Source organism: Cololabis saira, chromosome 20 (genome assembly GCF_033807715.1).
Source record: "Cololabis saira isolate AMF1-May2022 chromosome 20, fColSai1.1, whole genome shotgun sequence".
Taxonomy (NCBI): Eukaryota; Metazoa; Chordata; class Actinopteri; order Beloniformes; family Belonidae; genus Cololabis; species Cololabis saira.
The window spans coordinates 4,593,215-4,737,393 of NC_084606.1; the positions used below are offsets into that span (position 1 = coordinate 4,593,215).

General features: G+C 42.2%; 1 protein-coding gene across 2 annotated transcripts; it reads left to right on the forward strand.

Moving 5' to 3' along the window:
* Positions 1–16,543: 16,543 nt before the first annotated feature.
* LOC133420132 (SH3 domain-containing protein 19-like) lies at positions 16,544–81,429 on the forward strand. 2 transcript variants are annotated; one of them, XM_061709719.1, is made up of 16 exons: positions 16,544–17,021; positions 35,914–35,950; positions 43,438–43,478; positions 46,529–46,598; positions 49,442–49,577; positions 50,663–50,846; positions 52,673–53,746; positions 54,881–54,949; positions 58,087–58,423; positions 61,225–61,504; positions 61,576–61,710; positions 65,469–65,527; positions 65,606–65,880; positions 69,450–69,668; positions 76,719–76,801; positions 79,182–81,429. In XM_061709719.1, exons 1-16 carry the CDS (start codon positions 16,898–16,900, stop codon positions 79,287–79,289), a joined length of 3,231 nt encoding a protein of 1,076 aa, XP_061565703.1. In that variant the 5' UTR covers positions 16,544–16,897; the 3' UTR covers positions 79,290–81,429. The 2 variants fall into 2 exon arrangements, with proteins under 2 accessions (XP_061565703.1, XP_061565702.1); XM_061709718.1 differs by having other exon boundaries at positions 61,225–61,507; positions 79,182–81,428.
* Positions 81,430–144,179: the final 62,750 nt, after the last annotated feature.

Below are 144,179 nucleotides of genomic sequence, written 5' to 3' on the forward strand. Positions count from 1 at the left end.
ATGGCAACAAGTAAGGTGTTTGGCAGGGGTCTCGGTGTTGTGACCTTTAGTGCAGAGTTTTTTTTTTTTTTTTTTGCACTTTTACTCTGACTCTTGCTGCCAAAGTACCCTTTCCCTTGTTTGTCCTTCTTCGCAGCCCAGATGCACTTGGATGCAATCCTCAACCTCAGCCGGATGTACGTGGTGAGAATTTTTTTCTTCAGCTCATGGCATGAGGGAAGGTTGCTGTCAATTTCCATGGCCTTTTCTTCCAGCATTGCCATGGCATTGGTGGACTCCATGAGGGAATCACCTGTCCTCACACGGAACAGTTGCTCCACACTCTGAATGAGAGTAAAAACCTCATCAGATGGCCGGTATAGTGCACCCCTTTTGTATTCTTTCAATCTTAAAAGAAGATCTCTCTCATTTGCATCTTCTTTTTCTATTAGTGCACCCTGGCATTTCTCACAAAGTGAGCAGCTGATGACCCTCTTTACAATGTATCCTGCAAGATGATATAGGACACAAGACTCCGTTTTGGTGAAGTCAGGTGCTACTGATGGTTGGTCCTCCAGCTGCTCCACTCGCAGAACCGCAGGAGGACTGTAGCTGCTGCTCTTCGTGCTCAGGAAGTCTGCCAAATGGTCAGATCCATCAACCAGGTAACTGCCAGTGTCCACTGTCGAGAGGAACTGTCCCACAGTGACAGATCGCAGTGCATAGTGGAACTCCGCTGGTGTTGGCACGGGATTCCTCTGGCGTATGCAGGAGAAGGTGTTCTCCAAGCAATCCTGGGTAAAGCGGCTTGTGAGAACAAATTTGTGCCCTTCGCTTAACAGGTCTTGCTGGATCTCCAGGATCGCTGTGGTGGACATCACCAGTCCTGTCTGGACTGGTTTCCAGCTGCCCTGGTGACCGATCTTCAGGCTCCGAAAAAGGTGAATGCTATCCTGGAGGAAGCAGATGGCCTTCTCATACTCCTCCATTTTGAAATGGCTGAGTGCTGTCACGACATTACGAGATGACATGAGGTCAAACCAGTGGTCCACCTTCTCCAAAAACCATGATGTCACAAGGTAGGATCTTGGTCGTTGCTCCTCCTCCACTAGGTACCTCAGGGCAGCACTCGTTGCCTTGCTGAAAACATGCATGGCAGAACTAACCTTCATTTTTTCAAAATGGGTAGGCTCCAGGATGCCTCGGCACAGATTTGGTGCCAACTTAAGTGCCATGCGCTCCTGGAAGGAAACAAGATCCTTCAAAGGATCAACGGACACCATGCTGGACCCCAGCTGCTCCTTGTCCACCACGTCTTGTGGAATGGTGATGGTGTGCCCACGGACAAGGGCACTCTTCAAATTCTTCACAAGATGTGGAACATCAGCCATGAAATAGAGCCGCTTGTGTTGCTCAACAGGATGGGGTATGTGTGGTTTGAAGCAGGTTACCCCAAAGGACTTCCACATCGCTTTGTTGGGACTCCCCGTGTCAGAGTTGGTCACATGAAGCCCTACAGACGCTGCAGCTTCTATGATGGCAATGATGATGGGCTGGTAAACTGTGCCGTCAGTAGAATTGCTACTGTAATGGTAAGCAACAATTTGCTTCCAGCGTGTAGTTATTCCAGCCAGCATAAACACGCAGGCATGAGTTGCCTGCCCTGTGTGACCAGGCAGTGTCACATTGCCGAACAGTCTCCCTGTTCCCATGTGCAGCTCCACGCCTGGGCTGATGGCCATCTCATCCAGTGTGAGTACACATCGTCTCTCCATACTATTCATGCCACTGACCTTAAGCTTCAGCATGTTGAATACCTCCCCCAACACTCCAGGCTCCATTTTAACATGCTGCATTCTCCGTTGTAATGTCCTGATGTCAGGCAGTGGAATTTGCAGTTTTTGTAACGTTTTGTAACCTGTTGTGCCAGCAGTAAACCGAATTTGGATTGCTTTTTTCAGGGTCTCATTGCTCCAGTGTATCCCACCTTTCTTCTGTCTTTCTAATTGTTGAATTTGGTCTCTGTTAAAAATTGATTTGAACTTTTTTTGAATGAAATTGTACTTCTTTATCAATCCTGAATTTATTCTATTTTGTTGTTGAAGGGCCCTCTCTGCTCTCTTTCTTAGGAGTGTCTCCATCCTAAGTCTCTTTCTTAGGTCCTCCACACTCGCTCTGTCATGACTGGCCCCTAGCACACTGGTCCCTGGATCACCTGGCCCTGTCACAGTGGCTTCTTCAGTGGCAGCCTCTGCCTGACTGGCCTCTGGAAGTCCGCTGACCTCTCCTTCATCCTCAATCTGCACACTGCATCCTGGTACTTCCCTATCATCTTTGTCATCTGCCTCAATTTCTCCCTCATTCTCTGTAATAATAATAATAATAATCATCATTATCAGGTGTTTTGCAGCTAATATGCATTTATCCTTCATTTACATTAGCACCTACTCTCATCTCCTGTTTAAGGGTACACTACACTCCAATTAAACAAAATTGTATACTCATGTGAAACAAATAATCTGCCACACTCCAGGACTAACAACATACGTAAAGTTTTTCTAATTTTTTTTTATTAGCAATAGATGAAGAATGATTTTTGTTCCCTCCACTGCAAATCAATGTCCTTGTGGGGACAAATAAAATGTCCGTCTGTCACATAGATTCACCCACCCCTGTTGTTTTTATGCTGTATCTAATAATCTGAAGGCTGCATTAGAGTGTAGTCTATCTTTGCATTACATAAATGGGATATGTTGTTAACTGTGTGTCATACCCAAATGTGATCTTTTTTTGTAGTAGGTGTGGTCATCGCTCCCTTCATTCACCACTGTTGAAGGCCGGCCCCGTGTGGGGACTTTCCTCCTCTTAGGCTTTGGGCGATGAATGAATAAGGTAGGCACAGCATCAGGTCGTAACATGAATTGGCCTTTTTTGTTTTTTGTGAACTGGTTGTCCTCAAAATGTACCTGCAGGGAGATTTGTAAGATCTGTTTACACTGTATACTTTAAATATAATTGAAATGTCATTATTGTGTATGCTCATTAATGTGATGGCCTTAGAAATGTTAATAAGCAACTGTCTTGTCACCATGTCAACATTATTTACCTGACAAAGTTTTCTGCTGTTATAATTTCCTTTAACTTCAAAATTTTCTCTGCTGACCATAACCAGCCATCTTTTACGTCGGTCCGTGTCCTTGGGGAAACCATACATCCGATGGCCTCCCTCTGACCGATTGGTGCACCCAAATGCTGCACAGCCAACCATGGTATGATCACTGTTCTATATACAATAATAAATGTAAAAAAAAAAAAAAAAGATTGTCAGATGTCACCTTGATTATTATTAACATTTCGGATTGACTGAGAGCACTGTAGTTGTTAAATAATAAAATGAAACCTAAAAAATACAACTTGCCTAACAAATTGTGCACACAGATGAATACTATTTGTAGTGGTGTGTATATTTAATTGACACTTTTATTTTGTTTCCATTGATGAATATATAGACATTGAGATAGTGAATTTAGTGAGTGCTCGGATGCTAGATTACTTTTTCTCACTCTTCTTTCTGTCTCCCACAGGTTTGGTTGATGCACGGAGGATATTGCTAGTGGATATTGTAATAAAGCCAACTTTTACACCAGATATGCCTCTTTTTTTCAAATTGTTCCCCTTTGGAGAAGTCAGAGTGGGTCAAAAACTACATTGGACAACTTTTTAAAAAGGGGCTTAAAACGTTTTTGTTCAGGAAGGCTTTCCCTGGTCTTTTATGGATGGGTTTTATGCTTTTTACTCGTGGTATTTTATGTGTCTTGATTTTATTCCCTTTGTTTATGTTAGCACTTTAAGATTATTTTATGAAAAGTGCTTTACAAATAAAATGTATTATTATTATTACACTGATTACATATTAAAGGTTTAATGGTCCATCCTGCCCCTTGAGGTGGTGTCAGACACTTTTCAGAGTATTCTAATAAAATATATTCTCATATTCTCTGTAAGTGTTTCGTAGCCCCACCTTTTTTTTCGTAGCCCCACCTTTTTTTTTTCTTTTTTTCTGCTGTCCTAATGCTGGAATACAGTCTCTGTTAAATAAAATTGTTTTTCCGTAATGTCAAACATATTTTTCTGTGATGTAAGTTAAAAAGACAATGTTCATACATTGTCTTTTGATTATTTTACTTGTTCTCACAGACACTTGCTCTTAATAAATAACTTACATTAATCTCATGTAGCTACACAAGAGATGCATTGCACCAGATTACAGTTCTAATTACAGTTTATTACAGCTAATTTATCCGCAATCCATGAAGCGAAGTTTTTTCTCCCCCCAAAATAACACAGAAAAGCTTGTCTGATTACGCTTTTAGTTTAGTGATCCAGCCATTCAATACACGTAACTGACATTGATGTATTCACGGTGATTCATTATCAGCTGTAAGTGTACTTGTGTACGGTTTATTTTAATATTTACCGTTCAAAAGCGAGCTCACTGCTGTCAGTCTCATAGACTAATATGACAGCTCGAGCTTTGTTTTGGAACTCGCGGGGCTTCCATGAATCACGTGACCGCTCTGGCGGCGAGAACAAAAGTTGTCGCCACTCTGTTTTATCCATCGCTCTGCCTTACCCTAACCCTAACCCAGCTAGGAACCTTCTAGAACCTTCTGTTCCTGCTGCTGACGTCACTCTGAGGGGGCGGGGCCAGGGCTGGAGGGGGCGGGGCCAGAGGGAGGGAAAAAAATCAAGAAAAATACAGGGAAAAGAGAAGGAAAAAAGAAGGGAAAAAAGGGGAAAAAAGAGCGAAAAAAGGGGAAAAAAGAGGAAAAAAGAAGGAAAAAAGAGGAAAAGTAAGGAAAAAAAGAAGAAAAAAAGGAAAAAAGAGGAAAAAAGAGGGGAAAAAGGGAAAGAAAGAGGGAAAAGAGGAAAAAAAGAGGGAAAAATCTGTTTTTTCTCTTTATTTTTCCTTTTTTTCCTTTCTTTTTTTCCCTCTTGAAATGATTTTGGTCCTGATTTTTTTCCCTCCCTCGCCCAGATCCAGCTCAGCTGGTATCAGCCACTCTGAGAGTCTACAGAGGTTACCTTACCCTAACCCTAACCCTTACAGAGCTAGGAACCTTCTAGAACCTTCTGTTCCTGCTGCTGAAAATACAGGGAAAAGAGAGCAAAAAAAGAAGGGAAAAAGGGGGAAAAAGAGGAAAAGAAGGGAAAAAAGAAGATAAAGACGAAAAAAGAGGGAATAAATGGGAAAAAACAGGAAAAAGGAAGAAAAAAGAGTGAAAAAAGAGAAAAAAAGAGGAAAAAAAGAGAAAAAAAGAGGAAAAAAAGAGGAAAAATGATAAAAAAGAGGGGAAAAAAGGGAAAAAGAGGGAAAAAGAGGAAAAGAAGGGAAAAAAGAGGATAAAGAGGAAAAAAGAGGGAATACATTGGAAAAAAGAGGGGAAAAGGAAGAAAAAAGAGTGAAAAAAGAGAAAAAAAATAGGAAAAAAGAGGAAAAAAAGAGGAAAAAGAGGAGGAAAAAAGGGAAAAAGGAAGAAAAAATAGTGAAAAAAGAGAAAAAAAGAGGAACAAAAAAATAGAAAAAAAGAGGAAAAAAAGAGGAAAAAAGAGGGGGAAAAGGAGAAAAAAAGAAGAAAGAGTAAAAAATAGGAAAAAAGAGAAGATAAAGAGGAAAAAGGAACAAAAGAGGAAAAAATAGGAACAAAAAAAGAGAAAAAAAGAGGAAAAATAGGAAAAAGAGAGAGAGAAAAAGAGGAAAAAATAGGAAAAAAGAGAATAAAAAAGAGGAAAAAAAGGGAAAAAAAAGAGGAAAGAAGAAGGGAAAAAAAGGGAGAAAAAAAGAGGAAAAAAAGAGGAAAAAAGAGGAAAAAAGGGAAGAAAAGAGGAAAAAAATGGAAAAAAAGAGGGAAAAATAAGAAAAAAGAGGAAAGAAGAAGGGAAAAAAGGGAGAAAAAAAGAGGAAAAAAGAGGAAAAAAGGGAAGGAAAGAGGAAAAAATTGGAAAAAAGAGGATAAAGAGGAAAAAAAGTGAATAAATTGGAAAAAAGAGGAAAAAATAAGAAAAAAGAGGGAAAAACAGAAAAAAAGAGGAAGAGGAGGAGGAGGAGGAGGAGGAGGAGGAGGAGGAGGAGGAGGAGGGGAAGGAAGAGGAGGATGAGGAATTTCTCAAAATTTTGCCTTTTTTCGTGAAATTTCGCCTTTTTTCCACCTTTTTTTCTTTCTTTTTCTCTTTTTTTTCCTTTTTTCCTCTCTTTTTTCCCTCTTGTAATGATTTTGGTCCTGATGATTTTTCCCAGATCCAGCTCAGCTGGTATCAGCCACTCTGAGAGTCTACAGAGGTTACCTTACCCTAACCCTAACCCTTACAGAGCTAGGAACCTTCTAGAACATTCTGTTCCTGCTGCTGAAAATACAGGGAAAAGAGAGCAAAAAAAGAAGGGAAAAAGGGGGAAAAAGAGGAAAAGAAGGGAAAAAAGAGGATAAAGAGGAAAAAAGAGTGAAAAAAGAGGAAAAAAGAGGAAAAAAAGAGAAAAAAAGAGGGAATAAATTGGAAAAAAGAGGGAAAAAAGAGAAAAAAAGAGGAAAAAAAGAGGAAAAAAGAGGGGGAAAAGGAGAAAAAAAGAAGAAAGAGGAAAAAATAGGAAAAAAGAGGAAAAAAGAAGAAAAAAGAGGGAAAATTAGGGAAAAAAAGAGGGAAAAAAGAGGGAAAAGAGGAAAAAAAGAGGAAAAATGAGAAAAAAAGAGGGGAAAAAAGGAAAAAAGAGGAAAAAAAGAGGATAAAGAGGAAAAAATGAACAAAAGAGGGAAAAAAGGGAAAAAAGAGGAAAAAAAGAGAGAAAAAAAGAGGAAAAAAGAGAATAAAAAAGAGGAAAAAAGAGGAAAAAAATGAGAAAAAAAGAGCAAAAAAAGAGAGAAAAAAAGAGAATATAAAAGAGGAAAAAAGAAGAAAAAAAGGAAAAAACAGAAAAAAAGAGGAAAAGGAGGAGGAGGAGGAGGAAGAGGAGGATGAGGAGGAAGGGAAGGAAGAGGAGGATGAGGAATTTCTCAAAATTTTTCCTTTTTTCATGAAATTTCGCCTTTTTTCCACCTTTTTTTCTTTCTTTTTCTCTTTATTTTTCCTTTTTTTCCTCTCTTTTTTCCCTCTTGTAATGATTTTGGTCCTGATGATTTTTCCCAGATCCAGCTCAGCTGGTATCAGCCACTCTGAGAGTCTACAGAGGTTACCTTACCCTAACCCTAACCCTTACAGAGCTAGGAACCTTCTAGAACCTTCTGTTCCTGCTGCTGAACCTAGGTGATGACGTCACCAGAGGGGGCGGGGCCAGGGCTGGAGGGGGCGGGGCCAGAGGGAGGGGGAAAAAATCAAGAAAAATACAGGAAAAAGAGAAGGAAAAAAAAAGATGGAAAAAAGGAAAAAAAGAGGAAAAGAAGGGAAAAGAGGAAATCAAGAGAAAAAAGAGGAAAAAAGGAGAAAAAGAAGAAAAAAAGGAAAAAAGAGGAAGAAAAGATGAAAAAAAGAGGAAAAAATTGGAAAAAAGAGGAAAATAAGGAGGAAAAAAAGTTGAAAAGAGAGGAAATAATAGGATAAAAAAGAGGAAAAAAAAAGGAGAAAAAAGAGGAAAAAGGAAGAAAAAAAATGGGAAAAAGAGAAGAAGAAAAAAGGAAAAAAAGGAGGAAAAGAGGAAAAAAAGGGAAGAAAAGAGGAAAAAAGAGGAAAAAAAAGAAGGAAAAAAGGAAAAAAAGAGGAAAACAAGAGAAAAAAAGAGGAAAAAAGGAGAAAAAGAAGAAAAAAGGAAAAAAGAGGAAGAAAAGAGGAAAAAAAGTTGAAAAGAGAGGAAATAATAGGATAAAAAAGAGGGAAAAAAAGAGGAGAAAAAAGAGGAGGAAAAAAGAGGAAAAAGAGAAGAAGAAAAAAGGAAAAAAGGAGGAAAAGAGGAAAAAAAGGGAAGAAAATAGGAAAAAAGAGGAAAAAAGAAGAAAAAAAGTAAAAAAGAAGAAAAAAAGTAAAAAACAGAAAAAAAGAGGAAAAAAAGAGGAAAAAAGAAGAAAAAAAGGAAAAAACAGAAAAAAAGAGGAAGAGGAGGAGGAGGAGGAAGGGAAGGAAGAGGAGGATGAGGAATTTCTCAAAATTTCGCCTTTTTTCCACCTTTTTTTCTTTCTTTTTCTCTTTTTTTCCCTTTTTTCCTCTCTTTTTTCCTTCTTGTAATGATTTTGGTCCTGATGATTTTTCCCAGATCCAGCTCAGCTGGTATCAGCCACTCTGAGAGTCTACAGAGGTTACCTTACCCTAACCCTAACCCTTACAGAGCTAGGAACCTTCTAGAACCTTCTGTTCCTGCTGCTGAAAATACAGGGAAAAGAGAGCAAAAAAAGAAGGGAAAAAGGGGGAAAAAGAGGAAAAGAAGGGAAAAAAGAGGATAAAGAGGAAAAAAGAGGGAATAAATTGGAAAAAAGGGAAAAAGGAAGAAAAAAGAGTGAAAAAGGAGAAAAAAGAGGAAAAAAGAGGAAAAAAAGAGGAAAAAAGAGGAAAAAAGAGAAAAAAAGAGGATAAAGACGAAAAAAGAGGGAATAAATGGGAAAAAACAGGAAAAAGGAAGAAAAAAGAGTGAAAAAGGAGAAAAAAGAGGAAAAAAGAGGAAAAAAAGAGAAAAAAAGAGGAAAAAAGTGAATAAATTGGAAAAAAGAGGAAAAAAGAAGAAAAAAGAGGGAACATAGGAAAAAAAAAGAGGAAAAATGATAAAAAAGAGGGGGGGAAAGGAAAAAAGAGGGAAAAAGAGGAAAAGAAGGGAAAAAAGAGGATAAAGAGGAAAAAAGAGGGAATAAATTGGAAAAAAGAGGGGAAAAGGAAGAAAAAAGAGTGAAAAAAGAGAAAAAAATAGGAAAAAAGAGGAAAAAAAGAGGAGAAAAAAGAGAAAAAAGAGGAAAAAAGAGGAAAAAGAGGAGGAAAAAAGGGAAAAAGGAAGAAAAAATAGTGAAAAAAGAGAAAAAAGAGGAACAAAAAAAGAGAAAAAAAGAGGAAAAAAAGAGGAAAAAAGAGGGGGAAAAGGAGAAAAAAGAAGAAAGAGGAAAAAATAGGAAAAAAGAGAAGATAAAGAGGAAAAAGGAACAAAAGAGGAAAAAATAGGAACAAAAAAAGAGAAAAAAAGAGGAAAAAATAGGAAAAAGAGAGAGAGAAAAAGAGGAAAAAATAGGAAAAAAGAGAATAAAAAAGAGGAAAAAAAAGAGGAAAGAAGAAGGGAAAAAAAGGGAGAAAAAAAGAGGAAAAAAAGAGGAAAAAAGAGGAAAAAATAGGAAAAAAGGGAAGAAAAGAGGAAAAAATTGGAAAAAAAGAGGGAAAAATAAGAAAAAAGAGGAAAGAAGAAGGGAAAAAAGGGAGAAAAAAAGAGGAAAAAAGAGGAAAAAAGGGAAGGAAAGAAGAAAAAATTGGAAAAAAGAGGATAAAGAGGAAAAAAAGTGAATAAATTGGAAAAAAGAGGAAAAAATAAGAAAAAAGAGGGAAAAGAGGAAAAAAAAGAGGAAAAAAAGAGGAAAAATGAGGAAAAAAAGAGGGAAAAAAGGGGAAAAAAAGAGGAAAAAAGAGAGAGAAAAAGAGGAAAAAAGAGAATAAAAAAGAGGAAAAAAGAGGAAAAAAGAGGAATAAAAGAGAGAAAAAAAGAGAATAAAAAAGAGGAAAAAAGAAGAAAAAAAGGAAAAAACAGAAAAAAAGAGGAAGAGGAGGAGGAGGAGGAGGAAGAGGAGGAAGGGAAGGAAGAGGAGGATGAGGAATTTCTTAAAATTTTGCCTTTTTTCGTGAAATTTCGCCTTTTTTCCACCTTTTTTTCTTTCTTTTTCTCTTTTTTTTCCTTTTTTCCTCTCTTTTTTCCCTCTTGTAATGATTTTGGTCCTGATGATTTTTCCCAGATCCAGCTCAGCTGGTATCAGCCACTCTGAGAGTCTACAGAGGTTACCTTACCCTAACCCTAACCCTTACAGAGCTAGGAACCTTCTAGAACCTTCTGTTCCTGCTGCTGACGTAACTCTGAGGGGGCGGGGCCAGGGCTGGAGGGGGCGGGGCCAGGAGAAAAAAAATCAAGAAAAATACAGGGAAAAGAGAACAAAAAAAGAAGGAAAAAAGGAAAAAAAGAGGAAAAGAAGGGGGGAAAGGAGAAAAAAAGAAGAAAGAGGAAAAAATAGGAAAAAAGAGGAAAAAAGAAGAAAAAAGAGGGAAAATTAGGGAAAAAAGAGGGAAAAAAAGAGAAAAAAAGAGGAAAAAGGAGAAAAAAGAGGATAAAGAGGAAAAAAGAGGGAATAAATTGGAAAAAAGAGGAAAAAGGAGGAAAAAAAGAGGAAAAAAGAGGGGGAAAAGGAGAAAAAAAGAAGAAGAAAGAGGAAAAAATAAGAAAAAAGAGAAAAAAAGAGGATAAAGAGGAAAAAAGGAACAAAAGAGGAAAAAATAGGAACAAAAAAAGATAAAAAAAGAGGGAAAAAAAGAGGAAAAAAAGAGGATAAAGTGGAAAAAATGAACAAAAGAGGAAAAAAAGGGGAAAAAAAGAGGAAAAAAAGGAGAAAAAAAGAGGAAAGAAGAAGGGAAAAAAGGGAAAAAAAGAGGAAAAAAGATGAAAAAGAGGATAAAGAGGAAAAAAAGGGAATATATTGGAAAAAAAGAGGAAAAAAGGGGGAAAATAGGAAAAATATAGGAAAAAAAGAGAAAAAAGGAGGAAAAAGGAGAAAAAAAGAGGATAAAGAGGAAAAAAGAGGGAATAAATTGGAAAAAAGGGAAAAAGGAAGAAAAAAGAGTGAAAAAGGAGAAAAAAAGAGGAAAAAAGAGAAAAAAAGAGGATAAAGAGGAAAAAAGAGGGAATAAATTGGAAAAAGAGGGAAAAAAGAGAAAAAAAAGAGGAAAAAAGAGGAAAAAAGAGGGAAAAAGAAGAAAAAAGAGGGAAAAGGAGAATAAAAAAGAGGAAAAAAGAAGAAAAAAAGGAAAAAACAGAAAAAAAGAGGAAGAGGAGGATGAGGAGGAAGGGAAGGAAGAGGAGGATGAGGAATTTCTCAAAATGTTGCCTTTTTTCGTGAAATTTCGCCTTTTTTCCACCTTTTTTTCTTTCTTTTTCTCTTTTTTTTCCTTTTTTCTTCTCTTTTTTCCCTCTTGTAATGATTTTGGTCCTGATGATTTTTCCCAGATCCAGCTCAGCTGGTATCAGCCACTCTGAGAGTCTACAGAGGTTACCTTACCCTAACCCTAACCCTTACAGAGCTAGGAACCTTCTAGAACCTTCTGTTCCTGCTGCTGAAAATACAGGGAAAAGAGAGCAAAAAAAGAAGGGAAAAAGGGGGAAAAAGAGGAAAAGAAGAGGGGGGAAAGGAGAAAAAAGAAGAAAGAGGAAAAAATATGAAAAAGAGAAGATAAAGAGGAAAAAGGAACAAAAGAGGAAAGAATAGGAACAAAAAAAGAGAAAAAAAAGAGGAAAAAAAGTGAATAAATTGGAAAAAAGAGGAAAACAAGGGGAAAAAAGAGGAAAAAAAGAGAAAAAAAAGAGGAAAAAAGAGAATAAAAAAGAGGAAAAAAGAGGAAAAAAAGGAGAAAAAAAGAGGAAAAAAGAGGAAAAAATGGGGAAAAAGGAGAAAAAAAGAGGATAAAGAGAAAAAAGAGGGAATAAATTGGAAAAAAGAGGGGAAAAAGAGGAAAAAAGAGGAAAAAAAGAGGAAAAAAGAGGGGGAAAAGGAGAAAAAAAGAAGAAGAAAGAGGAAAAAATAAGAAAAAAGAGAAAAAAAGAGGATAAAGAGGAAAAAAGGAACAAAAGAGGAAGAAATAGGAACAAAAAAAGAGAAAAAAAGAGGAAAAAATAGGAAAAAAAAGAGAGAAAAAGAGGAAATAATAGGCAAAAAGAGAATAAAAAAGAGGAAAAAAAGGAAAAAAAAGAGGAAAGAAGAGGAAAAAAGGGAAGAAAAGAGGAAAAATTTTGAAAAAAGAGGATAAAGAGGAAAAAAAGTGAATACATTGGAAAAAAAGAGGAAAAAAGAAGAAAAAAGAGGGAAAAGAGGAAAAAATAGGAAAAAAGAGAATGATTTTTTCCTTATTTCTCCTCTTTTTTCCGCCTTTACTTCCCTATTTTTTCCTTATTTTGTCTCGCCTTTTTTCCCTTTTTTTCCCTCTTGTATTGATTTTGATCCCTGATGATTTTTTTCCCTCCCTCTGTCTCCCTCCCTGGACCTGGACCTGGACCTGGACCTGGACCTGGCTCCAGCTCTGCTGGGGAAATACTGGCTCCAGCTGACTCTACTCAAGCTCAGGTCTACAGCTGACCTAACCTAACCTTCTAGAACCTTCTGTTCCTGCTGCTGAACCAGCTAGGTGATGACGTCACCAGAGGGGGCGGGGCCAGGGCTCGAGGGGGCGGGGCCAGGGGAGAGAAAAAAGAGGAAAAAAAGAGAAAAAGAGGGAAAAAAAGGAAGAAAAGGAAAAAAGAGGGAAAAAAGATTTTAAAAAAAAGGAAAAAAAGAGGAAAATAAGAAGGAAAAAAGGAAAAAAGAGGAAAAAAAGATTTAAAAAATAGGAAAAAAGAAAAAAGAGAAAAAAAGAGAAAAAAAAGAGGAAAAAAAGAGAAAAAAGAGAAAAAATAGGAAAAAAGAAGGGAAAAAAGGAAAAAAGAGGAAAAATTAGGAAAAAATAGGAAAAAAGAAGGGAAAAAAAGGAAAAAAGAGGGAAAAAAGAGGAAAAAAGACGAAAAAAAGACGAAAAAAGAGAAAAAATAGGAAAAAAGAAGGGAAAAAAAGGAAAAAAGAGAGAAAATAGGAAAAAATAGGAAAAATGACAAAAAAAGAGGACAAAGGGGAAAAAAGAGAAAAAAAGAGGAAAAAAAGACGAAAAAAAGGGAAACAAAGAGGAAAAAAAGAGGAAAAAAGAGGAAAAAAGACGAAGAAAAGAGAAAAAAAGAGGAAAAAAAGAGAAAAAAAGAGGAAAAAATAGGAACAAAAGAGGAAAAAAGAGAAAAAAAAGAGGAAAAAGGTGTGGGGCAGGTGTGGGGCAGGAGTGGGGCAGGTGTGGGAGTGGGGCAGGAGTGGGGCAGGTGTGGGGCAGGAGTGGGAGTGGGGCAGGAGTGGGGCAGGTGTGGGAGTGGGGCAGGAGTGGGGCAGGTGTGGGAGTGGGGCAGGAGTGGGGCAGGTGTGGGAGTGGGGCAGGAGTGGGGCAGGTGTGGGGCAGGTGTGGGAGTGGGGCAGGAGTGGGGCAGGTGTGGGGCAGGTGTGGGGCAGGTGTGGGAGTGGGGCAGGAGTGGGGCAGGTGTGGGGCAGGAGTGGGGCAGGTGTGGGGCAGGAGTGGGGCAGGTGTGGGGCAGTTGTGGGGCAGGTGTGGGGCAGGTGTGGGAGTGGGGCAGGAGTGGGGCAGGTGTGGGAGTGGGGCAGGAGTGGGGCAGGAGTGGGGCAGGTGTGGGGCAGGTGTGGGGCAGGTGTGGGGCAGGAGTGGGGCAGGTGTGGGGCAGGAGTGGGGCAGGAGTGGGGCAGGTGTGGGGCAGGTGTGGGAGTGGGGCAGGAGTGGGGCAGGTGTGGGAGTGGGGCAGGAGTGGGGCAGGAGTGGGGCAGGTGTGGGGCAGGTGTGGGGCAGGTGTGGGGCAGGTGTGGGAGTGGGGCAGGAGTGGGGCAGGAGTGGGGCAGGTGTGGGGCAGGTGTGGGAGTGGGGCAGGAGTGGGGCAGGTGTGGGGCAGGAGTGGGAGTGGGGCAGGAGTGAGGCAGGTGTGGGAGTGGGGCAGGAGTGGGGCAGGAGTGGGGCAGGTGTGGGGCAGGAGTGGGGCAGGTGTGGGGCAGGAGTGGGGCAGGAGTGGGGCAGTTGTGGGGCAGGTGTGGGGCAGGTGTGGGGCAGGAGTGGGGCAGGTGTGGGGCAGGTGTGGGGCAGGAGTGGGAGTGGGGCAGGAGTGAGGCAGGTGTGGGGCAGGTGTGGGAGTGGGGCAGGAGTGGGGCAGGAGTGGGGCAGGAGTGGGGCAGGTGTGGGGCAGGAGTGGGGCAGGTGTGGGGCAGGAGTGGGGCAGGAGTGGGGCAGTTGTGGGGCAGGTGTGGGGCAGGTGTGGGGCAGGAGTGGGGCAGGTGTGGGGCAGGAGTGGGGCAGGAGTGGGGCAGTTGTGGGGCAGGTGTGGGAGTGGGGCAGGAGTGGGGCAGGTGTGGGGCAGGTGTGGGAGTGGGGCAGGAGTGGGGCAGGTGTGGGGCAGGTGTGGGGCAGGTGTGGGAGTGGGGCAGGAGTGGGGCAGGAGTGGGGCAGGTGTGGGAGTGGGGCAGGTGGGGGGCAGGAGTGGGGCAGGTGTGGGGCAGGTGTGGGGCAGGAGTGGGGCAGGAGTGGGGCAGGAGTGGGGCAGGAGTGGGGCAGGTGTGGGAGTGGGGCAGGTGGGGGGCAGGAGTGGGGCAGGTGTGGGGCAGGTGTGGGGCAGGAGTGGGGCAGGTGTGGGGCAGGAGTGGGGCAGGTGTGGGAGTGGGGCAGGTGTGGGGCAGGTGTGGGGCAGGAGTGGGGCAGGTGTGGGGCAGGTGTGGGGCAGGAGTGGGGCAGGTGTGGGGCAGGAGTGGGGCAGGAGTGGGGCAGGTGTGGGGCAGGTGTGGGGCAGGTGTGGGGCAGGTGTGGGGCAGGAGTGGGGCAGGAGTGGGGCAGGAGTGGGGCAGGTGTGGGGCAGGTGTGGGGCAGGAGTGGGGCAGGTGTGGGGCAGGTGTGGGGCAGGAGTGGGGCAGGTGTGTGAGTGGGGCAGGTGTGGGGCAGGTGTGGGGCAGGTGTGGGAGTGGGGCAGGTGTGGGGCAGGTGTGGGAGTGGGGCAGGTGTGGGGCAGGTGTGGGGCAGGTGTGGGAGTGGGGCAGGAGTGGGGCAGGTGTGGGGCAGGAGTGGGAGTGGGGCAGGTGTGGGGCAGGAGTGGGGCAGGTGTGGGAGTGGGGCAGGTGTGGGGCAGGAGTGGGGCAGGTGTGGGGCAGGTGTGGGTGTGGGGCAGGTGTGGGAGTGGGGCAGGTGTGGGGCAGGAGTGGGGCAGGTGTGGGAGTGGGGCAGGAGTGGGGCAGGTGTGGGAGTGGGGCAGGTGTGGGAGTGGGGCAGGTGTGGGGCAGGAGTGGGAGTGGGGCAGGTGTGGGGCAGGTGTGGGAGTGGGGCAGGTGTGGGGCAGGAGTGGGGCAGGTGTGGGGCAGGAGTGGGGCAGGTGTGGGGCAGGTGTGGGGCAGGTGTGGGGCAGGTGTGGGTGTGGGGCAGGTGTGGGAGTGGGGCAGGTGTGGGGCAGGAGTGGGGCAGGTGTGGGAGTGGGGCAGGTGTGGGGCAGGTGTGGGAGTGGGGCAGGTGTGGGGCAGGTGTGGGGCAGGTGAAACAAAAGAAGGGAAAAAAAGAGGAAAAAAAGAGAAAAAAGGAAAAAAAAGAGAAAAAAAGAAGAAAAAAGAGGAAAAAAGAGAAACAAAAGAAGGGAAAAAAGGAAAAAAAATAGGAAAAACAGAGAAAAAAAGATTAATAAATAGGAAAAAATAGAGAAAAAAGAGGAAAAAATAGGAAAAAGAGGAAAAAAAGAAGGGGAAAAGGAAAAAAATAGGAAAAAAAGGAAAAAAATAGGAAAAAAGAGGGGAAAAGGAAAAAAGAGAAAAAAATGAAAAAAGAGGAAAAAATAGAGAAAAAAAGAGGAAAAAAGAAGGAAAAAATGAGAAAAAAAAGAGGAGAAAAAGAGGGAAAAAAAGATTAAAAAAGAGGGAAAAAATAGGAAAAAATAGAAAAAAAATAGAAAAAAAGAGGAAAAAAAGAGAAAAAAAGAGGAAAAAAGCGGAAAAAGGAGAAAATAAGAGAAACAAAACAAGGGAAAAAAAGGAAAAAAAGAGAAACAAAAGAAGGGAAAAAAAGGAATAAAATACGAAAACAGAAGGGAAAAAGGAAAAAAAAGAGAAAAAAAGAGGAAAAAAGAGGAAAAAATAGGAAAACAAGAGGAAAAAAAGAGGAAAAAAAGAAGGGAAAAAAGGAAAAAAAGAGGAAAAAAAGAAGGGAAAAAAACGAAAAAATAGGAAAAAAGAGGAAAAAAAGAGAAAAAAGAAGGGAAAAAGAGGAAGAAAGGAGGAAAAAAGAAGGGAAAAAAGGAAAAAAAGAGAAAAAATGAAAAAGAGTAAAAAAATAGGAAAAAAATAGGAAAAAATAGGAAAAAATAGGAAAAAAGAGAAACAAAATAAGGGAAAAAAAGGAAAAAAGCTAAATAAAAGAAGGCAAAAAAGGAAAAAAATAGGAAAAAAGAAGGGAAAAAAAGGAAAAAAAAATAGGAAAAAAGAGGAAAAAAGAGGAAAAAAGAAGTGGGGCAGGTGTGGGGCAGGAGTGGGGCAGGTGTGTCAAGTAATTTTCTTATGGGTGACTTTAACTTTTACCAAAGTCTTTTTCAGTTATGGTATTTCTACTTTCACTTAGTTACTTTTTTAAAGTACTTTATACACCTCTGATTATTTATTTATTTGTTTTCAATAACTTACATTTATTTGAAATGCAACAGACAGGGAAATGAGAAAAGTTAGCGAGACTGTGTGTATTCAGTTTGGAGCGGACAAGTCTGGACTCGAACCCGCGACCTCCGGTTCTCCCGGTCGTGACGTCACGGAGCCGGAGCAGCGAGCAGGAAAACAGGGAAACGGGGGAGAAACTCCGCGGAAACTCAACAACCGTCGCAGCGACAAAACTACGCTTTCTAAGTTCGTTTTCCCCCAGAAACGCGAGGACGGAGGCGCGGACTGTTCCCCGAGCCCCGGGGGCCGGCTCGGCCGGAAAAAGTGGACTTTGTTCGGGGGAAACTTGCTCTTGTTTGTGGATGTTTGGTGGATGTTTGGTGGATCAGCTGGAGGAATGACCATGATAAAGCTGCGGCTCCTCCGAGCCTGAGCGTCCATTTCCCGCGACACCAGGGGAGGAAACGCCGGGGGAAACGGCTCCCCGGGGATTTATTCTCCTGAATAACCGGGCAGACATGGCGGAGGCCCGGGCGGAGCAGGAGGAGGAGGAGACGCGGAGGAGAGAGTCCGCGGAGACGGTGGTCCGGCGGCCGCCCGGAGGCTGCAGCAGCGCAGCAGGTAAAACACAAACTACCACAGGTAAAACAAACTACTGCACCAGGTAAAACACAAACTACTGCACCAGGTAAAACACAAACTACTGCACCAGGTAAAATAAACTACTGCACCAGGTAAAACAAACTACCTCACCAGGTAAAACAAACTACTGCACCAGGTAAAATAAACTACTGCACCAGGTAAAACAAACTACAGCACCAGGTAAAATAAACTACAGCACCAGGTAAAATAAACTACTGCACCAGGTAAAACAAACTACAGCACCAGGTAAAATAAACTACAGCACCAGGTAAAACAAACTACTGCACCAGGTAAAACAAACTACAGCACCAGGTAAAATAAACTACAGCACCAGGTAAAACAAACTACTGCAGGTAAAACAAACTACTGCAGTTAAAACACAAACTACCGCAGTTAAAACACAAACTACCGCAGGTAAAACACAAACTACCGCAGGTAAAACACAAACTACCGCAGGTAAAACACAAACTACTTCAGGTAAAACAAACTACTGCAGGTAAAACAAACTACTGCAGGTAAAACAAACTACTGCAGGTAAAACACAAACTACCGCAGGTAAAACACAAACTACTGCAGGTAAAACAAACTACTGCAGGTAAAACAAACTACTGCAGGTAAAACACAAACTACTACAGCAGGTAAAACACAAACTACTGCAGCAGGTAAAACACAAACTACAGCAGCAGGTAAAACACAAACTACTGCAGGTAAAACTACAGCAGCAGGTAAAACACAAACTACTGCAGTTAAAACACAAACTACTGCAGGTAAAACTACTGCAGCAGGTAAAACGCAAACTACTACAGCAGGTAAAACAAACTACTGCAGGTAAAACACAAACTACTGCAGCAGGTAAAACAAACTACTGCAGGTAAAACACAAACTACTGCAGGTAAAACACAAACTACTGCAGGTAAAACACAAACTACAGCAGGTAAAACACAAACAGCTGCACCAGGTAAAACACAAACTACTGCAGGTAAAACACAAACTACTGCAGCAGGTAAAACACAAACTACTGCAGGTAAAACACAAACTACTACTGCAGGTAAAACTACTGCAGGTAAAACACAAACTACTGCAGGTAAAACTACTGTAGCAGGTAAAACTACTGCGGGAGGTAAAACACAAACTACTGCAGGTAAAACTACTGCAGGTAAAACACAAACTACTGCAGGTAAAACTACTGTAGCAGGTAAAACTACTGCAGCAGGTAAAACACAAACTACTGCAGGTAAAACACAAACTACTACTGCAGGTAAAACTACTGCAGGTAAAACACAAACTACTGCAGGTAAAACTACTGTAGCAGGTAAAACTACTGCGGGAGGTAAAACACAAACTACTGCAGGTAAAACTACTGCAGCAGGTAAAACGCAAACTACCGCAACTTACTTGTGATAAGCACCCACAATAATACGCCATGAATTTCTGCATCTGCAAAAGAGGTAGTAATTCCTTTTAAAGTTATCTCATACATATATATATATATATATATATATATATATATATCAGTGTTTCCCCTACCATTGTACAGGCCTGTCGGGTCCGCCAGGCCAACGAGACCCCCCGCCAGGCCTAAAAAAAAAAATCAATGATCATTTACGTTTAGGAGCCTCTGCAGCTGTTCTGCAACGTGAGTCAACCTGCTTCGTTGCCTAGTAACGATGCGACGGCGTAGGGTACGCGGCGACACGCACCGTACATGCACGTCGCCGCGTACCCTACGCCGTACCCTACGCCGTACCCTACGCCGTTCCCTACGCCGTAGGCTCTGCGTTGGTGTAACGCGTAACCATAAATCAGCCTTTACCGTCGCTGACACCGATCCGACTGCCGACCCCGGTCTGACTGGTGACCCAGTAAAAAACAACGCATTTAAACATCTGGCTGGGATCCCGAATGGCTTAATAACCATAAATACAAGCCCTTGGTTGTACCACACTCCCCATAGTAAATGTCTAATTTGTTGTTTAGCTTACATTTTTGTTCTGATTGAGCTTCTTTTTTTGGTAAGCAATAATGATGAAAATAACACAGACAATAGATTGTCTTTCCAGTAGAACCACTAAAGGCAAATTTTTTTCCCCAGTCAAATGCATGTAACTCTGTTATAACAAAACGGGTAAAAAAAATCTACAATGTTTAAATTATTTATAACTGATATAATCTCAATTGTGAATAGGGATGTTTTGTGGCATATGCCGTCAGCACAAGCAGCCGTTAAAAGACGACCAGAGGGTTTTCATAGAGATCCCTCTGAACTATATAGAAAAGTTGTGCTCAATGCTCGTATGGGTCAGACCTTTCAGGCCCAGGACACTCTGGTTAAAGGTTAGATTAAGTCTAATGATTTCATTGAAGTGATATCATTCACCAATATAGGCCTACAATGATTTTTAATGTAAAACTTTGTTATATTGCTGCATGTCACATGTCCAATATGCCGTCCCATGCGCTTCACATATATAAACACTGTACATACATATATATATATATATATATATATATATATATATATATATATATATAATGTGTGTGTGTTAGACTTTTACATTCCCAGTTTCTCACTTTCATGAGATATTTGGTGTATTCCCGTAAAATGTATCACAGTACTGATAAAAGTGTCCTTTCCCTACTAAATAAGAAGCACAAACACCACTTTTATATCATTTTATGGACTAAACATGAGTTAACTATGATTTAAGGGATTGTTTGACATCTTATTGAGTATTGAAACACCACGTTAATCTAAATAATTAGCAGATTTTCACCAGCGTGTCCCGTGAGCTGCACGTGAGCGTGGACGTCTCACAGCCATAAAGTCCTGAATCCACAACAGTATCAAACTATCTAGGTCAAAGTTCACACATGCATGTGGTAAATCCAGGGTCAAAGTTCACACATGCATGTGGTAAATCCAGGGTCAAAGTTCACACATGCATGTGGTAAATCCAGCGGGAGAAGCTTCTCCTCCGGCAGGGACGTCTGTGCCAACAGTTTATCTCTGAGTCCACTCCTTTGTCTCGTTCCGGGGAAACTATAGTCATAATTTAACAGCGTTTTCACACTTCCAAGTTCTGTTCCGTGTGAGTCGTACAATTACCCAGAAACCCCTCTGCTAACGTCAGCCCTGCCCCGAGGCGAGGGCGGGTTTGGCTCTGGGAATATTCCAACATCGTAGGTCGTCTTTCAGGGAAACGCTGAGGAGAAGATCGTCCCACGTAAACGCAGACCTGAGAACCTTCAGGAGGAAACAGTTCAGGTCAAGTCCTCGTGGATATTACTGCGTTGAGCTGAAGCTAAGGGTGCTTTCACCTCTGTCCTGTTTCAAGCAGTTGTTCCGGAACAGGGAACGTTTCCCCCTAAAGATCGGAACGTTTGGTACATGTGGGCACAGCAATCGCGCTCTGAAACGGCACAAAACAAGCTAGCTGAGATCCTAGGAGAGGTTAGGGTTAGGTTCTCCTAGGAGAGGTTAGGGTTAGGATCTCCTAGGAGAGGTTAGGGTTAGGATCTCCTAGGAGAGGTTAGGGTTAGGATCTCCTAGGAGAGGTTAGGGTTAGGATCTCCTAGGAGAGGTTAGGGTTAGGATCTCCTAGGAGAGGTTAGGGTTAGGATCTCCTAGGAGAGGTTAGGGTTAGGATCTCCTAGGAGAGGTTAGGTTCTCCTAGGAGAGGTTAGGTTCTCCTAGGAGAGGTTAGGGTTAGGTTCTCCTAGGAGAGGTTAGGGTTAGGATCTCCTAGGAGAGGTTAGGGTTAGGATCTCCTAGGAGAGGTTAGGGTTAGGATCTCCTAGGAGAGGTTAGGGTTAGGATCTCCTAGGAGAGGTTAGGGTTAGGATCTCCTAGGAGAGGTTAGGGTTAGGATCTCCTAGGAGAGGTTAGGTTCTCCTAGGAGAGGTTAGGTTCTCCTAGGAGAGGTTAGGGTTAGGTTCTCCTAGGAGAGGTTAGGGTTAGGATCTCCTAGGAGAGGTTAGAATAGAATAGAATAGAATAGAATACATCTTTATTGTCCACCAGGGGTGGAAAATTGTCTTTGGCTCACCAAAAGACAAACATCTCTAAAAAACAGACAGCTCTAGGACAACAACATACATACATGATTACATAAGAACAACAGAGGTACAATTAACATATAAGTAAAAAGATAAATAAGAATAAAAATAGAAATAAAAGTAGAAATGATACAGTTCATCAGAGTCTGTGGATTGGTCACTTTTTAGAGTTAAGAAAACTGATTGCATTGGGAATAAAAGATTTTCTGAAGGCGCCTTTGGCCAGAGGAACTCTGTAGCGCCTCCCAGACTTCATAAGTTCAAAGTGTCTAGAAAGAGGATGAGAGCTGTCTGCCACAATTCTCCCGGCCTTTCTCCTTGTCCTTTCACTGTAAAGGTGGCTAAGTGGCTTAAGGGGTTTTCCCACAATTTTGCTCGCCATTGTCACAATCCTGTTTAGTTTGTTCTTGCACTTAACGTTCAAGTGACCAAACCAAGCAGAGATATGAAAAGTTAGGACACTCTCAATGTGTGTGGTGTACACAAGCTCCAAGATTTTTGGGCTAACACCAAGACAGCTCAATCTTCTAAGGAGATTGAGTCTCTGAGAGCATTTCTTAAAAATAAAAACTGTGTTTTCAATAAAACTCACCTGACAATCAAGAACTGTGCCAAGATATTTAAAAGTTTCCACTGTTTCAACAGGTTGACCATGCAGTGTAACTGGCTTCAATGTCAGATCCTGCTTAGTGCAAAGAAGCAGCTCCTTTGTTTTGGACACATTGATCACTAGCTGGCTTTTTTGACACCAAGCTTCAAGGGCATTAATATGGCTAAGATAGAAAGCCTCACCAGAGGGATCTGTTCTCTGCAGCAGACCAACTAAGGCCATGTCGTCTGCGTATTTGATCAATTTAAAGTTCCTTTCATTTAGTGCAAATTCATTAGTAAAAAGAGAAAAAAGCAAGGGTGAAAGAACACTGCCTTGTGGGCAGCCAGTGCTTATAGTAAGCACTTCTGACTGAGAGCCATTTACACAGACCCTTTGAGGGCGGCAAGAGAGAAAATCTCTGATCCAAAGAATCAGCCCTTTATCAATATTTAGATCAGCCAGCCTTTTCAGGAGAATATGTAGCTTCATAGAATTAAAGGCTGCACTGAAGTCTACAAATAGGACCCTGGCATATCCTTTAGGAAGTGCAAGCTGCTTTGAGACTGAATCTAGCAGAGTCAGCACAGCATCATCTGTACCTCTGTCACTTTTATAAGCGAACTGAAGCGGATCTAATACAGGTTAGGGTTAGGTTCTCCTAGGAGAGGTTAGGGTTAGGATCTCCTAGGAGAGGTTAGGGTTAGGTTCTCCTAGGAGAGGTTAGGGTTAGGTTCTCCTAGGAGAGGTTAGGGTTAGGATCTCCTAGGAGAGGTTAGGATCTCCTAGGAGAGGTTAGGGTTAGGATCTCCTAGGAGAGGTTAGGATCTCCTAGGAGAGGTTAGGGTTAGGATCTCCTAGGAGAGGTCAGGGTTAGGTTCTCCTAGGAGAGGTTAGGGTTAGGTTCTCCTAGGAGAGGTTAGGGTTAGGTTCTCCTAGGAGAGGTTAGGGTTAGGATCTCCTAGGAGAGGTTAGGGTTAGGTTCTCCTAGGAGAGGCGCAAGGAGAAGAGTCGGTGCAGCCTCCACCACCTTCTCTCCTATTGGACGTGCCAAGATGTCGTCCCAGCGCGGCACGGTGAAATTAAAAGATGTTCAATTCGGGCAGGGTTTGTGCAGCGCCAACCCTGCGGTAGGCGCCCTCTCATCCGCCGCTGAGCTCCGCTATGCGCCGAGCGCACATGCATGAATGGGTAAAGCCTGATTTATGGTTCCGCGTTAAATCGATGCAGAGCCTACGGCGTACCCTACGGCGTAGGCTCTGCGTTGGTGTAACGCAGAACCATAAATCAACCTAAAGGGGCGTGTTGTTTATCCCGGGGTACAGAAGAAGAAACTCCTTCCGCGTTCATTTTACCAATCAGAGAACAGCTGGTTCGCGCATGGCATTTGTTATCAGCTTTGAACCGGTACAGACGTTTGCCTTGTGAACACAAACCCCACGAACGAGAAACGGAACAACTGTATCGATTTAGCCCCTGAATCGGAACAAAACAAACGGGCCACAGGTCTGAAAGCACCCTAAGACGACTATCGGCTTTTCTTCCAGTCTGAGGTCAGACGGGTTAAAAACGTTAGAAACACATTAATGATTTACGTAAAACTGGTTTAGAACGAAAAGCGCGACTCGTTCTTACGCTTAACCACACAAGGACGCCGGACTGAGACTCCTTTTCCACCAAACCGGTTCCAAATTTGGATCTGGTTCCCAACTCATTCAACTAGGAACCAGCTGAGAACCGCTTTGTTTTTCCCGTCTCTACTAACGTCAGTTACGTCTCTTCTAACGTCAGTGACGTCTCTTCTAACGTCAGTTACGTCTCTGCTAACGTCAGTTACGTCTCTGCTAACGTCAGTTACGTCTCTGCTAACGTCAGTTACGTCTTTAACGTCAGTTACGTCTCTGCTAACGTCAGTTACGTCAGTTACGTCTCTGCTAACGTCAGTTACGTCTCTGCTAACGTCAGTTACGTCTCTGCTAACGTCAGTTACGTCTCTGCTAACGTCAGTTACGTCTCTGCTAACGTCAGTTACGTCTCTGCTAACGTCAGTTACGTCTCTGCTAACGTCAGTTACGTCTTTAACGTCAGTTACGTCTCTGCTAACGTCAGTTACGTCTCTGCTAACGTCAGGTACGTCTCTGCTAACGTCAGGTACGTCTCTGCTAACGTCAGTTACCTCTCTGCTAACGTCAGTTACGTCTCTGCTAACGTCAGTTACGTCTCTGCTAACGTCAGTTACGTCTCCGCTAACGTCAGTTACGTCTCCGCTAACGTCAGGTACGTCTCCGCTAACGTCAGTTACGTCTCCGCAAACGTCAGTTACGTCTCCGCAAACGTCAGTTACGTCTCCGCAAACGTCAGTTACGTCAGTTACGTCTCTGCTAACGTCAGTTACGTCTCTGCTAACGTCAGTTACCTCTCTGCTAACGTCAGTTACGTCTCTGCTAACGCCAGTTACGTCTCTGCTAACGTCAGTTACGTCTCTGCTAACGCCAGTTGCGTCTCTGCAAACGTCAGTTACGTCTCTGCAAACGTCAGTTACGTCTCTGCTAACGTCAGTTACGTCTCTGCTAACGTCAGTTACGTCTCTGCTAACGTCAGTTACGTCTCTGCTAACGTCAGTTACGTCTCTGCTAACGTCAGTTACGTCTCTGCTAACGTCAGTTACGTCTCTGCAAACGTCAGTTACGTCTCTGCAAACGTCAGTTACGTCTCTGCTAACGTCAGTTACGTCTCTGTAAACGTCAGTTACGTCTCTGCAAACGTCAGTTACGTCTCTGCAAACGTCCGTTACGTCTCTGCAAACGTCAGTTACGTCTCTGCAAACGTCAGTTACGTCTCTGCAAACGTCAGTTACGTCTCTGCCAACGTCAGCTACGTCTCTGCCAATGTCAGTTACGTCTCTGCCAGCGTCAGTTACGTCTGCTAACGTCAGTTACGTCTCTGCAAACGTCAGTTACGTCTCTGCAAACGTCAGTTACGTCTCTGCAAACGTCAGTTACGTCTCTGCAAACGTCAGTTACGTCTCTGCAAACGTCAGTTACGTCAGTTACGTCTCTGCTAACGTCAGTTACGTCTCCGCAAACGTCAGTTACGTCAGTTACGTCTCTGCTAACGTCAGTTACGTCTCTGCTAACGTCAGTTACGTCTCTGCTAACGTCAGTTACCTCTCTGTTAACGTCAGTTACCTCTCTGCTAACGTCAGTTACCTCTCTGCTAACGTCAGTTACGTCTCTGCAAACGTCAGTTACGTCTCTGCAAACGTCAGTTACGTCTCTGCAAACGTCAGTTACGTCTCTGCAAACGTCAGTTACGTCTCTGCAAACGTCAGTTACGTCTCTGCAAACGTCAGTTACGTCAGTTACGTCTCTGCTAACGTCAGTTACGTCTCCGCAAACGTCAGTTACGTCAGTTACGTCTCTGCTAACGTCAGTTACGTCTCTGCTAACGTCAGTTACGTCTCTGCTAACGTCAGTTACGTCTCTGCTAACGTCAGTTACCTCTCTGCTAACGTCAGTTACGTCTCTGCTAACGCCAGTTACGTCTCTGCAAATGTCAGTTACGTCTCTGCAAACGTCAGTTACGTCTCTGCAAACGTCAGTTACGTCTCTGCAAACGTCAGTTACGTCTCTGAAAATGTCAGTTACGTCTCTGCTAACGTCAGTTACGTCTCCGCAAACGTCAGTTACGTCAGTTACGTCTCTGCTAACGTCAGTTACGTCTCTGCTAACGTCAGTTACCTCTCTGCTAACGTCAGTTACGTCTCTGCTAACGCCAGTTACGTCTCTGCTAACGTCAGTTACGTCTCTGCTAACGTCAGTTACGTCTCTGCTAACGTCAGTTACGTCTCTGCTAACGTCAGGTACGTCTCTGCTAACGTCAGGTACGTCTCTGCTAACGTCAGTTACCTCTCTGCTAACGTCAGTTACGTCTCTGCTAACGTCAGTTACGTCTCTGCTAACGTCAGTTACGTCTCCGCTAACGTCAGTTACGTCTCCGCTAACGTCAGGTACGTCTCCGCTAACGTCAGTTACGTCTCCGCAAACGTCAGTTACGTCTCCGCAAACGTCAGTTACGTCTCCGCAAACGTCAGTTACGTCAGTTACGTCTCTGCTAACGTCAGTTACGTCTCTGCTAACGTCAGTTACCTCTCTGCTAACGTCAGTTACGTCTCTGCTAACGCCAGTTACGTCTCTGCTAACGTCAGTTACGTCTCTGCTAACGTCAGTTACGTCTCTGCTAACGTCAGTTACGTCTCTGCTAACGTCAGTTACGTCTCTGCTAACGTCAGTTACGTCTCTGCTAACGTCAGTTACGTCTCTGCAAACGTCAGTTACGTCTCTGCTAACGTCAGTTACGTCTCTGCAAACGTCAGTTACGTCTCTGCAAACGTCAGTTACGTCTCTGCAAACGTCCGTTACGTCTCTGCAAACGTCAGTTACGTCTCTGCAAACGTCAGTTACGTCTCTGCAAACGTCAGTTACGTCTCTGCCAACGTCAGCTACGTCTCTGCCAATGTCAGTTACGTCTCTGCCAGCGTCAGTTACGTCTGCTAACGTCAGTTACGTCTCTGCAAACGTCAGTTACGTCTCTGCAAACGTCAGTTACGTCTCTGCAAACGTCAGTTACGTCTCTGCAAACGTCAGTTACGTCTCTGCAAACGTCAGTTACGTCAGTTACGTCTCTGCTAACGTCAGTTACGTCTCCGCAAACGTCAGTTACGTCAGTTACGTCTCTGCTAACGTCAGTTACGTCTCTGCTAACGTCAGTTACGTCTCTGCTAACGTCAGTTACCTCTCTGCTAACGTCAGTTACCTCTCTGCTAACGTCAGTTACCTCTCTGCTAACGTCAGTTACGTCTCTGCAAACGTCAGTTACGTCTCTGCAAACGTCAGTTACGTCTCTGCAAACGTCAGTTACGTCTCTGCAAACGTCAGTTACGTCTCTGCAAACGTCAGTTACGTCTCTGCAAACGTCAGTTACGTCTCTGCAAACGTCAGTTACGTCAGTTACGTCAGTTACGTCTCTGCTAACGTCAGTTACGTCTCCGCAAACGTCAGTTACGTCAGTTACGTCTCTGCTAACGTCAGTTACGTCTCTGCTAACGTCAGTTACGTCTCTGCTAACGTCAGTTACGTCTCTGCTAACGTCAGTTACGTCTCTGCTAACGTCAGTTACCTCTCTGCTAACGTCAGTTACGTCTCTGCTAACGCCAGTTACGTCTCTGCAAATGTCAGTTACGTCTCTGCAAACGTCAGTTACGTCTCTGCAAACGTCAGTTACGTCTCTGCAAACGTCAGTTACGTCTCTGCAAACGTCAGTTACGTCTCTGCAAATGTCAGTTACGTCTCTGCTAACGTCAGTTACGTCTCCGCAAACGTCAGTTACGTCAGTTACGTCTCTGCTAACGTCAGTTACGTCTCTGCTAACGTCAGTTACCTCTCTGCTAACGTCAGTTACGTCTCTGCTAACGCCAGTTACGTCTCTGCTAACGTCAGTTACGTCTCTGCTAACGTCAGTTACGTCTCTGCAAACGTCAGTTACGTCGTTGCTAACGTCAGTTACGTCGTTGCTAACGTCAGTTACGTCGTTGCTAACGTCAGTTACGTCTCTGCTAACGTCAGTTACGTCTCTGCTAACGTCAGTTACGTCTCTGCTAACGTCAGTTACGTCTCTGCTAACGTCAGTTACGTCTCTGCTAACGTCAGTTACGTCTCTGCTAACGTCAGTTACGTCTCTGCCAACGTCAGTTACGTCTCTGCTAACGTCAGTTACGTCTCTGCTAACGTCAGTTACGTCTCTGCTAACGTCAGTTACGTCTCTGCTAACGTCAGCTACGTCTCTGCTAATGTCAGCTACGTCTCTGCTAACGTCAGTTACGTCTCTGCAAACGTCAGTTACGTCAGTTACGTCTCTGCTAACGTCAGTTACGTCTCTGCTAACGTCAGTTACGTCTCTGCCAATGTCAGTTACGTCTCTGCCAGCGTCAGTTACGTCTGCTAACGTCAGTTACGTCTCTGCAAACGTCAGTTACGTCTCTGCAAACGTCAGTTACGTCTCTTCTAACGTCAGTGACGTCTCTTCTAACGTCAGTTACGTCTCTGCTAACGTCAGTTACGTCTCTGCTAACGTCAGTTACGTCTCTGCTAACGTCAGTTACGTCTCTGCTAACGTCAGTTACGTCTCTGCTAACGTCAGTTACGTCTCTGCTAACGTCAGTTACGTCTTTAACGTCAGTTACGTCTCTGCTAACGTCAGTTACGTCAGTTACGTCTCTGCTAACGTCAGTTACGTCTCTGCTAACGTCAGTTACGTCTCTGCTAACGTCAGTTACGTCTCTGCTAACGCCAGTTACGTCTCTGCTAACGTCAGTTACGTCTCTGCTAACGTCAGTTACGTCTTTAACGTCAGTTACGTCTCTGCTAACGTCAGTTACGTCTCTGCTAACGTCAGTTACGTCTCTGCTAACGTCAGGTACGTCTCTGCTAACGTCAGGTACGTCTCTGCTAACGTCAGTTACCTCTCTGCTAACGTCAGTTACGTCTCTGCTAACGTCAGTTACGTCTCTGCTAACGTCAGTTACGTCTCTGCTAACGTCAGTTACGTCTCCGCTAACGTCAGGTACGTCTCCGCTAACGTCAGTTACGTCTCCGCAAACGTCAGTTACGTCTCCGCAAACGTCAGTTACGTCAGTTACGTCTCTGCTAACGTCAGTTACGTCTCTGCTAACGTCAGTTACCTCTCTGCTAACGTCAGTTACGTCTCTGCTAACGCCAGTTACGTCTCTGCTAACGTCAGTTACGTCTCTGCTAACGCCAGTTGCGTCTCTGCAAACGTCAGTTACGTCTCTGCAAACGTCAGTTACGTCTCTGCTAACGTCAGTTACGTCTCTGCTAACGTCAGTTACGTCTCTGCTAACGTCAGTTACGTCTCTGCTAACGTCAGTTACGTCTCTGCTAACGTCAGTTACGTCTCTGCTAACGTCAGTTACGTCTCTGCAAACGTCAGTTACGTCTCTGCTAACGTCAGTTACGTCTCTGCAAACGTCAGCTACGTCTCTGCAAACGTCAGTTACGTCTCTGCAAACGTCCGTTACGTCTCTGCAAACGTCAGTTACGTCTCTGCAAACGTCAGTTACGTCTCTGCAAACGTCAGTTACGTCTCTGCCAACGTCAGCTACGTCTCTGCCAACGTCAGCTACGTCTCTGCCAATGTCAGTTACGTCTCTGCCAGCGTCAGTTACGTCTGCTAACGTCAGTTACGTCTCTGCAAACGTCAGTTACGTCTCTGCAAACGTCAGTTACGTCTCTGCAAACGTCAGTTACGTCTCTGCAAACGTCAGTTACGTCTCTGCAAACGTCAGTTACGTCAGTTACGTCTCTGCTAACGTCAGTTACGTCTCCGCAAACGTCAGTTACGTCAGTTACGTCTCTGCTAACGTCAGTTACGTCTCTGCTAACGTCAGTTACGTCTCTGCTAACGTCAGTTACCTCTCTGCTAACGTCAGTTACCTCTCTGCTAACGTCAGTTACCTCTCTGCTAACGTCAGTTACGTCTCTGCAAACGTCAGTTAAGTCTCTGCAAACGTCAGTTACGTCTCTGCAAACGTCAGTTACGTCTCTGCAAACGTCAGTTACGTCTCTGCAAACGTCAGTTACGTCTCTGCAAACGTCAGTTACGTCTCTGCAAACGTCAGTTACGTCTCTGCAAACGTCAGTTACGTCAGTTACGTCTCTGCTAACGTCAGTTACGTCTCTGCTAACGTCAGTTACGTCTCTGCTAACGTCAGTTACGTCTCTGCTAACGTCAGTTACCTCTCTGCTAACGTCAGTTACGTCTCTGCTAACGCCAGTTACGTCTCTGCAAATGTCAGTTACGTCTCTGCAAACGTCAGTTACGTCTCTGCAAATGTCAGTTACGTCTCTGCTAACGTCAGTTACGTCTCCGCAAACGTCAGTTACGTCAGTTACGTCTCTGCTAACGTCAGTTACGTCTCTGCTAACGTCAGTTACCTCTCTGCTAACGTCAGTTACGTCTCTGCTAACGCCAGTTACGTCTCTGCTAACGTCAGTTACGTCTCTGCTAACGTCAGTTACGTCTCTGCAAACGTCAGTTACGTCGTTGCTAACGTCAGTTACGTCGTTGCTAACGTCAGTTACGTCGTTGCTAACGTCAGTTACGTCTCTGCTAACGTCAGTTACGTCTCTGCTAACGTCAGTTACGTCTCTGCTAACGTCAGTTACGTCTCTGCTAACGTCAGTTACGTCTCTGCTAACGTCAGTTACGTCTCTGCTAACGTCAGTTACGTCTCTGCCAACGTCAGTTACGTCTCTGCTAACGTCAGTTACGTCTCTGCTAACGTCAGCTACGTCTCTGCTAATGTCAGCTACGTCTCTGCTAACGTCAGTTACGTCTCTGCAAACGTCAGTTACGTCAGTTACGTCTCTGCTAACGTCAGTTACGTCTCTGCTAACGTCAGTTACGTCTCTGCTAACGTCAGTTACGTCTCTGCTAACGTCAGCTACGTCTCTGCAAACGTCAGTTACGTCTTTGCAAACGTCAGTTACGTCTCTGCTAACGTCAGTTACGTCTCTGCTAACGTCAGTTACGTCTCTGCTAACGTCAGTTATGTCAGTTACGTCTCTGCTAACGTCAGTTACGTCTCTGCTAACGTCAGTTACGTCTCTGCTAACGTCAGTTACGTCTCTGCTAACGTCAGTTACGTCTCTGCTAACGTCAGTTACGTCTCTGCTAACGTCAGTTACGTCTCTGCTAACGTCAGTTACGTCAGTTACGTCTCTGCTAACAGTTACGTCTCTGCTAACGTCAGTTACGTCAGTTACGTCTGCTAACGTCAGTTACGTCTTTGCGTTTGCGTTTGCCTGTTGGTTCCCGGGGTTCCTGTTGGTTCCTGGGGCTCCTGTTGGTGCGTTCGTTTGTGTAAAGTGTAAAAAGGACAGGAGAACCAGAATCCCAGCAGACGACTGACTGCTGAGTCAGCGTTTCTGGGGTTCCTGGTGGGTCCTGGTGGTTCCTGGTGGTTCCTTTAGTTCCTGGTGGTTCCCGGAGAACCAGAATCCCAGCAGACGACGGACTGCTGAGTCAGAGTTTCTGGAACATCTGCAGCTCAACATCTGGAAGTGTTAAAACTCTGATGACTTCAGCAGAAACCTTCAGCCTGCCAAGAGAGGGGGGCGGGGCTTCCTGGGAGCTCCCGGCCAATCAGAGAGGGGGGCGGGGCCCCGGGACGGAGAAGGTGAAGGAGGAGACGAGTAGGACACTTTTAAAGTGTTTAATCTCAGGAAAAGAGGAAAAAGGAGGAAAAAGGGCAGAAGGGAAGGATGTTGCTGTGACACGTCAACGACTAGTCGCTCAGCGAGGAGACGAGTCCTGACCAGTCTGAGCGGAGGAGGAGGAGGAGGAGGAGGAGGAGGTAGGAAACCTTAAAGTCTCAGGGCAGGAGTTAATTTATCTTTTTATTTTCATTTTTCACCCGTAAAAGAGCCGCTCAGGTTCAGGCTGGAGGTGAAATGTTGGAGATTCCTCCGCGTCGTCCGTCTCTGCTCAGTGGAAACTAAACTCCTTCATTCCTGATGTTGCAGAAACATCTGGGACTCATTAAAACCCTCAACGTCTTCTTTTGCTTCTTCATACAATGGTTTTTATTGGATAAAAGGCGTAAAAGTTTGATGGCGATAGTGTCTGTTCGGTAAATGGACCACGTACAAGAAAAAAGACTGAAAGGTGTTTTCGTTTACACTTGTTTGATAAGTAAGTTTGTTTCTTTGGTGAAAATGTCAGTAATTGAACACATTTCCAGTAAAATCCTGTGTGTTTTCTGTGAGCAGAAGTTAGGAAGTGTAATGGAGGTAAAGTGCTGCACACGACCACAGGAAACGCTCATAAATACACATTTATTTATTATTAATGATTAGTGCAGTTGTTCACATGTTTCCATGGAACGGCAGGTTTCTCCTAAAGCACTGAAACAGATGAAGGAACAAGAAGGAAGACAAATGTCGTTATGACAGAAAAATCAGGTAAAAAACAAACTATCTCTAGAAGAGTGAAAGCAAAAGGAAACCAAAGGCCAATCATTACATTTTTTAGTATATAAATATTATTATTACAACAGCAATTATTCTTGTTATTGTAATCGTTTCATATAGTATGGAGCATAATATATATATATATATATATATATATATATATATATATATATATATATATATATATATATATATATAATATACATATTATGCTGCGTTCCATTTACCTCGGATCTCGGAACTGGGAATGACGTCACAGCCGAGTTATTCCAGTTACAAAGTAGGTAAACAAGTTTGTAGTTCGCACATACCACATGAAAAATGTAAATTACACTATAGCAGCATATATATGTCGAACAATACTTGTATACGACTGATTTAGTGTGACCAAAACTAGAATAAAGTGCTACGAATTTTTACAGAGCTCTCTTCTACTGTTTACAACCGGGGCAGCCATCTTGGAATGTGAACTCGGGGGTGGTGAAGACTCTCCCACTTTCCCAGTGGGAAATCCCACTTTCCCAGTGGGAAATCCCACTTCCCCAGTGGGAAATCCCACTTCGAGGGGCGTTCCAGTTGAAATATCCAACTGGGAACTGGGAAATCCCCACTTCCAAGGACAAATGGAACGCAGCATTATACATTACATTTATTTTATTTATTTATTTAATTTATTTAATTTAATTCATTCATTTAAATTTATTTATTGAACTCCAGTTTTTTGATTCATTATTTAGGCTGTTCCATATTTAAACTCCTGTAACCGATATGCATCTTTCTTTAGTATTTATTATATTATAATTATAATCATGCGTAAAGTATGATCATAATTTTTCCAGTAGGACAAATTGTGACTTTTTCTCCTAAAGCTGCGGTACAGGGTTTTTTTTTCCAGAGAAGAAAATAGTTATGGGTTGTTTTGTAGCTCTTTTTTCTTCTGGGCAAAAGATTCTTATAAACCAACAACATGGATTATATCTGAGACTGTAATGAACGATTCATCAAAGGTTCTTGAGCTGCTGCTGAAGCTCATTGGTCGTTCTCAGCTTGTTGCTAAGCGACCAACGTTATTGACACAGGAAGTGAAGAAGCAGAGAGACTGTTCAGCCAATCAGAATGCAGAAAACGATGCTCAATGCAAATCCGTGAAGCAGCGAGATGTGGAAGGAGAACCGTTACAGCCAGGGATTACTGTAACTCTTTTTTTATTTATTTTTTTTTTCTTCTCTCCCCTTGTCTGCACACATATTAATGATTGATACCATGACGGTAGAAACCAAAAGTGTATATATGTGCATTATTACTATATTTAATATATACATATATATACGCACACATATGCGTACACATACATAAATATACACATACAAACCCAGTGATTTTTTATTTTTTTTTTTTTGGGGGGGGGGGGGGGGGGGGGTGACGACATCCACTGCCAATCCAGGAAGCAGGAACACACGGAAACACACGTCAAGCACTGGAAATCTGCAACAAAAAACCACAAACAAAGCACGAAACCGGCACGGAGCCAACCAAAACAATAACAGCAATCGACCTAAATCTTAAGATCTGATTGCAGTCTGAGCTAAGCTATCGCTACCGCTACCTAAACCCAAAAACTAGAGAGCCAGCATGCAGGTGAACAAGCCAGTGTGTGTGTGTGTGTGTGTGTGTGTGTGTGTGTGTGTGTGTGTGTGTGTGTGTGTGTGTGTGTGTGTGTGTGTGTGTGTGTGTGTGTGTGTGTGTGTGTGTGTGTGTGTGTGTGTGTGTGTGTGTGTGTGTGTGTGTGTGTGTGTGTGTGTGTGTGAGATAAACCAAACAAAGCTCCACCTGAAGTGTATCTATAGTTGGGGAGGGGGGGGGGGGCAACCCCGCCACCCGCGAGACCAGAGGCCGACAAGGAAGAGCCCGGAACCCAGGCCACCGGCAACCCCACAGAGGGGAGAAGTAGGAGGGAGGCAACCCCCCCCCCCCCCGGCGGCGGCCGAGGGGGCCCGCGGGCGGGGCCCCCACGGCGCGGGAAGAAGCAGCCAGGGATCCCGCGGCGGCGGACCGCGACCCAGGCAATCCCCGGCCACCCGGTCCGGGCCGGACACGCGGCCAGGAGGGCCCCACCCCTCAGGCCAACGACCCCCATTTACTGTAACTCTTAATATGTTGTGTTAACATACCAGGCAGGTTCTCAGTTGGGTCATGTAACGTAAGCAAACCGTACAATTATTCAGCCTGTTGTTGCCTTTATTCTAGTTTTATTTTAGATAGGACTTGGTCACCAAGGTGCATTCTGGGACGCAGCGGCCATGTTGGCAGCCTCGTGAGTGTAAACAAACAGCAGTGTGGTAGCACCAAGTGAACAGACGGAACGCAAAAAAAAAATAGTTAAAATACCGGAAAGGAACCGGAATTTACCGAGAACCTTAAACAAGGAAGCCAGGGAGCGATATATGGAGAAAAGAATGATTGTTAACGGTTTGGATTCATATGAAATCCCTACTAAAGAGTGGAGTTCCGACGAGGACTTGAGGCTGAGTTATGGTTCTGCGTCAAATTGACGCCGTGCCTACACCGTCACCGTGACGCCGTCGTGAACCATCGGACTTCTCCGTCACTTCATTTCGCCGCGGTGCAGTACCCCCCGTGACCGCTAGTTAGCGATCTTTTCCTGAATGGTTTATCCGGTCACAGTGAATCAAAGAGATAAGGACAACAATTGTGCAAAAAACCAAAACAAAAAAAAATCACACATACACGAAGAAAAGAGCGCTGAAAGTTCACGACTGCTTCAAACCGGAAACCGGAAATGCGTTCCTACCAAGCGAACCAATCACAGCCCTCTCTGTCTGCGTGTGGTCTACGTCGCCTCGACGCGTAGTTACAATTTTTGGAAGGTGCATGTCAGTGACGGCGTCAGTGACGGCGTGTGGTCTGCGTCGACGTGTACCACATGCCGTAGGCATGGCCTCCTTTTAACGCAGAACCATAACTCAGCCTTTACTGCCGCAGTTCTGCACAACCCACGTCTTCGGCTAGCTTGTTTGCGGTGTGAGCGCCTACAACTTCGGAGCAGGTCCGTTGTTATAGCCGTTAGAGTCTCATGTGCAGTTCACTAATGGACGGATGTAGGAGCTTCACATCATAAAGCCGGAAAACAGTGGAATAAAAGTTAAACCATTAGAGATCTTTTCCCCACGTCTGTTACGTGTGGAGCTGCTGATGCTACTAAGTTACCATGGTTACAGAGTAACCCACAACACAGCAACGGGTTACCATGGTTACAGAATAACCCACAACACAGCAACGGGTTACCATGGTTACAGTGTAACGGAAAGTAACGCTTACAAGTAAGACACAACGAAGAGGGAGCTCGTCTGTACACAGTGGTCCGAAGAGCAGCTAAGCTAGCAGCTCAGGTAGCAGCTCAGGTAAGAGGTAAGCTAGCAGCTCAGGTAGCAGCTAAGCTAGCAGCTAAGCTAACAGCTAAGCTAGCTTCCAACATGGCGGCTCCGCCAGGTGATGACGTCAAGACGACCAAGCCCTATTATTTCAAAATGACATGTCTGTTGTTGGTGTTGGATTTTATAAAATTGATTGCCCCCCAAAAATGCGACCTATACATGTTTTTTCCTTCTTTATTTTATGGCTTTATTTTATATTTTATGGCTGGTGCGACTTGTAGCCCTGAAAATCCGGTAGTTTCTGCTCAGCATCACTGCTTGCTGCTGCTGTTGTTCTGGTCCGTTTGATGGGAATAAACGCAGAGCCTGGTCCTCATAAAACACTGGAATAAACACAGAGCCTGGTCCTCATAAAACACTGGAATAAACGCAGAGCCTGGTCCTCATAAAACACTGGAATAAACGCAGAGCCTGGTCCTCATAAAACACTGGAATAAACGCAGAGCCTGGTCCTCACAAAACACTGGAATAAACGCAGAGTTTGGTCCTCATAAAACACTGGAATAAACGCAGAGTTTGGTCCTCACAAAACACTGGAATAAACGCAGAGTTTGGTCCTCATAAAACACTGGAATAAACGCAGAGTTTGGTCCTCACAAAACACTGGAATAAACGCAGAGTTTGGTCCTCATAAAACACTGGAATAAACGCAGAGTTTGGTCCTCATAAAACACTGGAATAAACGCAGAGTTTGGTCCTCATAAAACACTGGAATCCTAACCCCGGTTTCTGTGTTTCCCCAGGTCGCCCAGACAGACGCAAGCCCGAGCATCGACACAGGTGGGACTTTCTCTCTTCTCTGTTCCCTGATGTTCCTGTTAACGTCTGATCCGTCCCACTAAAGTTAAAGGTTGGAGGTTTGAGTCCAGGAGGGCTGACGGAGGTTGAATGTTTTTCTCTCTTTGACAGAATCAGCAAATTACTTTAACTAGTCCTTGCTCTCCTGCTAAACTACTTTAACTATTCCTTGCTCTCCTGCTAAATGATGTTTTCAGAATGGAGGGGAACACCCGCTCCAGATTACTGCCAGCAAAATATCAGAATAAGTGAAGCGTTTCCAGCAAAATAACAGAATTAGTGAAGTGTTTCCAGCCAAATAACAGAATAAGTGAAGCGTTTCCAGCAAAATAACAGAATAAGTGAAGCGTTTCCAGCAAAATAACAGAATTAGTGAAGCGTTTCCAGCAAAATAACAGAATTAGTGAAGCGTTTCCAGCAAAATAACAGAATAAGTGAAGTGTTTCCAGCAAAATAACAGAATAAGTGAAGCGTTTCCAGCAAAATAACAGAATAAGTGAAGCGTTTCCAGCAAAATAACAAAATTAGTGAAGTGTTTCCAGCAAAATAACAGAATAAGTGAAGTGTTTCTCGTCTTCCAGCTGAAAAATACAGAGAGAAAAACTTGGAAATTGGCAGCTCGTGTAGAAAGTCCAGCGTAGTATCCTCTCCGCTCTCGGGCTCTCACACTCCTGAAGTTTTTACCATGTTGGCCGGTCGGCATGGCAACGCGTCCACGAAGTCAGCGGGTTCAGAGAGTTTGTGTGTGTGTGTGTGAAGCCTTGGTTTTGTTAAATTCACTTGAAAGGTTGAAATCTGAGAGAGAACATTTTCACCAGCAGGTTTTAATAATCTTAATTTAGCCGACGCAGCGTCGCTGTGATTGGTTACTGAAACCGTCCTGCTGGGAGCGTTTTAGTCACGGCTGGGGATCCATTAAAATATCAAGAATCCATTTGATTCCCATTCTTAAGATTCAGAATCCATTATCAACATTTGATTTGATCTGATATTGATTAGGGTTAGTGTTTTTAAAACCGTTTTTTCAGTTTGTGATACAAGCATCAAATTTGGTACAAATAGCCAAAGGTTTCCTCAAAAAATATGGACGTGGAGCCATCGTGAATTTTCAACATGGATACAACTGTTTTCTAATGAGTCTACACTCCTCTTTTTTCCCTCTTTTTTCTCTTTTTTTCATCTTTTTCTCCTTTTTTTCTCTTTTTTCCTCTTTTTGCCATATTTTTTTCCTATTTTTTCCTCTTTTTTCATTTTATCTTTTTTTCATCTTTTCTCCTCTTTCTTTCTCTTTTTTTCCTATTTTTTCCATCTTTTTTTCCTCTTTTTTTTCCTCTTTTTTTCTCTATCCCTAAAAGATATGGACGTGGAGCCAAGGAAAAAGAGGAAAAAAGAGGGAAAAAAGATGAAAAAGGATGAAAGATGAAAAAGTAGAAAAAATAGAAAAAAAGAGGAAAAAGAAGAGGAAAAAAGAGGAAATAAAGAGGAAAAAAAATATGGTAAAAACAGGGAAAAAAGAGAAAAAGAAAGAGCCAGGGCAAATTGGCAACTCATTTCAACTAATCACTCATTAGAAAACACTTGTTTCTGCAGTTTCGGCCATTTTGAAAAATGGCTGCCATGGGAACCATGTTGAGAATTCACGATGGCTCCACGTCCAATTATTTTTGGAATGCCTTTGGCTATGTGTGTACCAAATTTCATGCTTGTATCACAGACGGAACGATTGTTTTGGTTATCTCCTGCACTAACAGTCAGGGTGTAGCCTGGAACCAAAAAGACAGAAGGTCTCTGTGCCCCCCCCCAGGGGGCAGGAGCGTTTTAGATGTTTTAGACAGAACTTAGAGGTAGAACATAAGCAATAACGGGCAATATCAAGTCAACAACAGTAGGCAATACAGCAGGAAAAATAAATAAAATAAACCGTACGGCGCGCGTCGCCGCGTAACCTACGCCGTAGGCTCTGCTGTTGGTGTAACGCGGAACCATAAATCAGCCTTTATTCTGGCAAGGTTTGAAAAGACTTCGCAACAACGAGCAAGCGAGTGATTATGTACATTTACTGAGTGAATATTATGAAAGTAAAATATATATTTCTCGCTAGAAATGTAATCAAAACGCATTTTTATGCAGAAACTAACTCAAAATATTGATTTTATTCAATAAAATTGAAAAATGCCCGCCATGTTTTTTTGTTTGATTCAGTCTGCAAATGATGACGTAAAGCATTCTGGGAAATTTTCTCTAGCCCTTGGTCGGCGAGTCAGAATCTGAAATCCCTCGCTGTGAAGGGCTAGATTCATACACACTAGCCCTCGTTATGCCCACTAGCCCTCGTTATGTCCACTAGCCTTCGTTATGTCCACTAGCCCCCGTTATGTCCACTAGCCCTCGTTATGTCCACTAGCCCTCGTTATGTCCACTAGCCCCCGTTATGTCCACTAGCCCTCGTTATGTCCACTAGCCCTCGTTACGTCCGCTAGCCCTCGTTATGTCCGCTAGCCCTCGTTTTGTCCACTAGCCCTCGTTATGTCCACTAGTCCTACATGAAAAGAGGAATTGAGACACCACTACCCTCACGGGAACGATCAAAATTTAGGGATAGGACTGAAAAGTAGAACTAGGGGGGGATTGGGACTGGCCCTTAGTCCCAGTCCCAATCCTCGCCCTCGTTTTCATCCCTTCCCCTAAAATATAAAAACTTAATAAAGTGCACTATTAACAGCACTAGCGGAAATTAAAACAGCTTTTGGCTCTCAGCTTCCTGATCAGGGTAGGGATGAAAACGAGGGGGAGTAGGAGAATGGGACAGACACCTGGGCCAAGTGCCCTAGATCTCAAGTGCCCTAAAATCTCCCCCTTCTTTTTTAGGGGGTAGTGAAGAAAAGTTGGGGGAGTATTGGGACTGGGCCTTAGTCGTCTAGCAGTGATTTAGTTGTATTTATTTATCACGTGGAGGGGCAGACACAAACACGTTCCTCCCTCGGACCCTGACAGCTCCTGAACCGTCTTATAAACTTGAACAAACAATCTCTGCTTCTGCTGCGTCATCAGTACGGGATGTTTACGTGTCTGGCTGCAGTTCTGGTCCAACAATCCATCACCCGCTCAGCCGGCCGTCACTACGCCGTAACCGGTCATTTCTGGGAGAACGGTGAACTGAACGCAACATGTTTGCAAATAAAGAACGTGAACTTGAACTTGTTAATTCTGCAGATCAGGAACTGGAATTCGAACTGTTCAGATTATGAGAGTTTCAGCTTCACTGTTTAGGTCCAATTATTACGGAATAATCCTTCTCATTTCACCACATTTAAAATACTGGACGAGACGACGACTTCACACTACATTACCCACAATGCACGGCAACAGCGGCCGGGGGGGTGATTTAGACCGTTTTTATTTCAGGGGGGATGATTTGGACCGTTTTTATTTCAGGGGGGGATGATTTGGACCGTTTTTATTTCAGGGGGGGGTGATTTGGACTGTTTTTATTTCAGGGGGGATGATTTGGACCGTTTTTATTTCAGGGGGGGATGATTTGGACCGTTTTTATTTCAGGGGGGGATGATTTGGACCGTTTTTATTTCAGGGGGGATGATTTGGACCGTTTTTATTTCAGGGGGGGATGATTTGGACCGTTTTTATTTCAGGGGGGGATGATTTGGACCGTTTTTATTTCAGGGGGGAAGATTTGGACCGTTTTTATTTCAGGGGGGGTGATTTGGACCGTTTTTATTTCAGGGGGGGGTGATTTTGACCGTTTTTATTTCAGGGATGATTTGGACCGTTTTTATTTCAGGGGGGGATGATTTGGACCGTTTTTATTTCAGGGGGGAAGATTTGGACCGTTTTTATTTCAGGGGGGGTGATTTGGACCGTTTTTATTTCAGGGGGGGGTGATTTTGACCGTTTTTATTTCAGGGATGATTTGGACCGTTTTTATTTCAGGGGGGGGTGATTTTGACCGTTTTTATTTCAGGGATGATTTGGACCGTTTTTATTTCAGGGGGGAAGATTTGGACCGTTTTTATTTCAGGGGGGGTGATTTGGACCGTTTTTATTTCAGGGGGGGGTGATTTTGACCGTTTTTATTTCAGGGATGATTTGGACCGTTTTTATTTCAGGGGGGGATGATTTGGACCGTTTTTATTTCAGGGGGGGATGATTTGGACCGTTTTTATTTCAGGGGGGGATGATTTGGACCGTTTTTATTTCAGGGGGGGGGGATGATTTGGACCGTTTTTATTTCATTGGGGATGATTTGGACCGTTTTTATTTCATTGGGGATGATTTGGACCGTTTTTATTTCAGGGGGGGGTGATTTTGACCGTTTTTATTTCGGGGGGGATGATTTGGACCGTTTTTTATTTCAGGGGGGATGATTTGGACCGTTTTTTATTTCAGGGGGGATGATTTGGACCGTTTTTATTTCAGGGGGGGGGTGATTTTGACCGTTTTTATTTCAGGGGGGGGGGTGATTTTGACCGTTTTTATTTCAGGGGGGGATGATTTGGACTGTTTTTATTTCAGGGGGGGGATGATTTGGACCGTTTTTATTTCAGGGGGGATGATTTGGACCGTTTTTATTTCAGGGGGGATGATTTGGACCGTTTTTATTTCAGGGGGGGGATGATTTGGACTGTTTTTATTTCAGGGGGGGATGATTTGGACCGTTTTTATTTCAGGGGGGATGATTTGGACTGTTTTTATTTCAGGGGGGGATGATTTGGACCGTTTTTATTTCAGGGGGGGGTACTCCAGTACTGTGAACAGGCAGGATAAACAGCCCTGGCCTTTTATTTGCAGTAAAACGTCAGCTGTACACACACGCCCTCAGAAAACCAAATGTTTTCCCGTCAGCAGAGTCGGGACGGCAAAGAAAGCATTTTTGTGGCCAAAACAACCTTTAGACGCCGTAGTAAGTGATTTATAGTTGTTATAACTGCTCAGCATCGGGAGATCAGACACTTGAGAAAACCAGACGGTGGAAGAGAGACAACAGCGGTTTTGGAGTTTCCTGTCGTTGTTTCCTCTCAGTTCCGGTGAAGCAGCGACGTCTGGACGGGAAGTTTCAGGTGTTTCAGGTGTTTCAGGTGTTTCAGGTGTTTCAGGACTCCAGTCCCGTGGTTTTAGATGGTCAACGTTTCTCTGGGTTGTTTCTTGTCCTTCTTATAACGTTTTATGTTATGAGGTAATTTCCTTTAATGGGGAGGTTCAGGTATACGGAGGTATATGGACCTAAAGAGCCGACCACATGGTGGCAGTAACGAGCATCTTTAGCTGTTCGCGTGAAAGGAGACCAAGATGTTACTTTTTTGTTTGTTTTTTTCTTAACAATTGAGAGGAAAAGAAAGGACTGAACCGACTCATCGGTTGTGTCTAGCGATCTCCGTCTACCGGAATCCCTGGAAACCAGAAACACAGCTAGTTCTGAACCTGCTTTTATAAACATTTAACCAGATTGTCATTTGCAGAGCCGTCTGGGAGATTTGCGAGGCCCTGTGTGAAATGACTGAGGGGTTTTTCTGGTCGGATCGGGTGTCTATATGCGCAATTTTAACTCTCCAAGTATCAAAATACTGGATACCTTCCCCTGCCTCATCATCATCTCTTGCCTCGACGCGGGGCCTCACGGCTGCTTGAGACCCGGTCGGATCGTGATTTTTGTAACAAATTTATCAAACGAGCCTTTCAGAGAGGCATTAAACTCTTCCATTTTCTTTTGTTTTTTTTCTTTTTTCATCCCCTGATGGAAATTTCCTGAATCTGTCTCGTTCTCTCGACATTGTGTGACAGTTTGTTCCAACTCCACCGTCTGGATCAGAGCAGCTCGTGTCTGCGCTTGGTCTGATCAGTTGTATTGAACAACAGACACACGCATCATTGCACTTATATTTATTGATATGCACAGACTAGTAGGGGTGTGCAAACAAGGGTACCTTTCGATTCGATTTCGATTATTGGAGCTTCGATTCTTCGATTATAACGATTGTCGATTCGATTATTGTGATTTTTAATGCTTTTTTCCATACAAGATTGATTTTGTCTTCATCTGTGGCTACATTTGTAAATAAATAGCCAATCAATGAACTCAGTTCCTCTAACAACACTCATTAAGTAAATAACAAGGTTTTTTGAACATTTGACATGTATTTTTCAAAGACACAAAATGTAAACATTTGCTCTTTGACTTCCTTAACTTTGACCAGGGAAAGCTGCACTTGCATGAGAGCGCCCTCTATTGGTGGAAACACTGAAAACGGTCAAGCCCTGGATTTAATGAGTTCATTAATTCAAGTAAACTAGATATGTACTTAGTGTAAACATAATAATAATAATAATAATGACTTGGATTTATATAGCGCTCTTCTAGGCACCCAGAGCGCTTTACAGAGATCATTATTCATTCATACACATTCTCTCTGGTGGTGGTAGCTACATTTGTAGCCACAGCTGCCCTGGGGCAGACTGACGGAAGCGTGGCTGCCATATCGCGCCTAACGGCCCCTCCAACCACCACCAACATTCACACACATTCACACACATTCACACGAGGCAAGGTGGGTAAGGAGTCTTGCCCAAGGACACTACGACAGCAAACTGGGACAGAGCGGGATTCGAACCGCCCCATATAACATATCTGCAATATTTCAAGTGAACGTTAAGAAATGTGCATTCTTGAAAATGAAATGATTCAGCAGCTTATTCAGTCTGGAATCTGGATAGGATAACTTAAATAAAAAAAAAAAAAAAATTTTTTTTTTTTGTTTTTTTAGTTAATTGATTCCAAATCGTCACGTGACGCATCGCGATGCATCGACACATCGATGAATTGCACCCACCTCTACAGAACTAGTACACATTTAGGTCTGTAATGGAACGTGACTGTTGATATTTATAAGGGAAAAAAGAAGAAAAAAAAAAAACGGCCCATAGCGCGAGACCCCGTGCGGTCGTACGGTTCACACACCCCTTGCAGCGGCCCTGGTCATTTGTGTTCAAATATAATTGCGATACAGTCGCTCTGCAATACCAGCTCTGACCACACGGGAGCAGCACATCAGGCTAAAGGCATGAGAACCCACGAAGTGTTGGTTCTGGTGCCGGACCGTCCCCAGTCAGAGCTCGGTACTGGTGCTGGCTCTTTCGTCAACACGGCAGGTTTAAACGCCCCCGTGTGGCCAGAGGTGGTAGTGCTGCATAACGTGCCTTTAAAATCAATGAAGATGACAGAAGATTGAAAGTTTGAAGATGTTTTCCCCGGGAAATACGGTCCAATCCGATGCCCCGGTGCCCTGACGTAGGTGGAGGGGACGGAGATGAAACTGACTGAATGTGAATCACAGATTTCCTCACACGGCCAAGAGACGGAGAAAGAAAAGAAAGAAGGCGGCCGGCTGGATGTTTGAGCTATTTGTGAGTTTTCCAGGGGAACGTCATGTGACCTGTGGTTTTCTTTCTCTCTGCAGCCACGGCCCTCTCTCCTCCATCAGAGCCGCCATCAAGAGAAGTGAGCGCTCACCTCTACACCTCTACACCTCTACACCTCTACACCTCTACACGACTACACCTCTACACCTCTACACGACTACACCTCTACACCTCTACACCTCTACACGACTACACCTCTACACGACTACACCTCTACACGACTACACAACCCTCGCCGTCCCCACGGCAACCTGAACTCAGTTACATAGAAACTTCACTAAAACTGTCGCAGATTGCAACTAGTTAGGGTTGCAATCTGTTTGAGTCCGAGCGGTTGTTATTATTTCACCAGAGCTGCGGAGAAGTCGGAAACTGTTGTCTGGATTTGAAACGAGGCCTGGAAAAGTTTGGTTTTAGAAGTGGAAAATATGCATTTGGAGCTTTTTTACGGGGCAGTAAAATCCAGCGTGGAGGGAGAGAGGGCGACTCCCCGAGCTGGACGCTCTCCAGAGTTTACACACCAGTATCTGCAGACTTCTTTCCCTGCAGAGTTCAGTCATGTGACCCAGTCATGTGACCAGATTCAAGCTGCATCTTCATGGAGAGAAAAGCCACTCAAAACATTTATCTGATTTGTGCTCAAAGTTACGGACAAAACGATAATTAAGAATTAAAAAAGCTGTAGAATCACACACATGGTTTAGACCAGGAGTCGGCAACCCGCGGCTCTAGAGCCACATGCGGCTCTTTAGCGCCGCCCTAGTGGCTCCTGCAGCTTTTTCAAAAATGTTTGACCTCTTTTTTCCTTTTTTCTTTTTTTTTTTCCTTTTTTCTTTTTTCTTTTTTCCCTTTTTCTTTTTTTTCCTTTTTTCTTTTTTCTTTTTTCCTTTTTCTCTTTTTTTCCTTTTTTCTTTTTTGTTTCCTTTTCCCTTTTTTTTCCCTTTTTTCCCTCTTTTCCTTTCTTTTTCCTTTCCTTTTTAATCTCGACATTTCAAATTTTTTCCCAAAAATGTGACTTTTTTCTTGACATTTAAACTTTTTTTCTCTACATTTCGACTTTTTTTCTCAACATTTCCAGCGTTGTTGACGTCCTCCAGACCTGGTTGTTAGGGTTCAGTGGTCGGCAACCCAAAATGTTTTAGATCCATATTGGACCAAAAAGACAAAAACTAAAAAAAAAAAAACTGCCGCAAAAAATTAAAAGTCTTTGGAGCAGTTGTTCCGGAACAGGGAACGTTTCCCCCTAAAGATCGGAAAGTTTTGGTACATGTGAACACAGCAATCGCGCTCGGAAACGGCACAAAACAAGCGAGCTGAGATCCTAGGAGAGGTTAGGGTTAGGTTCTCGGCTCGCTTCCATTCCAGACCTGAAACGGTTAATTTTTTGTATTTGTAGTGAGAACATAATCGACACAGCAACCGACACAACTCCATTCATGTGTGTGTGCGACCGCGGTTCAAGGAGAAGAGTCGGTGCAGCCTCCACCAACTTCTCTCCTATTGGACGTGCCGAGATGTCGTCCCAGCGCGGCACGGTGAAATTAAAAGATGTTCAATTCGGGCAGGGTTTGTGCAGCGCCAACCCTGTGGCAGGCGGCTCTCGTCCGCCGCTGAGCTCCGCTCTGCACCGAGCGGTCGCACATAGATGAATGGGTAAAGCCTGATTTATGGTTCCGCGTTACACCAACCCAGAGCCTACGGCGTACCCTACGCCGTAGGCTCTGCGTTGGTGTAACGCGGAACCATAAATCAGCCTAAAGCCAACGGCTGCGGTCTGCGCTGAAAGGGGCGTGTCGTTTATCCCGGGGTACAGAAGAGGAAACTCCTTCCGCGTTCATTTGACCAATCAGAGAGCAACTGGTTCGCGCATGGCATTTGTTAACAGCTTTGAGACGGTACAGACGTTTGCCTTGTGAACACAAACTCCGCAAACGAGAAACGGAACAACTGTATCGATTTAGCCCCTGAATCGGAACAAAACAAACAGGCCACAGGTCTGAAAGCACCCTTAGTTAAAACTGGGTCCTCGGCTGCAAATGTAGCTGCTAATGTAGCTGCTAATGTAGCTGCTAATGTCTTTCACATGACTCTTTTTGTTATTGGACAACTTCTTGCTACAGAGCAAACATTCAGGCAACGAATGCAAATGATTCGCTCCAAGAAACGTTGAATCCTCTACGGAAGAGAATCAGGGCCTGAAGAAGAAAGAATATTTGAGAGAGGAAGATTTTTTTTTATTGTGCACTTCGAGAAAAAATTTTAAATGTCGAGATTAATGTTGAAATACAATTTCAAGAATAAAGTCGAAATTTCGACCTTTTTTCTCAACATTTCGACTTTTTTCACAAAATTGTATTTCAACATTAATCTCGAAGTTTCCACATTTTTCTCATCATTTTGACTGTTTTCTCGAAATTTCAACTTTTGTCTTGACATTTCGACTTTTTTCTCGACATTTCGACTTTTTTCTCGAAGTGCACAAAAAAAATCTTCCCCTCTCCAATATTTTTTCTCCTGCTCGGCCCTACAAATCCGTACAAATCTTCGTTAACAAAAATGTTGTAATGTAATATTTATTCTACACATTTTTACAGCATTGGAAAAACGTTAAGATTTTTATTTTCCTCCACATCGATTTCCACTTTCAAACATTTTTGAAAAAGCTCCAGGAGCCACTAGGGCGGCGCTAGAGAGCCGCGGGTTGACGACCCCTGTTATGGTTGAATCTTTTCCAAGGCCGTTATACAACAGTCGGGCCTGCTGATATGATTCCGTAACCATGGCGACGCTGACTCTAAAGATGCTCGGTGCTCGTCCTTCAGCTGCGTCCTCCGTTGCTGTACATATATAAAAGTTAACTAGAGCCATTTATCTGCAGAAAAGAGCCATCAGAATAATTCATAAATATCTGGAACTCACCGATTAATTATTTGTAAAGTCTAAAATAATAAAACTTTATGAGATGGTAGATTTTTTACACAGAGCCAGGAACCACCTAAATAAATGCGTCAGGAAACAGAGGGGAGGGTGGGATTTATGGGAAATGTGGATCTGAAGTAACGTCTGAGCGTCAACCGGCTACAAAACAAAAGTACTGAATTTAACTTTGTGTTTTTCTGTGTTTTTAAGCTTCCTCTCGACCGGCGTCCCTCGGAGAGACACACAGAGACAGAGACAGAGACAGAGACCGGGACAGGAGGTAAAGCAGTCGGACAAACAAACACACTTTTATGGCCTTGCCCTTTAATCCATTTTTCTTTTTTATAGCACAGACAAAAATGGAACATTTTAGTCAAAAAACAAGCGCGACCTTTTGTGTTTGCAGGAAACACGAGTTCACACGAGGAATTCCCTCGTCTCTTCCCCGTCCTGCCCTGTAGCCCCTATAATGGAATAACTTCTATAATGGAATAACTTCTATAATGTAATAACTTCTATAATGGAATAACTTCTATAATGTAATAACTTCTATAATGGAATAATTTCCTGAAAATGTAATTACGCCTGAAAATGTAATAAAATTTGCACTTAACTCGAAAATGTAATAAAACCCAATAATGTAAAAACTTCACCAATAATGTAATAAAATATCCCTACAGATATTGTAATAACATTTTTACCGATAATGTAATACCTTATTACGTTATTGGGAATTTATTACATGGAACTCAAAGTCTGTAATTTAACCCAATAGTCATTCTGGTGTTTCAAATCCAGCGTATATAACATTCTTAAATTCTTGAAAACTCTGGACTGAAAATGAACATATATATTAGATTATTTGTCAAGTATTACATTATCAGTTTTGGAGGAAAAAAAAAGACCCACCTGAAAATGTAATAAATTCCCAATAATGTAATAAGGTATTGAGCTTCTGACAGAGCTAAGAGCTAAGAGGGTTCTCTTACAATGTTTGCAGATTGTTTGTCAGCCACTCGGTCGCCGTTTCTATCCACAATTGGAAATCCAAAATGGCGCCGTACCGGTGACTTAAATGCAGCGGGGGCGTCTTCTATTGCTACGTTGTTCTCCATTCTTCTTCCAGTCTTCTTCCGGCTCTCGGTGAAGGTGGACGCTTTTCTGCTCCTCTCCCTTCTCTATCTGCCCTGCTACTGCTTTTGTCCTGTCTTGTCTTCAGAGCCTCTTTTTTTCACTCCTCCGAAACTCTACAGTCATGGAATTGATTAACTGGTCTCTCAGCACAATTGACCAGATTTTTGCGACGAGAAGTCAGGGGGTAAGGATTCCTAGTCTATCGACAAACGCGTAAGTCCTCGACAGCTGTTCTGGCCTTCTCAGAGTTGCCGGACGTGGCTGAGGGGAAAAGCACGGCGACCAACACTCAGACTTTAACGTTGGGAGAGCAAAACGGCAAGCTAGATGCGATTCTTGAACAGAATCGCAGGCTAGCGGAGGTCTTTGAGCTCATTGGCAAGATGGAGAAGACCTTGGAGAAGTTGGAAGCTCGGCTTGGCGGGAATTGATCACACATTCGTCTGTTTGGAGTCGCCATTGATGAACCAGAGACTGAAGGCAGACGGAAAATTACTGAGGCTGCCTGTTTCTTTTCATTACAATTGTTGATTCTATAATCTGGTCTTGACAGAGCGACTTGGCCCGTTGCTCCAGTCACAATCTCCTTGGTGGAATGTAAACAAGGGACTCTGCCCCCACTAGCCTTCCCTCTCCCAGGAACATCTGTGGACCTGTTTCAGAACTGTACCAAGCTGTCTGATAACATCAAGGACATTGGCTGAGGAGCAGCTCTGAGCGAAGTTCACGGACTTACCGCTCACACACACACTTGCTGATAACCACACCTCCCTCATCTCAACGCCTTCCCGGCCCCTCCTCTTATCAGCCCCCCCCAACACAGTCTCCGGCTTTCGAGCACCACTAAGCCGCGGCGATCACTTGGATGCACCGTGCCGGGATCCCCCCCCCAACCCAGTGTTACCCTTGGAAAAATAATACCATCATGTCACCGCCGGTGTATCCGAAGTCAAAAACATGTTTTTCTAAACTGCCAATAAAACCTGATTCTGATTCTACTTGTAAATCCACTGAAACAAGGATTGTAAAGATGGGAGAGGGGGTGCGGTGCAGATTAGCCCACCAGCTCAGAGTCGCTCCCTTGTGTTAAAACAAAATCACTGCGTTGAAAAAGAAATCAGCGTCTGCTCGTGTTGACCGGATAAATCTGTCCCAATATCGCGCTACAGTTTGTCACCTCCACGACACGTATCGTTTTTGTTTCGCCAAATTTCATGGCAGATATATTGTTACCCCCCTAAACATCACTAGCTACCGGCCGCTCCGCTCAGGTTCCTGTGACGATGAAACTCCTGTCCTGTAAATTGAAATCGCAAAAACCGTAATAATTAGCATAATGAGGTTATACGGTCCTTTAGTGCCAATCGGGCCGAGTGTTAATTTGGGTAAATTTGAACGATGTCTCTACAATAAAGTTCGGCCGAGCAATAAGCGTCCGAACTTTTGCCTTTTTTTTTTGCTTTTTGGCATCTAGCGTCGCCACGGTAACACTTTTGACTGAGAAAAGTAATGCCCATCGATGCACGATGGAGACGCATCCAACGATGTATGCCATGCATGGGTGCACGTTGCAGTTCGGGCCGTATTAACGGACCAAAAGAATAAGAATAAGAAAAGGGCAACCTTTTCTGTATACTGATGTATTGGCTTAATTTTCATGTTTTTCCTCGTTTTTTCAGGTGTGTTTTATTTTTGGGGTATTTTTTTTTTCCACATCAGAGCGGGTCATGCTGTACACCCGCTGGTGACCAGTGGGACTTTAGCTTGTTAGCAAAATGCTAGCAACATTGCCCTTTGGGCCATTCTGGACGATTGCAACATGGTCATGCCACTACTTGGCATGCCCATAATAATAATAATAATAATAATAATAATAGTAGTAGTAGTAGTAGTAGTAATAAAGATAAATCTGCAGGTCGGAGCTCCTCTGCTGTGGCCTTGATTTTTATTTTTATTTTTCTCTCCAACCTCCCGCTGCTGCGTTGCTAGGCGACCAGAGATCACCGTGCTGTCAGCAGAACCGCTGGCCTCCACGTCCTGGTTCCCCGGGGCCGCCGGAGGAATCCCACCCCCCCCTCCTCCCGCTGCAACGATCTGGGGGGCCACGATCCCTCCTGACGTCCAGGTGAGCTCCCACAATCCCCCCTGACGTCCAGGTGAGCTCCCACAATCCCTCCTGACATCCAGGTGAGCTCCCCATTTATCCCACAATCCCTCCTGACGTCCAGGTGAGCTCCCACAATCCCTCCTGACATCCAGGTGAGCTCCCCATTTATCCCACAATCCCTCCTGACGTCCAGGTGAGCTCCCACAATCCCCCCTGACGTCCAGGTGAGCTCCCACAATCCCTCCTGACGTCCAGGTGAGCTCCCACAATCCCCCCTGACGTCCAGGTGAGCTCCCACAATCCCTCCTGACGTCCAGGTGAGCTCCCACAATCCCCCCTGACATCCAGGTGAGCTCCCACAATCCCTCCTGACATCCAGGTGAGCTCCCACAATCCCCCCTGAAGTCCAGGTGAGTTCCCCATTTATCCCACAATCCCTCCTGACCAACACGCAGCTCCCGAAGCTCCGGCCTGCAAACATGCACAAAAGAGAAAAAAGGGGGGCCGGCACAAGAAATTACAGGAACGATGGACAAAAATGATAGCGATGAGATATTTATAATAAATAAAAATGGAAATGGAGAAGAGAGGAAGGGAAAAGGAGAGGAGAAGAAGGGTGAGAGGCACCGCCCAGTGGATCATGTCAGTGTCCCCCTGCAGCATAGGCCTATAGCAGCATATCTACCACCAAACAATATTTGAGACTAACTATTATAGTCTTGTTCTATAGCTGCAACTATGACTACTGACTCTAACACACTAGAGTTTACACTACCTAGAGATTTACCAACACCAGCTAGAGGTTTACTAAACACTACCTAGAGATTTACCAACTCCAGCTAGAGGTACAAAGCACTGGAGTCAATCCTCCAATAGTGTAGAAATAGCGGTAGTGCAGTCGCCACACATATCTGATCTCAGCTGATGGATGGAAACATTTATAGTGATTCAACATCATCATCCACTTCTCTGTGTTGTTGAGCTGCAGTTGAAAAAAAGCTCATATGGGAACTAACATGGAACAAAACATGTTCTTGCGAGATGTTCAAGTCTGAATCTGTGGTCAACACGATTGACCTGCTGGATCTTCCTCTTCTCTGCAGCCGCCGCCGTCCTACGAGGACGTGATCAGAGAGAAGACCCAGGAGCAAGTTCTCCTCCCTTCATCCTCCTCCTCATCCTCAGCTTCCAGGATAACCATCGCCACGCAGACCGAGCCGGGACCCGACCCCGGACCCGACCCTGGAACAGACCCCGGACCTGAGCCGGATCCTCAGGCATCACAAGGTGAGAGGACGCCACTTTATTTTTATTTACAGTAATCCCTCGCTATAGAGGGTCTGCATTGACGTCACTTCCCCTCTGGACCATGCCCCCTTACTCTGGACCACGCCCCCTTACTGCACTGAGCGCAAAAATGCCTGCAACTATAGTGGAGTGGCTAAGAGTGGATTTTAGGCAGAATCGTGCATTTGGTGATACAAGCATGAAAATTGGCATGAGCAGTCTCCATGGGTCACTTCAGATTCAGAGAAACTTTATTCATCCCCCAGGGGCAATTCAGGACAACTAAGCAGCAATACAAGTACAGTAAATCTGCTCAGCTGCCGGCCGGCGATCACAACGAGCAGCGACCCGAAACCGGAACAAAGCGGAGAAAGGATGACATTGGGGATGGGGGAGGGAGGAGGGGAAAAAAGGAATCTTCACACTGTGTATATACACAGTGAGAAAACCACATTAGCACAGAAAGCAACATGACAAATTTAACATCATAATTACAAGGCTTTTAGCCAGGAAGGCGTTGAGAATGAGGGAGGTGTGGTTATCAGCAAGTGTGTGTGTGAGCGGTAAGTCCGTGAACTTCGCTCAGAGCTGCTCCTCAGCCAGTGTCCTTGATGTTATCAGACGGCTAGGTCAGTTCTGAAACAGGTCCACAGATGTTCCTGGGAGAGGGGAGGGCTAGTAGGGGCAGAGCCACTTGTTTACATTCCACCAGGGAGATTGTGACTAGAGCAATCGGCCAAACCGCCCTGTCAAGGCCATATTATAGAATCAAAAATTATATTGCAAAGAACAGACAGACTCAGTAATTTTCCGTCTGCCTTCAGTCTCTGGTTCCTCAAAGGCGACTCCAAACAGACTAATTTGTGATCAATTCCCGCCAAGCCGAGCTTCCAACTTCTCCAAGGTCTTATCCATCTTGCCAATGAGCTCAAAGACGCCGCCAGCCTGCGACTCTGTTCAAGAATCGCATCCAGCTTACGGCTCTGCTCCCCCAACGTTAAAGTCTGAGTGTTAGTCGCAGCGCTTATCCCTTCAGTCATGTCCGGCAGCTCTGAAAGGGCCAAAACAGCTGTTGACGACTTACACGTTTGTCGGTAGACCAGGAATCCCCCCACTCCAATTAGAAGAAATCCTGCTATCATAAATCCAATTATGAAGCATCTTCAACATCCTTGACAGACAGGATCGCCAGACACAACGGTTTCCAATGTTTCCAGGAATCCATTGTGTATCCAGCAAAAAATGTCCCATCAGGGCAGGATGGCTCCCTTACCCCCTGACTTCTTGTCGCAAAAAATTGGTCGATTGTGCTGAGAGACCAGTTAATCAATTCCATGATTGTAGAGTTTCAGAGGAGTAAAAAAGAGAGACTCTGAAGACGAGACAGGACAAAAAGCAGTAGCAGGGCAGATAGGAAGGGAGAGGAGCAGAGAAGCGTCCGCCGTCGCCGAGAGCCGGAAGAGAACTTGACAAGAAAATTATCCCAGCCACTTGAAATTTCATGTTGGCGGCCATTTTTTAAGATGGCCGCCACCTTGATCAATCAATTAAGTGATGTAATTGTTTGGTTGGTGATATAGGCATGAGCAGTCTCCATGAGTCACTTGACCAGAAACTGCTCACAGCCACTTGAAATTTGAAGATAGCAGCCACTCTTTGAGATTGCATCTGTGTCGTCATGTGCATTCCCTCTATAGCTAGAACCAAACATCATGCTCTTTGTTTTTGATGTATTAAGAATCATTTTATTTGTTTTGATTCAATTATATTATGTGCCACTGTTTTTTAAATGTAAATTATTGATAAAGGATCGTCTGTGTTTGCAGTGAGACCGGTGAGACCGCCGCGGCCCCCCCTCCTGTCCACGCCAGATTCATCCGGCGCCGTCGGTGCCACCCCCCACCAACCATCGCCAGGCTGCCCCCTCTCCTCTGAGCTGTGCTCGTCCTCCGTCTCGTCCTCCATCCCGTCCTCCGTCTCGTCCTCCGCGGCTCAGACGGACCGGTGGGATCGGTGTCCGGCCGTTGACGAGACCCCGCCCCCGAGGCCCCGCCCCCGCACCAAGCCGGGCCTCCGGCCGCGAAGCAGAGAGGTGAAAGTTCAGACCCTGGTGAAGCTCCGGGAGGACGGCTGGGCCACGCTCGCCGCCGCCCGCTCGGGGGGGGACGGGGACGCCGACGGCGGGCCGAGCCCCAGCCCGGGGAAATACCTCCAGGAACTGCTGGAGGCCTTCGGCTCCGACGACTGGGGTTTCCCCGAGCAACGGGGCGGCAGCGGCGAGGACAGCCCATCGGAGAGCGAGGACGAGGACGGGGAGGACATGGCCGCGCTGAGGGCGAGGATACGAGCGTTTGAGCAGGCGGAGGGGAGCGGCGGCGGCGGGGGGGACGGGAGGCCCGAGCCTCGGCCGCGCCCTCGTCTCCAGGGGCAACCGGCCAAATCGGTCCCCCCCGTCACGGCTCCCAAACCCAAGAACTTCCCCCCCGGCCTGAAACCGTCCAGCAAGGTGTTCTGGGAGGACGGGGCGGAGCCGCGCGGCTCCGACGCCACCCAAACGGAGTCCGAGGTTCCCGGACCCGAAGAAGAGACGCCGACGTCTCCGGGTCTGGAACGCCGGTCCCCAAGGACCCTGGAAAAGCCCTCCGTCACCCCCAAACCAAAACCCGTCCCCGAGGACACGGCCTCGGGGGCGCACACCCCCCCCGTTCCAGCCCCGAGGCCGGCTCCACCCAAGGCCACGACCGCCCCCACCGGGGCCCCCGGCGCGGCCCCCGGCCAACCCAACCCCAGACCCCCACCCAGGCCCCTGGTGGCCCCCAGGGCCGGCGTGGGAGCTGCCGCTGAGGTCGCGGGCGGAGCGCCGACGGACCCCCCGCCTGACGGAGAAGACGCCCAAACCGGTGAGTCTCTTACCTGCTGGATCTACTGCCCTTACTGCCTAACAACTTTTTATTACTTTACCTCTTTTCTTATCATTTTATTTCATTTTATTTGTTATTTAAGCTAGGGCTGGGCGATATGGACCAAAAGTCATATCTGGATATTTTCTAGCTGAATGGCGATACGCGATATATCTTGATATTTTTTCTGTGCCATAATTGGGGTTTCTCCCAAAGCATTATAGCATAGCATCTCTGTTAGCATCTCTGTTAGCATCTCTGTTAGCTTCATTTTTTTCTGAGGCAAACCCTTAAAAAAACAGTCAGTTTTAATATAAAGCCTCGTGCCAAATGTCACACAGGTTCCTTTATTAACAGAGGTCTGCACAATATCAAAATGTATAAAACAAATGAAATAAAAATAAACTGCCTGCATATATAGAATAAAAATGCTTCTTGAATAAAATAAAACAAATATCCCTTTCCTGCATAACAATTAAATTAAAATACACTGTAATTAATACAATGTAGACAGTAACAGGCAGACTTTTCCACTGAGGTTGACAGTTGTGCAAATAACAAAACATTTGTGCAAATCTCAAATAAAACATTCAAGTCAATCTGTCACAAAATAAGCTATATCAAAATAAAAAAAAAAAAAATAAATAAAAAATCTTTTTTTTTTTTTTAAATCGATATAAACGATATTGTCTCGTACCATATCGCGTTTGAAAATATATCGATATATATTAAAATCTCAATATATCTCCCAGCCCTAATTTAAGCGTACTCTTAAATTAAATACTTATGATTTTTGAAAACTGCGCAAAGTTATGGATAAGCCCTGAATGCAGACATCGTGACGTAGAATAGTTACAGATTACTTTTGTAATCCTGTATTTGACCCGGTCTTTGTACGTTTTGACCGTATAGAAACGTAATTCTTGCCATTTTAAGAACGAGATGAACCTGCTGGATCTACTGCCCTTACTGACTAACAACTGGTACTTTTTATTATTTTACCTCTTTTCTTATCATTTTATTTCATTTTATTTGTTATTTACTGTTTAATTATGTCTTGCCGCTTTTAATGTTGATGTAAAACACTTTGAATGACCCTGTACAAATAAACTTGACCATCTTTTTTCTCCCCAGTGAAGGGAAGTTTTCGTCCCAGCGTCCCGAGCAAACCGACAGCACTGACGTCAGCTCGCCGAGCCAGCGGTGAGAGAGTGTGTGTGTGTGTGTGTGTGTGTGTGTGTGTGTGTGTGAGTGTGTGTGTGAGACAGCATTCTAGTGTGTAACAGAGAGCTTTTATTATGCAATCTAAAGCTTGAGAGAGAAAAATGCACCAATTGTGCCAGAAACAAGCGCTTACTGTTGCTGAGACTGTGTGTTGAGTTGTTGTTGAGTTAGACTTTAATGTCCCCTAGGGACATTAGTTTTAGGCATCAAATACATGCATAGCGCATAAAACCACATACAATCGACACATACAGACAACAGATATCAGACTCAATACCACAGTAACATTAGTGAGAAACCACCAGCAGTGAACCACATTGCACATTCCTTATAGGCTAAAATTACATCTATCCCGGAAAAACCAAACCAAACCCATTTTACAATTCAAACAAGGTTATCTTATTATTATATTATTGTTACCTATAGACTCAAGAATACATTCATTCCGAATACAGAAGGCTCTAACTTGAGTTTACAACATATTTATTTTTCCACATTTCTCGTCTTTTTCTTTTTCGACGGCACATTGGGTTTTCTTTTCCACGTCTATGTAGGAAAGTGTATCCAAAGATGGATCTTCTTCTTCTCCCAGCCCCAGAGAAGATCCTCTTAGACCCCAATGACCCCCAAAGATCCTCTTACACCCCAAGTGGAGGAAACTACTGAAAACATGGTCATTAAGGATCTTTGCCTGAACATTTCCTCTCGTTTTGGTCAACGAAGATGAAGACACATTTTAGCAGAGTTTTTATTTTGTAATCTACATTTCAATCTGGTTTTTATTCCTCTACGATATTTCATTAAATATTTAATTATCCTTATCGTCTTGTAATCCACCGCTGAAGATAAACACGTTCACAGCTTTAAAGATGTATTGTATTATTGATTAATTCAATAGGTGCAACTGAGAAAACTGGACTGATCACACACACACACACAAACATCGGATCCTCGGCCAGTGGGGGAGTTTCTGCAGCTTTTTAAAAAATATGTTGTGCGGAGACGCCGTGACAACCGAACAGTTGCGTGAACGCGAGCTTCCCAGGTCGTCCTCCACGTCAAACCGAGCTCCCTCCGGACTGGAAAGGGTATCTCTGGATATTAAAAGACGGACGAGTTTAGGCGGACGCGGAGACCAAAGACGGTGTTGTGGGACTCCAGGAGGACGGACCGCGGTGCTCGTCCTGTCATAACTGCAGCTCCTCTCAAAGGTTCCCGGTCGTCCACAAATCTGGTCAAAGCCGTCGTAGTTCAAGCAAAGAAATCTTTTCCACGGAGGTCTTGACTGGAATCCCCAAAACTAGAAAAGTGAGTTTCTGCAGATGTGTCCAAAGAGAGAGACGACCATCTCTGGAGATTTAACCCACGACCGTCTGCTGCACTCAGCAGCTTTAGGTAGTGCCACGGCTGCGCCAGAGGCACGCCTCCTCCGCAGCTATGCAATAGCAATGGAGGAGGAGTGCCTCGTGCTCAGGCTTATTATTTATTCTTCCGTATAAACTTTGCGCGTAACTAGTCCCGCAGCTTTGAGAAAACACGAAAAGTAAAAACGTAGAAACGTGCGCCCTAATCGGGAATCGAGTGGTATGACTTTTATTAGCGATTTGTGCGCACGTTTTTGCGCAACGTGAGAAAACGTGCACTTTTTGGGCCATCCGGGCCTCACCACTCGCACACCGTTACTCGAAAAATTCTGAACCGATTTAGAAAGTTGTAGGCCCTGAATTTAACTACAGTCCTGTGAATTTTCAGAGCGATCGCACAAATAGTTTTCGCACGAAGTGCAAAAACATTTCCAAATTTCCTAATGGGGAGATTTTCCCATGTATGTGTGTGGCGCGGAATGTCACAAATGCCTACTGTGGATGGGAGGAGGTAAAAAAAATATTCACCTTTTTTCAAAACGGAGCAAAACTTATCTTCTCTCCAAAACCCCAACCAGTTTTTTCCTAAAATGTAAACTTTTCAAGACATGAGCTCACAAGCGAGGACTGGAAATCACTTTTTCGTCAAATCAGAGTGCGGAATGTCGGTTGGTAGAGTGTGAGAAGCCGTTAAAGATTACCTGAATTTTTATTTGTAACTCGAGCTCACGGCCAAACCGTAAAAAAGGAGACAAATAATTTTTTGTCAGAATGTAGACATAGGTGTTGGGATTAATAAAATGTGACTTTGACAGGCGGGGTATGCACAAAATTTAAACGGGGGGGGCTAGAGCGACGCCAATACCTGTCTCAGTCCCCATTCAGTGTAATGTAATCAAAAGTTTTCTTCAAAATAATCTCACTCTGTCTTCGCACTGAGCTTACTCACTCATTTTAAGGAATATCTGAATAAAATTAAGATTGGCAGAATCTGCCGGCTTCTGTGTCTCTCACGATATTTTTGTTTTTCTGCTACGAGCTACAGTTTAATCACAAATCGGATTGATTTGAGACCTTGTCAGAAGCCAAAATCTGGGTTTTTCTCACAGCCAAACCGGAAGGTTCTGAAGAGAGGTTCTTGTTGCCGGGGCAACCAGAAGTCACTGCTTGAGTCATTCCTTCAGCCAGAACTGGTCACATGACTCAGTCACTAAAGTCTTCATTTACTTTAACCTGTGAAATGGAGACGCCTAAAAGGATTCTGGAATCCCCCCCCCCTGCCCCCCACACACACACACACACACACACACACACACACACACACACACACACACACACACACACACACACACACACACACACACACACACACACACACACACACACAAATAAATACACTCCAGTAAATGCCATAACTTTTGAAAGGTTCAACATACAGAGTCGTGGGTGGTGTCATCGGACTCTGTTTTGACTCCTTCACCTTAACTGGTGAAAATTAGCCCCGCCCCTTCTTCTGATTGGTCGATATGTGATAGTTCCTATTTTCTGCAATAACTTTTGAATGGTTTGATATAGGGAATGTCATCAAAATCGCAATCATCCGGCAGTAGTCCCGTGGTGCTTCAAAATTTCCCGGGAATTTTTTGTCTAGTTATTATTATTATTCGTTGTTTCGTACGGCGAAGCCTTCAATCAAACGCGATTTATTATGTTTGATTGTGATTAATTGTGTCGTCTGTTTCCCTCCTACAGCTCCGATTCTGACCCCCAAACCCATCACGGTCTCCCAACCGGCCCCAGACCCGAACCCGGCCTCCAACAAACCCCCTGCACCTGCGGTGGCCCCCAAGACCCCGGGCCCAGCCCCGGCCCCCAAGACCCCGGGACCAGCCCCGGCCCCCAAGACCCTGGGACCGGCCAAGCCCCCGTCCCCAGACCCGAACCCGGCCTCCAGCAAACCCTCTGCACCTGCCGCGGCCCCCAAGACCCCGGGACCGGCCAAGCCCCCGTCCCCGGCCCTGAGGAAGAGCCCCAAGACCGGAACGGCGGACGCTGCCACCCCGAACCCGGAACCTCCGCTGCCTCCACGGTGAGCGAGCCGGCGGGTCTGGTTCTGGTTCAACCAGAACCAGAAGCCTGCGGTTCTGGTTGAACAAGCCGGACTCGGGCGGTAAAACGGCGCCACCTGCTGCTGGAACCGATACCTGCTGAGTCCTTTTAGCTGCCAAACTTTTCTGGGACTTTTAGGGTCATTTATGGAAAGTTTAATTCAAAATTAAAATTAAATCTGATTTAAAATTTGTAAAAATTACCATTTAAACACCTTATTCCCAATGAAAATGGCCATTCCAAATTAAACTTAATTCCGAAGTAAGTGGCTGGTTTATTCCGATTTTAAATCCGAATAGAATAATTCCGCGATCATATGCACTCATTCAAAAAATAAATAAATAAATAAAAATTAAAAAAAGAAAGAAAAGATGAAAAGAAGAAAACAAAACAAAACAGAAATAATAAAATAAAATAAATTAAAAATGTAAATAAATAAAATAATGGTAATAAAATAAAATATAAAATAAATAAATTAAAAAAAATTAAATAAATTTAAAAAAATGTATTCACTCATTCTTTTTTAAATTAATTCCGGTCTTCCTGCGCTGCTCGTTCCCTCGCCCGTCTGTCTCCATGACGCTTATATTCCAAAGTAAGTTTCAAGATGCAGCACGCAGTAAACGCTGGTCAAGAGCAGAGACCATTTATTTAATAAATAGAAATCATTAAAAGAACAGATGGAAACAGGAAACATCAAAATTGTGATCTTTTCAAAGTTGTAGCGGCTAAGTTAGTTTTTCTTCCGGTAGTTTAACTTCCGGTCCGCCCCCCTATCCAATCAGAACCTTCCCAACCCCCAGACCTGGAGAGGAATTGGAGAAAGACCATCAAACGTGTTTTCCATGTAAACCTCAATTCGGAATTACTATTTCCATGTAAACTAGAGGGAAATAGTTTAATTCTGAATTATTTAATTTGGAATAATCAATTCCGAATTACAAAACATCATGTAACCGTGGAAAACAGCTAATTTTCAGTATTCTACCAACTGTACAGTTGTTTTTTCTGCTTTCAAGACACGTTTGATTAAAAACAGGCCGCTGTGTTCAAGGACTCGAGGGTTGTAGCGCCCTACAAAATCCATTAGATTTTTCCCAAAATTTTTTTACAGTTAAAATTTTTAGGAATTCCATTTTATTCAATTTTTTACCTTTTTACTCTTATTTTGCCACCAAATAAAATGTTTTTAATGTTAATGAATTACTATAAAGCCACTAACATATTTATTGAGGCAACATAATATTGCACACTTTCCCTCAATAGTTGGAACTAGAAAGCTTCTGAGCATTTTCAGTAAAAACAAATAACTTTACATAAAAAAATAAGGTGAACTCAATTAGCTTTTTCTTCAAGTAAAAAATAAACGACTTTAAACAAAAGTAACGCTCAACTTCAGAGTTACTGTATATATTGTTACAAAGTACATATTAATACAATTCTTTCCATAAAAAAGGGCTTTAAAGTGCATCAAAAACCAGGTCAAATGCAGCAAACTTAAGGTTAAAAACAAACGACTTTTAATACTTCTTACATCTTTTCAACTTTTAGGAAAAGCTGGTCTAAGTTTCCCACCTAGCAAAGAATCTCCGTTAAAGTACATGATCGTAAGACTCTTCGCCGTTTTTAGTTTATAGGTTTATTTGGATCCCCATTAGCTACAGAAAAACTGCAGCTATTCTTCCTGGGGTCCGACACATAACACACAGAACATTACAACAAAAATTAAAGCTGCAAGCAGCGATGAACGGGCCCTCCACCCTTGTGCACGTTCAGGCTGCAGTGGAAGCTTGTATGACTTGATGTAGATTTTTCAGGACTGGACATTTAGTGGTTGACACCACCACGACTCTCTATATCAAACCATTCAAAAGTTATGGCAGAAAGTAGGAACTATCAGATATGGACCAATCAGATGAAGGGTAGGTACGCTTTTTGCCGTCTAGCGTCGCCACGGTAACGCTTTTGACTGAGAAAAGTAATGCGCGTTTTTGCAGGATGGAGACGAACATTTTGATGTATAACAAAACTGGGTGCACTTTACGGTTCGGGCCGTATTAATTGCCGAAGGAATGGCATAAATTGCGCCAAAATTACGCGATTAATTCAAAATGTTAAAAATGGCCGACTTCCTGTTGGGTTTCGGCCATGGCGCCAAGAGACTTTTCTTTAAGTTGTGACATGATACAGGTGTGTATCGATTTTCGTGCATGTACGTCAAACCGTATCGTGGGGCTTGAGGTACAAAGTTTTCTAGGGGGCGCTGTTGAGCCGTTAGGCCACGCCCATTAATGCAAACCATTAAATATCACATTTTTCACCAGGTCTGGCTTGGTGCAAAATTTGGTGACTTTTGGGGCACGTTTAGGGGGAAAAAATCGACCTAATTTGGTCGGAAGAAGGAAGAAAAAAAAAATGAGGAAAAGGAAAAAAAAAAACGAGAAATAAAATCGTACAGATACAATAGGTGTGTACTGTAAGTGCTCAGGCCCTAATTAAAAGCATACCTAAAGAGGTAGCATATTAAAAAAGAAAGGAAAAACAGAAAATAAAGAAAAAAATGAAGTCTTTCCTTTTAACATTTAGATATAAATAAAATAAAATGTCCCTCCACTACAATCCCCCCTTTGGTCTACGTTCCTCTTCCCCATAATGACAGCAGTTCAGTCATTTTCCACGATATTCCGTGTTAAAAAGTAGATTCTGTTTTTACTTGTGATCGTGGAAACCGAAGGGCCCAAGGGTTTTTGGCTTTATGTGCTTTTTTTGTTTTGTTTCCAGCCCCTCAAGTGTGAAGCTCCTCCCCCTTCGCCCTCCACCAATCAAATCCAGCCCCGGGAGGCCGCCCCCTCCATCCATGAGCTCCTCGGCCAATCAGACTGCTGCCGCTCCTCCTAAAGCAGCTCCGGCCCCGCCCACTTCACCTTCCGGACAGTTTTCTTCATTATCCTCCTCTTCTTCATCTCCTTCTCCTGGACCAACCAATCAGAGCCAGAAGGGAAAGAGGGGGCCGCCCCTGCCGCCCCGCCCCACACCGGGTCACCCCCTCTACAGCAGCTACGTGGTACGATCGCCCGCAAATGTCCTTCGGGAAACCGCCCGTCATTTAAGTTCCCTTTTTCTTTTCCTCAGAAGCAGGAAGTCCTGATCGTGCTGGACGACCCCCCCACCCCCCTGCTGGACCTGGACCCCCAACCGGAGCCCGTCCAGGACCAGGACGGCCCATCGAAACCCGCCCTGGGGGGCCTGGACCCGCCGGACTCCCAGGTTCTGCAGCAGCACACAACTCTGTTTCCAGCACGTAGAATAAAGTTGCTTCGCCAATGAAAATTATGACTAAATATCGTCGTCAACGAACCTTTACCACCTGAGGAAAACAAGACGCAACGAAAATCCTGGTCATGTGACGATAATGATAATTAAATATATAATGCAATATCGTAGAGGAATAGAAACCAGAATAAAATGTAGATTAAAAATATATATGTTGTAAACTCAAATTAGAGTCTTCTGTACTGGAATGAATTTATACTTGAGTCTATAAGGTAACAATAATATAATAATAATAACTAGACAATTTCCTCGCAGAGAGTGCCACGGCGGGCTGCTGGACATTTGTGTACATTTTGCAAGTAATAAAGGTGAAGGACTCAAAACTAAGTCTGATGACACCACACAGGATTCTCTATGTCAAACCATTCAAAAGTTATAGCAGAAAATAGGGACAACCAATCGGAATAAGGGGCGGGGTTAATTTGTATATATAATATACAAATGTATATATTTATATATACAATAATACTAATATATATATATATATATATATATATATATATATATATATATATATATATATATATATATATATATATATATATATCCCATGAACCGGTTCCCAGCAGGACTGGTGATCATCTAAGGTCAAAAGGTCAGGGTTCAGATTTCTCCATTTTCCAGGTTAAAATATATGAAGTCTGTACTGATTGAGTCATGTGACCTGTCTGGCTCAGTCTAATCAGTCAACAGCTGAGCTCTGGTTGCCCCGGCAACAAGAACCTCGAAATTAGGAATGTTCCGGACTGGCTGTGAGAAAACCCCAGCTTTTGCCTTGTGACAAGTTCTCAAATAACTCCGATTTGTGAGAAAACCATAGCTCCTAGCAGAAAAACAAAGACATCGCGAGAGACACAGAACCCGGCAGATTCTGACAATCTTAATGTTATTCAGATATTCCTTAAAATGTGTTAGTAACGGCAGTTCGAAAACAAAGTGAGAATTTTTTGAAGAAAATGTTTGATTACATTGAAGTAAATGGAGACCGAGGCAGGAATTGGCACCGCTTTAGCCTTCGCCGTTTAAATTTTGTGCATACCCCGCCTGTCAAAGTCACATTTTATGAATCCCAACACCTATGTCTACATTTTGACCAAAAATTATTTGTCCAGCTTTTACGGTTCGGCCGTGAGCTCGAGTTACAATTAAAAATTAAGGTCATTTTTTGAATGTTTCTCTCACTCTAAAAAATTAGAGCTCCACTCTAAACTTGACAAAAAAGTGATTTCCAGTCCTCGCTTGAGGGCTCATATCTTGAAAAGTGTACATCTTAGGAAAAAACAGTTTCAGGTTTGGAGAGAGAAGAGAAGTTTTCCTCCGTTTTGAAGTTTGAATGACATTTCTACGTGCAAGTATGAGAAAGATACGTGACTGCGAAAAAAGGTGAATTTTGGGTTTTTTTCGAACCTCCTTCCAGCCACAGTGTGACATTCTGCCCCATTCACTTACATGGGAAAATCTCCCGATTAGTTTGGAAATTTGGAAATGTTTTTGCACTTCGTGCAAAAACTATTTGTGCAATCGCTCTGAAAATCCACAGGACTGTAGTTAAATTCAGGGCCTACAACTTTCTAAATCGGTTCAGAATTTTTCGAGTAACGGTGTGCGAGTGGTGAGGACCCAAAGTTCTCCCAATGCATTCCGGATGGCGCTAAAAGCGCACGCCAATTGCTAATATAAGTCATAGCACACGATTCCCGCTTAAGGCGCACGTTTTCTACGTTTTTACTTTTCGCGTTTTCTCAAAGCTGCGGGACTAGTTACGCCCTGAAGTTTTGTCCGGAAAATGAATAATAAGATGAAACGCACACAATAACAATAGTGCCTCTGGCTGCGCCAAGAGGCACTGCTCCTCCATTGCTATTGTATAGCTATGGAGGAGGCGTGCCACTTGGCACAGCCGTGGCACTAACTAGAAAATTTCCTCGCAGAAATTTTGAGAGTGCCACGGGGGACCGCTGCCCATTTGTGTACATTGCTGCATTTTTCAGCAATAAAGGTGAAGGACTCAAAACTAAGTCCGATGACACCACCCACGACTCTATGTCAAACCATTCAAAAATTATAGCATTTACTGGGGTGTATTTACTGTGTGTGTGTGTGGGGGGGGGGGGTCGGCTAAGATCAAAGGTCGGGGGACAGATTTCCCAGAATTCTTTTAGGCGTCTCCAGTTTTCAGGTTAAAGTATATGAAGACTTTAGTGACTGACCAGTTGTGGCTGAAGGAATGAGTCAGCAGCTGACTTCTGGTTGCCCCGGCAACAAGAACCTCTCTTCAGAACCTTCCGGTTTGGCTGTGAGAAAAACCCAGATTTTGCCTTTTGACAAGGTCTCAAATAACTCTGATTTGTGATAAAACCGTAGCTCTTACCAAAAAAACGAAAACATCGTGAGAGACACAGAAGCCGGCAGATTCTGACAATCTTAATTTTATTCAGATATTCCTTAAAATGAGTGAGTGAGCTCAGTGCGAAGAGAGAGTGAGATTCTTTTGAAAAAAACGTTTGATTACATTGCAGTCAATGGAGACCGAGGCAGGTAATGGCGCCGCTCTAGCATCCCCCGTTTAAATTTTGTGCATACCCCGTCTGTCAAAGACGCATTTTATGAATCCCAGCACCTATGTCTACATTCTGACCAAAAATTATTGGTCTCCTTTTTACGGTTTGGCCGTGAGCTCGAGTTACAAATAAAAATTCGGGTTATTTTTGTACTGTCTCTCCCAAATGTTTGAATGACATTTCTACGTGCAAGTATGAGAAAGTTAGGTGACTCAGAAAAAAGGTGAATTTTGGCTTTTTGTAACCTCCTCCCATCCACAGTATGACATTCCGCGCCACACACATACATGGGAAAAATCTCCCCATTAGTTTGGAAATTTGGAAATCTTTTTGCACTTCGTTCGAAAACTATTTCTGCGATCGCTCTGAAATTTCACAGGACTGTAGTTAAATTCAGGGCCTACAACTTTCTAAATCGGTTCCGAATTTTTCGAGTAACGGTGTGCGAGTGGTGAGGCCCCGAAGTTCTCCCAATGCGTTCCGGATGGCCCCAAAAAATGCACGTTTTCGCACGTTGGGCGAAAACGTGCGCACCAATCGCTAATAAAAGTCATACCACTCGATTCCTGATTAGGGCGCACGTTTCTACGTTTTTACTTTTCGCGTTTTCTCAAAGCTGCGGGACTAGTTACGCGCCGAAGTTTATATGGAAGAATAAATAAAAAAAAGCTTGAGCAATAATAAGAGTGCCTTGTGCTGCGCACGAGGCACTCCTCCTCCATAGCTATTGCATAGCTATGGAGGAGGAGTGCCTCTGGCGCAGCCGTGGCACTAATAATAAAAAACAGGCAGGATAACAATAGATTCCTCGGGGCCCTGTGGCACTAGTAAGATAACCTTGTTTGAATTGTAAAACAGGTTTGGCTAAATACAATCTTTGACTAAAACTAGACTAAAATGGTCCTGGACAGTTGTGACTAAAATAAGACTAAAATGCTCAGACTTTTAGTCGACTGAAACTTGACACGACTAAAAGGAGAATGAACGTGACTAAAACTAATAAAATGAAATATGAAATAAAATGATAGCTGGACCCAAAGATTAGACTAAAACTAAAACATGCTGACAACAACAACACTAGTGTAGAAGCTTCCCGCCGTTTGTTGACGCCTCTCTCTTGTTGGTCTTCAGTCTATCTTGCCGGAGCAGCCCGCCGAGCAGAAGGAGCAGCCGGATCGCCCCCCCGTCAGGTCAGACCCCGATCAGAAACCCTCCCCCCCTCCCCCTGCAGCTGTTTCAGAGGTGGTGACCCCGCAGTGTCTCCGCAGCGGCCCGCGCTGCGCCGCCCTGTTCGACTACGAGGGCGAGGAGGACGACGAGCTCACCTTCTCCCAGGGCGACGTCATCGCCCTGCTGGAGCTGCTGGGGGACGAGTGGGGCCGGGGCCGGATCCACGGCCGGGTGGGGGCCTTCCCGCTGAGCTTCACCCAGGTGCTGGAGCCCCTCCCACAGCCGGGGCCCCTCCCACAGCTGGAGCCCCTCCCACAGCCGGGGCCCCTCCCACAGCCGGAGCCCGCGGAGACGGCCGTGACGGACAGCTCAGGTGAGATGTCAGAGCTCTTCTCGACCTCAACACTCAGCATCCACTAGGCTTGGGCGGTATTACTTAGGGTGCGTCCCAATTCTCCCCCTCGCCCTCGTTTTCATCCCTCCCCCTAAATTTTGCGCGTTCCCGTGAGGGTAGTGGTGTCCCAATTCCTCTTTTCACCTAGGGGGAGGGGGCATAACGAGGGCAAGGAGCTGAAAATAGACCCTTCACATCGAGTGATTTCACATGCTGACTTCACGAGTGAGGGGGTATAAAAATTTCCCAGAATGCTTTTCGTCGTCATTTGCGGACTGAATCCAAAAAAAAACCATGGCGGACATTTTTTTATTTTTTAGTGATTAAAATCAATATTTTGAGTTAGTTTCTGCATAAAATGCATTTTGATTACATTTCTAGTGAGAAATATATATTTTACTTTCATAATATTCACTCAGTGAATGTACATAATCCCTTTTTTGTCCGTAATCGCACCGGAGTAAAGGCTGTTAGGTTACGCCGTAGGCTACGTAACCTACGCCGTAGGCTCTGCGTCGATTTGACTCGAGGGGCAAACAGGCAGACTTGTCTCAGACTGTGACCAAGGGAGCAAGCATTTTTTAGTGGGAAATAGAGAGAAATAATCCTGTGACTCATCAGATTTGTTTTGGATGTTTCTGATATAATAGTTTTCAGAAACCACAAAGCTGTTATCTGGGTAATTTACACACTTTCAGATAAAGCTGAAGTGAAGATAGCGGAGCTGATTTATGGTTCCGCGTTAAATCGACGCAGAGTCTACGGCGTAGGTTACGCGGCGACGCGCGCCATACGCCGTACCCTACGCCGTAGGTTCTGCGTCGATTTAACGCGGACCCATAAACTCCGGAGCCGGCAGGCAGAAATCTCTAAATTTTCGGAGCAAATTTCTTAACAGGCGTAGCTACAACTGTTAGATTTCATCTATTAAACCAACATCTTCCTAAATGATTTATTTCAGCCAGCGTAATTCTCAACAGAGCCGCAGGTTTCTCTCCCGGGACGACGGCGCTGGGTCGACCCAGCGATCACGTCTGTTCTCGGGCTGTGAGCTGCTGCTGTTACCATGGTAACAGCTGCTGCTGCTTCCCGGGGGCGGCGGCTCTTCTCATCTCCGAAAACATCGGGTCAAATTTCTTAACAGGCGTTATTTGGATAAACTGAGCCCCGGTTGGGGATCTTAACGGTTACTTTTACGCCTGAAAAAATATTAAAACTTAATAAAGTGCCATATTAATAGCGCTACAGCTGAAATTAAAACAGCTTTTGGCTCTCAGCTTCCTGATCAGAGTAGGGATGAAAACGAGGGTTAGGGGGCCAAGTGTCCTAGATCTCAAGTGCCCTAAAATCTCCCCCTTCTTTTTTAGGTGGTAGGGAAGAAAAGAAGGGTGAGTGGAGAAAAGCAGGGGGAGATTGGGCCTTATTGGTGGTCTAGGTCGGGGCTGATAAGGGGAAAAAACCCTTATCAGCCCCGACCCAGACCACAACACAGCATTGTGGATATATAAGAATCAAGCATTGCAAAGTTACAGACAAATGAATGAGTTAGAAAATAGATACAAAATTAACTAGATTTAAAAAAAAAGTAAATACAAAATTAATAAAAAAAATTAAATTAAATTTAAAAAATAAATAAATAAATTTTTAAAAAAGGGGGGGGGGGGGGGGTGAAGCTACTCAGAGACTACCGTTGTGGGTTTCTCAAAAAAAGGGGCACCACAATCTGTAAAATGTTTTCTCTGATCCTCGGATAGTATATCTGATGTTCTCCAGATTCATGCATAACATTGATAGATTTTGAGTTTTATTTCGGTTTTATTTTGGATACAGCATAATACAACAAAGAAATAGTCCAATATTTTAAATGGCACTGTAAAGGTACAGGCTGAAGCCGAGGCTTATTATTACGCTTTTATGAACCTCCACTCAGGAGGTTTTATACTAAACAAAACTAGTCATTTGGATTCAAACTTTGAAAAAGAATGGATACATTGGACAAATAACAGAGGTATCTAGTAGGGATGGGCGGTATGGACTAAAAAATGTATCACGATAATTTCTGGCATTTATCCCGATAACGATAAAAATGACGATAAAAAAAAAACAATTCAACTCCATCTTTTTAACTATAAATCTATCACCACATTCAGTCTTTGGAGCCTTTCTTTCTTTCTTTCTTTCATTCTTTCTTTCTTTCTTTCTTTCTTTCTTTCTTTCTTTCTTTCTTTCTTTCTTTCTTTCTTTCTTTCTTTCTTTCTTTCTTTCTTTCTTTCTTTCTTTCTTTCTTTCTTTCTTTCTTTCTTTCTTTCTTTCTTTCTTTCTTTCTTTCTTTCTTTCTTTCTTTCTTTCTTTCTTTCTTTCTTTCTTTCTTTCTTTCTTTCTTTCTTTCTTTCTTTCTTTCTTTCTTTCTTCCTTCCTTCCTTCCTTCCTTCCTTCCTTCCTTCCTTCCTTCACGTATCTTGTGCGTCGATTTAACGCAGAATCATAAATCATCTTTACACGAAAACACCAACAGGAATTTATCATTTTTACCGTGAGATACAAATTCTTACCGTGGGGAATTTTTTGGACGGTTTATCGTGAACGGTAAAATATCCCCCATTCCTAGTATTTAGACAAGAAGCAAAGACAAAAACAAAACAAAAAACATACTATAAATTACAAGGAGTGATAAATGAAGTGGTTCTTGGCAAGAGACTGTTTAGCGCGGAGAGCAGAGGTTATGAGTAGGGTGTGTAAAAAGAATTTAACATAACAACAACATAACGGTGGTTAAATATTGGGATCAACAACTGTTTGTTCAGCAAGTTTCAGGTCATGATTTATATGGACGGTCTGCCAAAGAAGGTTCCAAGATGGTGAACATAATTCTCATTTTGGGTAAATATCATATACATAAAAATAAATGGAAAAACAGCAAAGCCTCCATAGTCTGTTTTAAAAACGAAATAAAACATTTAATAACATCTATTAAGGTACTTTCAAAAGAAAATCAGTCTATACATGATTTATATGAAACCATGTTAAAGTCTCTTGCTCTTTAATTTACAAATCTTGCTACGCTTTTGTTGAAATGTCTACCCCTGTGATTATTTTATTTTGTGATTATTTTATTTATTTATTTATTTTTTTTATTTAATCTAGAAGATTATCTTGGAAAAAAATGTATAGATTTACATGTTTGCTTGTGTGTTGTGAACTTATGTTTCAGTTGCAAACTAATGTTTCCTCAAAGGAATTTTGTACTTTTGAAATGTTGAATAAAGTTTGTTAAAAAAAAAACAAAAAAACATATTTCTGCCCACGCCACCGGTTACAACCTGACGCATCTCTGACACGGATCTCCGTTTGTCTCCGTTTGTCTCCGTTTGACTCCGTTTGTCTCCGTTTGACTCCGTTTGTCTCCGTTTGACTCCGTCTGTCTCCGTCTGACTCCGTCTGTCTCCGTTTGACTCCGTTTGTCTCCGTTTGTCTCCGTTTGACTCCGTTTGTCTCCGTCTGTCTCCGTCTGTCTCCGTCTGTCTCCGTGTGTCTCCGTCTGTCTCCAGCAGGATCGGCGACGTCCCGGAGCCCGGACCCGCAGCAGCCGGGCCGGGGTGAGTGGGCGCTGGCTCTGTTCCCTTTCCCCGGCCAGACGGCCGACGACCTGAGCTTCCACAAGGGGGCGCTGATCCGGGTGACGGAGCACGTGGACGCGGAGTGGAGGCGGGGCCGCCTGGAGGGCCGGGAGGGGCTTTACCCAGCATCCTTCACTCAGCCCTGCCCAGGTACCACAGCAGTTCTGACCCGGGGTTCCCCTCCCTAAACCACTTCCTTTACTGCGTTTTACTCCCTAAACCACTTCCTTTACTGTGTTTTACTCCCTAAACCACTTCCTTTACTGCGTTTTACTCCCTAAACCACTTTACTGTGTTTTACTCCCTAAACCACTTCCTTTACTGTGTTTTACTCTCTAAACCACTTCCTTTACTGTGTTTTACTCCCTAAACCACTTTACTGTGTTTTACTCCCTAAACCACTTCCTTTACTGTGTTTTACTCCCTAAACCACTTCCTTTACTGTGTTTTACTCCCTAAACCACTTCCTTTACTGCGTTTTACTCCCTAAACCACTTCCTTTACTGCGTTTTACTCCCTAAACCACTTCCTTTACTGCGTTTTACTCCCTAAACCACTTCCTTTACTGCGTTTTACTCCCTAAACCACTTCCTTTACTGCGTTTTACTCCCTAAACCACTTCCTTTACCGTGTTTTACTCCCTAAACCACTTCCTTTACTGTGTTTTACTCCTTAAACCACTTCCTTTACTGTGTTTCACTCCCTAAACCACTTCCTTTACTGCGTTTTACTCCCTAAACCACTTCCTTTACCGTGTTTTACTCCCTAAACCACTTCCTTTACTGTGTTTTACTCCTTAAACCACTTCCTTTACTGTGTTTCACTCCCTAAACCACTTCCTTTACTGTGTTTCACTCCCTAAACCACTTCCTTTACTGTGTTTTACTCCCTAAACCACTTCCTTTACTCCCTAAACCACTTCCTTTACTGCGTTTTACTCCCTAAACCGCTTCCTTTACTGTGTTTTACTCCCTAAACCACTTCCTTTACTGTGTTTTACTGTGTTTTACTCCCTAAACCACTTCCTTTACTGTGTTTTACTGTGTTTTACTCCCTAAACCACTTCCTTTACCGTGTTTTACTCCCTAAACCACTTCCTTTACTGTGTTTTACTCCTTAAACCACTTCCTTTACTGTGTTTTACTCCCTAAACCACTTCCTTTACTGTGTTTTACTCCCTAAACCACTTCCTTTACCGTGTTTTACTCCCTAAACCACTTCCTTTACTGTGTTTTACTCCCAAAACCACTTCCTTTACTCCCTAAACCACTTCCTTTACTCCCTAAACCACTTCCTTTACTGCGTTTTACTCCCTAAACCGCTTCCTTTACTGTGTTTTACTCCCTAAACCACTTCCTTTACTGTGTTTTACTCCCTAAACCACTTCCTTTACTGTGTTTTACTGTGTTTTACTCCCTAAACCACTTCCTTTACCGTGTTTTACTCCCTAAACCACTTCCTTTACTGTGTTTTACTCCTTAAACCACTTCCTTTACTGTGTTTTACTCCCTAAACCACTTCCTTTACTGTGTTTTACTCCCTAAACCACTTCCTTTACTGCGTTTTACTCCCTAAACCACTTCCTTTACTCCCTAAACCACTTCCTTTACTGCGTTTTACTCCCTAAACCGCTTCCTTTACTGTGTTTTACTCCCTAAACCACTTCCTTTACTGTGTTTTACTGTGTTTTACTCCCTAAACCACTTCCTTTACTGTGTTTTACTCCCTAAACCGCTTCCTTTACTGTGTTTTACTCCCTAAACCACTTCCTTTACTGTGTTTTACTCCCTAAACCACTTCCTTTACTGTGTTTTACTCCCTAAACCACTTCCTTTACTGCGTTTTACTCCCTAAACCACTTCCTTTACTGTGTTTTACTCCCTAAACCACTTCCTTTACTGTTTTACTCCCTAAACCACTTCCTTTACTGTTTTACTCCCTAAACTACTTCCTTTACTGTGTTTTACTCCCTAAACCACTTCCTTCACTGTGTTTTACTCCCTAAACCACTTCCTTTACTGTGTTTTACTCCCTAAACCACTTCCTTTACTGTGTTTTACTCCCTAAACCAATTCCTTTACTGTGTTTTACTGCGTTTTACTCCCTAAACCACTTCCTTTACTGCGTTTTACTCCCTAAACCGCTTCCTTTACTGTGTTTTACTGTGTTTTACTGTGTTTTACTCCCTAAACCACTTCCTTTACTGTGTTTTACTCCCTAAACCACTTCCTTTACTGCGTTTTACTCCCTAAACCACTTCCTTTACTGTTTTACTCCCTAAACCACTTCCTTTACTGTTTTACTCCCTAAACCACTTCCTTTACTGTGTTTTACTCCCTAAACCACTTCCTTTACTGTGTTTTACTCCCTAAACCACTTCCTTTACTGCGTTTTACTCCCTAAACCACTTCCTTTACTGTGTTTTACTCCCTAAACCACTTCCTTTACTGCGTTTTACTCCCTAAACCACTTCCTTTACTGTGTTTTACTCCCTAAACCGCTTCCTTTACTGTGTTTTACTCCCTAAACCACTTCCTTTACTGTGTTTTACTCCCTAAACTACTTCCTTTACTGTGTTTTACTCCCTAAACCACTTCCTTTACTGTTTTACTCCCTAAACCACTTCCTTTACTGTTTTACTCCCTAAACTACTTCATTTACTGTGTTTTACTCCCTAAACCACTTCCTTTACTGCGTTTTACTCCCTAAACCACTTCCTTTACTGCGTTTTACTCCCTAAACCACTTCCTTTAATGTGTTTTACTCCCTAAACCACTTCCTTTACCGTGTTTTACTCCCTTAACCACTTCCTTTACTGTTTTACTCCCTAAACTACTTCCTTTACTGTGTTTTACTCCCTAAACCACTTCCTTTACTGTGTTTTACTCCCTAAACCACTTCCTTTACTGTGTTTTACTCCCTAAACCACTTCCTTTACTGCGTTTTACTCCCTAAACCACTTCCTTTACTGCGTTTTACTCCCTAAACTACTTCCTTTACTGTGTTTTACTCCCTAAACCACTTCCTTTACTGTGTTTTACTCCCTAAACCACTTCCTTTACTGCGTTTTACTCCCTAAACCACTTCCTTTACTGCCTTACTCCCTAAACCACTTCCTTTACTGTGTTTTACTCCCTAAACCACTTCCTTTACTGTGTTTTACTCCCTAAACCACTTCCTTTACTGTGTTTTACTCCCTAAACCACTTCCTTTACTGTGTTTGACTCCCTAAACCACTTCCTTTACTGTGTTTTACTCCCTAAACCACTTCCTTTACTGTGTTTTACTCCCTAAACCACTTCCTTTACTGTGTTTTACTCCCTAAACCACTTCCTTTACCGTGTTTTACTGTGTTTTACTCCCTAAACCACTTCCTTTACTGCGTTTTACTCCCTAAACCACTTCCTTTACTGCGTTTTACTCCCTAAACCACTTCCTTTACTCCCTAAACCACTTCCTTTACTGCGTTTTACTCCCTAAACCACTTCCTTTACTGCGTTTTACTCCCTAAACCACTTCCTTTACTGTGTTTTACTCCCTAAACCACTTCCTTTACTGTGTTTTACTCCCTAAACCACTTCCTTTACTGTGTTTTACTCCCTAAACCACTTCCTTTACTGCGTTTTACTCCCTAAACCACTTCCTTTACTGTGTTTTACTCCCTAAACCACTTCCTTTACTGCGTTTTACTCCCTAAACCACTTCCTTTACTGCGTTTTACTCCCTAAACCACTTCCTTTACTGCGTTTTACTCCCTAAACCACTTCCTTTACTGCGTTTTACTCCCTAAACCACTTCCTTTACTCCCTAAACCACTTCCTTTACTGCGTTTTACTCCCTAAACCACTTCCTTTACTGTGTTTTACTCCCTAAACCACTTCCTTTACTGTGTTTTACTCCCTAAACCACTTCTTTTACTGCGTTTTACTCCCTAAACCACTTCCTTTACTGCGTTTTACTCCCTAAACCACTTCCTTTACTGCGTTTTACTCCCTAAACCACTTCCTTTACTGCGTTTTACTCCCTAAACCACTTCCTTTACTGCGTTTTACTCCCTAAACCACTTCCTTTACTGCGTTTTACTCCCTAAACCACTTCCTTTACTGTTTTACTCCCTAAACCACTTCCTTTACTGCGTTTTACTCCCTAAACCACTTCCTTTACTGTGTTTTACTCCCTAAACCACTTCCTTTACTGCGTTTTACTCCCTAAACCACTTCCTTTACGGTGTTTTACTCCCTAAACCACTTCCTTTACTGCGTTTTACTCCCTAAACCACTTCCTTTACTCCCTAAACCACTTCCTTTACGGTGTTTTACTCCCTAAACCACTTCCTTTACTGCGTTTTACTCCCTAAACCACTTCCTTTACTCCCTAAACCACTTCCTTTACTGCGTTTTACTCCCTAAACCACTTCCTTTACTGTGTTTTACTCCCTAAACCACTTCCTTTACTGTGTTTTACTCCCTAAACCACTTTACTGTGTTTTACTCCCTAAACCAATTCCTTTACTCCCTAAACCACTTTACTGCGTTTTACTCCCTAAACCACTTCCTTTACTGCGTTTTACTCCCTAAACCACTTCCTTTACTCCCTAAACCACTTCCTTTACTGCGTTTTACTCCCTAAACCACTTCCTTTACTGTGTTTTACTCCCTAAACCACTTTACTGTGTTTTACTCCCTAAACCAATTCCTTTACTCCCTAAACCACTTTACTGCGTTTTACTCCCTAAACCACTTCCTTTACTGCGTTTTACTCCCTAAACCACTTACTTTACTGTGTTTTACTCCCTAAACCACTTCCTTTACTGTGTTTTACTCCCTAAACCACTTCCTTTACTGTGTTTTACTCCTAAACCGCTTCCTTTACTGTGTTTTACTCCCTAAACCGCTTCCTTTACTGTGTTTTACTCCCTAAACCACTTCCTCTACTCCCTAAATCACTTCCTTTACTGTGTTTTACTCCTAAACCGCTTCCTTTACTGTGTTTTACTCCCTAAACCACTACCTTTACTGCGTTTTACTCCTTAAACCACTTCCTTTACTGTGTTTTACTCCCTAAACCACTTCCTATACTCCCTAAACCACTTCCTTTACTGTGTTTTACTCCCTAAACCACTTCCTTTACTGCGTTTTACTCCCTAAACCACTTCCTTTACTGTGTTTTACTCCCTAAACCACTTCCTTTACTGTGTTTTACTCCCTAAACCACTTCCTTTACTCCGTTTTACTCCCTAAACCACTTCCTTTACTGTGTTTTACTCCCTAAACCACTTCCTTTACCGTGTTTTACTCCCTAAACCACTTCCTTTACCGTGTTTTACTCCCTAAACCACTTCCTTTACTGTGTTTTACTCCCTAAACCACTTCCTTTACTGTGTTTTACTCCCTAAACCACTTCCTTTACTGTGTTTTACTCCCTAAACCACTTCCTTTACTGTTTTACTCCCTAAACCACTTCCTTTACTGTGTTTTACTCCCTAAACCACTTCCTTTACTGTGTTTTACTCTCTAAACCACTTCCTTTACTGTGTTTTACTCCCTAAACCACTCTCCTTTACTGCGTTTTACTCCCTAAACCACTTCCTTTACTGCGTTTTACTCCCTAAACCACTTCCTTTACTGTGTTTTACTCTTTAAACCACTTCCTTTACTGTGTTTTACTCCCTAAACCACTTCCTTTACTGCGTTTTACTCCCTAAACCACTTCCTTTACTGCGTTTTACTCCCTAAACCACTTCCTTTACCGTGTTTTACTCCCTAAACCACTTCCTTTACTGTTTTACTCCCTAAACCACTTCCTTTACTGCGTTTTACTCCCTAAACCACTTCCTTTACTGTGTTTTACTGTGTTTTACTCCCTAAACCACTTCCTTTACTGTGTTTTACTCCCTAAACCACTTCCTTTACTGTGTCTTACTCCCTAAACCACTTCCTTTACTGCGTTTTACTCCCTAAACCACTTCCTTTACTGTGTTTTACTCCCTAAACCACTTCCTTTACTGTGTTTTACTCCCTAAACCACTTCCTTTACTGTGTTTTACTCCCTAAACCACTTCCTTTACTGTGTTTTACTCCCTAAACCACTTCCTTTACCGTGTTTTACTCCCTAAACCACTTCCTTTACTGTGTTTTACTTCCTAAACCACTTCCTTGTCTCTTGCCAGGCCGTCATTGTAAATAAGAATGTTCTTAATGACCTGCCTGGTTAAATAAAGGTGAATGACTGAATGAATATCAAATAAAGTGATAGAATTGTTTTTTTTTTCTCTTTATCGTATAATGTTCACAAAGTCTAATGCAATTCACGTCATGGGTCGTGTATTTTGAAGGATCAAATAATCAATATCCCATACTATCAATCTTACATCGTGCAAGAAATGATGGGCGTGACAATCAAAGTTTGAAAATCGACTGTGCGCAGAAGCACAATGTAGCATTTCTTGGCAAGTAGCGAGGATTGTCAGAACACCGGACCAGATCAGGATTAGCTAGTTAGTTAGTGAATCTTTATTTCAGTCAATTATCAGCATAAACAATCAATAAGCAAGATAATAAACATCTACAGGTTTTTATTTGGTCAACATGGTGATTATTTTGACCGAAAAGGTCTGGACTTGAAGCATAAAGATGATCTTGCCTTTTAACATAATAGAATGTACAAAAAGAACAAATGAAGTATCATGAGGTTACACAAAATATTAATAATAATGATAGCTGTAATAACTGTAATAATAGTAATAGTAATAATAATGTTAATAATAATAATGATAGCTCTGAAAACAGAAAGTGAAAAGATGCTAAAGGAACCAACAAAACCAATTTAAGTTGTAATTTCATCTCATGCATGTGAATTGTGTCTATACATCAAATCCTACATACTATACATGCATATGTTCATACCGGTACATAAACACACACACACACACCTACACGCATGCATGTGTACATTCTTCTTTGTTTGCTAATTCTGCTTCTATATAAGTGTCCATTACCTTTGCTTTGAATAATGGCTTCTATGCTTTTATTGAGTTTGCTAATTTAAGGTCGTTGTTTAATGAGTTCCACAGTTTTACTCCTAAAACGGATAAACATCTGCCCTTTCTGTTTGTTCTTACTGTTGTTGTCTTAAACATTGCTGGTCCAGTAAAAGAGCGTAACTGTGACTCCTCCCACTTCTCCTTCTTCCTGTTTCCAGCTCCACCAATCACAGGCCAGCAGTCCGCGGCCAAGGCTGTGTTCGACTTCGCGGCCGAGAGCGAGGACGAACTCACGCTGAAGGTTTGTGTTTAAGTTGTGGACCGCCGGCGTTATTCCAGCGTTCCCACATGCCACGATGTTGAGCATTTCCTTCTCTCTGGTCACCTGTCTCTCTCTCCACCAGAGACCAGAGAGGAAATGGTCATGAGAGAGAGAGACAGGTGACCAGAGTGAAGGAAATGGTCATGAGAGAGACAGGTGACCAGAGAGAAGGAAATGGTCATGAGAGAGAGAGACAGGTGACCAGAGAGAAGGAAATGGTCATGAGAGAGAGAGACAGGTGACCAGAGAGAAGGAAATGGTCATGAGAGAGAGAGACAGGTGACCAGAGTGAAGGAAATGGTCATGAGAGAGAGAGACAGGTGACCAGAGAGAAGGAAATGGCCATGAGAGAGAGAGACAGGTGACCAGAGTGAAGGAAATGGTCATGAGAGAGAGAGACAGGTGACCAGAGAGAAGGAAATGGCCATGAGAGAGAGAGACAGGTGACCAGAGTGAAGGAAATGGTCATGAGAGAGAGAGACAGGTGACCAGAGTGAAGGAAATGACCATAAGAGGGAGAGACAGGTGACCAGAGTGAAGGAAATGACCATAAGAGGGAGAGACAGGTGACCAGAGTGAAGGAAATGGTCATGAGAGAGAGAGACGGGTGACCAGAGAGAAGGAAATGGTCATGAGAGAGAGAGACGGGTGACCAGAGAGAAGGAAATGGGAATAAGAGGGAGAGACAGGTGACCAGAGAGAAGGAAATGGGAATAGGGAGAGACAGGTGACCAGAGATAAAGGAAATGGAAATAAGAGGGAGAGACAGGTGACCAGAGAGAAGGAAATGGGAAGAGGGAGAGACAGGTGACCAGAGAGAAGGAAATGGGAAGAGGGAGAGACAGGTGACCAGAGAGAAGGAAATGGGAATAAGAGGGAGAGACAGGTGACCAGAGAGAAGGAAATGGCCATGAGAGAGAGAGACAGGTGACCAGAGTGAAGGAAATGGTCATGAGAGAGAGAGACAGGTGACCAGAGAGAAGGAATTGGCCATGAGAGAGAGAGACAGGTGACCAGAGTGAAGGAAATGGTCATGAGAGAGAGAGACAGGTGACCAGAGTGAAGGAAATGACCATAAGATGGAGAGACAGGTGACCAGAGTGAAGGAAATGACCATAAGAGGGAGAGACAGGTGACCAGAGTGAAGGAAATGGTCATGAGAGAGAGAGACGGGTGACCAGAGAGAAGGAAATGGTCATGAGAGAGAGAGACGGGTGACCAGAGAGAAGGAAATGGGAAGAGGGAGAGACAGGTGACCAGAGAGAAGGAAATGGGAAGAGGGAGAGACAGGTGACCAGAGAGAAGGAAATGGAAATAAGAGGGAGAGACAGGTGACCAGAGAGAAGGAAATGGTCATAAGTGGGAGAGACAGGTGACCAGAGAGAAGGAAATGGGAAGAGGGAGAGACAGGTGACCAGAGAGAAGGAAATGGGAATAAGAGGGAGAGACAGGTGACCAGAGAGAAGGAAATGGTCATGAGAGAGAGACAGGTGACCAGAGTGAAGGAAATGGTCATGAGAAAGAGACAGGTGACCAGAGTGAAGGAAATGGTCATGAGAGCGAGAGACAGGTGACCAGAGAGAAGGAAATGGGAAGAGGGAGAGAGACAGGTGACCAGAGAGAAGGAAATGGTCATGAGAGAGAGAGACAGGTGACCAGAGTGAAGGAAATGGTCATGAGAGAGAGAGACATGAACCAGAGAGAAGGAAATGGCCATAAGAGAGAGACAGGTGACCAGAGAGAAGGAAATGGTCATGAGAGAGAGAGACAGGTGACCAGAGAGAAGGAAATGGTCATGAGAGAGAGAGACAGGTGACCAGAGAGAAGGAAATGGTCATGAGAGAGAGAGACAGGTGACCAGAGAGAAGGAAATGGTCATAAGAGAGAGACAGGTGACCAGAGAGAAGGAAATTGTCATGAGAGAGAGAGACAGGTGACCAGAGAGAAGGAAATGGTCATGAGAGGGAGAGACAGGTGACCAGAGAGAAGGAAATGGTCATAAGAGAGAGACAGGTGACCAGAGAGAAGGAAATGGTCATGAGAGAGAGAGACAGGTGACCAGAGAGAAGGAAATGGTCATGAGAGAGAGAGAGACAGGTGACCAGAGAGAAGGAAATGGTCATGAGAGAGAGAGACAGGTGACCAGAGAGAAGGAAATGGTCATGAGAGAGAGACAGGTGACCAGAGAGAAGGAAATGGCCATGAGAGAGAATGTTTGCTTTGCAGAAAAAGCTCAATTTGAGACGTTTGAATTGAGATGAAACTTCATCTCCCTTAATTCGATGCGTTGGATGTTTTTTATTAGTAAAACAGGGTTGTTTCTTTTTTTTTACTGGCGGTTCTGCGTCTCCCTCCGCAGGTCGGTGACATCATCACACAGGTGGAGCCCGTGGACGAGCAGTGGATTCTGGGAGTTGTAGGCGGGAAGCGGGGGATTGTCCCCAGGAACTACGTGGCGCTTGAGTGACGAGGCCTGTGGGCGGGTCCTGGTCCTGGTCCTGGTCCGGGTGGGACGATGTAAACGGACCGCAGGAACTCGAAACCACAGTTTTGTTTTTTACTTTTTCTTTGAACCGAATTTGTCGAGGACTGGAATGAGCCTGACGAGTTCCTGACGAGTTCCTGACGAGTTCCTGACGAGTTCCTGACGAGTTCCTGACGAGTTCCTGACGAGTTCCTGACGAGTTCCTGGAGTTCCTGACGAGTTCCTGACGAGTTCCTGACGAGTTCCTGGAGTTCCTGACGACTTCCTGGAGTTCCTGGAGTTCCTGGAGTTCCTGGAGTTCCTGGCGTTGCAGTGACTGAACCGACTCAGACCTTTTTACCGACGCCCCGCCCACCTGGACTGGACTAACTTCCTTCAACTTTTTAATAAGTTTAATAAACAGGACTGTTTTTAAAAGGCCCGTCCAGGTTGGACGTCTGCGGAGACGATTCTGGACCAGTTTCTCTCCGTTTGCTCCGGTCTTTAAAGATTCTTCAAACACGAGCTCGGACTTTCAGACGAACTCTCTGAATCAACGACAGGAAAGTTCTGCTGCTCGTGTTTTCAAGGTCAGCGCCGACGTCTGCTGAGGGACTGGACCTGCTGCTGACGCTCCGCTCCGCCGGACCCGTCAGGTCTAGGACTGTACCTGCTGCTGACGCTCCTCCGTCGCCATGGAGACCACCTCCGTCGCCATGGAGACCGCCTCCGCTCCTCTGGACCCGTCCGGTCTCACGAAGGGGCTGCACCTCCGTCAAACAAATTTCAACTTTTCTCTCAACTTTTCCATCCAAATTTCAAGCTTTTTCTCAAAATTTCAACTTTTTTCTCTAAATTGCAACTTTTTCTCCACTTTTTTCTCAAAATTTTGACTTTTCTCTCAACTTTTTCATCCAAATTTCAACCTTTTTCTCAAAATTTCAACTTTTTTCTCTAAATTGCAACTTTTTATCGACTTTTTTCTGAAAATTTTGACTTTTTCATCCAAATTTCAACTTTTTTCTCTAAATTTCAACTTTTCTCTCAACTTTTTCATCCAAATTTTTAACCTTTTTCTCAAAATTTCAACTTTTTTCTCTAAATTGCAACTTATTATCGACTTTTTTGTCAAAATTTTGACTTTTTCATCCAAATTTCAACCTTTTTCTCAAAATTTCAACTTTTTTCTCTAAATTGCAACTTTTTCTCCACTTTTTTCTCGGAGTTCTACTTCCCTTCACGCCTTCGTCATCGAGCGTCTCGGTCGCAGGAGGAGAGAGCGGAGTGGACGTGGCATCGGATCAGGGATCTATTGATCCGTCTGACCCGTTGGGATCTACTGGAGTCCGCCCCAGCTGTTTCCCTTAAAGAGACTTCCACAAACTCAGCTTTTTAAATCATTTTAGTTCTCAAAGATTAGTTTGTGTTTTAATCTCCTGATTCCAAAAGGATTTATGGATTCTGTTCCAGAAATCATTGTGACGTGAAAGGAAACTCGATAAAACAGTTTTCTATCACGACTGGAGGAACGAAGCTCCGGCCTGGAGTTCAGCCGGAACACCAACGTTTGAAACATGGAAAACTGTCGACAAACGGAGGCATCGGTTGAGCCGGACCAGGAGGACCCGGGAGACCGATCTTTGATCGGTGTGGGACGTGTAACCAAACATTCTTAATCCAAATAAAGCTCATCTTAATGATTCCTGCTCTCGGGACTTCATTTCTTTTTAGAATCCTGGCACACATGGACCACCGGTATGTTCTACCAGTTATCTAAGTTTACCACAGAATTAAAGTTAAATCTGATTAAAATTAGTAAAAATTACCGTGTAAACACCTAATTCTGAATGAAAATGGCCATTCCCAATTAAACTTAATTCTGAAGTGGCTGGTTTATTCCCATTTTAAATCCGAATAGAATAATTCCGCCATCATGTTTACACTCGTGTGAGGCTTTTAATGTACCAGCTTTTTGTCAAATCTGTGTGCAATAATTCAATATTAATTTGGATTTTTTTTTAAATCTTGATTTTTGATTTTCATATTTTTTTTAATTTTTCTAATTAAAGATTTAAAAGATTTTTAATAACTGAACCATCACCCTCTTTGTTGCACAACACACCAGTCTTTTTTTTCCATTAAGTACATGCAATAAAAGTGAAATGTGAAAATAAATGTATATTATTCATTTAATGGTCGAGATGATTATAGGATGGTGAAGAAAAGGAAACTGGAAAAATAAAAAGACAATTAAAGAAGCTCCAATGAGCTAAATAACCTCAAAATTTACTCTGTAAATGAAATGAAAATAGTCCTGAGTGTCAGAAGTTTGATTGTGTTAGGTTCCTAAATCATCAACATAAATTAATAACTTAGAAAAAGACACAGAGACTGTGGAATGATTTTTCAGGCGCTCCTGCAGGAGGGGAAAGCATACTGACAGAGGCAGAACCTCCTGACAGCAAATGCTACCCAAAGACCCTCCTCTTGCAGGAAGCTATTTATTGGTAAAACTGACAGGAAACATGACCATATTTGGTAAACTGACTGTCAATGTATAGATAATGGACAATGGACGAAAACAGAAAACAGACATGGTATCAGATGATAGTTAAAAGGTCACACCTATGACTTTTCAGTTAATAAGCAACTTATCTTGTGGTGTGCAGAGCAACAGACATCCTTTTAAGAAACCTCAAATGGTCAAGGGGTCAAATGCCTTCCGGAACTAAAACAGAAACTCTGAACAGATGTGTCCAAAGACACAGTGGGTCAGCTTTTCCCAGGACAGCCGACCCGCCCCCCCCTTGAGTATCTCCAAGGAAGTGGCTTCCCTGTCATCTGTTAGAGCATGTGATGGGGGTCTTGAAACAGATGCGTCTAAAGACAATGGTTCATTTGACCAACCAGGAAGTCAGCAGTTTTAACCTCCTGCGTGTGTCAAAGCATGTCTAAAACACAGTCAGCTCTCTGACTTGACTTGATTCTGATTCTCATAAGAACAAACTTAATTCAGACTTTGATTAATCTGACATTTGATAAACCTAAAAAAAAACACGTGAGGATTGATCAGTAAAAGTGGAGAATATGAGCCGACATCCTGGGGTGGCCAACAAAGTTCTCAAAACCACAATACAAGAGTGAGAAAGATCAGAGGTTACATTTTTACCTGCAAGATCGGGCAGAGATGCGTTCAGTTCCATCTCCTACCCCTCTCTTTTATTTCCTTAGTGGTCTCTAGTTACAACATGAGCTGCAGCTCTAAGGGAGAGGGAACAAACAGCTGCAACTCTTCTGTTTAAACTTTATCTTCAACGTGATAAATGTTGCTCCTCCTTGAAACAACACCTGAATCTTTAACCGGGTGCTCGGGTCAAAGTGACATCATTCTCCTGTTCCTTCTTTCCTCCTGCTCTCTCCTTCCTTCCTTCCTTCCTTCCTTCCTTCCTTCCTTCCTTCCTTCCTTCCTTCCTTCCTTCCTTCCTTCCTTCCTCTTGTCTCCCTTACTTCCTTCCTTCCTTCCTTCTTTCCTTGTTTTCTTCCTTCCTTCCTTCCTTCCTTTCTTCCTCCTTTTTCCCTTTCTTCCTTCTTTCCTTGTTTTCTTCCTTCCTTCCTCTTTTCTCCCTTCCTTCCTTCCTTCCTTCCTTCCATCCTTCCTTCCCTCCTTCCTTCCTTCCTTCCTTCCTTCCTTCTTCCCTTCCTCTTTTCGCCCTTCCTTCCTTCCTTCTTTCCTTCCTCTTTTCGCCCTTCCTTCCTTCCTTCCTTCCTTCCTTCCTTCCTTCCTTCCTTCCTTCCTTCCTTCCTTTTGTGTAAGGCTCTGAAATAGTACGCCTCGTCCCAGTTGACGTTTGGCGTCAACTGGGTACCTAACCCTAACCCTAACCCTAACCCAAACCAAACATGTGAGGGATAAATCCCGACGGGGTGACATTAACATAAATATATGGACGACGCAGGGACGTGAACCAGTTAGCCCCCGCGTCGTCCATATATTTCTGTTAACGTCATCTGGAAGGGCATTACCCGCTTGTACCACAGTCACTTACCAAAAAACATAAATATGAAATCAGTTATTCATGCTTTAATTTGTTTTCAGTGTAAATCATTAGTTTTATAACCAGCCACAGCTGAGCGGCTATTTAATCTCTCGTCTGCAGCCGTTGGAACCTGGTAAATTACAACGTTTTTTTAACAAGCCATAACTCCGTTTCCTTGGTAACCGGAGATATTCTAACAAAGATCCTCTGTACAGTTTATTGAACGTCTATGGGGTAAAGTAACCTCTGTAGGACTTCCGGTTTGGTGAGCATGTGAGAGCAGCGCGGTCTCTGTCCCCCGCGGCGTTTACTCTTTAAAACCCACATTTTTCTCGGTGTCCTCGCTGTCCTGAGAAAAGGAATAACTTAATAAAGCTCAGAAACGTCTGGACAATATGTCAAGAGCGTCAAAAGTACCGAAAAAGGTCGATACGGAGGACTCAGCCTCTTGCAGCGGCTCCTGTCTGACTAGCATAGCTAGCCTGCTGGAGGATCACAGGGCCAGCATCTCGGGTGACTTCAAAAACTCCTTCGCTGCCCTCGAGCTGAGACTGGATAAACTCAACTCCACGGTAACGGATCATGGGCAGCGCATCGTCTCATTGGAAGCTAACGCCGACCTTAATGACCAGCGTATACAAGAACTAGAGACGAGATGCGCGGCGTTAGCAGGTAGCAATGCTAAGTTGCTAACGAGAACGGCGGACCTTGAGGGCCGGAGCCGCAGGAATAACATTCGGATTATCGGCATCCCGGAATCAATTGAGGGTCCCAGACCCACAGATTTCTTTTCCGGACTCTTGGTTGAACTACTCGGCAACGATATCCTCACATCCCCCCCTGAGCTGGACCGGGCGCACAGGTCTCTAATGGCTAAGCCGCAGCCCGGGTCGCGGCCTCGTCCGGTGATTGTTCGCCTCCACCGCTACCAGGTTAAGGATACCATCATCCGGGAGGCCCGCAAAAGGAGAGGGAAAATTCAGTACCGAGGGACCCCGGTTCAAATCTTCGAAGACTACGCTCCCGAAGTGGTTGAGGAACGAGCTAAGTATCTGGCCGTCATGACTGAACTGTATAACCTCGGCCTCAAGCCGGCTTTGCTCTTCCCGGCCCGCCTGCAGGTGACGTTGGACGGTGGAGAAAAGAAGAGGTTTGCATCCCCCGAAGAGGCAGCAACCTTTGCGGCCAAATATAAACGGGGTCCGAGGCCTGAGGCCTGACTAGCATGGCGCTAGCGCGCTCCGCGCTAGCCGCTAGCCGCTAGCTGCTGGCCGCTGGCTGCTGGCTGCTGGCGGGGCTGTGTGTTGGCCCGGAGCCGGCGGCCTGGCTGCGCCATCCGAGCGATGAAGGACAAGGGGAATCCGTTTTAAGACAATTGTCTGTGGTAAACTGAGTCTATTATGCACTCGGACACTTTACTTTATTATGTTTACTCTTAATTTTAAGCCTAACTTTATCAATCGGTCGGTTTGTCCTAGAAAGTAAATGGATGGTTGTAATTACTTGAAGCTACCTCTAACTCAGGGATGTTAATATTTATTTTGTTTATAAATGTACAAAATGTGTCACGATTGCCTTACACTGTGCTCCCACTCTTTTCAGGGAAAACACATTTTGATGCGAAGTAGCCAATGTTCACTCAGGGCAACTGTTAAGGAGGAAACTTGACTGAATAGGGGAATTATTTTAAAGATGGCTTTGGGTCTGATATATTTTTATATGCATTTTTTTTTTTTTTTTTTTTTTTTTTTAATTTATTTAATTTTTTATTTATTTATTTATTTATTTATTTATTTATTTTATTTTATTTTTTTTTGCTGCAAAGTAGCTAATCGTTCACTCAGGGCAACTGTTAAATATGAAACTTGACTGAATAAGGGAACTATTTAAAAGATGGCCATGGGTCTGATATATTTATTGTTATATGCACTTTTTTTTTTTTTTTTTTTTTTTTTTTTTCTTCTTTCCTCATATATGCTTTTGTCAAGACATACACTGGGTGGCCTTTCTTTAGGTTCGATTGTTGAGTAACATTTAGACTGAAGAGGAATATTCTTAAAATATCTCTGTTATAAGGGTTAAATGAATAATTGATGTTTTGATCATTAGTCAAGGGGTTAGAGATGATGCAGAGTAGAAGGATGCATCAGAAAGAGAAGTATGAATATGATGTTGTCTTAGATAAGTCTTGGATGACTGAATTAGGTGGGGGGAGGGTGGGAAGGGGGAGGGAGAGCGGGGGGGCTGTTCAGGGAGGGAAATTTGGACCTATAATGATGAGCAGGTGCATGGGGGAGGGGACCTCTTTGGTTATATGCCACTGGTTTACAGCTAATCTGAATATGCTGTTGATTTCACTGCCATTTCATATCGCTTTCTATGTTCGTGATGACTCGCAGGTCCTGTGCTGCTCACGTCTCGGGACTGTTTTGACAACTCTGATGCTTTACATCGTAGCATGGCTGGCGTGAACGGTGGGGGGGCTGCTGCTGGACAGGTGGTGAGGATCATCTCCTTGAATACTGGTGGGTTAAATGCTGCAGTTAAGCGTGCAAAAATTATGACTCATATAAAAAGCCTAAATGCGGACGTCATGCTCCTCCAGGAGACACACCTACAGAACCTTGATCATAGGAAACTGAGCAGGCCGTGGATCGGACAGGTTTTCCATTCTAAGTTTAACTTAAAAACAAGAGGCACAGCAATACTAATTAGAAAAAATGTAAATTTCATCCCCAATACCGTAAATGCAGATCCAGGCGGCCGTTATGTAATTTTAACAGGTTCGCTATACCAGAAGCCGGTAGTTATAGCATCCATATACGCACCTAACTGGGACGATCATACTTTTATGAAATCTCTGCTGTCCTCAATTCCAAACTTAAACTCACATATGCTGATACTAGGAGGGGACATGAACTGTGTCCTTAACCCGATGTTAGATAGATCTAGTTCTCGGCCCATCCCCCACTCAAAAATGTCACAGACTCTCATTAACTTCATGGATCAATTCGGGTATATTGATCCTTGGAGACACATGTACCCATCTCTGCGACAATACTCCTTCTTCTCACACGCGCATCGGTCGTTTTCTCGGATAGATTACTTCATAGTTGATAAAAGGCTTATCCCGTCAATTTCTTCCACTGAATACTCGCCAATAACAGTGTCAGATCACTCGACTGTGATTCTTGACCTCCACTTTGAATTGAAGCCGAAAAATTTTAGATTCTGGCGACTGGACCCTCTCCTACTATCTGATGAAAAATTTTGTCAGTATGTCTCAGAATCTATCTCTTTCTTTTGTGAGACTAACAAAAATGAGGAGACCTCCCCATCCACAATCTGGGAAACTCTTAAAGCTTTTCTCAGAGGCAAAATCATATCGTACACATCCCATGCAAATAAGCAGCGTAGAGCTCGGAAGGAAGAACTGGAAAAATCTATCGCCAGTTTAGATAGATCACTGTCAATAACCCATACACCTGATTTGTTTAAAGAGAGAATAACTTTGCAAACAGAACTTGATCTTCTTCTCACGACAGAGGCTGAGCGGTTACTGCTTCGTTCTCGTGGGTCAGTGTACGAGCATGGAGACAAGGCTGGACGCCTTCTCGCCTACCAACTAAAAGCCAAACAAGCCTCTAATCAAATTACTCAGATTCGGGAGGAGACAGGATCCATCACTTCAGACCCAGATCAAATAAATTTAGCTTTCAAGTCATTTTACTCGCATTTGTATAAATCAGAATCCCCCGAAGACAAAACTCAACTGATGACCTTTCTCGATGAACTGGTACTGCCTAGAATCTCACCTAATGACAGTGGTGCGCTCGACACCTCTTTAACACTTGCAGAAATCCTAGAAGCGATAAAATCGATGAACAGCGGCAAGTCCCCAGGCCCCGACGGATACCCAGTGGAGTTTTATAAACGCTTTTCAGACCAACTGGCCCCATTGTTGCTTGAGATGCTAAATCACTCGTACCAGAATGGTTTTTTACCACACACACTTATGCAAGCCTCTATATCCCTCATTTACAAAAAGGACAAAGACCCGCTAAGCTGTGCGTCGTACCGCCCAATTTCGCTTCTTCCCGTGGACGTGAAAATACTTGCTAAAATCCTAGCTCGACGTTTGGAACCTGTCTTGCCGCTTATCATTTCTGAGGATCAAACGGGCTTCATTGGAGGGAGGCATTCATTTTCTAACATTAGGAGACTCCTCGGCGTGATTCACACTCCACCCTCACCTACGGTTCCGGAGGTGGTTGTGTCACTTGACGCCGAGAAGGCGTTTGACAGGGTGGAATGGCCATACCTCTTCTCTGCCCTGCAACGGTTCGGTCTCAGTACCCACTTTATTACTTGGATCAAACTATTGTATGCCTCCCCCCAAGCCTCAGTATGCACCAACACGCAGCGTTCTGAACCATTTCCTCTTTTTCGGGGCACACGCCAGGGCTGCCCGCTCTCTCCCCTGTTGTTTGCGCTCGCAATTGAGCCGCTCTCGATCGCTCTGAAATCTGACGGCAGGATCAAAGGGATAATGAGGCGGGGGCTTGAACATCGCGTTTCGCTATATGCGGATGACCTTCTCCTCTATGTGAGTGACCCTCTAACGAGCATTCCTCCTGCCCTTTCACTTCTGAATTATTTTGGCGTATTCTCTGGTTACAAATTAAATATTTCCAAGAGTGAATTTCTCCCAGTTAACCAACTGGCTGTGGACTTGCCGCCGTCGTCAATACCATTCAGGACCGCGAGTGCAGGGATGAAATATCTGGGAGTAGTTGTGACACGATCCATACGTACACTGAGAGAGAAAAATCTGTCTGCACTGACAACAGTGATTAAATCGGAACTCCAGAGGTGGAACTGCTTGCCACTGTCTATGGCGGGCAGGGTTCAAACGATCAAAATGAATGTTTTGCCGAGATACCTTTATCTTTTTCAATGTCTTCCAATCTTCCTCCCTAGATCTTTCTTCAATCTCATAGACAGTATGATTTCATCTTTTATCTGGGCCGGTAAGAGGGCAAGAGCAAATAAAATTTTACTCGAGAGAAAAAGGTCGATGGGGGGGCTGGGATTGCCTAATCTCCGTGGCTATTATTGGGCGTCCAACGTACATAAAATTCTACATTGGTTCATCTCACCCCAGCTGAGCTGGTGTCAGACTGAAGCAAGCTCCTGCTCCTCCTCACTCCAAGCTTTAATTTGTAGTACTCTGCCTCTTTCCCCCTCAAATTTCACTTCTAATGCCATAGTAATCAATACAATAAAGATATGGACACAAATTAGACGCTACTTTGGGTGGCTCAATATCCCTCAAGCATCCCCTATCTGTAATAATCATTTATTTGCTCCGGCGAGAATAGACGGGCGTTTTACCACATTGCTAAATAAGAATCTCCGTTGTCTGGGTGATCTGTACATTGATGGGCTGTTCGCCAGCTTTGAACAGTTACGCACGGCATTTGATTTACAGAGCTCAGATTTTTTCCGATACTTTCAGCTTCGGGATTTTGCAAGAACCCACTCACCTCTATTCCCCCAGGCCCCGCCCCTCAGTGGCATAGATTTGGTACTTGAGGCAAAAACTTTGCGAAGAGGCCATATTTCGTATTTCTAGGAAATTTTGATTCCAACTAAGGACGCAGCAACAAACAAAAGGAAAACTGATTGGGAAAGTGAATTACAAATGGATCTCTCTGATACGTTTTGGAAAAAGGCTCTAAGGGCTGTCAACTCTTCCTCTAGTTGTGCCCGACTTTCTCTCATTCAATTTAAAGTACTCTTTAGGCTTCACTACAGTAAAGAAAAACTTTTTAAACTCTACCCAGATGGATCTGGTGGGGCATGTAGCAGGTGCTCCCAGACCCCATGCGATTTGACACATATGTTCTGGTCGTGCTCTAAATTATCTAGCTATTGGCAATCTTTCTTCAAGTCCATCTCTGACATATTAGGTCTAAAGGTTACACCGTCCCCACATATAGCCATTTTTGGCGTAGCTCCTGATGGACTTGGCACCACGGCCATCCAAAATAATATCATCGCTTTTTCCTCCTTGATAGCCCGCAGGAGGATTCTCCTTTTGTGGAAGTCCCCCCAGACGCCATCATGTAAGGCCTGGCTAAATGATATCCTGTTTTTACTCAAACTAGAGAAAATTAAGTTTGCAATCAGAGGTTGCTCGGGGAGGTTTTACTCATACTGGAGGCCGCTACTTACCTACGTTAATCAGCTCCCTTCAAGTGAGGTGTCCCCATAGTGGTCCGCTTTCTTCCTACCTGTCCGCAGATCACTGGTTAGGCCCTCAGCTGTTGGTTTTGCAGTGGGAGGGGGCATTGCATTGCAGTGGTCCTGCTGTTATAGATCGCCCCCCGGGCTGGCGGGCTTCCATGACATGACCGAGACGTGGGCAGCTATCAGGACTTTGTTTGTATTCTTCTACATAATTAGCATTTTAACAAGTGGCAGTGAAGCGATTCATCCTATCAATATACAGCTGATATTTGATTTATTGTCTGTTTTGATTACTTTTCGTTGTTTGCTGTATATTATTTATATAATCACTCCTCCTCTCATGTTAATCATTTATGTTAAGCTCTACCATTTTTCATATCAGTGACACTGACTGTTTAACACCGGTTATGTGGTTAATGTGAGGTCCATGAGTGGGTGGGATGGGAGGGAGTTTAGTAAGGGGATAACAGGGTAAGGGTTTGATGTAAGAAAACAAAAAAAGAAAATGAATATTGATTGTTTTATTGTTACTGTACGTTGTTGACTAGATTCAATAAAATATGTTTAAAAAAAAAAAAAGTAACCTCTGTAGACTCTCAGAGTGACGTCATCACCTAGCTGGTTCAGCAGCAGGAACAGAAGGTTCTAGAAGGTTCCTAGCTCTGTAAGGGTTAGGGTTAGGGTAAGGTAACCTCTGTAGACTCTCAGAGTGGCTGATACCAGCTGAGCTGGATCTGGGAAAAATCATCAGGACCAAAATCATTACAAGAGGGAAAAAAGAGAGGAAAAAGGAAAAAAAAAGACAAAAAGAAAGAAAAAAAGGTGGAAAAAAGGCGAAATTTCACGAAAAAAGGCAAAATTTTGAGAAATTCCTCATCCTCCTCTTCCTTCCTTTCCTCTTTTTTCCTCTTTTATCTTTTTTCACTCTTTTTTCTTCCTTTTTCCTTTTTTTCCAATGTATTCCCTCTTTTTTCCTCTTTATCCTCTTTTTTCCCTTCTTTTCCTCTTTTTCCCCCTTTTTCCCTTCTTTTTTTGCTCTCGTTTCCCTGTATTTTCAGCAGCAGGAACAGAAGGTTCTAGAAGGTTCCTAGCTCTGTAAGGGTTAGGGTTAGGGTAAGGTAACCTCTGTAGACTCTCAGAGTGGCTGATACCAGCTGAGCTGGATCTGGGAAAAATCATCAGGACCAAAATCATTACAAGAGGGAAAAAAGAGAGGAAAAAGGAAAAAAAGAGAAAAAAAGAAAGAAAAAAAGGTGGAAAAACTGCGAAATTTCAAGAAAAAAGGCAAAATTTCGAGAAGTTCCTCTTCCTCCTCTTCCTTCCCTTCCTCCTTCTCCTCCTCCTCCTCCTTTTTTTCTTCTTTTTTTCCTCTTTTCTTCCCTTTCTTTCCTCTTTTTTCCTCTTTTCCTCCTTTCTTTCCTCTTGTTTTCCTCTTTTTTTTCCCTTCTTTTCCTCTTTTTTTCCTTTTTTCCTTCTTTTTTTGTTCTCTTTTCCCTGTATTTTTCTTGATTTTTTTCTCCTCCCTGTCCCTGGCCCCGCCCCCTCCAGCCCTGGCCCCGCCCCCTCAGAGTGACGTCATCACCTAGCTGGTTCAGCAGCAGGAACAGAAGGTTCTAGAAGGTTCCTAGCTCTGTAAGGGTAGGCTGACCATATTTTGATTTTCAAAAAAGAGGACACTCGGCCCGGCCACGAGATAGCCTACTTAAATGATACTCGCAGTTTACACAAAGATTCCTTATAATTTTAATATATTTAAAGTTTATATGTATGGATATAATATTCAGTTATATTACAAAATAATATCTCTCAAAGACGGAAATTCAGATAGGCTTCTCAGAAGTTACTCAACTTTTTTATTATGTCTAAAATAATAACAGTTACAGTCAGTATTCGAATTGTAAAAAACAATCAGGGGGGATGGTGGATTTTATCATATGGGGACAGATAATTTGTGCTGATTACAAATAATATAATATATTACAAATAATAGCACTGACATGACTCTGTCCTTCACAGGATAAGTAACATGGATCACTGCAAAAACTCAAAATCTGAACAAGAATATTTGTCTTATTTCTAGTTAAAATGTCTCATTTTAGTAAAAAAAAATCTGATTACACTTAAAACAAGACCTATCACTGGGAAAAACAACAATTTTCACCTGTTTCAAGTAGATTTTCACTTGAAATAAGTAGAAAAATCTGCCAGTGGAACAAGATTTTTTTGCTTGTAATAAGAAGATAAATCTTGTCCCACTGGCAGATTTTCCTACTTATTTCAAGTGAAAATTTACTTGAAACAGGTGAAAATTGTCAAATAAGTTATTTTTCTGGTGATGACTCTAAATGTTGAAATAGCAGTAAAACCACATTCATTGATGAAATGACATAAGGGATGGAAAGGAGGGATGGCAGTTTTACAGGGGGGATGATTTTGACCGTTTTTATTTCAGGGGGGGATGAGGGGGGGTGCCACCCCCCCTCATCCCCCCTCAACTCCAGTACTGGCTACAGTAACTGTTGTGGTGTTTCACAGTATGAAATTCCAATGCACCATCCGCTGCATTTACAGCATCCTCTGTTTTTCCGGGTCTAAGAACTCGGTCAACTTTGAAGAGCTACTCTCACTCGCATTGCCTTCGTGTTTCTGTGTCGGATATCGATGTGAGCTGCATGTCCCGACCGGATTTTTTTTTTCAGTGCATCTGTGAAGCTGCATTTTCGCTTCGGCATCTTGGCAGCGTGTGCCCGGTAAGCGACACCGCCGCTGTCTGCTGCTTCCTCGTTGAGTGTTGGAGATCCGCCCACAAGGCAGGCTCTCGGGCATTACGTCACACACGCTGACCCAAACGAGGATAACCGGGGGGCGCGCACACACACACACACATAAGAGGAAAACCGGACATTTTCATCAATTTATAAAACCCCCCCGGACGCCCCGGACAGGACGTAAAAAGTGGACATGTCCGGGGAAAAGAGGACGTTTGGTCAGCCTATGTAAGGGTTAGGGTTAGGGTAAGGTAACCTCTGTAGACTCTCAGAGTGGCTGATACCAGCTGAGCTGGATCTGGGCGAGGGAGGAAAAAAAATCAGGACCAAAATCATTACAAGAGGGAAAAAAAGAGAGGAAAAAGGAAAAAAGAGAAAAAAAGAAAGAAAAAAGGTGGAAAGGTTTTTTCTCCTTTTTCCCTCTTTTTTCCAAATTTGTACCTCTTTTTTTCCTCTTTATCCATTTTTTCCCTCTTTTCTTACCTTTTTTCCTCTTTTTTCCTGTATTTTCCTCCTTTTTTCCTCTTTTTTTCTTCTTTTTTTCCTCTTTTTTCCTCTATTTTTCCTTTTTTTCTTCCTTTTTCCTCTTTTTTCCTCTTTTTTGGTATTTTTCCCTCTTTTTTCCTGAATGTTTTCCTTTTTTCCTGTTTTTTTCCTCTTTTTTCCTGTATTTTTCCTCTTTTTTCATCTTTTTTGGTATTTTTCCCTCTTTTTTCCCTCTTTTTTCCTTTTTTTCTGTATTTTTCCTCTTTATTCCTGTGTTTTTCCTCTTTTTTCATCTTTTTTCCTGTATTTTTCCTCTTTTTTTCATCTTTTTTCCCTCTTTTTTCCTGTATTTTTCCTATTTTTTCCCTGTATTTTTCTCTTTTTTTCCTCCTTTTTTACTTTTTTTCTTCTTTTTTTTCCTATTTTTTCCTCTATTTTTCCTTTTTTTTCTTCCTTTTTCCTCCTTTTTTCCTCTTTTTGGTATTTTTCCCTCTTTTTTCCTGAATTTTTTCCTTTTTTCCTGTTTTTTTCCTCTTTTTTCCTGTATTTTTCCTCTTTTTTCCCTCTTTTTTCCTTTTTTTCTGTATTTTTCCTCTTTATTCCTGTGTTTTTCCTCTTTTTTCATCTTTTTTCCTGTATTTTTCCTCTTTTTTCATCTTTTTTCCCTCTTTTTTCCTGTATTTTTCCTCTTTTTTCCCTGTATTTTTCTCTTTTTTTCCTCCTTTTTTCCTTTTTTTCTTCTTTTTTTTCCAATTTTTTCCTCTATTTTTCCTTTTTTTCTTCCTTTTTCCTCCTTTTTTCCTCTTTTTGGTATTTTTCCCTCTTTTTTCCTGAATTTTTTCCTTTTTTCCTGTATTTTTCCTCTTTTTTCATCTTTTTTCCCTCTTTTTTCTTTTCCCTCTTTTTTCCTGTATTTTTCTCTTTTTCCTCTTTTTTCCTAAATTTTCCTCTTTTTGTCCTCTTTTTGTCCTCTTTTTCCTTTTCCCTCTTTTTTCCTGTATTTTTCCTCCTTTTTCCTGTATTTTTCCTCTTTTTTCCCCTTTTTTTCTTTTCCCTCTTTTTTCCTATATTTTTACTCTTTTTTCCTGTTTTTTCCCTCTTTTTTCCTGTATTTTTCCTCTTTTTTCCTCTTTTTTCCCTTTTTCCCTGTATTTCTCCTCCTTTTTCCCTCTTTTTTCCTGTATTTTTCTCTTTTTTTGCTATTTTTTCCTCTTTTTTCCTCTTTTTTTCCTCTGCTATTTTTTCCTCTATTTGTTGGTTTGTTTCCTGTATTTTTCTCTTTTTTTCCTATTTTTTTCCTCTTTTTTCCTCTATTTTTCCTTTTTTTCTTCCTTTTTCCTCTTTTTTCCTCTTTTTTGGTATTTTTCCCTCTTTTTTCCTGAATTGTTTTCCTTTTTTCCTGTTTTTTCCTATTTTTTCCTGTATTTTTCCTCTTTTTTCATCTTTTTTGGTATTTTTCCCTCTTTTTTCCCTCTTTTTTCCTCTTTTTTCCTTTTTTTCTGTATTTTTCCTCTTTATTCCTGTGTTTTTCATCTTTTTTTCATCTTTTTTCCTGTATTTTTCCTCTTTTTTTCCTCTTTTTTCCCTCTTTTTTCCTGTATTTTTCCTCTTTTTTCCCTCTTTTTTTCCTGTATTTTTCCTCTTTTTTCCTTTATTTTTCTCTTTTTTTCCTCCTTTTTTCCTTTTTTTCTTCTTTTTTCCCTATTTTTTCCTCTATTTTTCCTTTTTTTCTTCCTTTTTCCTCCTTTTTTCCTCTTTTTTGGTATTTTCCCCTCTTTTTTCCTGAATTTTTTCCTTTTTTCCTGTTTTTTTCCTCTTTTTTCATCTTTTTTCCCTCTTTTTTCTTTTCCCTCTTTTTTCCTGTATTTTTCTTCTTTTTCATCTTTTTTCCCTCTTTTTTCCTGTATTTTTCTCTTTTTTTCCTTTTTTCCTAAATTTTCCTCTTTTTGTCCTCTTTTTTTCCTCTTTTTCCTTTTCCCTCTTTTTTCCTGTATTTTTCCTCTTTTTTCCTCCCTTTTCCTGTATTTTTCCTCTTTTTTCCCTCTTTTTTCTTTTCCCTCTTTTTTCCTATATTTTTCCTCTTTTTTCCTGTTTTTTCCCTCTTTTTTCCTGTTTTTTTTACTCTTTTTTCCTGTTTTTTCCCTCTTTTTTCCTGTATTTTTCCTCTTTTTTCCCTTTTTCCCTGTATTTCTCCTCTTTTTTCCCTCTTTTTTCCTGTATTTTTCTCTTTTTTTGCTATTTTTTCCTCTTTTTTCCTCTTTTTCTTCCTCTGCTATTTTTTCCTCTTTTTTCCCCTCTTTTTTTCCTCTATTTGTTGGTTTTTTTCCTGTATTTTTCTCTTTTTTTCCTATTTTTTTTCAAAAATGTCCCTCTTTTTTCCTTCTTTTTTTGCTCTCTTTTCCCTGTATTTTTCTTGATTTTTTTCCCCTCCCTCTGGCCCCGCCCCCTCCAGCCCTGGCCCCGCCCCCTCAGAGTGACGTCATCACTGAGCTGGTTCAGCAGCAGGAACAGAAGGTTCTAGTGGCACTTTCGCACTAGGACTTACTTGGCCCGACTTGGCTCGGCGCGGCTTTACACGGTTCCACACGTGTGTTTTTCCACAGCCAGGGGAGAAGCGGGCAGGTTGGGGTGAAGCTGCTGTGACGTACTCGATTGCGCAACCACTTTGTTCATATCGGCGCTGATCAGAAATCAGCTGGAGCCGCGAGCGGCTGAGAGTAAAACATCCCGTCTACATCCCTTTTTTAATTCTCTCGTCAGTCACCAGGTTTATGAACATCTGCACCTCAGAGTTGGATCACCAAACAGACGTTTGCGCTTTATAATAAAATCGCCGCGAGCCGCGAGTCGCTCTCCCGCTGACTCCCGCTTCCTGATTCAAACATCTGTCGGCCCCGCCCCCGACCAATCAGAGGCGCGGAGGGTGGTGACCTCAGAAATAGTCCCTGCTCAGTCCGCAAAGAACCTGGCTGAAATGGTTACAGAAAAAAGTATCGACTTGGAGCGGCTCTACCCGTCAGCCCTAGTGCGAAAGCGCAAAACGGGTAGAACCAAGCTGAACAGATACTAATGCAAAAGCGCCATAGAAGGTTAGGCTAGGACCCCCCAGCCAGCTGTAGACCTGAGCTTGTCTCAGCAGAGTGGCTGATACCAGCTGAGCTGGAGCTGAGAGAGAGAGAGGACAAAAAAAAGAGAAAAAGGAAAAAAGGACAAAAAAGAGAAAAAAGGCGGAAAAAATAGGAAAATAAAAAAAGAATAAAGAAAAAAAAGGCAAAATTTTGAGAAAATCATCATCATCCTCCTCCTCCTCCTCCTCTCTTCCTATTTTTGTCTCTTTTTTATTTTTTTCCTATTTTTTTCTATTTTTTCCTCTTTTGTTCTCTTTTTTCCTCTTTTTTCCTATCTTTTCCCAATTTTTTCCTCTTTTTTTTCCATTTTTTCTTCTTTTTTTCCAATTTTTTCCTCTTTCTTTCTCTTTTTTTCCTCTTTTTTCCCTATTTTTCCTCTTTTTTCCTCTTTTTTTCTTCTTTTTTCCTTTTTTTCCCTCTTTTCCCCTCCTTTTTTCCTCTTTTTTCCTTATTTTTCCCTCTTGTTTTCGCCTTTTTCCACCTTAATTTTCCTTATTTTTTTCTTTATTTTCCGCCTCTTTTTCCTTAATTTATCCTCTCTTTTTTTTTTACTTTTTTCCGCCTTTTTTTCCTTATTTTTTCCTCTTTTTTCCATTTTTTTTCTTATTTTTTCCTCTTTTTTCCTCTTTCTTTCTCTTTTTTCCTCTTTTTTTCCCCTATTTTTCCTCTTTTTTCCTTATTTTTCCCTCTTGTTTTCGCCTTTTTCCACCTTAATTTTCCTTATTTTTTTCTTTATTTTCCGCCTCTTTTTCCTTAATTTATCCTCTCTTTTTTTTTACTTTTTTCCGCCTTTTTTTCCTTATTTTTTCCTCTTTTTTCCATTTTTTTTCTTCTTTTTTCCTCTTTTTTCCTCTTTCTTTCTCTTTTTTCCTCTTTTTTTCCCCTATTTTTCCTCTTTTTTCCTCTTTTTTCCTTTTTTTTAATTTTTTCCTCTTTTTTTCCTCTTTTTCCCTCCTTTTTTCCGCATTTTTTCCTTATTTTTCTCTCTTTTTCCTTATTTTTTCCTTATTTTTTCCTTTAAATGCAGTAACTTATGTGTCCACTAGAGGGCAAATAAATGCATTTAAATGCAGTAATGTATATGTCATCTAGAGGGAAAATAAGTGCACTTAAATGCAGTAATTCATGTGTCCACTAGAGGGCAAATAAATGCATTTAATTGCAGTAATGTATATGTCCACTAGAGGCAAAATAAATGCACTTAAATGCAGTAATTCATGTGTCCACTAGAGGGCAAATTAATGCATTTATTTTTCCCTCTTTTTTTCGCCTTTTTTACGCCTTTTTTCCTTATTTTTTCCTCTTTTTTTCGCCTTTTTTCCTTATTTTTTTCATTATTTCTCCCTGTTTTCTTCGCCTTTTTTCCGCCATCTTTTCCTTATTTTGTTTTCCTTATTTTTCCCTATTTTTTCGCCTTTTTTCCGCCTTTTTTTCCTTATTTTTTTCCTGATTTTTCCCTTTTTTTCCCCTTTTTTCCGCCTTTTTTTCCTTATTTTTTTCCTTATTTTTCCCTATTTTTTTCGCCTTTTTTCCGCAATTTTTTCCTCATTTTTCCCTTTTTTTCGCCTTTTTTACGCCTTTTTTCCTTATTTTTTCCTCTTTTTTTCGCCTTTTTTCCTTATTTTTTTCATTATTTCTCCCTGTTTTCTTCGCATTTTTTCCGCCATTTTTTCCTTATTTTTTTTCCTTATTTTTCCCTATTTTTTTCGCCTTTTTTCCGCCTTTTTTTCCTTATTTTTTTCCTGATTTTTCCCTTTCTTTCCCCTTTTTTCCGCCTTTTTTTCCGCCTTTTTTTCCTTATTTTTCCCTATTTTTTTCGCCTTTTTTCCGCAATTTTTTCCTCATTTTTCCCCTTTTTTCGCCTTTTTTCCACCTTTATTTTCCTTATTTTTTTCTTTATTTTCCGCCTTTTTTCCTTAATTTATCCTCTTTTTTTCCCTATTTGTTCGCCTTTTTTCCGTCTTTTTTTTCTTATTTTTTTCCTTATTTTTCCCTATTTTTTCGCATTTTTTCCACCTTTTTTCCTTATTTTTTCCTCTTTTTTTCACTTTTTTCCGCCTTTTCTTCCTTATTTTTTTCCTTATTTTTCCCTTTTTTTCGCATTTTTTCCGCCTTTTTTTCCTTATTTTTCCCTCTTTTTTCCGCCTTTTTTTCCTTATTTTTCCCTCTTTTTTCGCCTTTTTTTCCTTTAAATGCAGTAACTTATGTGTCCACTAGAGGGCAAATAAATGCATTTAAATGCAGTAATTTATATGTCCACTAGAGGGAAAATAAATGCATTTAATTGCAGTAATGTATGTGTCCACTAGAGGGGAAATAAATGCATTTATTTTTCCCTCTTTTTTTCGCCTTTTTTACGCCTTTTTTTCCTTATTTTTTTCCTTATTTTTTCCTCTGTTTTTCGCCTTTTTCCCGCCTTTTTTCCCTTATTTTTCCCTCTTTTTTCGCCTTTTTATGCCTTTTTTTTCCTTATTTTTCCCTATTTTTTTCCGCCTTTTTTTCCTTTAAATGCAGTAACTTATGTGTCCACTAGAGGGCAAATAAATGCATTTAAATGCAGTAATTTATGTGTCCACTAGAGGGCAAATAAATGCATTTAAATGCAGTAATTTATATGTCCACTAGAGGGAAAATAAATGCATTTAATTGCAGTAATGTATGTGTCCACTAGAGGGCAAATAAATGCATTTATTTTTCCCTCTTTTTTTCGCCTTTTTTACGCCTTTTTTTCCTTATTTTTTTCCTTATTTTTTCCTCTGTTTTTCGCCTTTTTTTCGTTATTTTTTTTCCTTATTTTTCCCTCTTTTTTCGCCTTTTTCCGCCTTTTTTTCCTTATTTTTCCCTATTTTTTTCCGCCTTTTTTTACTTTAAATGCAGTAACTTATGTGTCCACTAGAGGGCAAATAAATGCATTTAAATGCATTAATTTAAGTGTCCACTAGAGGGAAAATAAATGCATTTAAATGCAGTAATTTATATGTCCACTAGAGGGAAAATAAATGCATTTAATTGCAGTAATGTATGTGTCCACTAGAGGGCAAATAAATGCATTTATTTTTCCCTCTTTTTTTCGCCTTTTTTACGCCTTTACTACCTTTTTTTCCCTTATTTTTCCTTTTTTTTTGCCTTTTTTCCTTATTTTTTCCTTATTTTTCTCCTCTTTTTTCCGCCTATTTTTCCTTATTTTTCCCTCTTTTTTCCGCCTTTTTTCTACCTTTTTTTCCTTATTCTTTTCCTTACTTTTCCCTATTTTTTTCGCCTTTTTTCCACCTTTTTTTCCTTTAAATGCAGTAACTTATGTGTCCACTAGAGGGCAAATAAATGCATTTAAATGCAGTAATTTATATGTCCACTAGAGGGAAAATAAATGCATTTAATTGCAGTAATGTATGTGTCCACTAGAGGGCAAATAAATGCATTTATTTTTCCCTCTTTTTTTCGCCTTTTTTACGCCTTATTTTCCTTATTTTTTTCCTTATTTTTTCCTCTGTTTTTCGCCTTTTTTCGTTATTTTTTTTCCTTATTTTTCCCTCTTTTTTCGCCTTTTTCCGCCTTTTTTTCCTTATTTTTCCCTATTTTTTCCGCCTTTTTTTTACTTTAAATGCAGTAACTTATGTGTCCACTAGAGGGCAAATAAATGCATTTAAATGCATTAATTTAAGTGTCCACTAGAGGGCAAATAAATGCATTTAAATGCAGTAATTTATATGTCCACTAGAGGGCAAATAAATGCATTTAAATGCAGTAATTTATATGTCCACTAGAGGGAAAATAAATGCATTTAATTGCAGTAATGTATGTGTCCACTAGAGGGCAAATAAATGCATTTATATTTCCCTCTTTTTTTCGTCTTTTTTACGCCTTTACTACCTTTTTTTTCCCTTATTTTCCCCTTTTTTTCGCCTTTTTTCCGCCTTTTTTTCCTTATTTTTCTCCTCTTTTTTCCGCCTATTTTTCCTTACTTTTCCCTATTTTTTTCGCCTTTTTTCCGCCTTTTTTTCCTTTAAATGCAGTAACTTATGTGTCCACTAGAGGGTGTACAGGCAGATTCTAGTTAGCAGTAGGCTATGGTTTACTCCGGTCCAAGTCCCAAACTCCGTTGTTCTTAAAAAATCCAATGGAATCCAAGTTATGAAAAACAAAAATTTATTTACAAACTCACTAATCCACAAGAACATTCAATTCAGTTTACGACAGGCTACGGGTAAGAAACCGTGTCGCTCCACTGCTACTCAACTCTGTACTGACTCTGTAGCTGAAAAACTCTGTAGCTGAAAAACTCTTAACTGACTGGAGAGCTCAGCAGCAGCTCTTAAAGGTACAGCGTCACTAAATAAACACAAACCAAACAGTGTATTCCAGTTCTATGGTTAACCTAAACACATTCAATTAGCATCAATCCAAAATGATTACTAATAAATATGCAAATTTGAGATCCAAATTACAACATAAACCATATAAATCTACTGTAATTACAAAACCAAAAGAAAACTTATCATTGCCCCATACATCACCGGCCCCTAATTGTTCTCTAACTTTAGAAACAATTACAAACAACAAGAATAGAGTAACCATGGGGTAACCACAGATTCAAAAACAAACTTGAGTTATGTCTTCTTTCTTCAAATCTGCAGTCAGTCCAGCTTAAACCTCTGCTTCATACTGCTTCCAAAAGTAGACAGATTTTGGTAATGGGTCTCAAGAGTTCACCAGTCTTGGTCTTCAGACGAATCGTACGAACCAGTCCATGTTCATCCGGCACCGCTTCGATGACTTTGGCAATGACCCAGGAGTTTCTCGGTGCAGTCTCATCCACCAACAACACAACATCTCCTGGCACGAAGTTGCGCGACACTCTTGACCACTTCTGGCGTATTTGGAGCTCTGGCAGGTACTCCCTCGTCCATCGTTTCCAGAAAAGATCCACCATGTACTGGACCTGCTTCCATCTTCGGCGTGCATAGAGATCCGCTGTCTGGAAAAGTCCTGGAGGTAGAGATGGCTTGGTCCTCAGTAGCAGGAGGTGATTCGGAGTAAGTGCCTCTAGGTCGTTGGGGTCATTGGAAGGGGTAGTAATGGGTCTTCCATTGACGATGGCCTCCGCTTCACACAGAAATGTCTGGAGACTCTCCTCATCCAGATTTTGAGTCTTCAGGGTAGCATTGAGGATTTTCCTGATGGACCTGATCAAACGTTCCCAAACTCCGCCGTGGTGAGAGGCAGCTGGGGGGTTAAACATCCATCTAATGCCTCGCTGAAGCAAAGTCTCTTCTAACTTAGAAGTGTTCCATGCTTGAATAGCTTTCTTGAGCTCTCCCTCAGACCCAACAAAATTGGTTCCGTTGTCCGAACGCAGCTCCAACACCTGACCTCTTCGTGCGATGAATCGGCGAAGCGCATTAATGAAGGAGTCTGTGTCTAAGGATGCAGCCACTTCCAAGTGGACTGCCCGAATGGCTAGGCAAGTGAAGATAACTCCATATCTCTTCACAGTACCTCTTCCTCGCTTTACTTCAAAAGGACCAAAATAATCCACTCCAGTTCTACTAAACGGCGGTTCATCAGGTAAAAGTCTGTTTCGTGGCAAGTCTGCCATTTGTTGCTGTCCAGTAGCACCATGCAGCCGTCGACACACAACACACCTGGATAGGACTGTTCTTATTGCTGCACTGACCTTCGGAATCCAATATTTCAGACGCAGCTTGGATAGGACGTGGTTGCGTCCACCATGACCTACTTCCTTGTGGACCTCCTGAAGGATGAGCTCCGACACTCGAAGGTCTTTAGCCAAGATAGCAGGATGTTTCGATTCTTCTGGCATGGATGAGCGGTGAAGCCTGCCTCCGACCCTCAGAATACCATCTTGCAGAACTGGGTTTAGCTTGTATAAGTGGCTACTTTTTTTGATGGGTTTGCCCTTCTTGAGAGAGTTGATTTCGTCTTGGAATCTTCTTCTCTGACAGTGACGAATGATCTCAAGTTCAGCCTCTCTCAGATCATCCACTGTGAGGATTTCTCTGCCAAGGTTCATCTTGTAGTTCCTCTTAAGCTTGTGTATCTGTTGTCTTTGTTCTTTGTCATCTGCATCCGACAATGCAATCATAGTTCTTTGCTCCTTTCTTTTCTTGACCATGCAGAGCAATCTGTTCTTCACCTTAAGAATCCACGCCACAGCTTTCTTAAGGCGCATCCATGAGGAGTAGTACTTGATCAGGTTCTGCATGACGTCGTCCTTTTCTTCCGCTGCAAGAGCGTTTACAGCAGCATGTTTCTTGATCTCTGGATCAGCAGCATTCAGATCAGTCAGACGATCAGGGTTCTCTGGCCAGTTGTCGGACGACTGTTTGAGAAAATCAGGTCCAAAGATCCAAGCTCGATTTTGCACGAAGAGATTCACTTTCTGTCCTCTTGATGCATAATCGGCAGGATTCAAGTGCGTGCTTACATGTACCCACTGAGATCGTGTTGACGCCTTCCGAATTTCCACCACTCTATTGGCTACGAATGTGCGGAATCTCATTGTTTCATTGTTGATGTACTTGAGCACAGCCGTGCTGTCTGTCCAAAACATTGAGTCTGCAAGCTGCAGCTCCAGTTCCTTCCTCATCAACCTCTCCATGCGCACAGCCAGGGTTGCCGCTGTCAATTCCAGGCGTGGGATGGTGGTGGGTTTGAGTGGGGCAACCCTTGCCTTCCCCATGACAAGCGCACTATGGACATGGCCTCTGCTGTTGTGCTGAACTAAGTAGGTAACCGTGCCGTAGCCCTCCTCACTAGCGTCACAAAAGTGATGCAGTTGTGCATGTGTAGTTTTTCCAAAATTGGCTGGCTTGAAACACCGATCAACTCCAAAAACAGCGAGCAACTGCAGATCCTTGATCCACTCCAACCATTTTTGAGCAAGATGATCCGGAATTACATCATCCCAGCTGAGCTTTAACCTACAGAGTTCTTGCAAGATCTTCTTTGCCGTTAGGACCACCGGGGCCAAGAAGCCTAACGGATCATAGACTGAACTCACCAGGGAGAGGATGTTTCTTCTGGTGGGAATTTTTTCTTGAATGACGATCCGAAACTTGAATTGGTCGGACTCGACGCACCATTGTACTCCCAGTGCTCGTTCAATAGGGAGAGAATCTTGTTCCAGATCCAGATCTTTTACTTCTTTCACCATTTCTGTGTCGGGGATAGCCGCCAGTACCGCCCGACTGTTGCTAATCCACTTCGTCAACTTGAAGCCTCCCTTCAGACAGATGGCCTTCAAATTGCGACACAGCATCACTGCCTCTTCTTCAGAGCTGACTGATTTAAGGCAGTCGTCGACATAAAAATTGTACAACACTGTGCTGGTTACTGAAGACTCGAATAGATCCTTGTTGTCTTCGGCACATCATCTGAGGGCATAGCTCGCACAACTCGGTGATGAAGTAGCACCAAAAAGATGCACAACCATTTTGTACTCCACCAATGGTCCATTCACATCTCCACCAGGCCACCACAGGAACCGAAGGAGGTCGGTGTCTTCTTGTGGAACCTTTACCTGGTGGAACATGGCTTCCACATCCGCCATGGTGGCCACAGGTTCTTGACGGAATCTGGTGAGGACTCCAATTAAGGAACTGGTGAGGTCGGGTCCCTGAAGAAGTTCCTCATTCAATGTGACTCCCCGATAAAAAGCACCGCAGTCATATACAACACGCAGCTTGTGTTTTTTCGGATGGTACACTCCATGGTGTGGAATGTACCAAACCTTCCCATCGTTACGGCTCAGCTCTTCATCAGGGACCTTCGCTGCAAAGCCTTTGCTGATCATGTCACTCATAAAGGCCGTGTACTCCTCTCGGAACGAGTGATTCTTGAGAAGCTTCTTCTTCAGGTTTAGAGCCCGTTGTTCTGCTACCACATGATTGTTAGGCATTTTCAATTCTTTATTCTTTAGTGGTAGACCGATGCAGTAATGCCCCTTCACCAATTTGGTTGACTGTGCCACACTGTCCATAAATTGGAGGTCTTCTTGGGACATCTCCAACTTCTCTTCGTTACTCTCAGGAAAGTCATATTTGAACTGTTGATTCCACAGCTCATCCAGTTTAGCCACGGATATCCTGTTAGAGGTAACGTATTTCCCATTTCCAGCAGGTTCACAGTTATTTTCTCTCAACGGTCCATTCACCGTCCATCCAAGGACGGTTTTCACAGCATAAGGCCCATCGTTGACACTCCTGATGACCTCTTCTGGTTCCATTGCCCTAGGCACATTGGTCCCAATCAGCAGACCTATTTCTGCGTCGATATGGGGAATTCTCACTTGCTCCAGATGAGGCCACCTGTCCACGTCTTCCTGCTGTGGAATGTTCCTTTTGTTAGCTGGGATAGTCTTTTGAGAGAAAACTTCCTGTAGATCTATGAAGTTGCGACCTTCCAGGCCACACACCTCCATGCCTGTCACAACATGGCTGCGAACAGTCTTTTGCTCTCCCATGGTTGTTAGGAGAATGTCAATCTTCCTTCCACTAAGGTTGAGCTCATTCATGAGCTCCTCGGTGCAAAAGGTAGCTGTACTGCCTGGGTCTAAAAAAGCATACGACATAACCACCTTGTTGCCTTTCTGCGCTTTCACTTGTACTGGAACAATGGCGAGGATGCTGTTTGTGTCCCCGGCCCCTGTATCAGAACATGCTTTGTTTGCTTTGTCCACAAACCCACTGATCACAGACTGTAGCTCACAATTGTCTGTTGATCCTTCTTTAGGCGTAGCCTTTTCCTTGCTTTCCACATGCAGAACAGTGGGATGAGGCAACGAGCAGACCTCACAGCTCAATTTCTCCTCACAAGACTTGCTCATGTGTCCATGCTTCAAGCAACTGAAGCACAGTCCTTTCCCCCGGAGAAAGTCTATCTTCTCTTTGTGAAGCGATCTCCTCAGCTTCTTACATTGTTCCATGCTGTGTTCACCATGACAAAAAACACAGGGCTTGGTGAAAGCGCTGATAGAGCTTGTAGCACCCCTTTTGCTTGGCGTTGACTCTGTGCTAACATCTGATTCAGTACTCACAGGTGTTGCAGATGTGGAAAAGATTGTCTTGTAACTTTTTCTCTCAGACGTGAGGTTTACTGGAGGCCTTGATAGTCCCTTGGTGCTGTCCTTTATATCCCCAAACAAAGGGTTTAGTGCAATCTTAGCCTGCTTGTTAATGAACTTGACGAGATCTTTAAACTTGGGTCTTCTGGATGTGCGCTCCTGGATGTCAAAGGCAACACCCCTCCACTTCTCTTTTAGTTTATATGGAAGCTTGTTGACAATGGCACGCATGTTGGCTACATTATCCAGCTCTTCCATATAATCCAGATCTGACATGGCGTTGTTACAGCTGGTGAGGAAGAGAGCCAGTGCATTTAGACCTTCACCATCGTCAGGCTTGATTGTAGACCAGTTTAGAGCTTTGTCAATGTATGCCACGGAGATCCTGTATTCGTTTCCAAAATGTTCCTTTAAAAGTTTCTTTGCCTTGTTATAACCTCTATCTGGATCCATATGTAGACAACTTCGTATCAACTCTCTGGGTTGTCCGCTTGTGTACTGCTCCATGAAGTACAAACGATCTTTGCTGCTCTCCGTTTTACTTTCGACACCATGTTCGAATGCTCTGACGAAGAGTCTGTATTCCAAAGGATCTCCTTTGAAGATCGGAATGCTTTGTGGTGGCAGGGTAGACAATTTTTGATGCTTTATCAGTAGTTCAATAACGTCTCTTTGACGTCGTCTTCCCATTGGTAAGGCTTGTGCACTTGTTACACTGTCGGCAGTACTGCTGCTCAGAATGCTGCATACAGAAGATTTATCGTCGTCGTCGTCGTTGTCATCATCTTCGCTTATGGCTGATGGATGTAGGGGTTCAGATTTTCCATATCTTTTCCGTTCTATAGCCGTTTGTTTCTTTTGTGGCTTAAACTGTTTTTTGTCTTTCTGTTGAGCATCTTCTTCCTCATACCTTTTCAAAACTTTAAGTTTAGCATCTGTAGCCGCTAAAGCTGCCTGAAGCTCAAGTTCTTCTTTCTCAGCTTTACACTTTAATTCTCGCTCTTCCAAGGCTGTCTTCTTTTTCAGTGTAGCTGCCTTTGCTAAAAGTGCAGCCTTTTCCAGTTGTGCCTGCAAGCGTGCTGATGAAGCTGAGGAACTTGCCTTAGACTTGTTAGATCTTTGTGATGATACCTCTGACACACTATCAGATGGATTAACACTTTCATCCACTTCCCTTGCTTCCTTCATACGTTCATGAGCTTGTTCTATCCAAAACTCAACGTTATCACTGAAGCTCTTAAAAGTATCAGACTTTGGTTTAAACCACGTGTCTTGATCACTAGTCACTTCTTCTGGAGCAGTTTTCTGAAGCAACTCTTTAACAGAAATGTTGAGCTCACAAAACTCTTTGAAAAGCTTATGAAACTCAATCACTAACCTGTTCTTGATCAATTCCAAATTACTATCATCATCCATTAAACACAGCATCTTGTTCTTCTTTGCTGTAAGCTGAGCTAGAGCAGCTTTTCTTGACCCTTTTTTCTTCTGTAATGCATCCTCCATAGCTTTGACTGTAGGTTTCACTGTCCGTTTTTCCAGTGAGGCTGAATCTCCTTGATTCTCCATGGTTCCTAATGCAAGATTAGGCCTTTCCAGTTGCTAGCCGCTAAGAGCTAAACAGTCAAGTGTTCCAATGTCCAAAGCATAAAAGGATAAACATCCACAGATAGTTAGCGCCCCCTCCGTGGGTCGTTAGCGGGCCGTTAGCTGGCCGTTAGCGGGCCGTTAGCAGGTCGTTAGCGGGCCGTTAGCAGGTCGTTAGCTCTAGCTATTGTAGCTAGGCTCTCCATCCACATCTCAGCTTTATCCAGCAGCAACAGCACTTACTTGAGCCGTGTTTTTCTTTCCTTCCCTGAATCCACAACTCCAATATCTTCCCAATCCACAGGCCAAACCACAGGGAGAAGCTTTCTTACTAATGTACAGGCAGATTCTAGTTAGCAGTAGGCTATGGTTTACTCCGGTCCAAGTCCCAAACTCCGTTGTTCTTAAAAAATCCAATGGAATCCAAGTTATGAAAAACAAAAATTTATTTACAAACTCACTAATCCACAAGAACATTCAATTCAGTTTACGACAGGCTACGGGTAAGAAACCGTGTCGCTCCACTGCTACTCAACTCTGTACTGACTCTGTAGCTGAAAAACTCTGTAGCTGAAAAACTCTTAACTGACTGGAGAGCTCAGCAGCAGCTCTTAAAGGTACAGCGTCACTAAATAAACACAAACCAAACAGTGTATTCCAGTTCTATGGTTAACCTAAACACATTCAATTAGCATCAATCCAAAATGATTACTAATAAATATGCAAATTTGAGATCCAAATTACAACATAAACCATATAAATCTACTGTAATTACAAAACCAAAAGAAAACTTATCATTGCCCCATACAGAGGGCAAATAAATGCATTTAAATGCAGTAATTTATATGTCCACTAGAGGGAAAATTAATGCATTTAATTGCAGTAATGTATGTGTCCACTAGAGGGCAAATAAATGCATTTATTTTTCCCTCTTTTTTTCGCCTTTTTTACGCCTTTTTTTCCTTATTTTTTTCCTTATTTTTCCCTATTTTTTTCCGCCTTTTTTTACTTTAAATGCAGTAACTTATGTGTCCACTAGAGGGCAAATAAATGCATTTAAATGCATTAATTTAAGTGTCCACTAGAGGGCAAATAAATGCATTTAAATGCAGTAATTTATTTGTCCACTAGAGGGAAAATAAATTCATTTAATTGCAGTAATGTATGTGTCCACTAGAGGGCAAATAAATGCATTTATTTTTCCCTCTTTTCGCCTTTTTTCCGCCTTTTTTTCCTTATTTTTCTCCTTTTTTCCGCCTATTTTTCCTTATTTTTCCCTATTTTTTCCGCCTTTTTTCTGCCTTTTTTTCCTTATTCTTTTCCTTACTTTTCCCTATTTTTTTCGCCTTTTTTCCACCTTTTTTTCCTTTAAATGCAGTAACTTATGTGTCAACTAGAGGGCAAATAAATGCATTTAAATGCAGTAATTTATATGTCCACTAGAGGGAAAATAAATGCATTTAATTGCAGTAATGTATGTGTCCACTAGAGGGCAAATAAATGCATTTATTTTTCCCTCTTTTTTTCGCCTTTTTTACGCCTTTACTACCTTTTTTTCCCTTATTTTTCCCTTTTTTTCTCGCCTTTTTTCCGCCTTTTTTTCCTTTTTTTTCCTCTTTTTTCCTTATTCTTTTCCTTACTTTTCCCTATTTTTTTCGCCTTTTTTCCGCCTTTTTTCCTTTAAATGCAGTAACTTATGTGTCCACTAGAGGGAAAATAAATGCATTTAAATGCAGTAATGTATATGTCCACTAGAGGGAAAATAAATGCACTTAAATGCAGTAATTCATGTGTCCACTAGAGGGCAAATAAATGCATTTAATTGCAGTAATTAATGTGTCCACTAGAGGGCAAATAAATGCATTTATTTTTCCCTCTTTTTTTCGCCTTTTTTACGCCTTTTTTCCTTATTTTTTTCCTTATTTTTCCCTCTTTTTTCGCCTTTTTTCCGCCTTTTTTTCCTTATTTTTCCCTATTTCTTTCCGCCTTTTTTTCCTTTAAATGCAGTAACTTATGCGTCCACTAGAGGGTAAATAAATGCATTTAAATGCATTAATTTAAGTGTCCACTAGAGGGCAAATAAATGCATTTAAATGCAGTAATTTATATGTCCACTAGAGGGAAAATAAATGCATTTAATTGCAGTAATGTATGTGTCCACTAGAGGGCAAATAAATGCATTTATTTTTCCCTCTTTTATTCGCCTTTTTTACGCCTTTACTACCGTTTTTTTCCCTTATTTTTCCCTTTTTTTCGCCTTTTTTCCACCTTTTTGTCCTTATTTTTTCCTCTTTTTTCCGCCTATTTTTCCTTATTTTTCCCTCTTTTTTTCGCCTTTTTTCTGCCTTTTTTTCCTTATTCTTTTCCTTACTTTTCCCTATTTTTTTCGCCTTTTTTCCGCCTTTTTTTCCTTTAAAGGCAGTAACTTATGTGTCCACTAGAGGGCAAATAAATGCACTTAAATGCAGTAATTCATGTGTCCACAAGAGGGCAAATAAATGCATTTAATTGCAGTAATTAATGTGTCCACTAGAGGGCAAAGAAATGCATTTATTTTTCCCTCTTTTTTTCGCCTTTTTTACGCCTTTTTTTCCTTATTTTTTCCTCTGTTTTTCGCCTTTTTTTCGTTATTTTTTTTCCTTATTTCTCCCTCTTTTTTCGCCTTTTTCCGCCTTTTTTTACTTATTTTCCCTATTTTTTTCCGCCTTTTTTACTTTAAATGCAGTAACTTATGTGCATAAGTTAAATGCATTTATTTTTCCCTCTTTTTTTCGCCTTTTTTACGCCTTTACTACCTTTTTTTCCCTTATTTTTCCCTTTTTTTCGCCTTTTTTCCGCCTTTTTTTCCTTATTTTTCTCCTCTTTTTTCCGCCTATTTTTCCTTATTTTTCCCTCTTTTTTCCGCCTTTTTTCTACCTTTTTTTCCTTTAAATGCAGTAACTTATGTGTCCACTAGAGGGCAAATAAATGCATTTAAATGCAGTAATTTATATGTCCACTAGAGGGAAAATAAATGCATTTAATTGCAGTAATGTATGTGTCCACTAGAGGGCAAATAAATGCATTTATTTTTCCCTCTTTTTTTCGCCTTTTTTATGCCTTTTTTTCCTTATTTTTTTCCTTATTTTTTTCCTTATTTTTTTCCTTATTTTTTCCTCTGTTTTTCGCCTTTTTCCCGCCTTTTTTTCCTTATTTTTCCCTCTTTTTTCCGCCTTTTTATGCCTTTTTTTCCCTTATTTTTCCCTATTTTTTTCCGCCTTTTTTTCCTTTAAATGCAGTAATTTATGTGTCCACTAGAGGGCAAATAAATGCATTTAAATGCTGTAATTTATATGTCCACTAGAGGGAAAATAAATGCATTTAATTGCAGTAATGTATGTGTCCACTAGAGGGCAAATAAATGCATTTATTTTTCCCTCTTTTTTTCGCCTTTTTTACGCCTTTTTTTCCTTATTTTTTTCCTTATTTTTTCCTCTGTTTTTTGCCTTTTTTTCCTTATTTTTTTTCCTTATTTTTCCCTCTTTTTTCGCCTTTTTCCGCCTTTTTTCCCTTATTTTTCCCTATTTTTTTCCGCCTTTTTTTACTTTAAATGCAGTAACTTATGTGTCCACTAGAGGGCAAATAAATGCATTTAAATGCAGTAATTTATGCGTCCACTAGAGGGCAAATAAATGCATTTAAATGCAGTAATTTATATGTCCACTAGAGGGAAAATAAATGCATTTAATTGCAGTAATGTATGTGTCCACTAGAGGGCAAATAAATGCATTTATTTTTCCCTCTTTTTTTCGCCTTTTTTACGCCTTTTTTTCCTTATTTTTTTCCTTATTTTTTCCTCTGTTTTTCGCCTTTTTTTCGTTATTTTTTTTCCTTATTTTTCCCTCTTTTTTCGCCTTTTTCCGCCTTTTTTTCCTTATTTTTCCCTATTTTTTTCCGCCTTTTTTTACTTTAAATGCAGTAACTTATGTGTCCACTAGAGGGCAAATAAATGCATTTAAATGCATTAATTTAAGTGTCCACTAGAGGGCAAATAAATGCATTTAAATGCAGTAATTTATTTGTCCACTAGAGGGAAAATAAATTCATTTAATTGCAGTAATGTATGTGTCCACTAGAGGGCAAATAAATGCATTTATTTTCCCCTCTTTTATTCGCCTTTTTTACGCCTTTACTACCGTTTTTTTCCCTTATTTTCCCTTTTTTTCGCCTTTTTTCCACCTTTTTGTCCTTATTTTTTCCTCTTTTTTCCGCCTATTTTTCCTTATTTTTCCCTCTTTTTTTCTGCCTTTTTTTCCTTATTCTTTTCCTTACTTTTCCCTATTATTTTCGCCTTTTTTCTGCCTTTTTTTCCTTATTCTTTTCCTTACTTTTCCCTATTTTTTTCGCTTTTTTCCGCCTTTTTTTCCTTTAAAGGCAGTAACTTATGTGTCCACTAGAGGGCAAATAAATGCATTCAAATGCAGTAATTTATGTGTCCACTAGAAGGCAAATAAATGCATTTAAATGCAGTAATGTATATGTCCACTAGAGGGAAAATAAATGCACTTAAATGCAGTAATTCATGTGTCCACTAGAGGGCAAATAAAGGCATTTAATTGCAGTAATTAATGTGTCCACTAGAGGGCAAAGAAATGCATTTATTTTTCCCTCTTTTTTTCGCCTTTTTTACGCCTTTTTTTCCTGATTTTTTTCCTTATTTTTTCCTCTTTTTTCGCCTTTTTTCCGTCTTTTTTTGTTATTTTTTTCCTTATTTTTCCCTCTTTATTTCGCCTTTTTTCCCGCCTTTTTTTCCTTATTTTTTTCCTTATTACTCCCTCTTTTCTTCGCCTTTTTCCGCCATTTTTTCCTTATTTTTTACCTTATTTTTCCCTCTTTTTTTCGCCTTTTTTCCGCCTTTTTTTCCTTATTTTTTTTCCTGATTTTTCCCTTTTTTTGCACCTTCTTTCCGCCTTCTTTTCCTTATTTTTTCCTCTTTTTTCGCCTTTTTTCCACCTTTTTTCCTTATCTTTTCCTTATTTTTCCCTATTTTTTTCGCCTTTTTTCCGCCTTTTTTTCCTTATTTTTTCCTCTTTTTTTCGCCTTTTTTCCACCTTTTTTCCTTATTTTTCTCTCTTTTTTCGCCTTTTTTCCTTATTTCTTTCCTTATTTTTTCCTCTGATTTTCGCCTTTTTTTCCTTATTTTTTTCCTTATTTTTCCCTATTTTTTCGCCTTTTTTCCGCCTTTTTTTCCTTATTTTTCCCTATGTTTTTCCGCCTTTTTTTCCTTTAAATGCAGTAACTTATGCGTCCACTAGAGGGCAAATGAATGCATTTAAATGCATTTATTTTTCCGCCTTTTTTTTCACTTTTTTCCGCCTTTTCTTCCTTATTTTTTTCCTTATTTTTCCCTATTTTTTCGCATTTTTTCCGCCTTTTTTTCCTTATTTTTCCCTCTTTTTTTGCCTTTTTTCCACCTTTTTTCCTTATTTTTCTCTCTTTTTTCGCCTTTTTTCCGCCTTTTTTTCCTTATTTTTTCCTCTGTTTTTCGCTTTTTTCCCGCCTTTTTTTCCTTATTTTTCCCTCTTTTTTCGCCTTTTTATGCCTTTTTTTTCCTTATTTTCCCCTATTTTTTTCCGCCTTTTTTTCCTTTAAATGCAGTAACTTATGTGTCCACTAGAGGCCAAATAAATGCATTTAAATGCAGTAATTTATATGTCCACTAGAGGGAAAATAAATGCATTTAATTGCAGTAATGTATGTGTCCACTAGAGGGCAAATAAATGCATTTATTTTTCCCTCTTTTTTTCGCCTTTTTTACGCCTTTTTTTCCTTATTTTTTTCCTTATTTTTACCTCTGTTTTTCGCCTTTTTTTCGTTATTTTTTTTCCTTATTTTTCCCTCTTTTTTCGCCTTTTTCCGCCTTTTTTTCCTTATTTTTCCCTATTTTTTTCCGCCTTTTTTTTTACTTTAAATGCAGTAACTTATGTGTCCACTAGAGGGCAAATAAATGCATTTAAATGCATTAATTTAAGTGTCCACTAGAGGGCAAATAAATGCATTTAAATGCAGTAATTTATATGTCCACTAGAGGGAAAATAAATGCATTTAATTGCAGTAATGTATGTGTCCACTAGAGGGCAAATAAATGCATTTATTTTTCCCTCTTTTTTTCGCCTTTTTTACGCCTTTTTTTCCTTATTTTTTTCCTTATTTTTTCCTCTGTTTTTCGCCTTTTTTTCGTTATTTTTTTTCCTTATTTTTCTCTCTTTTTTCGTCTTTTTCCGCCTTTTTTTCCTTATTTTTCCCTATTTTTTTCCGCCTTTTTTTCCTTTAAATGCAGTAACTTATGTGTCCACTAGAGGGCAAATAAATGCATTTAAATGCATTAATTTAAGTGTCCACTAGAGGGCAAATAAATGCATTTAAATGCAGTAATTTATTTGTCCACTAGAGGGAAAATAAATGCATTTAATTGCAGTAATGTATGTGTCCACTAGAGGGCAAATATATGCATTTATTTTTCCCTCTTTTCGCCTTTTTTCCGCCTTTTTTTCCTTATTTTTCTCCTCTTTTTTCCGCCTATTTTTCCTTATTTTTCCCTCTTTTTTCCGCCTTTTTTCTGCCTTTTTTTCCTTATTCTTTTCCTTACTTTTCCCTATTTTTTTCGCCTTTTTTCCGCCTTTTTTTCCTTTAAATGCAGTAATTTATATGTCCACTAGAGGGAAAATAAATGCATTTAATTGCAGTAATGTATGTGTCCACTAGAGGGCAAATAAATGCATTTATTTTTCCCTCTTTTATTCGCCTTTTTTACGCCTTTACTACCGTTTTTTTCCCTTTTTTTCGCCTTTTTTCCACCTTTTTGTCCTTATTTTTTCCTCTTTTTTCCGCCTATTTTTCCTTATTTTTCCCTCTTTTTTTCGCCTTTTTTACTTTAAATGCAGTAACTTATGTGTCCACTAGAGGGCAAATAAATGCATTTAAATGCATTAATTTAAGTGTCCACTAGAGGGCAAATAAATGCATTTACTTTTTTCCACCTTTTTGTCCTTATTTTTTCCTCTTTTTTCCGCCTATTTTTCCTTATTTTTCCCTCTTTTTTTCGCCTTTTTTCTGCCTTTTTTTCCTTATTCTTTTCCTTACTTTTCCCTATTATTTTCGCCTTTTTTCTGCCTTTTTTTCCTTATTCTTTTCCTTACTTTTCCCTATTTTTTTCGCTTTTTTCCGCCTTTTTTTCCTTTAAAGGCAGTAACTTATGTGTCCACTAGAGGGCAAACAAATGCATTCAAATGCAGTAATTTATGTGTCCACTAAAGGGCAAATAAATGCATTTAAATGCAGTAATGTATATGTCCACTAGAGGGAAAATAAATGCACTTAAATGCAGTAATTCATGTGTCCACTAGAGGGCAAATAAAGGCATTTAATTGCAGTAATTAATGTGTCCACTAGAGGGCAAAGAAATGCATTCATTTTTCCCTCTTTTTTTCGCCTTTTTTACGCCTTTTTTTCCTGATTTTTTTCCTTATTTTTTCCTCTTTTTTCGCCTTTTTTCCGTCTTTTTTTGTTATTTTTTTCCTTATTTTTCCCTCTTTATTTCGCCTTTTTTCCTGCCTTTTTTTCCTTATTTTTTTCCTTATTACTCCCTCTTTTCTTCGCCTTTTTCCGCCATTTTTTCCTTATTTTTTTCCTTATTTTTCCCTCTTTTTTTCGCCTTTTTTCCGCCTTTTTTTCCTTATTTTTTTCCTGATTTTTCCCTTTTTTTGCACCTTTTTTCCGCCTTCTTTTCCTTATTTTTTCCTCTTTTTTCGCCCTTTTTCCACCTTTTTTCCTTATCTTTTCCTTATTTTTTTTCTATTTTTTTCGCCTTTTTTCCGCCTTTTTTCCTTATTTTTCTCTCTTTTTTCGCCTTTTTTCCTTATTTTTTTCCTTATTTTTTCCTCTGTTTTTCGCCTTTTTTCCTTATTTTTTTCCTTTTTTTCCCTATTTTTTCGCCTTTTTTCCGCCTTTTTTTCCTTATTTTTCTCTCTTTTTTCGCCTTTTTTCCGCATTTTTTCCCTTATTTTTTCCTCTGTTTTTCGCCTTTTTTCCTTATTTTTTTCCTTATTGTTCCCTTTTTTTTCGCCTTTTTTCCGCCTTTTTTTCCTTATTTTTCCCTATGTTTTTCCGCCTTTTTTTCCTTTAAATGCAGTAACTTATGCGTCCACTAGAGGGTAAATGAATGCATTTAAATGCAATTATTTTTCCGCCTTTTTTTCACTTTTTTCCGCCTTTTCTTCCTTATTTTTTTCCTTATTTTTCCCTATTTTTTTCGCATTTTTCCGCCTTTTTTTCCTTATTTTTCCCTCTTTTTTCGCCTTTTTTCCACCTTTTTTCCTTATTTTTCTCTCTTTTTTCGCCTTTTTTTCCGCCTTTTTTTCCTTATTTTTTCCTCTGTTTTTCGCCTTTTTCCCGCCTTTTTTTCCTTATTTTTCCCTCTTTTTTCTGCCTTTTTTTCCTTTAAATGCAGTAACTTATGTGTCCACTAGAGGGCAGATAAATGCATTTAAATGCAGTAATTTATGTGTCCACTAGAGGGCAAATAAATGCATTTAAATGCAGTAATTTATATGTCCACTAGAGGGAAAATAAATGCATTTAATTGCAGTAATGTATGTGTCCACTAGAGGGCAAATAAATGCATTTATTTTCCCCTCTATTTTTCGCCTTTTTTACGCCTTTTTTTCCTTATTTTTTTCCTTATTTTTTCCTGTTTTTCGCCTTTTTTTCGTTATTTTTTTTCCTTATTTTTCCCTCTTTTTTCGCCTTTTTCCGCTTTTTTTTCCTTATTTTTCCCTATTTTTTTCCGCCTTTTTTTACTTTAAATGCAGTAACTTATGTGTCCACTAGAGGGCAAATAAATGCATTTAAATGCATTAATTTAATTGTCCACTAGAGTGCAAATAAATGCATTTAAATGCAGTAATTTATATGTCCACTAGAGGGAAAATAAATGCAATTAATTGCAGTAATGTATGTGTCCACAAAGGGCAAATAAATGCATTTATTTTTCCCTCTCTTTTTCGCCTTTTTTACGCCTTTACTACCTTTTTTTCCCCTTATTTTTCCCTTTTTTCGCCTTTTTTCCGCCTTTTTTTCCTTATTTTTCTCCTTTTTTCCGCCTATTTTTCCTTATTCTTTTCCCTATTTTTTTCGCCTTTTTTCCACCTTTTTTTCCTTTAAATGCAGTAACTTATGTGTCCACTAGAGGGCAAATAAATGCATTTAAATGCAGTAATTTATATGTCCACTAGAGGGAAAATAAATGCATTTAATTGCAGTAATGTATGTGTCCACTAGAGGGCAAATAAATGCATTTATTTTTCCCTCTTTTATTCGCCTTTTTTACGCCTTTACTACCGTTTTTTTTCCTTATTTTTCCCTTTTTTTCACCTTTTTTCCACCTTTTTGTCCTTATTTTTTCCTCTTTTTTCCGCCTATTTTTCCTTATTTCTCCCTCTTTTTTTCGCATTTTTTCCGCCTTTTTTTCCTTTAAAGGCAGTAACTTATATGTCCACTAGAGGGCAAATAAATGCATTTAAATGCAGTAATTAATGTGTCCACTAGAGGGCAAAGAAATGCATTTATTTTTCCCTCTTTTTATCGCCTTTTTTACGCCTTTTTTTCCTTATTTTTTTCCTTATTTTTTCCTCTTTTTTCGCCTTTTTTCTGCCTTTTTTCCGTCTTTTTTTTGTTATTTTTTTCCTTTTTTTTCCCTCTTTTCTTCGTCTTTTTCCGCCATTCTTTCCTTATTTTTTTTCCTTATTTTTCCCTCTTTTCTTGCATTTTTCCCCCTTTTTTTCCTTATTTTTTTCCTGATTTTTCACTTTTTTGCGCCTTTTTTCCGCCTTTTTTTCCTTATTTTTCCCGATTTTTTCCGCCATTTCTTCCTAATTTTTCAATTTTTTTCGCCTTTTTTCCACCTTTATTTTCCTTATTTTTTTCTTTATTTTCCGCCTTTTTTTCCTTAATTTATCCTTTTTTTTTAACCTTTTTTCCGCCTCTTTTTCCTTATCCTTATTTTTTCCTCTTTTTTCGCCTTTTTTCCACCTTTTTTCCTTATCTTTTTCTTATTTTCCCATATTTTTTCGCCTTTTTCCGCCTTTTTTTCCTTATTTTTCCCTCTTCCTAATTTTTTCCTTTTTTTTTCCATTTTTTCTTCTTTTTTTCCTCTTTTTTCCTCTTTTTTTCCTCTTTTTCCCTCCTTTTTTCCTCTTTTTTCCTTATTTTTCCCTATTTTTTTAGTAATTTATGTGTCCACTAGAGGGCAAATAAATGCATTTAAATGCAGTAATTTATATGTCCACTAGAGGGAAAATAAATGCATTCATTTTTCCGCCTTTTTTTCCTTATTTTTTCCTTTTTTTCGCCTTTTTTCCTATTTTTCCCTTTTTTTCCGTCTTTTTTTAACCTTTTTTCCGCCTTTTTTTCCTTATTTTTCCGCCTTTTTTCCCTTATTTTTCCCTATTTTTTCCGCCTTTTTTTCCTTATTTTTTCCTCTTTTCGCCTTTTTTCCGACTTTTTTCCTTATTTTTCTCTCTTTTTTCGCCTTTTTTCCTTATTTTTTTAACTTATTTTTTCCTCTGTTTTTTGCCTTTTTTCCGCCTTTTTTTCCTTATTTTTCACTATTTTTTTCCGCCTTTTTCTCCTTTAAATGCAGTAACTTATGTGTCCACTAGAGGGCAAATAAATGCATTTAAATGCAGTAATGTATGTGTCCACTAGAGGGCAAATAAATGCATTTATTTTTCCCTCTTTTTTTCGCCTTTTTTACGCCTTTACTACCTTTTTTTTCCCTTATTTTTCCCTTTTTTTCGCCTTTTTTCCGCCTTTTTTTCCTTATTTTTCTCCTCTTTTTTCCTTATTCTTTTCCTTACTTTTCCCTATTTTTTCGCCTTTTTTCCGCCACTAAAGGGCAAATAAATGCATTTAAATGCAGTAATGTATACCGTAGATGACCATTTAGTAGCCCAGGCGTTTAATATGCTAAATCCACTTATTTTTCTCTCTTTTTTCGCCTTTTTTCCGCATTTTTTTCCTTATTTTTTCCTCTGTTTTTCGCCTTTTTTCCTTATTTTTTTCCTTATTTTTCCCTCTTTTTTCATCCTTTTTTCCGCCTTTTTTTCCTTATTTTTCCCTATTTTTTTCCGCCTTTTTTTCCTTTAAATGCAGTAACTTATGCGTCCACTAGAGGGCAAATAAATGCATTTAAATGCAGTAATTTATGTGTCCACTAGAGGGCAAATAAATCCATTTAAATACAGTAATTTATGTGTCCATTAGAGGGCAAATAAATCCATTTAAATGCAGTAATTTATGTGTCCACTAGAAGGCAAATAAATGTCTTTAAATGCAGTAATTTATATGTCCACTAGAGGGCAAGTAAATGTCTTTAAATGCAGTAATTTATATGTCCATTAGAGGGCAAATAAGTAATTTTAATGCAGTAACGGTGGTGCCGGTACACTGGAATACATGGGGGTGTAACGGTGGTAACCTGGAATACATGGGGGTGTAACGGTGGTACCCTGGAATACATGGAGGTGTAACGGTGGTGCTGGTGAACCTGGAACACATGGAGGTGTAACTGTGGTGCCCTGGAATACATGGGGGTGTAACTGTGGTGCCCTGGAATACATGGGGGTGTAACGGTGGTGCCCTGGAATACATGGAGGTGTAACGGTGGTGCTGGTACCCTGAAATACATGGGGGTGTAACGGTGGTACCCTGGAATACATGGGGGTGTAACGGTGGTGCCCTGGAATACATGGAGGTGTAACGGTGGTACCCTGGAATACATGGGGGTGTAACGGTGGTACCCTGGAATACATGGGGGTGTAACGGTGGTACCCTGGAATACATGGAGGTGTAACAGTGGTACCCTGGAATACATGGAGGTGTAACGGTGGTACCCTGGAATACATGGGGGTGTAACTGTGGTACCCTGGCGTACATGGGGGTGTAACGGTGGTACCCTGGAGTACATGGGGGTGTAACAGTGGTACCCTGGAATACATGGGGGTGTAACTGTGGTACCCTGGAGTACATGGGGGTGTAACGGTGTTACCCTGGAATACATGGAGGTGTAACGGTGGTATCCTGGAACACATGGGGGTGTAACGGTGGTGCTGGTACCCTGGAATACATGGAGGTGTAACGGTGGTATCCTGGAATACATGGGGGTGTAACGGTGGTGCTGGTACCCTGGAATACATGGAGGTGTAACGCTGGTATCCTGGAATACATGGGGGTGTAACGGTGGTGCTGGTACCCTGGAATACATGGAGGTGTAACGGTGGTATCCTGGAATACATGGAGGTGTAACGGTGGTGCTGGTACCCTGGAATACATGGAGGTGTAACAGTGGTGCTGGTACCCTGGACTACATGGAGGTGTAACGGTGGTACCCTGGAATACATGGGGGTGTAACGGTGGTACCCTGAAATACATGGGGGTGTAACGGTGGTACCCTGAAATACATGGGGGTGTAACGGTGATACCCTGGAATACATGGGGGTGTAACGGTGGTACCCTGGAATACATGGGGGTGTAACGGTGGTACCCTGGAATACATGGAGGTGTAACGGTGGTACCCTGGAATACATGGAGGTGTAACGGTGGTGCTGGTACCCTGGAATACATGGGGGTGTAACGGTGGTACCCTGGAATAAATGGGGGTGTAACGGTGGTGCTGGTGAACCTGGAACACATGGAGGTGTAACGGTGGTGCCCTGGAATACATGGGGGTGTAACTGTGGTGCCCTGGAATACATGGGGGTGTAACTGTGGTGCCCTGGAATACATGGGGGTGTAACGGTGGTGCCCTGGAATACATGGAGGTGTAACTGTGGTGCCCTGGAATACATGGGGGTGTAACGGTGGTGCCCTGGAATACATGGAGGTGTAACGGTGGTGCCCTAGAATACATGGAGGTGTAACGGTGGTACCCTGGAATACATGGGGGTGTAACGGTGGTACCCTGGAATACATGGGGGTGTAACGGTGGTACCCTGGAATACATGGGGGTGTAACTGTGGTACCCTGGCGTACATGGGGGTGTAACGGTGGTACCCTGGAGTACATGGGGGTGTAACAGTGGTACCCTGGAATACATGGGGGTGTAACTGTGGTACCCTGGAGTACATGGGGGTGTAACGGTGTTACCCTGGAATACATGGAGGTGTAACGGTGGTATCCTGGAACACATGGGGGTGTAACGGTGGTGCTGGTACCCTGGAATACATGGAGGTGTAACGGTGGTATCCTGGAATACATGGGGGTGTAACGGTGGTGCTGGTACCCTGGAATACATGGAGGTGTAACGCTGGTATCCTGGAATACATGGGGGTGTAACGGTGGTGCTGGTACCCTGGAATACATGGAGGTGTAACAGTGGTGCTGGTACCCTGGACTACATGGAGGTGTAACGGTGGTACCCTGGAATACATGGGGGTGTAACGGTGGTACCCTGAAATACATGGGGGTGTAACGGTGGTACCCTGAAATACATGGGGGTGTAACGGTGGTACCCTGAAATACATGGGGGTGTAACGGTGGTACCCTGAAATACATGGGGGTGTAACAGTGGTACCCTGGAATACATGGGGGTGTAACGGTGGTACCCTGGAATACATGGGGGTGTAACGGTGGTACCCTGGAATACATGGAGGTGTAACGGTGGTATCCTGGAATACATGGAGGTGTAACGGTGGTGCTGGTACCCTGGAATACATGGAGGTGTAACAGTGGTGCTGGTACCCTGGACTACATGGAGGTGTAACGGTGGTACCCTGGAATACATGGGGGTGTAACGGTGGTACCCTGAAATACATGGGGGTGTAACGGTGGTACCCTGAAATACATGGGGGTGTAACGGTGATACCCTGGAATACATGGGGGTGTAACGGTGGTACCCTGGAATACATGGGGGTGTAACGGTGGTACCCTGGAATACATGGAGGTGTAACGGTGGTACCCTGGAATACATGGAGGTGTAACGGTGGTGCTGGTACCCTGGAATACATGGGGGTGTAACGGTGGTACCCTGGAATAAATGGGGGTGTAACGGTGGTGCTGGTGAACCTGGAACACATGGAGGTGTAACGGTGGTGCCCTGGAATACATGGGGGTGTAACTGTGGTGCCCTGGAATACATGGGGGTGTAACTGTGGTGCCCTGGAATACATGGGGGTGTAACGGTGGTGCCCTGGAATACATGGAGGTGTAACTGTGGTGCCCTGGAATACATGGGGGTGTAACGGTGGTGCCCTGGAATACATGGAGGTGTAACGGTGGTGCCCTAGAATACATGGAGGTGTAACGGTGGTACCCTGGAATACATGGGGGTGTAACGGTGGTACCCTGGAATACATGGGGGTGTAACGGTGGTACCCTGGAATACATGGAGGTGTAACGGTGGTACCCTGGAATACATGGGGGTGTAACGGTGGTACCCTGGCGTACATGGGGGTGTAACGGTGGTACCCTGGAGTACATGGGGGTGTAACAGTGGTACCCTGGAATACATGGGGGTGTAACTGTGGTACCTGGAGTACATGGGGGTGTAACGGTGTTACCCTGGAATACATGGAGGTGTAACGGTGGTATCCTGGAATACATGGGGGTGTAACGGTGGTGCTGGTACCCTGGAATACATGGAGGTGTAACGGTGGTATCCTGGAATACATGGGGGTGTAACGGTGGTGCTGGTACCCTGGAATACATGGAGGTGTAACGGTGGTATCCTGGAATACATGGAGGTGTAACGGTGGTGCTGGTACCCTGAAATACATGGGGGTGTAACGGTGGTACCCTGGAATACATGGGGGTGTAACGGTGGTGCCCTGGAATACATGGAGGTGTAACGGTGGTACCCTGGAATACATGGGGGTGTAACGGTGGTACCCTGGAATACATGGGGGTGTAACGGTGGTGCCCTGGAATACATGGAGGTGTAACGGTGGTACCCTGGAATACATGGGGGTGTAACGGTGGTACCCTGGAATACATGGGGGTGTAACGGTGGTGCCCTGGAATACATGGAGGTGTAACGGTGGTACCCTGGAATACATGGAGGTGTAACGGTGGTATCCTGGAATACATGGAGGTGTAACGGTGGTGCTGGTACCCTGAAATACATGGGGGTGTAACAGTGGTACCCTGGAATACATGGGGGTGTAACGGTGGTGCCCTGGAATACATGGAGGTGTAACGGTGGTACCCTGGAATACATGGGGGTGTAACGGTGGTACCCTGGAATACATGGGGGTGTAACGGTGGTGCCCTGGAATACATGGAGGTGTAACGGTGGTACCCTGGAATACATGGGGGTGTAACGGTGGTACCCTGGAATACATGGGGGTGTAACGGTGGTACCCTGGAATACATGGGGGTGTAACGGTGTTACCCTGGAATACATGGAGGTGTAACGGTGGTATCCTGGAATACATGGGGGTGTAACGGTGGTGCTGGTACCCTGGAATACATGGAGGTGTAACGGTGGTACCCTGGAATACATGGGGGTGTAACGGTGGTACCCTGGCGTACATGGGGGTGTAACGGTGGTACCCTGGAGTACATGGGGGTGTAACAGTGGTACCCTGGAATACATGGGGGTATAACTGTGGTACCCTGGAGTACATGGGGGTGTAACGGTGTTACCCTGGAATACATGGAGGTGTAACGGTGGTATCCTGGAATACATGGGGGTGTAACGGTGGTGCTGGTACCCTGGAATACATGGAGGTGTAACGGTGGTATCCTGGAATACATGGGGGTGTAACGGTGGTGCTGGTACCCTGGAATACATGGAGGTGTAACGGTGGTATCCTGGAATACATGGGGGTGTAACGGTGGTGCTGGTACCCTGGAATACATGGAGGTGTAACAGTGGTGCTGGTACCCTGGACTACATGGAGGTGTAACGGTGGTACCCTGGAATACATGGGGGTGTAACGGTGGTACCCTGGAATACATGGGGGTGTAACGGTGATACCCTGGAATACATGGAGGTGTAACGGTGGTACCCTGGAATACATGGGGGTGTAACGGTGGTAACCTGGAATACATGGGGGTGTAACGGTGGTACCCTGGAATACATGGGGGTGTAACGGTGGTACCCTGGAATACATGGAGGTGTAACGGTGGTGCCCTAGAATACATGGGGGTGTAACGGTGGTGCCCTGGAATACATGGGGGTGTAACGGTGGTGCCCTGGAATACATGGAGGTGTAACGGTGGTGCCCTAGAATACATGGAGGTGTAACGGTGGTACCCTGGAATACATGGGGGTGTAACGGTGGTACCCTGGAATACATGGGGGTGTAACGGTGGTACCCTGGAATACATGGAGGTGTAACGGTGGTACCCTGGAATACATGGGGGTGTAACGGTGGTACCCTGGCGTACATGGGGGTGTAACGGTGGTACCCTGGAGTACATGGGGGTGTAACAGTGGTACCCTGGAATACATGGGGGTGTAACTGTGGTACCTGGAGTACATGGGGGTGTAACGGTGTTACCCTGGAATACATGGAGGTGTAACGGTGGTATCCTGGAATACATGGGGGTGTAACGGTGGTGCTGGTACCCTGGAATACATGGAGGTGTAACGGTGGTATCCTGGAATACATGGGGGTGTAACGGTGGTGCTGGTACCCTGGAATACATGGAGGTGTAACGGTGGTATCCTGGAATACATGGAGGTGTAACGGTGGTGCTGGTACCCTGAAATACATGGGGGTGTAACGGTGGTACCCTGGACTACATGGAGGTGTAACGGTGGTACCCTGGAATACATGGGGGTGTAACGGTGGTACCCTGGAATACATGGGGGTGTAACGGTGATACCCTGGAATACATGGAGGTGTAACAGTGGTACCCTGGAATACATGGGGGTGTAACGGTGGTACCCTGGAATACATGGGGGTGTAACGGTGGTAACCTGGAATACATGTGGTGTAACGGTGGTACCCTGGAATACATGGGGGTGTAACGGTGGTACCCTGGAATACATGGGGGTGTAACGGTGGTACCCTGGAATACATGGGGGTGTAACAGTGGTACCCTGGAATACATGGGGGTGTAACGGTGGTACCCTGGAATACATGGGGGTGTAACGGTGGTACCCTGGAATACATGGAGGTGTAACGGTGGTACCCTGGAATACATGGAGGTGTAACGGTGGTGCTGGTACCCTGGAATACATGGGGGTGTAACGGTGTTACCCTGGAATACATGGGGGTGTAACGGTGGTACCCTGGAATACATGGGGGTGTAACGGTGGTACCCTGGAATACATAGGGGTGTAACAGTGGTACCCTGGAATACATGGGGGTGTAACAGTGGTACCCTGGAATACATGGGGGTGTAACGGTGGTACCCTGGAATACATGGGGGTGTAACAGTGGTACCCTGGAATACATGGAGGTGTAACGGTGGTACCCTGGAATACATGGAGGTGTAACGGTTCCACACTTTTACTCCTAAAACGGATATACATCTACCCTTTGTATTTGTTCTTGCTGTTTTTGTGTTAAACATTGCTGTTCCCCTGAGGTCGTGTTTGCCCTCTCTTGGATTGAACAGTTCCTGCATGCAGCCCGGAAGTATTGTTATATTGTTATAAGCCTTATATACTATTACAGTGGTGTTCAGTTTATCTCTCTCTATCCTATCTTAAGTCATCTTTGAAAACGTATTTCTTTTCATTGGCTTTTGGTGTACGGTAAATAGTGGCCTACATCTGTGAGAAGTGATTGTGCACTTTGTGTGTCTGTTATTTTCTGTCTATTTTTTATTACTATTTTATTGATCATCCTAGTATGTTAGTGATTTCATTGTTTCTGCTCTTTGTACTGTATTTTGGTATTGTTTAATTTTAATGTATACTGTACAGCACTTTGGTCGACCTCGGTTTGTTTTTAAATGTGCTATATAAATAAAATTGACATTGATCAGAGGAAAGGCCTTTAGTTTGCTAGCTCATGCTTCATTAATCATTGTTGAAACTATATCAAGAGCAGCGGGAAGTATTAATTCCTCTGCAATAGTGTGCATCTTTTTACATTGAGCAACTCTGTATGCAACTTTATATGAAGCGAGTTGAGCATTGGAGGCTCTGACTTTTGTGAAGTGACTCTGTTGTTCACGACAATTAATGAGCTTTTTTCTGAAAAAATCCACTGGCTTGTCTTTGTGCTCAGGATGTGTCGTCTCCAAGTGACGTTTTAACTTGGTCGGCTTCAACTGTCACTAGCTAATATTTTAACCGGCTAATATTTTAACCATCTAATATTTTAACTGGCTAATATTTTCAAACACACGACACACGGTGGTCTCTCATCATCACCCACCATTGTACCGGTGAAACCAAAGGCAGGATATGCCTCGTCATATTTGCCTTTCTTTCCTTTGGTAGTTGACACATTCTGTGAAGATTCATCCTTTACGTTTACAGGCCGAGAGTCCTGTCACAAATGTATCCATTGTTTGGCTAGCGGTGCTGAAGGTTAGCCTCGTCTACCTTCCGGTAGCAGCGGGTAGTTGTGGCGCCTAAAGCAGCAGGTCCCCGGTTAGATTCCCCGGTTAGATTCCTGAAGCAGCAGGTCCTGGTTAGATTCCTGCCAGCCAGACCATCACTTCATGTCATTCTCCTTCTCTCTTCCCCCTATTTCCTGTCTCTCTCTCACTGCACATATGTATTAAAGGCAAAAACTTAAAGAAATAAAAAATCTTTAAAAAAATGTATCTACCTTCCAACCTCGCAGCGCACCCCCTGCAGTAGTGCCGCGGTCCCACTAGGGGGCGCACCCCCCAGTTTGGGAACCACTGCGGTAACGGATAAGCAGAAGAGAAAGGATGGATAGATGGATGTGAAATATATAAGTCAAATATAAAAACATTTAGAGAAAGAGTCAAGAATAAAACAAGAATAATGAGATAAAAATCTAATTTATGATCAAACATCAACAGTCCAGTAAATTGTGTGGTTCTTTCAATCCAACATCTGTATTAACCTGGTAAACAAACATGATCATGATTTATTTTAATTATTTGATATCCTGATTTTAATAAACTCTATGTAATTTCTTTTTTCATACTTGCTTAACTACTCATTGAGATCGGAGCCGATGGCAGGACATCCTGGGCGATTCCTTTTATTTTACAAATATATTTGTCTTTCAGATATGAATTAATTCTTGGTGTGTACGAGTGCATTTTTGATTAATTTATTTGTTTGTTTATTTTTATCAACTTTATTTTGCAGGTTTTATGTGGAAAGTCGTTCTGTGAGCGATAGCAGAGCTCAGTTGTATCTAGTTAAGTTATAAATGGGTATATTTATATCAGTGTATAAAGGTGTGAGGATGTATTATTATTGATATTTATATATTGATCTTTTGTCTTTTGTATAGATTCAAAATTAATTTAGATCATAATGAAATATAGTTTAGGAGGTAGGATTTAATACGTTTTTACTTCCTCCTACTTCTTTTCGAGCATGTGTAATGTACCTTCGGTCCACCAGATGGAGCCAGAGGAAGTTTCCCTTTAGTGTAATTTACCTTCTGTTCTCTACTCAGCCAATCACAGTCCACTCCTCCCACAAACACACTCTTCCACTAATATTTTCTCCTTATATAAAAGAAATAAAAATATAACAAAACAAAAACAAAACTTATAAGAATAAAAAAATACTTTATCCAGACTTTTACCTTGAATCTCCTACTTTACTCATACAATAATTTTACCTATTTTTTCCTCTGTTTTTGTCTTTTTTCCACTTTTTCCTCTTTTTTTTATTTTTCCCCCTCTTTTTTTCCTTTTTTAAAATCTTTTCTTCCTATTTTTTCTCTTTTTTCATTTTCCCCCTCTTTTTTTCCTTTTTAAAAATCTTTTCTTCCTATTTTTTCTCTTTTTTTCTCTTTTTTTCCTCTGTTTTTGTCTTTTTTCCCCTTTTTCCTCTTTTTTCCTCTGTTTTTCTCTTTTTTCCCTATTTATTTCCTCTTTTTTCCCCTTTTTCCTTTTTTCCCTCTTTTTTACTCTTTTTTTCTATTTTTTTTCCTCTTTTTTTCTCTTTTTTTCCCTCTTTTTTACTCTTTTTATCTCTTTTTTTCCCTTTTTCCTCCTTTTTCCTAATTTTTTCTCTTTTTTCCAATGTTTTCCTCTTTTTTTCTCTTCTTTTCCTCTTTTTTCCTTTATTTCCTCTTTTTTTCCCTTTTTTCCTTTTATTCCTTCTTTTTTTCCTCTTTTTTTTAAATCTTTTTTCCTCTTTTTTTCCATCTTCTTTCCTGTATTTTTCTTGATTTTTTTCTCCTCCCTCTAGCCCTGGCCCCGCCCCCTCAGAGTGACGTCACCACTTATATTTTTTCTCTTTTTTCCCTTTTTTCTGATTTTTTTTTTCTCTTTTTTTCCTATTTCCCTTTTTTTCCTATTTTTTCCTCTTTTTTCCTCGTTTTTTCCTCTTTTTCCCCCTCTTTTTTTCCTTTTTTAAAATCTTTTCTTCCTATTTTTTCTCTTTTTTCATTTTCCCCCTTTTTTTCCTTTTTAAAAATCTTTTCTTCCTATTTTTTCTCTTTTTTTCTCTTTTTTTCCTCTGTTTTTGTCTTTTTTCCCCTTTTTCCTCTTTTTTCCTCTGTTTTTCTCTTTTTTTCCCTATTTCTTTCCTCTTTTTTCCCCTTTTTCCTTTTTTCCCTCTTTTTTACTCTTTTTTTCTATTTTTTTCCCTCTTTTTTTCCCTATTTTTTACTCTTTTTTCTCTTTTTTTCCCTTTTTCCTCCTTTTTCCTCATTTTTTCTCTTTTTTCCAATGTTTTCCTCTTTTTTTCTCTTCTTTTCCTCTTTTTTCCTTTATTTCCTCTTTTTTTCCCTTTTTTCCTTTTATTCCTTCTTTTTTTCCTCTTTTTTTAAAATCTTTTTTCCTCTTTTTTTCCATCTTCTTTCCTGTATTTTTCTTGATTTTTTTCTCCTCCCTCTAGCCCTGGCCCCGCCCCCTCAGAGTGACGTCACCACTTATATTTTTTCTCTTTTTTTCCCTTTTTTCTGATTTTTTTTTCTCTTTTTTTCCCATTTCCCTTTTTTTCCTATTTTTTCCTCTTTTTTCCTCGTTTTTTCCTTTTTGTTCTCTTTTTCCCCTCTTTTTTTCCTTTTTTTAAATCTTTTTTTCCTATTTTTTTCCTTTTTTTCCCTCTTTTTTCTCTTTTTTTTCCCCTATTTCTTTCCTCTTTTTTCTCTTTTTTCCCCTTTTTCCTCTTTTTTCCTGTTTTTTTTCTCTTTTTTTCCTCTGTTTTTGTCTTTTTTCCTGTTTTTTTTCTCTTTTTTTCCTCTGTTTTTGTCTTTTTCCCCCTTTTTTCCTATTTTTTCTCTTTTTCCCCCTCTTTTTCCTCTTTTTTTCTCTTTTTTTCCATCTTTTTTACTCTCTTTTTCTCTTTTTTCCTCTTTTTTTCCTTTTTTTCCCTGTATTTTTCTTTTTTTCCAACTTTTTCCTCTTTTTTCCTTTATTTCCTCTGTTTTTTCATTTTTTTCCTTTTTTTCCCTTTTATTCCTTCTTTTTTTCCTCTTTTTTTCTCCTTTTTTCCTATTCTTTCCTCTTTTTCCTCTTCTTTTTTCCTGTATTTTTCTTGATTTTTTTCTCCTCCCTCCAGCCCTGGCCCCGCCCCCTCAGAGTGACGTCATCACCTAGCTGGTTCAGCAGCAGGAACAGAAGGTTGTAGAAGGTTCCTAGCTCTGTACAAGACATGGATGTATTATAGAACTGGATGGGACTTTGAAAATGGCCGCCCATTCATTTCAATGCATTCTGCTCACTCAGCGCATACGCTGAAAAAGTTCCTGACTTCCGGGTTTACTTCCGCATACAGCGGCCCATAGAGCATGCGCAGTTGAGTCACCTCCCATGATGCTCTGGGGCCTCCCATCATGCCCCGGGGCAATGCCGCGAATATTAATATAATATGTATTAATATAACATATAAATTAATGTATATTATTACATATATTATTAATATAGTATTTATTAATATAATATATTAATTCATGTATATTATTACATGTATAGTATTACATATATTATTAATGTAGTAATATAATATAATTATATAATATATATTAATATAAACATCCGTGGAATGCACGGACACGGCTGTGACGTCAGCCGTGACGTCACGCCCAGAAAGAGACTTTTCTTTGACTTTTCTGGCCGTTAGAAAACATTTTTGACGGATATAAAGTCCATGACTTAAAAATATAGAATACAAAGATTAGTAATTGTCGGTGATTACAGATGGAGGTGTCCTGTGAACAGTTTTAGAGGCTTCTCTTTTACTATTGCGGTCTATGGGAAAAAAGCTTTCTGGGCCGCATGGGATTTTTGGTTGCAGTACCGCGGCTGGCCACTGGGAAAAATCGGCGCTGGTACAAGAGTACCTGGCTGCAGGCAAGATGGCCGACAAGGGCGCCGCCATAGTTCCATCCATACCGGAAGTTGGTCACTTCGTTAATATATTTTTTTTTTATTTATTTATTTTTTTTAAATTAACATTTGCAAACAGTACAATGATAACAAAACTTCAAATTATGCAATTTCACGTTGAATTATAACTCAATAATTCAATCATTTCTATTGAAAATAAAAGTACAAATCAATAAATTAATCTTTTATGTTATATATCTGTGAACACACGTATACATGACTGATGGCATTTTCATTTACCCGTTGGTCACTCAAATTCAGCGTCCTTAGCTTTAAGTGCTGTCTGAGGTTAATTGAGGTGGATTAAATATATATTTTATATATATATATATATATATATATATATATATATATATATATATATATATATATATATATATATATATATATATATATATATGTAACGGAGTAGAATAATACTGATTAAATTGTGCAAAAGTAGTGCAACACTGCCATCTACTGGCGCAGTGGTTGGCGAGGGTTCGCACAGACCAGTGAGGATTTCACTGTGGTAAGTTGTGCTCTTGCATGGTCCGGGATGTTAATTAATTTTATTTTGTTTCAGAAGTTAATGTTTCGATTTCTGCCCTGCAATATTCTTACAAGGATCTAGGTTAACTGTTTTTAGCAAAGACTGTGTTTATTTGTTGCTGGAATTGTGTGTTTGAAGATCAGAGAAACGATTTTTTTATGTTAACCTAGCTTAATTGGTTTTGCACGTGTTTCATGTTATTCAGACAGTATCCCGAGACCCATGCAGATCCTCTGTCTTCATACCACTGTTGTTACGTGTGTGTTGCAGGTAATATAAATGTATTTCTTATTTTTATCTGTTTTTTATGCTTTATTGTGCAATCTTGTTATCTGCAGTTGAGTTTATCATATAATTATTGTATTATACCACTATACGATCACACCATTATAATTTTATTTTGCAACATTAAAATGTAGACTATATTTTTGTTTATGGAATTGCACAGACCAGTGAGGATTTCACTGTGACAGTATCCCGAGACCCATGCAGATCCTCTGTCTTCATACCACTGTTGTTACGTGTGTGTTGCAGAGCTGAGGAATAAAAACACCTATAGTCTACCTGGTCGGCATCTGTCCTATGTGGAAGCGACAGTAGTGTGGAGCTGCATCTTTTCACACACAGCTGTGACCCGTCACATTGGTGCCGTGACCTGTCGATTTTGGAGTCGGCTCTTCATCCTGCCGGGGACCATCTTACTGAACGGCTTCCAGGTTTCATGCTGTATTCAGGTGGACTGTGTATCGGTATAAGGCATTATTACTGCACTTAATTGAGTGGTTTTACCTTCTACCGGTTTCATTTTGTTATTGATGTATTTTTGTTTCTTTCTATTTTGACTGTACTTAAGTTTTGTTGAGTGTCATTTCATAATGAGCTACATAAGAGGGGATACTAGTACGCCTCTTACTGGGAGTATTGGTAGGGGTAGAGGGGCCCCTATGATGTTGCAGTTTGCCAGTCCTGTTCAGGGAGGTGGTGTGCATTCGGTGGGAGGTGGGAAGATTCCAGCAGCAGCTTCTTCAGTCGGTGAGGGGCGGGATCCTTCTCAGAGCCACCGCACTGGGCCTACACTGAACACACAGGTCACTGTTACACCCACACAAAATCCTACTCCACCTTCTCCTGATGTAGTTAGTCAGATGAGTGACATCATAAAACAAGTTGGCCAGCAGTTGGCAGATAGCATAATTGCTCGCCTTAGCCTGACACATAGTGTGCCCGCGCAGGACACTCCAGTTGTACATGATGCTCCCCATAACATGTCTGCACGCAGCCTGGACACGTCACAAGTCCAAGTAGTGTCTCACAGGAAGGTCAGGGAGCCTCCAACCTTCAGAGGGGATGACAGAGACACCGTGGATGTTCATGAGTGGGAGGACAAGATGAAAGATTACATAAGGAGGATGAATGTCAGGACAGAACAGCAGGCGGAGGAAATACTCATTCATCTTGGAGGTCGAGCTAAAGATGTTGTGAGGTTTGGGATGAGGAACAGTGGCATTAATGTAACTCAGAACCCAGACGCCATTTACGTTCTGCTTCGTAAACATTTTGCAGCTGTCCCTTGTTCCCCTCTCCCTCTAGCAGACTTCTACACCACACTACCAAAGGGTGATGAGGACGCGTATGATTATTGGCTGAGGCTCAACCACGCTTCAGATGTTGCTGCTGATCGGCTCAGAGAGCAGGGCAGGGAATTGCACTGCCCTGGCCTGGAAGTGACACGTATGTTTATAAAGAATTGTCCCTCCAAGGAGCTGGCCATGACATTCAGGTCAAAGACAATTGACAAGTGGACTGCAGTGGAGGTCCAGGACATTCTGGATGAGTACCACACGGAGATGGGTTCGAGGGCTGCTAATGCCGGTGCTGTGAGTAGGAAGCCGAGTGAAAATGTGTATGTGAACAAAGTCGAAATGCTTCACACTGCAGCACCTCCACCTGATTCTCGAGACTCTCACACAGTCAAGGCGCCAGACTTAGCTGCTCTTGAGCGTGTCATGACCATGCTGGAGAAAGTTTTGCTGGAGAGATCTGCTCCAGCTCGAGCTTATTCCACCAGACAATCTAGGCCGAGGCCTCCCAGGATTGACGGTCTGGGTAACCTGCCATGTGCTGTCTGTGGTGACTCTGCCCACTCTGCGCTCACTCATTGCCGTGATAAGAGACTCTGCTTTCAATGCTTCTCTCCTGATCACTCCAGATGCAGCTGCCCTGTTCAGGCGACGCCCACTACGTCTGCACAGTCGGGAAACTGATGGGTCTGCATCCAGGGGAGGATGGTGCGGATCCTATTGGTTGCCCTCCCACAAATGATACGGATGATTATGTGTCACTCCTGGAGTCAGTTAGTTCCGGAACACTCTCAAGCAAGACTGTTATATTTCAGAACGCACACAGGATTCAGAAGTCAGACAGTTTATTCTACACCGCTGTCACTGTAGCTGATGTTATTCTAAAGGCGATGATCGACAGTGGCTCGACAGGATGCACATTGAGTGAACCAGCTGTAAAACGCCTCCTGCAGCATAATCCTGATATGAAGCGTTACTCTGCTACTGATGTTGTCATTATTGGGTGTGGGGGTCATCAGGTCATGCCCTCTGCTGTGTATGATGTTGAAGTAAAGGTGTACGATTGCAGGATGGTTGTCCCGATGTTTGTGGTGCCTGGCCAGACGGACGACATGATCCTGGGCAGCAACGCCATTAAGGAGATTCTCAAACGGTTGAGGAAAACTGTGGGCTACTGGCGACTCATGTCAGAGCCTAGCAGTGTCACTGATGAAGACTGTCACCACTTCTTCTCTCTTCTTTCCAACACAGAGAGGTGGAGGGGTGACACGGTTCCTGACAAGGTTGGAACACTTAAGTTACAACGATGTGTGACACTACAGCCACAAAGTGAACATCTTGTATGGGGCAAGCTTCCCGCTTCAGCTCCCATGTCAGTCGGCAGTACGGTGATAGTTGAACCAACTCAAGCAAGATGCAGATCCAGAAAAATCTTGGTTGGTAGGATTCTTACACCAATGTGGGGGGATCGATGTCTGCCTATGAAAATCATCAACCTCACCAGTGAGCCCATAGCGCTGAAGAGAAATACCAAGCTGGCAGATGTGTTTCCCTGCATTACTGCTGAAGATTTGCCTCAACCTGACCGCATCCAAGTTAACTCTCAGACCGCGACTGATGCTGCAACGCCAAGGTCCAAAGAGGATGTCAGAAAGGCTTTGGATGAGCTTGGTCTACGAGATCTGGACCTGGACGAGTGTGCTGTTTCTGACCTGTGGAGAGACAGGCTTCTCCAGATCATTGAGAGACACAAATCAATCTTTTCGCGGGACAAGATGGACTGTGGAGAGGCATCGGATTTTGTGCACAAGATACATCTGGTGGATGAGAGGCCATTCCGTCTGCCTTATCGCAGGGTGCCGCCTAACCACTATGAACAGCTACGAACAGTCCTGAATGACATGGAAGAAAAAGGCATCATTCGTAAATCCACTAGTGAGTACGCATCACCTCTGGTCCTCGTGTGGAAGAAAAATGGAGATCTGCGCATCTGCACGGATTTTAGGTGGCTCAATGCGAGGACCGTGAAGGATGCACACCCACTGCCTCACCAGGCTGATGCTCTTGCTGCACTGGGGGGAAATGTCTTCTTTTCCACCATGGACCTCACTTCTGGCTTTTACAATGTGCCTCTGCATGAGGACCACAGAAAGTACACTGCGTTTTCTTCCCCATTTGGCTTGCATGAGTACAATCGGATGCCCCAGGGTCTATCCAACAGTCCGGCTACATTCATGTGGATGATGCTCTCCATTTTTGGTGATGAGAATTTCACCAGCCTCTTGTGCTACTTGGATGATCTCATGGTTTTTGGTCCGACGGAGCAGATAGCACTTGAGCGCCTGGAGATGGTGTTTTCTCGCTTACAGAACCACAACCTCAAGCTTGCGCCAAAGAAATGTCACTTTCTGCGAAGAACTGTCAAGTTCCTTGGCCATGTTATCTCCGAGTCAGGGGTGCAAACAGACCCTGGAAAGGTTGAAGCCATTAGCCAGGTTCAAGTTTCTGATCTGATGGACAGCGATGGCATCACTCCTTCCCCGAAGAAGATTCGCTCATTCTTAGGGATGGTGATGTACTATCAGCATTTCATCGAAGGCTGTTCCGCGAAAGCCAGACCTCTTTTCAAACTCATCTCAGAACAGAAGAGCGAAAAGAAAGCCCTGCAAAGGAGGAGGCGCGAGAAAAAGTGCCCCACTCGTGTGAAGCTATCGGCCGACGACTGGACGTCTGAGTGTCAGGACGCCTTTGACGCCTTGAAGGATGGTCTGTCGCACAGTGTGACATTAGCCCATCCTGACTTCGGGCTGGCGTTCATTCTCGCTGTGGACGCTTCATTTGATGGGATTGGAGCCGTTCTTTCTCAGCTCCAGCCTGGTGAGAAAGTCGCGAGACCAGTCGCCTTTGCCAGTAAAACGCTGTCACAAGCCCAGTTAAATTACCCAGCTCACAGGTTGGAATTTCTTGCCTTGAAGTGGGCTATATGTGACAAGTTCTCTCACTGGTTAAAAGGGCGGCATTTTACTGCTTGGACGGATAACAACCCCTTGACCTATATCTTGACTAAGCCCAGGTTGGACGCCTGCGAACAGAGATGGGTGGCGAAACTCGCAGCATATGACTTCAATTTGAAGTATGTCCCAGGGACCAAGAACACCATTGCCGATGCACTGAGCCGTGAACCTTTTGTCCGGTCTTGCATAAGCCATCGTTTGGTGAAGGAGCCTTACCTGTCTTTATTGGAAAGAGTCAATGGGGTTGTCACTGGAACAATACAGGATGCCTTCCGACTGACCACCAATTGCCATGGCATTCAGACCACTGAGGACCGAACTGATAGGGACCTTAGTCCAGAACAGGATCTCGTTCACCTCTCTGGCGGTGCCATTGATAAAGAGGAAGTGTTGGCCATCTTGGACGCCCATCGCACTGGTGGTGTCTCTCTTCTCTCTGGTGCGAGCCCATCATCATTACAACTGCCTGAGGAAGACCCATCTGTCATCATACCATCCAGTCAATTGCACAGCCTACAGCAGCAGGACGCTACAGTGAGCAGGGCCCTTTTCTACATCCAGCGACATCAGCGACCAAACAGGAAAGAAAGAGTGACTGAGTCAAGCTGTGTACTCAGACTATTGAAGCACTGGGGGAAGTTAAAAGTGCGTGACGGAATTCTCTACAGAGTAAAGAGGGATCGTCACGTGAACAGGAAGGTCTTTCAATTTGTTGTACCAGAGTCTCTGAAACAACAAGTCCTGCAAGGTGTACATGATGCAGCTGGTCACCAGGGCCGATCGAGAACGCTCTCCCTGGCTAGCGACCGATTTTTCTGGACAGGCATGGGGAAGGATATTGTGAGGCATGTGAAACACTGTCAGAGGTGCATCCTAGGGAAGACTCCTGAGCCAGATGCCCGTGCTCCCCTTGAGAACATCCGCACTTCAGCTCCCATGGAGCTAGTTTGCATTGATTTTTGGACAGCGGAGTCAGGTGACAAGAAAACAACTGACGTCCTTGTTGTGACTGACCATTTCTCAAAGTTGGCTCTCGCCTTTCCATGTAGGAATCAGTCCGCGAAGCAGGTTGCTCGCTGTTTGTGGGACAAGTTCTTTTGCATATATGGATTCCCCAAACGGATTCACTCGGATCAGGGGGCTAACTTTGAGAGTAAGCTCATCAAAGATCTCTTTGAGATGGCAGGTGTTCACAAGTCCCACACAACACCCTATCACCCCATGGGCAATGGGATCACTGAGAGATTCAACAGGACTCTTGGAGGCATGATAAGAACTCTCCCCCCAAAGTGCAAATCCAAGTGGCCGCAGATGCTCCAGATGTTGACCTTCTGCTATAATTGCACAGTACACGAAACCACGGGCTTTGCCCCGTTCTACCTGATGTTTGGGAGGATCCCACGCCTGCCCATTGACATAATGTTCCATCATGTCCTGGGAAATTCTAACATTGTCAGCCATCATGAGTTTGTACACCACCTAAGGAGAGGTCTCTCTGAAGCGGCACAGATTGCGCAGCAGCATGCCTTTGGTGAACAAGAACGTCATGCCAAACTCTATAATCGCCGGGTCAAGGGGTCACCGTTGACTCTGGGGGACAGGGTGCTGCTTGCCAATCGCGGTGAGAAAGGCAAGAGGAAGGTCGCCGACCGGTGGGACTCAACCCCTTTTGATGTAGTGTCTGTGAGACCCGGACTTAACGTGTACAGGATTCGGGATGGTATGACAGGAAAGGAGAAGGTTGTACATAGGAACATGCTGCTCCCGGTTGACTTCCTGACATTCCCTGAGCCGGATGGCCAAAGTGCGGTCTCTGGAGAGTCACTGTCTGCCGTGCAATCTGGTGGTGTCCGCAGCTCTGATGTGGATAATCGGGAGGATGCTCGATCACGCACCATGAACTGGCTCATGCAGTCACCTGTCCAGACACAGACGGAGTGTGAGAGTTTTTCTGGAAGGACTGACCCCAGCGAAACCTCGCTTTTGGTTGCCAGGGAGGGGGACCAGCCAGAGGAGCTGCCAGGCATTGTTGCTGACAATTTTGAGCATGATCACATAACTCATGCACCGACTATCTCATCAGACCCAGTTCATGACACAGAACCCTTACCTGTAGATGTACCTGTAGCCTTAAGTGACTCTCCCGCTCCAGTTGAGGTTGAGCTAGAGGAGGTAGTCTGCACATATCCACAGGCCGCACAACCCCCTTCAGGTTTCACAAGGTATGGGAGAACCATCAGGCATCCAAATAGGCTTATTTGTGAGATGTCAGGTCAGAGATTCATGAAGAGTGCTGATTTTAGGATGGGGTCTGTGTGTGCCTTCGTTGCGACTAATGTGCCTATGTTGAATTGTGTGTAGAGCATCTACTGCTATTTTGTGACAAGTTGTCACTTTATTTTCCTTTGTTTATTGGTTTGATTTTGTTTATGGACTGGAGGTATGTGACCCTCCATAGAGCGAAGACATGTACGAGTGTGTGAGATGTAAAAGGCATCTCTGGTTGTCTGTGATAAGTATGGGTTTTGGTACCGCCCCATCCTTACACACTTCTTTAGGAAGAATTTCTGATATTGACATTTTATTTTTGTACATCACTGCTCGGAATCCACAAATTTTATTTATTTATTTTTTTCTTTCTTATTTTTCCTCTCTGTGTATGTTGCCCCTATTTAGCATAATTTAAGGGGGGGTGTATGTAACGGAGTAGAATAATACTGATTAAATTGTGCAAAATTAGTGCAACACTGCCATCTACTGGCGCAGTGGTTGGCGAGGGTTCGCACAGACCAGTGAGGATTTCACTGTGGTAAGTTGTGCTCTTGCATGGTCCGGGATGTTAATTAATTTTATTTTGTTTCAGAAGTTAATGTTTCGATTTCTGCCCTGCAATATTCTTACAAGGATCTAGGTTAACTGTTTTTAGCAAAGACTGTGTTTATTTGTTGCTGGAATTGTGTGTTTGAAGATCAGAGAAACGATTTTTTTATGTTAACCTAGCTTAATTGGTTTTGCACGTGTTTCATGTTATTCAGACAGTATCCCGAGACCCATGCAGATCCTCTGTCTTCATACCACTGTTGTTACGTGTGTGTTGCAGGTAATATAAATGTATTTCTTATTTTTATCTGTTTTTTATGCTTTATTGTGCAATCTTGTTATCTGCAGTTGAGTTTATCATATAATTATTGTATTATACCACTATACGATCACACCATTATAATTTTATTTTGCAACATTAAAATGTAGACTATATTTTTGTTTATGGAATTGCACAGACCAGTGAGGATTCCACTGTGACAGTATCCCGAGACCCATGCAGATCCTCTGTCTTCATACCACTGTTGTTACGTGTGTGTTGCAGAGCTGAGGAATAAAAACACCTATAGTCTACCTGGTCGGCATCTGTCCTATGTGGAAGCGACAGTAGTGTGGAGCTGCATCTTTTCACACACAGCTGTGACCCGTCACATATATATATATATATATATATATATATATATATATATATATATATATATATATATATATATATATATATATATATATATATATATATATATAATGTGTGTGTTTTATCATTTTCGAATCGCTGCTTGTAAACTAGTCTATGGTAAACTACCTCTGCAGGCTATATATATATACATACATGTTTTTTATTTTGTTATATATGTATAGAAATAAGTTAAAAAGACATCATTATTAGTAAGTACATTTATATTATATATATATATATATATATATATATATATATATATATATATATATATATATATATATATATATATATATATATATATATATATATATATATATATATATATTCATGTTATATTTGAATAATATACATCCCATATTGGAATAAATATATAAAAAATATTAACTGGAAGAAGGTCTGGCTCTCACCCAACCAATACCTGGTGACAAACAAAGTTAAAGAAATTTCATTTAAGTTAATTCATTAATTCTATCCTACAAATGATCACATTGTAAAAAGATTCAAAAGAAATATCGATTCAAACTGTACTTTTTGTTCTTCAAATTCTGAAACAATGACACACGTATTCTGGCTGTGTCTCATTGTTCAAACTTTTTGGAGTGATATGTGTAATTTTGTGTTGGAAAGAATTGATATTGATTTTAATTTATTTTGGAATGATGTGTTGTTTGGTGTTTTTGATCATGTAACAATTAGAACAAAGCCAAAAGAAACATTTATTATTAATTTGTTGATTATCCTCGCAAAATTCCACATCCACAAATCCAAATTCTTACGCAAAAAACCCTTTTTTTTATACTTTTCATTGTGAATTAAAACAGTATCTGGACTCTATTAAGTTTTCTACTAATTCAAAAGCAATCAAAACCATAAATGTATGTAAATGTTTTGGCTTTCTGTTATAATTTCCTCCCCCCTGGTTGGTTATAATGTGTTGTGCATTTTTGTTTAGTTTTTTTATTTGAGTAATACTCTTTATATGTTATAATTCAACGTGAAATTGCATAATGTGAATTTTTGTTATCATTGCACTGTTTGCAAATGTTAATTTAAAAAAAAAAAAATTAAAAAAAAATATATTAACAAAGTGACCAACTTCCGGTATGGACTTCCGGTATGGATGGAAGTATGGCGGCGCCCTTGTCGGCCATCTTGCCTGCAGCCAGGTCCCTCTCGCTCTGTAAGGGTTAGGATCAGCCCCCGGGTCTCGCACTCAGAAGGCGCGCCGATTTCCCCCAGTGTCCAGCCGCGGTACTGCAACCAAAAATCCCATGCGGCCCAGAAAGCTTTTTTCCCATAGACCGCAATAGTAAAAGAGAAGCCTCTAAAACTGTTCACAGGACACCTCCATCTGTAATCACCGGCTATTACTAATCTTTGTATTCTATATTTTTAAGTCATGGACTTTATATCCGTCAAAAATTTTTTATAACGGCCAGAAAAGTCAAAGAAAAGTCTCTTTCTGGGCGTGACGTCACGGCTGACTTCACAGCCGTGTCCGTGCATTCCACGGATGTTTATATTAATATATATTATGTAATTATATTATATTAATACATTAATAATATATGTAATACTATACATGTAATAATATACATTAATTAATATATTATATTAATACATATTATATTAATACTCGCGTCATTGCCCCGGGGCATCATGGGAGGCCCCAGAGCATCATGGGAGGTGACTCAACTGCAGATGCTCTATGAGCCTTTACTGCTGATCACTGCTGATCACAGTAGCAAACATACTGGTACAATAACAACAAGATGTGCAACACCTTTCTACCTCCCACCTGTTTCTTTATCTTATACTGCACTATTTTCTTCTCTTGTATGTAACGTTTATATTTTTTAATGATATATTTGTGACTTTTGTTCTCTGCATGTGTGTGTTGTGTGAACTGCTGCTGCTCAAAGCGAATTCCCCCCTGAGGGATCAATAAATACGGAAGGGAATCAGGGCCAGGCAGGAGAAACAAATATTTGAGAGGGGAAGATTTGTTTTATTTTGCAGTTCGAGAAAAAAGTGGAAATGTCCAGAATGTTGAAACACAATTCCAAGAATAAAGTTGAAAATTTGCCTTTTTTCTCGACATTTTGACTTTTTTCTTGAAGTGCATAATGAAAAAAAATCTTCCTCCTCTAAAATATTATTTGTATTTTTCTCCTCCCTGGTCCTAATAATTCCTTCCTTCCTTCCTTCCTTCCTTCCTTCCTTCCTTCCTTCCTTCCTTCCTTCCTTCCTTCCTTCCTTCCTTCCTTCCATCCTGCCTCCCTCCCTCCCTCCCTCCTTTCTTTCTTTCTTTCTTTCTTTCTTTCTTTCTTTCTTTCTTTCTTTCTTTCTTTCTTTCTTTCTTTCTTTCTTTCTTCTTTCTTTCTTTCTTTCTTTCTTTCTTTCTTTCTTTCTTTCTTTCTTTCTTTCTTTCTTTCTTTCTTTCTCTCTCTCTCTCTCTCTCTCTCTCTCTCTCTCTCTCTCTCTCTCTCTCTCTCTCTGTGAGCATGTCGGAGTGAGCGGGCGGGGCTGAGCGTTTGAGTGAGTGTGACTGTTGGCAGCTGTGCCAGGGACAGTTGTTTTCTATCTTTTTGCTATCTTTTCTATCTCTTTATTTTTATCTTTTTACATTTCTTTATAGTGTTAAGCTTTGGTTCTTTTTGGGTTAGCAATACTGGCGTGGAGTTTGTTGTTTGTCTTTTTGTCTTGCTTTACCTGGATGTCTGCTTCCCGGGCGTGGTCGCAGCCGCTCAGGTATGGAGAGTTTTGCTCACGCGGCGTCATGCTGTTAAAATAGCATCGAATGCCAGTGTAGAGGTTTGCAGTTTGGCAGCAGGAGAAGTTGTAGGGCATGGCAATATTTTGTCAGCGGCCCGCATGAACAATGCTATTGTGATGTTTTTGTGCACTGTTGATATGGCTAATGAGCTGGTTGAAAGGGGTTTGGTGGTTGATGGCATTTTTCATACTGTCCTTCCTCTATCAACCCCATCAAAGAAAGTGACTTTATCTAATGTTCCTCCTTTTATCAAAGATGAGGTTTTAGTTGAAATCCTTTCAAGGCATGGTAAACTGGTTTCCGCAATTAAAAAGATTCCAATTGGAAGCAAATCCCCTTTACTGAGTCACGTAGTGTCATTCAGGCGCTCCGTATTCATGGTTTTGAAAGACAACAAGGATGATTTGGACCTAAGTCTAAACGTGAAGGTGGATAACTTTAGTTATGCCATCTATGCTTCAACAGGTGTTATGAAGTGCTTTGGTTGTGGGCAAACAGGACACCTTGTTCGTGCGTGTCCTAAAGAGAAAGAGAATTCTAGTGATGTGAAAAAAAATCACGGAAACACTAATAGGACAACGCCTAATGGAGCTGTGGTGGTTGAGCAGGCTACCGAGATGGGTGCGTCTGCTGTTGCGGCACCCGCTGTATCCAGTGGGACTTCGTCTGCCTCAGCCGAGTCGGTAGGGGCAGATAATGCGTCCCTTTTGCGGGAAGAGGTTATCGGGGTAAACCCGACTGATAAGCCAGTAGGCCTACATGCAGAACAAAGTTCTCCCTTAGATGATGCAGTAGATGCAGAATCTGAGAGTCAATCCATACAGAACTCGCAGAGCAGCGTCTCTGAGGCCAATTTTGACCAAGTTCTTGCGTCTCTGGATGACTCCCTCATGGATACAGAGGACACTGTTTTTAAGATGCCCCCCAAAAGAAAGAGACCTAAAAGGACTAAAAAGAACGATGTTTTGGCTGACCTTAGCGGCACAGATAATGAATATGAGAGTGATTTTTCTGACTGTAGTGTTAACTGCAGCTTACGTCAGAGTGGTTTTTCTAGTTGCGATTATAGTGTGGAAGACATAAGATCCTTCTTGAAAAAAACAAAACATATGAGAAATGTTCAGATTGACGACTACTTCCCTGATGTGGAGCAGTTCCTCACGAAAACTAAATCTTTTTTGAGTGAGGGCTGCTTTACAAATCCAGAGTGCTACCGTCTCAAAAAGATAATGACCAAAATTAATGTCTTGTTGAATAGTGATGTCTGATGTCTAGTTTATCTTTCACATGAATTATGATGATGGTGTGCACGCAACTCTTATATTTTTTTCTTCTTATGATGGGAGAAATCAGAATTGCTTCCTTAAATTTAAATGGGGCCAGGGAAGGAAGTAAGAGGGCCTTGTTATTTGAAACGATTAAGAAGAATAGGTTTGATGTGCTTCTTGCTCAAGAAACTCACACTGACGACTCAATTGCTGCTGACTGGGCAAGTGAGTTTGATGGCCTGTCTATTTTAAGTCACAACACATCCAATAGTGGTGGTGTTGCTATTCTGTTCTCTAGGACCTTTACTCCTATTTCCTACCAGACTGAGGAATTAGTCAAGGGCAGACTTCTAAAAATCAGAGCCCAATTTGAAAACAATTTCTTTGTGTTTTTTTGTGCTTATGCACCCACCACGCCAGTGGATAGAATGCTTTTTTTGAATATATTAAATGATGCTCTAGGCAATTGTGAGTCTGACGATTTTTTACTCTTGGGAGGTGATTTTAATTGCACTGAAAATGCAGTGGACAGAAATCATGTAGAGCCACACATGCCCTCACGCAGAAGACTCAAAGAACTGATGATTGCAAATGAGCTTGTTGATGTCTGGAGGAACTTTCACAGTTCACAGAAGCAATACACCTGGGTTCACTCCTACAATAACCGTTTGACTTTGGCTAGACTGGACAGATTTTATGGTTTTAAGCATCAACTTAGTTTGTTTAGGAAATGTGCGATCATCCCAGTAGGTTTTTCAGACCACAGTTTGGTTTTTTGTTCTCTTTCGTTAAGCTCTGTAAAATCTAAAAGCTCTTATTGGCATTTTAATAATAATTTGTTATCCGATGGCCATTTCAGAAAGGTTTTTAGACTATTTTGGCAGGATTTCAAGAACACAAAACCATCATTTAGCTCTTTGCAACAGTGGTGGGATTTTGGCAAGTCACAAATAAGACAACTGTGTCAGGAATATACTTTCAGTGTCACAAGGGACATAACTCGCTCAATGGTAGAACTTGAAAAAGAAATAATTGAACTCCAGCGTTTAGCTGAACAAACTGGTAATCAGACTTATACGGCAAGTGTTAAAGTGAAGCAGAAATCATTGGCTGACTTGCTAGGTATAAAGGCACAGGGAGCACTGGTCAGGTCCCGCTTCCAGGGCGTGGAGTTGATGGACGCCCCTTCTAAATTCTTTTTTAATTTGGAACAGAGGAATGGGCAGAAGAGGTTCATTCACTCTCTGCTCTCTGAGGATGGCTCACTGTTGACCAATCTGGCTGAAATACGTCAGAGAGCAGTCGGGTTTTACGAAGAGCTATATAAGAGTGAGAACTCAGATATTCAGCTGAAGGATGGCCAGTCATTCTTTGAAGATCTACCCCAGGTGGCCGAAGACGAGAATGCATTCCTTGGAAGGGCTTTGACCCTAGAGGAGCTGCAGAGAGCCCTCCAGAGTATGGAGGGTGGAAAGGCACCGGGGTTGGATGGTCTACCCGTGGATTTTTATAAGTCCTTTTGGTCCGAAGTGGGCAACGATGTGTTGACTGTTCTCAGTGACAGTCTTGCCAGGGGGCGTTTGCCACTGAGCTGCCGAAGGGCAGTACTCACTTTGCTCCCCAAAAAAGGGGACTTGAATGACATAAAATCATGGAGACCTGTGTCAATCCTCTGTACTGAATATAAATTGCTCTCTAAGGCGTTAGCTAATAGATTGAGTAAAGTTGTGGAGCAGGTTGTGCATCCTGGCCAGTCCTACTGTGTGCCAGGTAGGTTAATTCAAAACAACATTTCATTGATCAGGGACTTTTTTGATGTTGGTAAGCTGTTTAATTTGGAATTTGGCTTAGTATCCATTGATCAACAAAAAGCATTCGATCGTGTTGAGCACAATTATTTGTGGAGTGCTCTGGCAGCCTTTGGTTTTTGCCCTGAGTTTATTGGTATGATTAGAGTTATGTACTGTGATATCGAGAGTATTTTAAAGGTTAATGGTGACTTGTGTGCTCCTTTTAAAGTTCACAGAGGGGTCAGACAAGGTTGTGCCTTATCAGGTATGTTATACACTTTGGCAATTGAACCCCTCTTGGTGAAGCTGAGGAAAGAACTGGTGGGGGTGAGAATTCCAGCGAGTGAAAGTGTTTTTAAACTGTCAGCATATGCAGATGACGTTGCAGTACTTGTAAATGATCAAAGGGACATAAATATTATGTTAAAGATTGTTGATGATTTTAATGTGGTTTCCTCAGCAAGAGTAAACTGGTCAAAAAGTTTAACTATGCTGGTCGAGACTTGGTTAAATGGGGAGCCAAGCCTTCCGGCTGGCTTACATTGGGCTAGGAGTGGTTTTAAATATATTGGTGTTTTTTTAGGGAATGAAACTTTCAAAAGAACTTTG

Excerpts from the sequence above, each read along its gene's own strand:
- LOC133420132 (XM_061709718.1), top strand. The coding sequence starts at position 16,898 with ATGGCGGAGGCCCGGGCGGAGCAGGAGGAGGAGGAGACGCGGAGGAGA. Across the intron at positions 46,599-49,441 it reads GACAGAGACCGGGACAGGAG|GCGACCAGAGATCACCGTGC; the intron begins GTAAAGCAGTCG and ends CTGCGTTGCTAG. Across the intron at positions 53,747-54,880 it reads CGGAGAAGACGCCCAAACCG|TGAAGGGAAGTTTTCGTCCC; the intron begins GTGAGTCTCTTA and ends TTTTCTCCCCAG.